This window comes from Lissotriton helveticus, chromosome 1_1 (genome assembly GCF_964261635.1).
Source record: "Lissotriton helveticus chromosome 1_1, aLisHel1.1, whole genome shotgun sequence".
NCBI classification, from domain to species: Eukaryota; Metazoa; Chordata; class Amphibia; order Caudata; family Salamandridae; genus Lissotriton; species Lissotriton helveticus.
In genome coordinates this window covers 103411785-103555963 of record NC_136057.1, presented here as the reverse complement: position 1 = coordinate 103555963, position 144179 = coordinate 103411785, and the positions used below count along the sequence as shown (strand labels likewise).

At 49.3% G+C, this 144179-nt stretch overlaps 1 long non-coding RNA gene across 1 annotated transcript; it reads right to left on the bottom strand.

Annotated features, from left to right (window-relative positions):
- Positions 1–55194: 55194 nt before the first annotated feature.
- LOC144767957 (uncharacterized) lies at positions 55195–135795 on the bottom strand. The gene is made up of 3 exons (XR_013598400.1): positions 135710–135795; positions 135552–135614; positions 55195–55263 (listed from the first exon to the last, which is right to left on the bottom strand). It is a non-coding gene; the product is annotated as an uncharacterized LOC144767957 (long non-coding RNA).
- Between the last annotated feature and the right edge of the window lie 8384 nt (positions 135796–144179).

Below are 144179 nucleotides of genomic sequence, written 5' to 3'. Positions count from 1 at the left end.
GGTGGCTGGAGGACGTCGATGGTCCGTGAAGGTCGGGGATGGGGGGGGAATTTTAATTTTAATTTTACTAATTTTATCTAGGAAGTAGTGATTAAGGGAGTCGCATAGTGATTGAGAGGGTGATGGTTTGAGTGAGGCTCTGTCGGAAAAGGCGAGGTCTTGGATGATAGAAAAGATTTCTCTCGGCCGGTTCTCCGCTAGTTGGATTTTTGAGGAGAAGTAATCTTTCTTTGTATCTAATATGGCTTTCTTGTACTGGGTGAGAAGTTCAGTAAACCTGGTTTTAGCAATGGGGCAGTAGTTTCGTCTCCATTGTCGTTCGGATTGGCGGAGAGCGAGTTTTAGTTTCTTTAGATGGTCAGAGAACCAACGGTTTGCATCTTTAGAGCGTTTGGTTACGATGCGTTTTAGAGGGGCGACCGTGTCGCACCCGGCTCGTAGCCAATCGGTGATGGCGTCTACCTGGCCAGAAGAGGGTAGCGCAGTCAGGTCGGGACTGGAAGAAGAGAGGAGGGTCGATAGTGCTTCGATGTCGACACGATTCCATGAGCGCGCCCAAACATTCCTCGCAGGAGTGGGCTTGGCTGGTGGGACGGGAGCTAGGGATAGGGTGATCAGTGAGTGATCCGACCATGGACATGGGGAGATGGACAGAGAACTGACCGGGCAGTCGCGTTGCCAGATTTGGTCCAAGATATGACCCAACCTGTGTGTGGGAGTATTGACGACTGATATAAAGTTGAGCGACCGAAGAGAGTCTGAGAATTCCTTAGACGTGGCACATTCCGCGGGGTCGGAGGGCCAAAAATTAAAATCTCCCAGTACAATGATGGAAGAATGGTTGACAACCAACGTCGCCATTAGGTCTTGAAAACACCGAAGGAACGTTTGAGGGGAAGACGGGGGTCGGTACACGAGGACACAAGTCAAAGGGGGAGAAAAGGAAAGGGATCGGACCACTAAGCAGTCTGAGGTACCCATGGAGGGGGAGGCTAAGGGGTGAAAAGTGAGCTCCTTACGTGCGATAAGGGCTACCCCGCCGCCAGGCCTGCCCAAGGGGCGGTCGGCTCGAATGGCATAATAGGTCGGGGGGAGTATCGCCAGCAGGGAGGGAAGAGAACTGTCTGAGAACCAGGTTTCAGTGAGGAATAATAAATCCGGTTGATGGGAATCCAGTAGAGTAAAAAGGTCAAGCTGGTGTTTTACTGCTGATCGTGTGTTTAAGTACATAGCTGTGATAGGTGGAGGGGGGATGACGTTCTGGAGCGAGTTCGAGGATGACTACTGGAGCAGACATCTGGAAGTAATGTTTTCTAAAACACTCTGATTGGACGTGAGTTGGAGCCTGGTAAACCAGGACTTGAGCTGGGGCCTGGTGGATCAGGATGTGAGTCGGGGCCTTGTGAGGACCAGGACGTGAGCCGGGGCCTTGTGAGGACCAGGATGGGAGACGGGACTTGGTGGACCAGGATACTGAGCCAGCTCTCGCTCCCTTAGAGAGGCCAGACTAAACACCTGGTTTGTCCTCTGTTGCAGGACCAGGGAAGGGTCAGTCCCGAGATCCAAGGACACCAGAAACTGGGGCGCTGGACTTGCACCCCCTGTTTTTCATTGAATTTCTCCCTGAAACAGATAAAACTGTGTGAAATCTCCTTGAGAGAGATTCATATTATCACAGATCTAACTGGACTCACAATCTGCAGAAAGAGGCTGAAAATGAACGTCCTTGCACATGAACTGTTCTACTCTTATCTGCCACGATGCCCTGGGAAGTACCAAATATTTCCGTAGAGTGATCCCCCGAATATTCATGCCTGTACTTTCATGTAATACGTAAGTGCATTCTGGGGGTTGTAGTCTTGGTTACTTTACTAAAGACAGTGGTTTAAAAAATAAACTCCATGCTTGGAGGAGATGTGTGCCTTTGTCAGTAGCTTTAATTGTGCTTCCAATTAGTAATTGGTTGCCTCCCATAGGGCACACTTACATGGTTTCAGTATAGGATTCCACTAATGTTCAAAATGAAACCAATTTTGCAAAAATAGTTCCAAAAGAATAATGTTTATTCCAATTGTTCAGAAAATGATATTTATTTCTTTCATGCTCCGTAAACAGAAAAACTGTATATTTTCATAGAGCGTTCTTCACTTACTGCGCCGAATTACACACCTCACCGAATTACACACCAGGTGGAGAAGTGTGGCTCAGGGGTTAGAGGCAGCAGACCCGGAAGCTGAGATCGGTCCTGGACCAGGGTTCAATTCCCCGCCTCGGCGGGTCTTGGGCTAAAAATTCCACGGACTCGATAATTCTCGCCCCGGTGCCTACTCGACTCACGGGTTCACACTCTGCGACTCTGGGCAATAGCTTGCTTAATCTCCACTATGGCCCCTCGCGGCGGGATGCCTGGCTTTCACCTTGTGGATACCCTGCCGGGGTTATCTCACAGGGGAATACCAGGACGGGTTCCCTAAGCAAGCGCCGTGAGACCCCTTTGCGGGGGTGATACGTGCGCTATATAAGTAACCACGTTTACGTTTTTACCTCGTTTAATTTAGTTCTCACTACACATTTTATAGAGCACGGGGACACTGTTGCAGGCTGATACAATTGTTTATATAAATTTTTTGTGATGTCTATGTAGTCTAAAACTTAGCTATGTTACTTTTACTTTAGACACACTCCCAGATGAAGGGCACAGCGCCCGAAATGCATTGGAGCTAACAACTGAACTCGATATGAAAATATACAGTTTTTCTGTTTACGGAGCATGAAAGAAATAAAAAGAAATGAATATAATTTCTGAACGATTGGAATAAACATTATTCTTTTGGAGCTATTTTTGCTAATTTTTTTCATTTTGAACATTAGTGGAATCCTATACTGGAACCATGTAGGTGTGCCCTATGGGATGCAACCAATTACTAATTGGAAGCACAATTAAAGCTTTTAGACATTCTGCGTCACCAGGACAGGAGGCGTTACCAAAGGAGCACCTAAACTAGCAGAATTCAACACATAAACATCTTAAAACAAGGCAGTGCACTCACGAATGAGAAATTAGCCGGTTTGACTTTGTCAGGAGCCATCTGAGGCTCTATGGTAACTCTAGATACTTTTCAAAAACTCGGATTATGAGCTCTTAAAATAAAATGATATGTCTGGAAAGGAGCATCACTGGGCGGTGAGAGCAGCGGCTGAGGCGGTCCACATTCTTCATACCAAGAGAACAGGACAGGCCTCACCTCCTACCCCTACAGGGAAGATTTCATCCCAGCAGACGACACGCCTCCACTCCTCTGCATCCTCCTGGACAGGCCTCAACCACTCTGCACCCCTCCCGGATACGCCTCACCTCCTCTGCACCCCCAGCCAGGAACAGGTACCACCTCCTCTGCACCCCTGGACATGCCTCACCTGCGCTTAACCCCCTGGACAGGACATGCTTCACCTCCTCTGCACCACGGACAGTTCTCGCCTCCTCTGCTCCCCATGGACAGGCATCTCCCCTACACCCCTCAAGACAGGCCTCACCTCCACTGCACGCCCCGGGACAGGCCTCACCTCCTCTGCACACACCGGGACAGGCCTCACCTCCTCTGCATGCCCGAGACAGGCCGCACCTCTTCTGCTCCCCCTGGACAGGCATCACCTCCACTGCACGCCCCTGGACAGGCCTCACCTCCTCTGCACCCCTGGAGAGGCCTCACCTCCTCTACACCCCTGGACAGGCCTCTCCTCCTCAGTACCCCTGGACAGGCCTTTCCTCCTCTGCACCCCTGGACAGGCCTCTCTTCCTCTGCACCCCTGGACAGGCCTCGCCTCCTCAGCACCCCTGGACAGTCCTCGCGTCCTCTGCACCCCTGGACAGGCCTCATCTCCACTGCACCCCTGGACTGGCCTCGCCTCCTCTGCACTCCTCTGGACAGGCCTCTCCTCCTCTGCACCCCCTGGACAGGCCTCACCTCCTCTGCACCCCTGGACAGGCCTCACTTCCTCTGTACCCATGGACAGGCCTCACCTCCTCTGCACCCCTGGATAGGCCTTTCCTCCTCTGCCCCCTGGACAGGCCTCACCTCCTCTGCCCCCCTGGACAGGCCTCTTGGTGCTTCTCCCAGGAGCTCTTGGTGAAGGATTCTCATTAAAGACAGAGGAGCCCAGACTTCATTCCACCCCATACAGCGCCTCTCACTCCGCCCTGAGCCTCGCTGTGCTATGCACAGTCCCCCGAAGAGAGACACTGCTCCTCTGGACAGGCCTCACCTCTTCTGCACCACTGGACAGGCCTCACCTCCTCTGCACCCCAGACAGGCCTCTTCTCCTCTGCCCCCTGGACAGGCCTCTCCTCCCCTGCACCCCAGGACAGGCCTTGCCTCCTCTGCACCCCTGGACAGGCCTCACGTCCTCTGCACCCCTGGACAGGCCTCACCTCCTCTGCACCCCTGGACTGGCCTCGCCTACTCTGACCCCTGGACAGGCCTCTCCTCCTCTGCCCCCTGGACAGGCCTCTCCTCCTCTGTACCCCTGGACAGGACTCTCCTCCTCTGCACCACAGGACAGGCCTCGCCTCCTCTGCACCCCTGGACAGGCCTCACGTCCTCTGCACCCCTGGACAGGCCTCACCTCCTCTGCACCCCTGGACAGGCCTCGCCTACTCTGACCACTGGACAGGCCTCACCTCCTCTGCACCCCAGACAGGCCTCTCCTCCTCTGCCCCCTGGACAGGCCTCACCTCCTCTGCACCCCTGGACTGGCCTCGCCTACTCTGACCACTGGACAGGCCTCACCTCCTCTGCACCCCAGACAGGCCTCTCCTCCTCTGCCCCCTTGACAGGCCTCTCCTTCTCTGCACCCCTGGACAGGCCTCACGTCCTCTGCACCCCTGGACAGGCCTCACCTCCTCTGCACCCCTGGACTGGCCTCGCCTACTCTGACCCCTGGACAGGCCTCACCTCGTCTGCACCCCTGGACAGGCCCCTCCTCCTCTGCACTCCTCTGGACAGGCCTCCCCTCATTTGCACCACCTGGACAGGCCCTCCTCCTCTGCACTCCTCTGGACAGGCCTCACCTCATTTGCACCACCTGGACAGGCCTCGCCTCCTCTGCACCCCTGGACAGGCCTCACCTCCTCTGCACCCCTGGACAGGCCTCACCTCCTCTGCACCCCTGGACTGGCCTCACCTACTCTGACCCCTGGACAGGCCTCACCTCGTCTGCACCCCTGGACAGGCCTCTCCTCCTCTGCCCCTCCTTTGGACAGGCCTCTCGGTGAAGGATTCTCATTAGGGACAGAGGAGCCCAGAGTTCATTCCACCCCATACAGAGCCTCTTCCAGGCTTTGTTGTTTTGTTTACTGTAACCATCTCCCTCTCTCAACAAAGATTCACTGACAAAAAAAAAGCAATTTATCTTTGAAGCAATTAATTCCTAAGATAGAGATATCAAGTATGAACCAGAATTTTCTCACACAGTTTGCATTGTATCATAAAAAAAATGAGTGGGTGTTACTGGTTTGAAGAACAGGGGAGGGGCATTTCATTACTCGGAAATATTCTACTCCTTCATATAAGCCCCTATATCATAGTACGCTCGTCATCAGTACGCCATTGATTAGTGAGTGCATCAACTCTTTGTAGCATTGTCATACAAGCAGCCTTGAGTGCTTCGACAGCAACATTAATTCAGACGTGCATACATCAGAGCCCTCAAGCGTCACTCATCACGAGTGACACTAACACATTTGGAGGTCGGTCTGAAGTGTCACTCAAACCTGGCTCATTCTTCCAAAATATGGGGATTAACTAGAACTTCACACATGACTTCCGCTGTGTGCTGAGTAGCATCTCCAAAACTTTTCTACACAGAGCAAACTCTCTGTCCCACATTTTGGTGGCAAAACCTTTCTCATATTTCACCTTGAGCACTGTACATGTTACAGTTCAGAAGAATGCTAATGTGAATGTCTATTTTAGTGAGACTTGGTTGTTAACCGCATGCGTGCGGGCGGAATTCCGCCCGTACGCTGGGTTTTTTAAAATCGCACTTTACGTGACGAGCTGGGCTCGTCATGAGCGTGCGAGGAGGCTACGCCATGACGAGCCCAGCTCGTCATGAGCGTCGAAGGGGTTAATTGTATCACTTTACATGTGTTCTCATCATGTCTATAAATTCAGTAATGTCTCTAATAGCCTTTTTATAATATCTCAATTCTTTATTGATTTTCCTTATACAATCAGCATATAACAGGTATGAATGATTATCGATTAAGCAGAGTCCAAGATACTGTGTGAACTAGAACTTGTGAGAATACATTGATAACAGGAAAAACAATACAAAGCATAACTCCTCCAGATAGAGGTGATACGGCACAGAAGATCGCTCAGATGATCAGGGAAGGATGATGAGGGGGAACACGAGAGGAAGGGACATGGGAACAGGAGAGAAAAATCAGGGTTCAAGGCTACCTGGCAGCCCCTCAAGAAGCCAACTCCCACCCTCGAAGAAGTCAAGGGGCAGGTACAGAGGACGGAACAAGGCCGATTGGTGTCAGCGTATACTGCTACCCATGTAGGAAGGGACCCCAAACTTCTGCAGTTGGTCTATCAGCTTACAAATAGGTATTTTGCAAGTGGCTATGTTGTTCATGTCAGAGAGCACGATAGATGAATGCCCACCGATGTTGGGTGATTTCAAGTACCTCAAGAACTTCCGACCCAATATCCCTGCTCCCGTTCCCAGGGAAGGTCATCGAGAAAACCATCAACAAACAATTGACCCGCTACCTCGAGGAGAACAGCATCCTGGACCCGTCCCAGTCCGTGTTCCGCAGCAATCATAGCAACGAAACCACCCTCATCTCTGCCATCGTACTATGAGACGGTAGCGTGGTGGATGACCTATGGTGGAAAATTCCACCTTTGCCACTACGAAGGCCGTAGCCAGCCAAGTCTTACTTGCTTTAAATCTGGGAATATTTACATTTTGGGAAGCAAGGTCAGACGGGTCGTCAATTCCGGTGTTACCCCTAGGTTGGTCCTCAAGGTATCCTAAACGGAGCTCTAGTAGCACAAAGTACTGTACAGTCCCAAAGGAAATACAAAATTTCACAGGCCAGTGCACCGCACCTTCAGCACCTCCAGCACTTGGAATCCTCTGCCATATGTGCTTTTCAGACCCACTCCGGTGTCCAGTGCCAGTGGTGTAGGACCTTGAATTAACTGAATTTCAACTTGGCCTCCTGAAGGAAACTGCCATGGCCTTTCCAAAGGTTGTGCCAGTTCTGCCCAGAGAGTGATAGGCACAGCCTCTGCTCCAACACACAGCATAAATTGTGGGTGGTGATGCTCGAAAAAAGGCTCTCTGCAGCGTTGTAGGAACGTAGGATCTGCTTCTATGGTTACCCCCACTTTATGCCTGGTGTTATGCTGTTTCTGACTAGTCTGGCTTGGATCCTGCTAACCAGGACCCTACCCTCTGTTCCTTCTCCCCTAAATTGGCTATGGCAAGGACCTTGGTACATTCCTGTTTGGCTACTGGTGCACCATTGTAAGTCCCTCATATATGGTACTGAAGAACCTAGGGCATAGGTGCACCAGGGGTCTGCCCTGGGCTGAAGCATGTATTATGCCACCCATGAGTGTCCCTCAAAATCCTGATTACATTGGCTGTGTGAGTTGGTGCTTGCGCCTCTCACAAGAGATATGTTTCCTTATTTTTCTCCCCACTGCACCTAGACTCTGTAAGTCACTCCTCTGGCTGGCCTTTTCAGTCCTAAAGGCAGGGTGCTCTGTTTTAAGTGTGAGGGTGCCCCTGCATGAGCAGGACACCCCTACAAACCCTGGATTCCATTATCCAGGCTTTGTAAGTGGAACACTGTGAGAAGTTGGCCTGGTATATGCTGTCCACTAGTGATAATAGGCACCTTGTACCAGTCCAAACAGCCCCTTAGAGGTGATAGGTTAAAGATAACCTTTTTGAAAGCAATCCTAGTGGTAGCTATGGAGAGCAGCCTTGCCTTCAGGCTAAGTCTTGAAGGAATATAAATAGGCTTGTTTTACCAGTCTATTATCTCGTGAATGACCAAATGAAAGGTATATATATATATACATATAAAATATATGTATTTATTCTAAACACACCATACTAGTCTCTTTATGAGGCTAGCGGTAAAAGTACATACATAACACTTAATAGCACCAAGTAAATTAACACAATATATGTCGAGCCCTAGGGTCGTACCAAACCATATATTAATAAAGTGGTATAAGAACCACGACTTTGCTAGACACAAGGCCTAGAGCCTGTAGAACTGCTGGGGGCCACAAGGAATCACCCAAGGTAGTGACACAGGGGACCCACGGGGGACGCGTGCAGTGTCTCGACACAGCCGCAAGATGCATTTAACTTCAATGGGGAAAGTTATGGTTGGAAATATAAAGATAAAGGACACTTGGAGGAGGACTTTGAGGAAACCCTTTAGACTTAAGGGGTTCAAGGTTCAACACCCACGGGAGCACCGGAGTGCTCGAGTTACCTCACACAGGGAAGCCGGATGCATAAGTGTCTTTTGGTGTCGAAAATCGTCATTGATTTCAATTTCGATCTGCTTCAAAGTGCTGCTGCCGTCGAAGTGGAAAGTGTCCAGGGTGATCCAAGCCTGGATCAAATATGAGAAGAACCTGAATAACAGGGGCCAGAGTCTGGGTCACTAGCCAGTGACCAGGGGCGCGATAGATGAATGCCCACCTATGTCGGGTGATTTCAAGGACCTCAAGAACTTCCGACCCAATTCCCTGCTCCCGTTCCCGGCGAAGGTCATCGAGAACACTGTCAACAAACAATTGACCCGCTACCTCGAGGAGAACAGCATCCTGGACCCGTCCCAGTCCTGGTTCCGCAGCAATCATAGCACCGAAACCGCCCTCATCGCCGCCACCGATGACATCAGGACCCTGATAGACAACGGAGAAACTGCACCCCTCATCCTCCTGAACCTGTCAGCTGCCTGCGACACGGTCTACCACCGCACACTACGATCACGCCCACACAACGCCGAGATCCAAGAGAAGGCCCTCGACTGGACCACATCCTTCCTCTCCAGCAGAACTCAGAGCATCCGCCTTCCCCCCTTCCGCTCCAATACCACCGAGATCATCTGCGGTGTACCCCAGGGCTCATCCCTCAGCTGTTCAACATCTACACGCCCGCGTTGCCCAACAGCACGACCTCATCATCATCTCCTACGCCAACACCCAGCTGATCCTCTCCCTCACCAAAGACCCTCACACTGCCAAATTCAACCCCGGCGAAGGAATGAAGGCCGTCGCCGAATGGATGTGGAACAGCTGTCTGAAGCTGAATTCTGACAAGACAGTGGTTCTCATCCTCTGTTCCACCCCTTCAGCCTGGGACGACTCCTGGTGGCCGACAACACTGGGAACAGACCTGACACCCACCGAACAGACACGCAACCTAGGGGTCATCCTCAACTCCACCCTCTCCATAACTAAGCAGGTCAACGCCATCTCCTCATCCTGCTTCAACACCCTCCGAGTGCTCTGCAGGATCTTCATGTGGATCCCCACTGAGACGATAAGAACATTCACCCAGGTTCTCATCACCAGCAGGTTGGACTACAGAAACTCCCTCTACACAGGAACTTCGGACAAACTCCTGAGAAGGTTGCAACACATCCAGAACGCCTCTGCACGTCTGATCCCCAACATCCCCCGCCGCAGCCACATCTCACCCCACCTGAGAGACCTGCACTGGCTCCCCGTCACCAAGCACACAAAGCACTCCACAACACAGGACCAGCATACCTCAACAGACGACTCAGCTTCTACACCTCCTCCCGCCAGCTCCGCTTCGCCGGCCTCGCCCTCGCCACAGTCCCCCGTATCCAAAGAACGACCGCTGGCGGCAGATCTTTCTCCCACCTCGTTGCCAAGACCTGGAACACCCTCCCCACCCTCCTATGGCAAACCCAAGACCTAGCTCTTCGAACAGTAACAGCACCCCCCCTTCCCCAGCGCCTTGATTGATTGATTGATTTCAGGTGAAAGAGGTGAAACTTGACTCTTCAGCTACAAGGACCAGGAGGCATCAATGACAACCAGGAGCTTCATTCGAGCTGTCCCACGAAGGATGTCGAGTGCCGCGGTGTCGGTGCCCGGATTGGACCCTACAAGCCTTGGCAACAGCAACCCATGCAGAAAGGATAAAGAAGCTTCGTTGTGGACCAGCAAGGTCCGAAGGACTCACCACGCGGTGGGGAGTCAGGGCACGTCTGGAGCAACCAGGGAAGCCCAAGGAAAATCAGAGGTGCTTTCACAGGGACTCTCCAGTCGGCAGATCACGGATTGCATAGGGGCCTCGAGTAGTCGCACTCAGAACTGGCTCACGGAACACTCGTGGAGTGTAGGCCAGTAATCTTCAGTGCAAAAGGTGCTCGGGGCTTGACCTACAAGTAACCCAAAGCACAGCTTCCAGAGACGTCGAGAAGCTGATGCACTCGTAAATGTGCATGGTGTCCTGGAGTTCCGGTTCCACGTCACTCGTGAGTGCTGCGGGTCTCAGCTTTGCTGGGTACTCGGGTCGGCCTCTTCGGAGTTCATCGGGAGTTTCGGAGATGCAGATCGGCAAATGCTTTGTTGGTTCCTGGCAAGCAGGAGAGTCACTGCTTGACCCTAAGGGAGATTCTTCAGTCCTCTGGTCTTGAGTAGAGCGTCGAAGTTCCAGGATTCAGTTGCAGAATTTTGTCCAGTGATATGTAAAGTCCTGTTGCCAGGGTTTCCTTACTTATACCTCAGAAAGGGGTTGGACTCACTTACTCTGGGGACCCACCTATGGAAAGGTTTGGAAAGAGGGATGGCTATACCCATTTCCTGTGTCCCGTTTCACACCAGAGCAGGGGCTAGTTGCCCCTGAAACCGGTTTGAACTGTGCTATGCACAGGGACACCAAATGTACCCCCAGTGCAGACTTCAGAGCACTCTCAGAGTGCATCCACCCAGCCCCAATACACTAAAGCCTGTCTGGGAGGTGGTTACACCTCCCTGTGACAGGATACCTATTGTCCAGGCCTCCCCTGATGGAGTTTCATCCAGCAGCAGGAGGTCAGACCCGTGTCTGTGGCTGCATCATGCATTTTGTGATGCCAGGGTTCTTTAAAACTGTTTTAGACCGGTGTGTACATGTCTGTCCCTCTTGAAGGGTGGAATTCTACCCCCGCAGCCAGGACTGTCAGGGGGGTAGGATTCCAAAGTGTTTGACACCAAACACGACACGCTCTGTGCAGCCATCCCAAAGTTAGCATTTACCACGAGGATATAATGCACTTAAGAATATATGGTCAGGCTGCATTACAGAACAGCCCCAGAGAATAGGTTCCGAAGGCTGCAGAGGCGTCCTACTCATGTATGGGGACCCTCTCACTGAAAACCAAGCACCCTGCCTTCAGGATTGATAAGGCCTGCCAAATGGGTGACTGATGGGTCTCTATGTATAGAGATTTAAGGTAGATATAGGTAACCTATATCTCAGTAAGGGGTGCATGCACCACCTTACCTAGGCTGCAGTACCAGTCCTGTGGTGTCATTTTGGAAGGCTTCCCAGGGGAGGCATTATACATACTATAGCACCTGGTAGGCCTCTGGGGGACCTATGCCCTTAGTACCTAGTGTACCATATACTAGGGACTCACAAGGGTACCCCAGTACCCAAACTGGAGTGTACCTAATGTACATGGAATCATTTTAGAAGAGAAAACAGATAGGCTGGGGCCATGAATAGCAGGATCCCAGCCAAACTAAGTCAAAAACCATCAAAACACCAGGAAAAACGTGGGGGCAACCATGTAGTCAGATTCCACCTTCCTACACAACCCCCCGCCCCCAACAAAAGGAGATAAGGCTAACCTTGCCCAGTTGAGCCTTTATTGACTAAGTGGCCATATAAGGAAGTACCTCCACTAGCATGGTTACCCTGACTTATGGTCCACTAAGCATTCCCTCACCCTAAGGGTAAGAGAGGGTCTCCACCATGGGGACTCACTACCTGTGGTGTGTTTTGGTAAAGTAAAAGGCTGGTGGGGGGTCTGAGTATTGAAGGGAGGCCCTAAAAAATGTGGTGGTCTCAGCTCCCTCAGATCACTGTTCACCATGGATGTCTTTCTTTCCATGACTGAGTTGCACTTTGCTCTAAGGGTCAACCTTGGGCTGCCTACAGCTGGGGGCTGGGTCCCTTTGGGTGGACACTGGGGGGACATAGTAGGTTTGGAACCACTGGGTCCCAGGTTTGCCTTTGCCCAACAGAGTCCATCTGGGGGTGGTCCCTATTCAATGTCAAAAGGGTTCCCTCAGGGGTTTGAGGAATTTTCACCTGGCTAGGGCTACTAGACTGGATGCTCCTAATCTGCTGATGAGGGGGGTTCCTCTGGACAGGGATTCCTGTAGGGTCCACTGACCTCCCTGACCTCTACAGCCCTGGGCTGACTGAAGCAGGGTAGAGAGGGGCAGGTTACATGCTCCAGACTCGGCACCACCTCGGAAGGGTCCCCTGCCATCAGAGGGGTTGCCAGGACACGCCTGACTACCTCTGGGGCAGTTCCTTCACTAGGGGTAGGATCAGTTCACTGAAGAGGCTGACCTTTACCTATAGTCGGGGGAAAGAAGACTGTTCTTCATCCCCTGTGCTCTCTTGTGAAGGAGAGTGGGCCATTCTTTCAGGCTCCATAACTCCAAAATGTCCCTGGGGTTGGGCTGTGGCCCTCACAGCCCCACTAACTCTCTCAGGGACGCCCCGCATTCTCAGATAGGCTTGGTGTTCAACTTCAGTCCAGGCTGTAATTTCCAGATCATTGCCCAGTAGGCAATCTACAGGCAAGTTTGGGAACAATGTCACTCTTTTTGAGCCTGTGACCCCTCCCCAGCTGAGATTGACTATGGCCATGGGGTGATCCGTTGTGACACCATCATTGTAGGTCACCTCAAATGTAAACTCATGTTAAAAGCTGTTTAGGGTGTACTAGTTTCCCTGTTACCATGGTGACACCAGCCTCTGTGTCCATGAATGCCACAGCTTTCTGACCATTGATTACGGGCTCCTCTCTGTACCTGCCCAAAGCATTGGGACCCATGGTAAAAGTGGCAAATTCCATGCCCCCATCACAGACTAAGGAGGCTTGTGAGGTGGACCTGTCTAAACTAGGGCCCTCCTCTGTTCCCCATGAGAATGCACCTAACTTTTTGGGTGCAATACTTCCACCTGGGGGATTACTACGAGTAGTACCAGGAGGAGTGTTAGTGTTAGTTGGAGGAACATTTTCTTTATTGCCAATCCTGGGGCTACTGGGATCAGTTTTCCAGTGGCCAGGCTTTTTAAAAACATGGCAATATGGTTTCTTTTCAGGAGAGGAAGGAGTTTGGAACCCAACCCCAGAAGTGGATTTTTGGGGCCCTGTAGGGGTCTTTTCTTTTGATTTATCCCCACCTTTCTGCTGGGACTCGGTAGAATCTTTCTTCTGGTCACCACCTTGATTCTTAGGCCTTACCCTGGTTCTGACCCATTTGTCTGCCTTCTTTCCCAATTCTGGGGAGACGTCAGATCAGAGTCTGCCAGGTACTGGTGTAAACGCTGGTTTTTACAATTATTAAGGATCTGTCCCTCACAATTAAGTTGTACAATCCTTTTAAATCACACACCTTACTGCCAAGTAACTAGTCCTCCAGATCCTTAGTAGCACCATCAACAAAGTCAACCCAGTCCTGAGTCTGTGCCTTTTGGGTCTCTCTGAACTTAAACCTGTATTGTTCAGTGGTTAGGCCAGACCCTTCAATCAGAACACTCTTCAAAACTTTGTAATTATCAGCATCCTCTTCTCTTACAGCGAGGAGCTTTTGTCTTCCTTTGTCTGCAAAGGAGAGCCACAAGATTGCTGCCCACTGCTCCTGAGGGACCCTCTGTACTTTACAGGCTCTCTCAAGTGCAGTAATCCATTTGTGGATGTCATCCCCACTCTGGTAGGGAGGGACAATCTTGTTCATGTTCCTATGGTCATGAGTATGTTCTCTAAATCTAGGGACACTGAGGCTGCCACCATGGGGCTCTAGTCCCAACTTTTTAGAAGCTCTCTGGAGCTCCAGGGATTCCCTGTCTAGAGCCAACTGTGCACTTCTGCTCCTGCGTTTCTCATTCTCAAAGGCAAGCAGTCTGCCCTCTCTCTCTCAGAGGAGGACTCTCTCCGTTGGAGGTTGAGGTCCTATGAGATACAGAGGTTCCCACAGATGAACCAGAATGGTGAGATACCACTAAGGGAGTTCTAGACCTTCTAGCTTCACTGTGAGTCCCGCTGGAATGGGGGATAGGGGACCCCTGGGGAACCCTTCTTCATCCACAGGTAGAACTCGGTTGCCCAGGTTAGAATCATCTTGATCCCCCTAGTCAGCATCAAGGTCCAGCTCCTGGAGGTTTAACCTTCTTGGCTTTCCTCTTCTGCTGCCACACCCATCCTGCCCGTCTCATCAGACCTCGGAGTCTTTCTGAGATCATCGAATAGCAACACCTCTATGAGGCGTTGGGTGTCAACATGTCTCCCTGTCTTCAATTTCCTAGATGCACACATGGTCCTCAATTCTGTAAATGGGACATGGTCATAATTAGTTACTCTGGGGCCACTGGCCTCAGCCCTTGAAGACATACTAGTGGGTTGTGGTGTCTGCACCTACCTACTCTAGGGGGACTACTAAACTCTCTCTTGAGTTGTAGAAAGGGTATGCTTGATCCTTGACACACAACTCTAAGTTCAGTACAACTTACTTAATTCTAAACTTGATGTATATGTACCTGTTGTGGTTTTCAGTTAGTCACTCAAAGAGCTTTGGTAAAGCAATATCAAGCTTGAATCCAACCACTGCATACCAATGTGAGAAGTTGGCCTGACACATGCTGTCCACTATTCTAGTGGTAACCTGGCACCAGTCCAAACGACCCTTATTGATGATAGGTTTAAGACAAACTATAATGAAAGCTATCCTAGTGGTAGCTATGGAGAGCAGCCTTCAGGCTAAGTCTTGAAGGAGAGTAAAGCAGCTTGGTTTACCAGATTATAACCTCTTGAATGTCTAAATGAAAAGAGAACCACACAAGCTATATATATATATAAAATATATGTATTTATTTCTAAATACTCTTTAGTAATCCCTTTATGAGATTACAGAGCAAAGTGCACAATTTCAATGCAACAGAAATTCAGTAAATAGCACAATATACACTGGGCCCCGGAGGGTGAGGGGGTACCAAACCATATATTAAGAAAGTGGTGTAAGAACCACGACTTGACTAGACACAAGGCCTAGAGCCTGTAGAATCGCTGGGACCACAAGGAACCACCCAAGGTAGTGGCACAGGGGACCCACGGGGGACGTGTGCAGTGTGAGAACACAGCCGCGAGACGCAGTTAGCTTCTAAGGGGAAGGTTGTGGTTGGAATTTTAAAGATTAAGGACACGTAGGAGAGGAATTTGAGCAAACCCCTTTAGACCTAAGGGGTTCTAGGGCCAACACCCATGGGAGCACCGGAGTACTCTTGTTACCTCACCCAGGGAAGCTGGGTGCCTAGGTGTCTTTTGGTGTCGGGAATCGCTGTTGATTTCAATGGCGATCTGCTGCAAAGTGCTGCTGCCGTCGAGAAGAAAAGTATCTGGTGTGATCCATGCATGGATGAAAGATGGGAGGAACCTGAAAGCAGAGGGGACAGAGTCTGGGTCACTTGCCAGTGACCAGGGGCACGATAGACAAATGCCTATCGATGCCGGGTGATTCAGGTGTGAAGAGGTGAAGCTGGACTCTGCAGCCACAAGGACCAGGAGGTGTTGACCATGACCAAGAGCTGGATTCGAGCTGTCCCATGAAGGATGTCGAGTGCTGCGGTGTCGGTGCCTGGATTGGACCCAACAAGCCTTGGCAACAGCAACTCATGCAGGAAGAGAAAAAATGCTTCTGTGCGGACCAGCAAGGTCAGGGGGACTCACCAAGTGGTGGCGAGTAAGGGCACGTCTGGAGCAATCAGGGAAACCCAAAGAAAGTCAAAGTTGCCTTCTCAGGGACCCACCAGTCAACAGACCAGGGATCTCAAAGGTACCTCGAGCGAAAACACAAAGTGCTGGCTCACGGAACACTCGTGGAGTGTAGACCAGCAATTTTCGTTGGAAAAGGAGCTCGGGGTCTGGGCTACAAGTAACCCTATGCACGGTCTCAGGGGACGTTGAGAAGCTGATGCACTTGCAAATGTGCATGGTGTCCAGGGGTTCCGGTTCCACGGTACTCACGAGGACTGCAGCTCTCAGCTTTGCCTGGACTCAGGCCGGCCTCATAGAAGTCTGGAAATCCATCTCCTGTGTTGCAAATACTTCGGAGTCCGGCGGGAGCTTCGGAGATGCAAACCGGTCAGATGAGTCTTTGGTGCCTGCCATGCAGGGGTGTAACTTCTTTACTCCAAGGGAGATTCTTCTGTCATCCAGCATCATGCAGATCGTCGAAGTTCCAGGTTTTAGTATCAGAGTTTCGTCCAGGTACAATCTAAAGTCCTGTAGTCAAGGGTTCCTTTCTTATACCCAAGGAAGGGGTTGGACATACTCTGGGGACCCACCTATTGGAGGGTTTGGAAAGAGTGGTGGCTACACTCATTTCCTTTGTCCAGTTTTGCGCCAGAGCAGGGGCTGGTAGCCCCTGCAACCATTTTGAACTGCGCTATGCACAGGGACACCAAATGTGCCCCCAGTGCAGACTTCAAAGCACTCTTGGAGTGCTCCCACCCAGCCCCAATACACTAGAGCCTGTCTGGGAGGTGGTGACACCTCCCTGTGACAGAAAACTTGTTGTCCAGGCCTCCTGTGCCGGAGTTTCATCCAGCAGCAGGAGGCCAGATTCGTGTCTGTGGCTACAGCATCCATTGTGTGATGCCAGGGCTCTTTTAAACTGGTACCGGGTACACAGGTGTGTATATGTCTCTCCCTCTAAAAGGGTGGAATTATACCCCCGCTGCCAGAACTGGTGGGGGGTATGATTCCAAAGTGTTTGACACCAAACACAACATGTTTTATTTATTTAGGAAATATATTGAATGCACAAATACCCGGGGGTGTCTCGGCGCTGTGGTTCATGCTAGCAGACGAAATTTGACTATTGATTAAAGAGCCATGTTTTTATTTGCCTCCTGAATGTAAGTAAGGACGTGATTGTCTTGATTTGGGGCGGGAGGCTATTCCAAAGTTTGATAGTGGCAACTAGAAAGGACCTGTCGCCCCATGAGTCTTTTTTTGTTCTTGGTACCATCAAGAGGTTTGCTGAAGATGAGCGTAGAGTTCTTGTGGGAGTATAGGAGTACTGATTGTTTTAAAAATTCTGGTCCGGAGAAATGCATTGATTTGAAAGCTTTGAACTTTGCTCTGTTTCTAACAGGTAACTAGTGTAGCTGTCGAATGATGTTAGAAATTGGTTTAAATTTAGGGGTCACTGTAAGCAGTCTAGCTGCGGCATTTTGCACCAATTGCAACTTGTTTAATACTCTTTCCTGAGTATTAATAAACAGCTCATTGCAGTAGTCGATGCGAGACATGACTAATGTACTAATAAGGGTCTTAGAGGAAGAAATAGGAAGACGAGGGAGGAGTTTATCATTCTGATGATAAAAAATGATGCTAAAACAACCGTATTTGCATGGTGTATTAATAACAGTTTATTGTCAAAAATGAGCCCCAGGTTTCTCACCTTTGCAACTGGTGATGGAGGTGATCCCAATTCTGCTGCCCACCAAGTGGGGGACCAGACGGAGAGGAGGTTGCCAAAAATCATCACCTCCGTCTTATCGGAGTTTAATTTAAGACAATTCTCTGCCATCCATGTACTGAGTGCAAGCATTCCCTGTTGGAAGTTATGCGCCATTTTCTCACCGTTAACTGCCAGCACCAATTGAGTGTTGTCTGCATAGGATGTTATGCCCAGGTGATAAGATTTGATGACACTCACCAAGTCAGATACATAGATGTTAAATAACGTCAGACTTAGCGAGGATCCCTGGGGAACACCACATGGCAGAGCGAACGACGGAGAGTTAAAGTTACCAAAGGTAACGGACTGTACTCGGTTAGAAATAAAAGAGGACAGAAGGACCTTGGCCCCGAGGGAGATCCCAGCGGCAGCGAAACGGTCGATCAGAGTTGCATAATCGACTCTGTCAAAAGCCGCAGAGAGATTCAGAAGTATCAAGACTGCAGCACCTCCTCCATCTAATATCTTCCTAATTTCATCCAAGGCCTTAATAAGCGCAGTTTTGGTGCTGTGTCCCCTTCTGAATCCGAACTGAGATTCATCCAGGCAGTTATTTTGGTCAATGAAGTCTGATAACAGCCTTCATGACCTTTTCAAAATTCTTAGCTGGAAATGGAAGAAAAGCTATAGGTCTGTAGCTAGTGACATTGTAAGGGTCCAAATTACTTTTTTTAATAAGGGGTTTGATGACATTTTTCTTCCAGATAGAGGGAATGTGCCTGTTTTAAACATCACATTGAAAATCTCAGCTAAGTTGGTGCCTATAATGTCAGGGAATAGCTTAAGAGTGGATAAGGGCAAGGGTCGTTGGGGGATCCGGTGTTGATGGTGCTAAGTAGATGTGATATCATTTCTGGAGAGACCTGAGTAAATTCCTGCAATGAAGGAGCATCGTTTTTGTCTGTGGGTGTGATTGCGACTTCACACAAACAATTGGTGTCTTCTTGAGAAACAGGGGAGGAAGAGTCACTGGAGGTGTGAGTTGTGAAGTTAGAATATATGTCACTGACGTTTTCTTGAAAGTAAGTTGTCAATGAGTTGCAAAGATTTTGAGTGGCAGCTATAGAGATGGAAGGGCCTTGTCCAGATATCCGAGTAACCACCTGATAAACATGTTTCACTGAGTCTTGTGCTGATTCTATTTGATTACAATAGAATTTACTTTTTTCTGTAATCAGGAGTTGTTTATATTTGGACAGAGCCTGCTTGTAATATGATTTTTGAGCGGGATCGTAATCTAATCGCCATCTACGCTCTTGGCGTCTACTAATGTGTTTTTCAAGCCTGAGGGTTGCATTGAACCAAGGGGCAGACAGCATAGCCCTATTGGTGGACCTTCCGCCGTATTGACAGCATCCGAAATCCACTTCGTATAGATGGTAGCTGCCTTCTCAGGATCAGAAGGCGAGTAATTTGGATTTAAATTCTTGCAAGTCAATGTAGCTCCAGGCTTCCGCAGTGGTGGACACCCCGCGGCCGGCCCTGTGGACGGACATCTACTTTGCCGGAGGCCCGGGGGCGGGGGAGTTCGCCATCTTCAGTATTATTATACGCCTTCGGGCAATCGCGCGTTTTATAAGTGGATAAATCAAATCAAATCAAATCATATTATAGATAATAGCCCACTGGAACCACTTTATTTATTTTTTTATTTTGGCGGTTTTGTATAGCGCGAACAAGACCCTTGCGGGTTTCAGAGTGCTTTATAGTTCAAATATAGGTAATGGCTAAGAAGGCTTAAAGATCTTGAATTAAAGAAATCTAAAAATATAAAGACAAGTATCATTGTGATATTTAATGTAACTTTATGGACTTACTTTTGAACATGTGCAGAGGATTGTATATATAGCATTAGTGGTCTGCTGGGCACAAACAAGGGGATCTGGGGGTTTTTTCCCTACCTTATGCACCGTGCCAAATGACCTGCTTTAACTGATTTGTACTTGTGATAGACATTAGAGCACCATCTTTGCCTATTGCTATCCACCGACTGTTTAACTAATATCACTGCTGCTTGCGTTCGCAGACGCTGGTCCCTGTAACACCTCACAGATCAGGTCGATTCAGCAAAGATGATTTTCTTCAGTTCCCACAGCCAATGCTAGGGAAGTATTAGAAATATCCAAAGCCTGTGTGCCTGTAATAGAGCCGGTATCGAATCCAACTGGAGCTGAAGCATCCCGTGGTTGCCCTAAGAATGCAGACATCAACATGGGAATATGCTGAGGACACTGCACTGCGTAGGCCTTTAACGTTATGACCACACTGGCATCAAGGAGTTATTCACTGGGCAGCATTGTATCTTCTGCTATAGATATAATGGAACAGGATTTGTCCATTTTACAACACAGTCACAGTTACGATTCAGTCTATTATTAAGCTGGACGCTACAATCTTTGCGCTCTGGTCATGTGGCCTGGCGATATATTAACAGTACGTCTCTATTCTCAGCATATAATCAGAGAGACAAATGAGAATGGCACACAGAGATGCAAAATATACAATGCTGCACATTGAGAAATTACACCAATTACCTTTCACTGTGGCAGAGTCACCGTCCACAGATTCATGGCCATATAACATTGCCAGTTACAAATGTATGTAACATCTTAGGAGCAGGATGTTTGGTTAATGGGGGACAAGGGTGGGGAGTAATTTAAAAATATTTATTCCATTTTTTTATATTTTTTTAATTTTATGTAAAAAGTTAAGAGCAGGATGTTTATAGGGGATAAGGGTCGGGAGTAAATTAAGAATTTTGGTTACACTTTTTTTGCATAAAACAATTACCGAAACATAATTTTTCAAAAATAAAATTTGAATTCTAAAATTTTTTTAACTTTTGAAGTTTTTTTTGGGGTGCTAATATTTGGATGTAAATTGTATAAAATATTTTATAAATATTGTTTTAAATTGAAAAAATATTTAAATAGAAACACAATGTACAAAATATGGCGGTACCCTACCAAAAGAACCAGCAGAAACCAAGTTGCTTGAAGGTTGGTTGGTTTACTAGCATCAGCTCTAACTGCAGTGGTTTAGGGACTGTGGCTCTTCCCCCGCCAAGAGTATGATACCAGTCGCTGTGCTAGTGACACGTGTACTGTCAATAAATTACTGTAAGAGGGCCAAGGGTCATAAGCACTCAACTCACATGCTCTTCCAGAACAAGGGCTGCCTGTCTCCCATGAACACTAAGCATTTCTTGACAAGAACCGGTGAAATTTCTGCCCACACATGGTATCAAACTAGCCTTTGTGGATCAGCCACTCTGGGCCTGCGATCGCGGTCAATCAGCAGCCCTAGTTTTGTTGCATTTGCCCGGAGTGTTCACCCACCCCTCTTCTACAGGTGTTGCTGAAAAGGGTTGGAGTAAGTTGGAGTTGACAGAGGGATTGTCTGTTGTTCACTTACAAGTCTTCTACAGGCACTACTGTAGAGTCTAGAATAGGTTGGGTTTGTGAGAGAGTGCTTAGTGTTCACTCGCCAGCCGTCTGCAGGTCCTGCTGGAGTGAGTTTAGAATAGGTTGTGTTTGCGAGAGAGTGCTTAGTGTTCACTCACTGTGACACAGGACATGGACTTCCAGACATCTCTGACCCGACCCACATCCACAGCAAAGCTGAGACCCGTGGCGGACACGAGAGATGTGGGACTGGTACTCCTGGACATCCTGCATTTTGCTTACTACATTGACTCCTGAGGTAACTCGCAGTTGTGCATTAGGGTAATTGAAGCCCCAGCCCGAGCACCATTTGCATCGAAGTTCAGGCCCGCCCACTCCACGAGTGTCCCGTTGGGTCCGCTGGTGCATTTCCGCTCGATGTGTCTTTCCAGTTCCTTGCCCTTAGCTAGTGAGCCCCTGGAAGACTTTCTTTTCACTTTAACTTACCGGCCTGGTTGCTCCAGGCTTGCTCCAGCTTCTCTACAAAGAAGAAGCGCCCCAGAACTTGCTGGTCTACAACAGAGCTCATCTCAACTTCCTGCGTGGGTTGCAGTTACCAAGGCTTGTTGGGTCCAATCGGGATACCGACACCACAGTCAACTGGATCCTTTGTGGGACAGCTTGAATCCAGCGCCTGGTCATTGTCGATGCCTCCTGGACCACGTGGCTGAAGAGACAAGCTCACCTTCTTCACTTCGAAAGCACACGACATCGCCTGGTTCCTTCCTGGTACCTTCCTGGTCACTGGCTAGTGAACCAGACTCTGTCCCCTCTGCTTTCAGGTTCTTCAAATCTTCGATCCACTCTTGGATCCACCCGGAAACTTTTCCCCTGGTCGCCTGCAGCACTTCTTTACAGGTCTCCATTGAAAACGAAGACGAAACCCGACACGAAAATACACCTATGCACCCGGCTTCCCTGGGTGAGGTAACACGAGTACTCCGGTGCTCCCGTGGATCTTGACTCTCGAAGTGTCCAAGTTGAAAAGGGTTCCATCCAAGTCCATCCGGAAGTGTCCTTAAATTGTATATTTGTAACTTTTTCGTTACACATAGAAAGTCAATGGTAACCTGCGGTTGTGTTTAGACACTGCACGCGTCTCCCTTGGGCCTCCTACTCCCTAACCTTTGGTTGTTTAGTGTAGCCCCAGCGATTCCACAGGCCCCAGGCCTGCTTTCTAAGTCTCACATGGTTCTTAGACCACTATTTTAGTATATGGTTTGTAAGGCCACTAGGGCATAACTGTATTTGTGCAACTTATTGTATGCTAATTAAGATTCTTGTAATGTACTTTGACCTCTCCTCATAAAGAGTGCAGAGGGATTGTGTTTAGAATAAATACATATATATTTGATATATACTTTGTGTGGTGTACTTTCATTTGGTACTCAAGAGATTATACATTGTAAAACAACTCGCTTAACTCGCGTACAGAAGCCATAGCCTAATGACTGCTGGTCCATGCTACCACTAGGATAGCTTTCTATAAGGATGACTTTACAACCACCATCCGTAAGGGTCAATTAGACTGGTGCAAGGTGCCCACTAGAACTAGTGGACATGATATGCCAGGCTAACTTCTCACAGTACCCACAGAACCCTCCCACCAGCACACTGAACCCAAGCCAGGCGGCCACCAACCTCACCAAGTGGATCAGCAACTGCACAGACGACCTCGCCCCCCTGAGGACCCCGCCTAGCAGACCCGGCAGCAAGAAAGCCCCATGGTTCACCGACGAACTCAAGAACTCCAAGAAGAACTGCTGAGCCCTCGAGAGAACCTGGCGCAGAGACCCAACTCCGGACAACATGGCTGCCCTCAAGCTCGCCACCCGAAAGCACCACCAACTCATCCGCGCCACCAAGAAAACCGCATTCAAGGAACGACTGGACAACAACGCACACAACAGCAAGGAACTCTTCAACATCGGCAAAGAGCTCTCCAACCCCAACGCCGGAAACAACGACATCACCCCTTCGCAAGACCTCTGCAACTCCCTCGCCTCCTACTTCCACAACAAGATCGCGGACATACACAACAGCTTCAGCACTCAACCGACGCACGCCACGACCGAACCCCCGCCCCCCCCCACCACCCTCCGCGCCTGGACTCCGATCAACACCGAAGACACCATCCGCACGATGAACTCCATCCACTCCGGATCTCCGACCGACCCCTGCCCTCTTCAACAAGGCCGACGCTGTCATCGCACCCCACCTGCGGGACATCATCAACACCTCCTTCGACACCACTACCTTCCCGGAGAGCTGGAAGCACGCCGAACTCAGCGCCCTACTCAAGAAGCCATCAGCCGACCCCACCGAACTCAAGAATTACCGCCCCATCTCGCTCCTCCCGTTTCCAGCCAAAGTCATCGAGAAGACCGTCAACAAGCAGCTGGCCGCCTTCCTCGAGACGAATGGATCCCTCGACCCCTCACAGTCTGGCTTCCGAGCCAACCACAGCACCGAGACCGCCCTCATCGCTGCCACCGATGACATCCGAGCCCTGCTGGACAACAGTGAAACAGCGGCCCTCATCCTCCTAGACCTCTCCGCGGCGTTCGACACTGTTTGCCACCGCACCCTAGTGCAGCGCCTCAGCAACATCGGAATCCAGGAGAAGGCACTAGAGTGGATCATCTCCTTCCTCGCGGGAAGGACACAGAGAGTCCGCCTACCACCATTCAGATCTGCAGCCACGGAAGTCATCTGCGGCGTTCCTCAGGGCTCCTCGCTCAGCCCCACCCTCTTCAACGTCTACATGAGCCCCCTTGCGGACATCGCACGCCAACACAACCTCAACATCATCTCCTACGCCGACGACACCCAGCTGATCCTCTCCCTGACCAACGACCCCGCCGCCGCCAGAACCAACCTCCATGAAGGGATGAAAGACGTAGCCGAGTGGATGACGACCAGCCGCCTGAAACTGAACTCAGACAAGACGGAAGTCCTCATCCTGGGCTCCTCACCCTCCGCCTGGGACGACTCCTGGTGGCCCCCCGCCCTGGGCACCACACCCAAACCAACAGACCACGCACGCAACCTGGGCTTCATCTTGGACTCCTCCCTCTCCATGACCAGACAAGTCAACGCCGTCTCCGCATCCTGTTTCAACATCCTGCGCATGCTACGGAAGATCTGCCGGTGGATCCCCACCGAGACCAGGAAGACGGTCACCCAGGCCCTCGTCACCAGCCGACTGGACTACGGCAACGCCCTCTACGCCGGAACCACCGCCAAGCTCCAGAAGAGACTCCAGCGGATCCAGAACGCCTCAGCCAGACTCATCCTCGACATCCCCCGACGCAGCCACATCTCCGGACATCTGAGAGACCTGCACTGGCTCCCCGTCAACAAGAGAATCACCTTCCGTCTCCTCACCCACGCACACAAAGCCCTACACGACCAAGGCCCGAGCTACCTCAACAACCGCCTCAACTTCTACGCTCCCAAACGCCACCTCCGATCGACCAACCACGCCCTCGCCGCCGTCCCCCGCATCCGAAGAGCGACAACAGGAGGAAGGTCCTTCTCCTACCTGGCCGCCAAGACCTGGAACACCCTCCCTCCCGACCTTCGCCTGACCCGAAACCACCTCTCCTTCAGGAAGAAGCTCAAGACCTGGCTGTTCGAGCAGTAGCAGCACCCACCCCCCCCCCCAAGCGCCTTGAAACCCTCCGGGTGAGTAGTGCGCTTTATAAATGCCTTGATTGATTGATTGATTGATTGATTGTGTTTATTTGAAGTGGGGGTGGGGTTTTTGAAGAACATTTGCTGTCCCGTCCCTTTTGACACATACTTACAGTTAGGATATAAATGACAAAACATGTTAGTGAAGGCCCATTGGAGAGCAGCTTACTGACGCTCATTATTTTCAGCTAAAAATAAAGCACTGTTATCAGTATAATGTTTTTTGGGCCAGAGCCTGGCACCCCATCTGGGATCACCCGAGGCCCCTTAAGGGGGCACACCCCCAGGTTGAACACCCCCACCCTAGACATACATTTCAAGCATTCATTGTTTCTAAATAAAAAAAATTCAGAAGAGCTGACAGAATGTGAGTGAATGAATCAAACCATATTTATTTTAGAATTAATGAATATTCCATGAAATTGATACAACAATAGCACAGAAGAAAACATCAATGACTAAAATGTATTTTAACATCAACTAATCAATTTATAAACAGTGGTAGGGAACAAGGAACTGGTGCGTCAGAAGGATTACACACATCCAGGTCTAAAAATTATTATACGTTTGATTAAACATTTAAAGATACACAAGCAGACTCAGTAAAAGAATTCAATCCACCGATACCTAAATGAAACCTATGGAGATATGTTACCAGCAGTGCCCTTCAATCTATGGGTGATGGGAATTATTTGGCTAATGAAGTCATTTTTGACCCAAACTCTCTAGTTTCACTTTGTTTCATACTTTTGGACAATGACTACAGAACGCCCAGATCATCTGAGATTAGGAGGGAAGTTACACTCTCACACTAGCTTGCTAAAAGAAATTCATTTTAAGGGCCCTAATACAGTGAAAATGTAAACACATAACTGTTGGCAAATTGCTGCTCTGTTATAATTGTATCTGATGTCAGCTACTAGGTGTTTCAGAAATTGACGACCTCCTTATTCTGTACCCTGCCATGAAAGCTAGGGACAGATGTCTTGTTCATCAACCAAAACTATCTCTTAAATTAGTTGTAACATCCCCAGTGCCCTCCGCCTAGCTTGAGAAGCCAGTTCTCTATGAACACACACTATGTCATACAGGACAGCCAGCCAAGTCGTATTTCTTTACTTGAATGTCATTGGTTCACAAAGCCTTCCATACCAAAAGTGCCATGGTGGACGGAACTCTGGCTCCATGGATGGGCAATGCTCTTTCTAGCATTTAACACCAAATAAATGTTTTAATTCCAAGTTCTGAAAGTGACCTCGTCCTAGTCTTCCAGACATTGACCTAGTGTGCTAGGCTGTATATCAAACCAGCTTTATAGGCATATCGGCTAGCATCTGTTATAAAGAGAAACAGGGGCAGAAAACGGTTTACCCAATCAAATAACAAATATAATCATTTTAATTTCCCAATTCTTGGTGGCAAAAGTTTTGGTTCTCTAAAATTACCAAAGGACTCAGCCTCACTCTAGTAATTGTATTCAACTGTATTAATTTATAGATATGGTCCCCTGACTTCAGAGTATTGGTGTGAAAATGTACACGAAATTAGGACATTTTAACACAATTCCATACACATATTCGAGCCGAATAAACAGTTAGATGTCAGTGATCCATGTTCTAATCATCTACACTCATGACAACAAGATTATCAAAATGATTCCGTGAACTTTCTCCTTGGAATCTCAGCAGATCTTGTCAATAACAAAGACATACTTCCGTATGGAATACTTACCTACCTATATCTTGGCCCAGTCTAGCAGGGCTTTTAGTTCCATTCTACTCAATTAACATTTAAAGATAAGCTCCCATAAGACTATGGAATTATTATCCCCCAGAGCAACCCACAGAATTTTCTATTCAACAGAAGCTCAAGCAGGTCCGACTCAGAAACACAAGTGGAGGGATTCATGGATAGCTTTTGCTAGACTTTTAGCACTGTATGTTCTCACAAGGCCTTTGAAAAACAGCCTTACCTACTATGAAAAAAGTTTAAAATGCCCGGTTAGTCCGGGACACGGGTAGACCGACATTCTAGATATGAAACCCAACCCTTAAATAACCGTAGCTTTATAACTGTTCACCCTTTCAAGGTGCTCATAGCTTTCTGAGAAACTCTTTGTACTCGGCTCCTTCATTCCACATCCATCACAGATACCGTTTGTCTACTGTATCATGATCTAACACCCAATATATAAAGCTGCACTAAATAAGAACCTTTAAAAAAGTATTTTTTGAATACGACAAATGTATGTTTACATCCCTCCTGTCGCAAAATACATTCAAGTACTGAACATTTTGTGGCATTAATATGGATTATTAACAAGGGGAGTGACAAGCGAAAGACATATTGTTAGCGTTCCTAAAAAATAATCCATTGGTTCGGTAACAATGACTGAATTAAAAGTAGTGTAGTACAGATTCTGTATTACCAGTAGCACTTTTCTTTCCAGCAACACAGGGGAGCTAGTACCATCCCAACCAAAGAAACCTTGTCAGTCCAGGGACACACTGTCAAGTTGGACCCCCTTCAACTGCCATCTGTGTCAGACTCGCCCTAATTCTGCCGGCTATGCACAGATATTGGTCTTAGGCTCACTGTGCCACAGTATTCAAGCTAGCCTGGCTGATGAGGATTGATACCTCGAAACTGATTTTAGGATGCTTGTTTCTAGTTCAGGGAGGACCTGCCTTGGCAGCTAGGGCTGGATTGATTTAATGAGGAGCAGGGTCAAGACTGATTTGCATATGGCTGGCTCTAAATTGAGGTGGCATGGTGAGCCAAAGAACAATGGATTAAACCCAGATCTCTTGACTGGGGGTCAATGTTTGATTTGTTCCTCATTCCATCCAGCATTTGTGTGTCTTTTGCTTTCTCGCTCTAAGTGCGCCGGCTATGCCCAGATTTGGGTCCCAGGCTCACTGTGCCACTGTTTCAAGCTAGCCTGGCTGATGGTGGGAGATACCGCAAAACTGGTCCTAGGATGTTTGTTTCTAGTCCAGGGAGGACCGACCTTGCTTGGCAGTTCGAGATGGACTGTTCCCATGAGGAGCAGGGTCAAGAGTACTTTGCATATGGCTGGGTCTAATCTTAGATAGCATGGTGAGCTAAAGAAGGATGGATTGAAACCAGATCGCTTGACTGGGGGTGAATGTTTGATTTGTTCCTCATTCCATCCATCATTTGTGTGTCTTTTTCTTTCTTGCCCTAAGTTCTCCTGGTATGGCCAGACATGAGTCCTGGGCTCACTGTGCAACCGAATTGAACCTGACCAGGCTGATGAGTGGGGATATGCCGAAACCGTTCTCAGGATGCTTGTTTCTGGTCCAGGGAGGACCTGGTAAGGGAGTTCGGGCTAGACTGTTCCCAATGAGGAGCATGGTCAAGACAGATTTGCATATGGCTGGATCTAAACTGGGATGGCATGCTGAGCAAAGGAACGATGGATTTGAATCAGATCTCCTGATCAGATCTCCTGACTGTGGATGAATGTTTGATTTGTTCTGCATTCCCTCCATCATTTGTGTGTCTTCTGTAGACTCCCTGCAGACAGCACAAAGTATCTTGATACTGAACGGGAGCAATCTCATTCTTTACAATCAGCAGTCAAATACTATGAATCCAAATTATTTTTTGTTTTATTACATATCCAAAAACATACAATTTTGTTACCATGTAAAATCTAGTATTTTTTATGTACATTCTATAGTGTCATGATTAGTTCCAACTATATAATACTATGGTGCAATCAATCAATTTAGGTCTCGCTGGAGCCAGCGCACATGCGCTGTCAGAGAGACATTTAGAAGCTGGCTTTTAAAAGTGCTACTTTTGCCAGCCACCAGCTTGCTGTCACATGCACAAGCGCGCGTGGTGTGCACAGATGCCATGTGGCTTTCTGTAATGGCTCATTAAGCCTTACAGTGCGTGCGTGATTCCCCTCCACTACCCCCTCCCTCCTCGTCAGCTCTTCATTTCCCTTTCACTTTCACGCGGCTGCCTAACCCCTCCCCATCCCACTCCCTCTTTGTCAGCTGTTCATTTCCCTTTCACTTTTGAGCCGCGCGGCGGCCTACCCCCTCCCTCTCCCTCCTTTTCAGCTCTTCATTTCCCTGTCACGCGGCGCGGCCGTGTCACTTTCACGGCCACGCGGCTATTGCTTGTTCCATCTACTATTTATTCTCCCTCTTCCTAGTTCTCCTTGTGTAAATCTCTCTCTACTCCTTCATTGTTCTCTTCTCCATTTTCTTATGTCTCTCTGGATTCAGCAGAACACTGTGCATCGGGTTGTTCCCCTTTCCTCTCTGGTATAAACTTTAGAAAGCACAGTTCTGTCCTCTAGGCGGAGACTGCAGAAAGGAGGGACCTGGGCGTCTGCCAAACGGCAGCAGACGTCCTGTCTGCTCTATGTATAGCGCCCAGAGGCCCAGTCTCTGCTGCTTGGCGCATTACCCGTCTCCAGCAAACTCGGAATCAGGCCGCCAGCCGAGTCGGTGCGCTCTTTCTAACTCTTGCTGTGTGTGAGAATGTATCTACGCTGTCTTTGGAGTTAAAGAACAGCAGGCGACCTGTGAAGAGGGTCAGTGGAGGTCATGTGTGTTCACGTGCACAAAGGCTGCAGCAGAACGCACTATGCTGGCATCGGTTACAGTCGTGCAGTGCATGGAAGACAGTCTTCGTGGCACCCTCTCACAGACCCCACTGAGGTTTGGACAGCGCCTTGCAGTAATAACAGCTGCTCTCTCGGCGCTGCACAAAGCCTCATTTTTTTTTTTGTTTTTTTTTTAAAGACCTTTATTGTCCGACATACAGTATACACAGCGTTGTAGCTCACAACCCAACCGGGCCAGCTGCAGTTAAAGAACATTATTTTGGGTGGAATAAGTGAACACAGCTTCAAGGCCGACAACCCTGGGGTCCGGCAGCGTATATCAGTACATCACATATCACTGTAATCATGCAAGCATTCGTTGTCATGTAAGTCTGTGGTCTATGGGTTTTTCTTATTCAGTCAGCGGGCCAGAGGAGCTGCGCTGAACCAACCCTCATCAACAGCAGTTGCAACTTTCGAACCCGTTATATCCTACACGTGTCATCGGTAAGTGTCTTCGTGTGGGTCGACATTCAGACGGACACGGTGTCATATGAACGAGTGATGAGGGTGCGCAGCGCCTAAGCGTGTTTGGGGCGCATAACCGCCTTGTTTGCCCATTCCCGCGGAAATAGGTACTCTGTATCTCAGCGCCCAGGAGAGGTGTCTAAGTCCTAGCCGTCACGTCCGAGGGTGCCATGAGGCTCAAATGGTATGAGACGTGGAGTTGTATGTGTACGGATATGGTCTAAGAGGGGATAAAACCAAATCTATAATGAACTACAAAACAGGAACGTGGGCTATATAGGAGGCGGGTAGGGGTAAGTGTGGGCAGAATTCGCCATAATGTCGAGAGGGGGGATCGGAATCAGCATGTCCGCCGTGTCTCACGAGGTATGTAGGCAGGAGATCGGGGGGGGGGGTGGGACAATGCAGGCAGTTCATGAGGCAGTGTAATATTGGGGGGGGGGAGGGTGTCCCCAAGCGTTCGTTAGGCGTGTCAGTCCGGTGTAGTGTCCGGGCCCCTGTTGCAGCATCTCTTACTGTGGCGCTCTTTCGTGAGTGGGGCAGGTAGTCTTCAGTGTGAAACTGTAAATCACATGCAAAACGGTGTGCACTGCATACTGGTCAGCTGGGTGGCGTATGGTACGTCGTGCATGATTTGCAGGGATGCGCATTAGGGAGTGGGGGGAGGCGGTACATAATATTTCACATAATTTCCTGTTCCACACATTTCTGTTGGAAAGAATGTAGTATGTCTTCCCATTGTTGTGCAATGGGGAACTTTCTGAGCCCTGCTGTCTCTTCCCGCTTCAGGACAGAGCTCTCAGCCCTTGCCCAGTTAGTCAGCGACAGACACCAGTGTCGGAGGTGTGGGGGCGTGTCTGCTTTCCACCGCTTGGTAAGTAGTCTTTTAGCCGTGATAAGCCCAAGATGCCAGTATCTAGTCTGGACTTTATTTAGTCTCGTGCGTTTGTACAAACCCAATATACAGGCCTCCCACGTGTGCGGCACCTGCTCCTTGGTACAATGTCTTAGTAACCCGGTCACTCCGTCACAGTACTGCTGGAGGGCGGGGCAGAGCCAGAGCATGTGGAGGAGGTCTGCGCCTAGAAGGGAGCAGCGGCCGCAGGCCGTGTCTGTGACTGAAAAATACTTATTTATCTTGCCCGGGGTGAGGAACGCGCGGTGCAATATGTAAAACTGTATGATTTTGAAGCGAGGGCTGCGGGGGATGTTCACTGGGCTAGCTAGGATCATTGCCCACTCTTTATCCGTCCAGTCCCTCCCCCGGTCAGTCGCCCATTTTTCCCTCAGGTGTATGGTTGTCGGGTGTGTGTGTAAAAGGAGTGCTTGCGTTAACCAATGAATAATGTGCGCGCCGTTGCTCATGACATGAAGGTACTGCAGGAAGTGATGTGTTGGTGGCTCACTCGACATGTCTCCCCAAGTGGTAGTCAAAGCATGGACGAGGGACGCATGAGTCAGGAATTGTCCGGCCGGGAGGGATGTGTCTCTCGCGAGGGTTGCAAAGGGGAGGAGGGCGCTGTCAGAGTAAAGGTCGCCCAACGTTTCCACCTCTGCGGTGTTCCAGCTTTCCAGCCTCCCAGTGGTCAGGGTCCCCGCCGCTGTCGGAGTACCTAATAGTGGCAATATCGGCGCATATGGAGTCGTCGCTCGTGTTAGACGCAAGCAGCGGAGGAAGCATCTGTGCGCCACCGCGAGTAGCAGTTGCGGCGGTCGGGGAGTCCGCGTGAGCGGATGGAACAGTACGTGGATTTGGAGTAGGGACCAGACAGTGGTTTCCGTGGCCGTGTCGCCCAGGCTCTTACCACCCAGCCAGCCTGACACCCACTGCATTTGCGCTGCTAGATAGTAGAGCTCCATGTTGGGAACCGCTAGTCCGCCCTCCTCAGTGGGCATATAGAGTTTCGTCAATGCAACTCGAGGCCGACCCTTGTTCCAAATTAGGTCTCTCTGCAGGATCTCGAGATCTCGGAACACCCGGGTGGGTACATACGTTGGTATATTCGCAAAATAATATAACAGCCGCGGCAGGACTATCATTTTTGCTAAGGCTATGCGACTTGGGACATTCAGCGGTAATGTATTCCAGAACCCCACCTGTGCTCGGGTAGAAGCGATCGCCCTCATCAGGTTCCCTTCCAAGATGTCTGTGGGGTCTCGATAGATGTGTATCCCGAGATATCTGAACGTGTCGGGGTACCACTGCAACCTCTCACCTCCAAAATGTATGTCACATTCGGGAACGTTCGGACTGAAGGAGTATGTCCCCGATTTGGCCCAGTTTACTCGCAATCCCGACATCTCCTCAAAGGTGCCGAAGATGGTAGTGAGGGACTCCGGGACGTCGCTCAGGTCTCTAATGTACAAGAGAAGGTCATCAGCATACAATGACACTACATGCAGTGTAGTGTCCAGAACCCCACCTGTGCTCGGGTAGAAGCGATCGCCCTCATCAGGTTCCCTTCCAAGATGTCTGTGGGGTCTCGATAGATGTGTATCCCGAGATATCTGAACGTGTCGGGGTACCACTGCAACCTCTCACCTGCAAAATGTATGTCACATTCGGGAACGTTCGGACTGAAGGAGTATGTCCCCGATTTGGCCCAGTTTACTCGCAATCCCGACATCTCCTCAAAGGTGCCGAAGATGGTAGTGAGGGACTCCGGGACGTCGCTCAGGTCTCTAATGTACAAGAGAAGGTCATCAGCATACAATGACACTACATGCAGTCCGTCCGCCAATGGTATGCCCCAGCCATTTCCTTGTGACCGGAGTGTCGCAGCCAGGGGTTCTACTGCCAAGGAGAACAGTAAGGGTGACAATGGGCAACCCTGTCTGGTGCCTCTCCGCACACGAATGGGGTCAGAGAGTAACGCGCCAGTGCGGACTCGGACCGTGGGTTCACGGTATAAGAGTCCGACTAAGGTCAGATAGTCATCCCCAAGCTCGAACTTCTCCATGACCGCTCGTAGGTAGGGCCACTCGACCGAGTCGAACGCCTTCTCTAGGTCGAGTACGAGGCACCCTGCTCGTGGCCACTGTCTAGTGGCGTATTCCTGCAGTCGGAATAGCCGGCGGATGTTGTGGGATGTGTGTCTCGTCGGCACGAACCCATTTTGGTCATGGTGTACCAGCGCAGGAACCATAGGGGCCAGCCTGCGAGCAAGCGCGGAGGCAAGAATTTTGTAATCTGTATTCAGGAGTGCGAGAGGACGGTAAGAGCCCATCTGTGTGCTATCTTTGCCAGGCTTAAGTAAGGAGACAAGGGTCGCCTCGTTAAGTGTCGGGGGTAAGGCGAAATCATCTACCGCCGCAGAGTACATCTTCACCAGGTGTGGGATCAGAATGTCTGAGGCGGCCTTGTAGAACTCGGCCGGCAAGCCATCCGGTCCCGGAGTTTTGCCATTCGAGAGGTTAAAGATGGTGTCGCGGAGTTCCTCGGGATCCAACGGTGCCCCGAGGTCATCCTGCTGTGCCGGTGTTAGAGTAGGTAAAGGTATGTCAGAGAGATATTCCGTGATGGCAGTCAGTGGCACGCATAATCGGGAGCAATACAGGCCTGTGTAATGACCCGTGAATGCCTCGTGTATTTGGCGCTGGGAGTATAGCAATTCGCCGCCTCTAGCCTGAATGGCCAATATTGGGGCAGATCGATCTTCCCGCTCGATCAGCCAGGTCAACAGTTTGCCTGGTCTGTCGCCTTGTCTATGGATCCGGGCGGAGTGTGCTGCGAAGTTGATACTTCGTAGACGGTCTAGTAGGCGGTCGTGTTTCGCCTTAGCTTCCGCCAGCCGGGCGTGCGCATCTTCCCCCACAGGGCACTCGAGGTCTAATAGTTCCGATTCCAATCGTGTCAGGTCTCGTTCAATTTGGCGTCTCATGTGTCCCTGCGTCCCCAGGCAGAGCCCCCGGGTCACTACTTTGAAAGCATCCCATTCGGTTTGGGGAGAGGACGCTGTGCCAGCATTGAGATCGAAGTATTGAGCCGATTGTGTAAGCATGGAGTCGCGGAAGGTCGCGTCAAGTAAGAGGTCTGGTTGGAGGCGCCATGTGGGAATGGGAGGGTGTGGTACGTCCCAAGCAATGACCAGTGTGTGTGGATTGTGATCTGAGTGGGTACGGCCCATATATTGGGTGTCTAGGACCATTGGAAGAAGATCGGGGGAAACCATGTATCTGTCCAAGCGGACATGTAGTGCATGCGCGCCCGACCAATATGAGTACGTGCGCGTCGCTGGGTTGCGAGTCCTCCATACGTCATGTAGGCGCCATTGCTGGGCCCAGTTGAGGAGAGCCTTCGTGGTGTTGTGTGCTGGAGCGTTAGGCGGGGGTGCAGTGGACCTGTCTAAGTGCACGTCTAGAACACAATTGTAGTCGCCCCCGAGGATCCATGGGAGCCCATGCCAGGGCGCCAGCGCCGTGGAGAGGCATCCAAGGAAGCCTCCCTGATCAGTGTTAGGGGAGTATAAGGAGGCAAGAACTACAGGATGCCCATCAAGCCTGCCTCTCGCTATTACATACCGACCCCCTGTGTCTATCTGTGTATCCATGACTGCCCAAGGAGTGCCCGGTCTTATCCATATGAGTGCCCCGCGGGCATAGGAGGAATACTCCGTGGCATAGATCTGCCCGCGCCACCGTTTGCGCAGCGCATGTACCTCAACTGTATTTAGATGTGTTTCCTGTAGGAAGACGAAATGAAATTTATGGCGACGTAGGTATGAGTATATTTGGTAGCGTCTCGATGGTGTGTGCATCCCCCTCACATTCCACGTGCAAATCCTAATTTCAGCCATAACAACTGTCCTGGAAGGAGGCACCCGCTTCCCCTGTCTCCGACCCACCATGAGACCGTCTCCACAAAACCCCTCTCCCCCCCCCCTCCACCCTCCGCAGGCACAAGTTCCGACATTTCTATCAACAGTGTAGGCAATTCTCTGAGGTGGGAAGTGGGAAATGTAACAGGGTGTACTAATAGTGCTAAGTAGCAGCAAATACCAAAAGGTCGGCAACGGAACATGTCACCGTCCAAACACGCCAAGAAGGCGAAATTTTAGCGTTCAAGTCTAGGGGGCAGCTTGAGCTAGGTATCAATGAGGCAGTTCTTCAATGTCCAATCAAGTGAGGTCAATCTGTAGCCCTTCCCCGGACTACGAGTCATTCCCACCAAGTATTCAAACGTGGCTCTCATGGAGTTAGAGTTGTCGCCAACAGTGTGGCCGTTATGTTAACCATGTGTGTACAATGGGGAGAGGCAAACTGTACTCCCCAGTTTCACGGAGTAGGAATGCTTCCCTGCGAAACGGGCTGATGCCATGACATATATACAATCCCACCCACGTATCGCTCTCATAGCGTCCATACCTCTGGGTGAGTACTCACTGCGGTAGGGCCTCTCCGTCCGCGTCCCATCCTCGCCGCCCTGGCATTATCCAATGATTGCATGCGTTGTGTTTCAATGGGGCATGTCGGCCGTCTGTGGCGTGACATCTGGGAGTTCCACCGATAGCTGAGAGTCTGGTATCCCGTAGACAGCCTCATCGTCGCTTTGAGCCATCTGCGGGCTCGTGGCTTGATTATTTTCCGAGGTTGGTGAAGCGCTGAGTTGGGAGACCCTCCGGAGTGCGTCTCGTTGTTCTTGGAGCATTTGGTCCAGTGGTGGGGAGTGGTGAGCCGTGTTGTCCGGGCGGTTAGCTTTGTGGTCTTTGTTTCTACGCCGGCGTCGCGGCCCACGGCTCCGAGGTCTTGGCTCGGGAGTCAGTTCGTTCCTGGGCGCTGTGTCCGTTCCACTATCGAGCCAGTCGCTCACCTCCACAGGGTTGTTAAAGAAATAGGTTTTGTCTCTCGCCACCACTCTCAGCTTTGCGGGGAAGAGTAGAGAGTACTTAAGGCCTGCCTCTTGCAGTCGGCGTTTCACTTCCAGGAAATCATGGCGTTGACGTTGTACCTGTATGGTGTAGTCTGGGAAGAACATCACCTTAGTGTTCTCGATTCGGACTTCCCCGAGCCGCCTGGTTTCCCTCAGGATAGTGTCTCTGTCACGGTAGTTCAGGACTCTGAAAAGCAGCGGCCTCGGGTTGGAGCCAGTAGTATAGGGTCTCGTGGGTACACGATGTGCCCTTTCCACCACGAACTGCGGCGAGAGTGCGTCTTCCGGCAGTAGCTCACGTAGCCAGTCTTCCACACGTTGGGTTGGTCGGGCGCCCTCCCATTTTTCCGGGACCCCGACGAGCCTGATGTTATTGCGTCTCGCTCTCCCTTCTGCATCTTCCGCGCGGTCTTCTAGGTACTCCACTCTGTTCAGGAGATCTTGTACTTGTTTATCGGGTTGCGAGACTGCGGGGCCAAGGTTGTTTAATGTTCCCTCCAGTGTCTTCGTCCTATCGGCCAGTTTCTTGTGGTCGTCCCTTAGGTGGGTTAGGTCTATGGTGACACTGTCTATTTTGGATTCTAGAGATGCTCTAGTCTGTTGGAGCGACTGCTCCAATCGTTCCATAGCGGCAAGCATGTTATCGAGCCATGAGGTTACTTGGTCGGCCGCCATCTTGTGTAGTGACTTGTCAGATTTTCCCTTCGGAGGGGCCCCTCCGGTTCCAGTGCGGGTTCTCACCCCTCCGGACATGTGCGAGGCGACTCAATCAACGGTGCAGTCCCGCTTAGCCCTGGGGCGATGCGAACGTCGTCTCCTGGTCTGGCAGTGGTGTTAGCCTGCTGGGAGGTGTTTCCGGTATCCGTTGTCTCGGGGCAGAGCAGATGGCCCCCTGTGTGCCTCCAGCGCGGGTGGTGGGTCCGTGTAGTGGTGTACCGTGGCAAGCCTTTAGCCTGTGCCTCAGGTGGCTTGCGATCCCAGCATCCAGCCGAGCCCTCAGCTGGGTCGGATCTCGCAGGTGCAAGGGCCCCAGTCGGTCTCCAGGCCAGTGGGGGGGTCGGTCCTCAGGTCGCGGTTGCCGGAGAACTTGGGGTTAGCACACTGCGGCGAATGTTCACTTCCTAATCGATTTTTGCAGAGTGTTGTAGCTGTGGCCTGAAGTCTCCAAGGGAGTATTTGGTTGTGCCTCCACTCCGGGCCCACCGCGTCTGTGCCGCGTAGGTTCGCGGTCACTCAGGGTGGGGGCTCCGGGAGTCAGCCGCCACTGTGTCTCACTGGCTGGTTTGTCCCATGGGGGCCCAGGGGGAAAGCAAGGGGTCCGAATCCAGTAGTACCTCTTCCTCACGCAGCCCAACTCGCAAAGGTGCTCCGGGTCCGGTGAGTTCTCGGTGCTGTCAGCACGTGGGTTCAGGTGGAATGCGCTGTCCTTCGTTAATGTCCGCCCCTCGCAGACTCGCCGTGTGTGCCAGAGGCGGGAGACCCGGCGGGGGGGGGTGAGTTTGTGGCTGTCCCGCTATACCAGGCTAGTGAGACCTCCTCACCTTCACTCTCGGTCTCTTCCGCAGGCGTCGGCTGAGTCTCCACAGGCACTCGGACAGGTGGGCCGGTGACTGTGACTTACGCCCAGGTGTCGTCCGTTACTTGCCAGTGGTTCGGCAGGCGCTGCTGGTCCAGGTCTTCCACGACCCCTCCGCTGTGGTGGAAGAGAGGCAGCGATCAGCAAGTCTCGTCGGCTCCCGGGTCTAGGGCCCCATGTGCAGCAGGCATCTCGAGTCGCGTCGCAGGGCCCAGGCAGTAGGTCCTGGCCTCAAGCCACTGCAACTTTCTTTACTGACCGGGTGGTCACAGGCCCCTCCCGGGCCGCTCCGCCGTCCGGAGCACAGGTAGGCAGTCCGGTACTCACATCACCGGCCTGGGCCACCGCCTGCGCAGTGTTCCTCGCTCACCCTCGATACCTCTGCGTCTCGCCAGGCAGGTACGATCAACTCCTCTCCTGCGGCGGGGGGGGAGCACAGGGATCAGTATGTCCGGGGGGGTCTCGAGGCTCGAGTCTCTTCGTGTGTAGGCGCAGGTGATTTCGAACTGTAGGCCGTGCGGTGGGGCCTAGTTGTATGGCCTAGACCACGGCCTCTCGTAGTCCTCCTCGCCGTTCAGGTGCCAGTCAGCCCCGCCAGGGGATCCCAGGAAAGGCCGGGGACTTTGTGACAGTGCTCAACATTTTTAAAGTCGGCTAGGGTGCCGAGAGCAGGTCGCTGGAGGTCCGCCTGCATTTTCAGGCCGGTTCGAGGATAATAACCGGAGAATTAGCCCGGGGAAGGGGAAGCTCAGCACGGAGCTCTACTCGGGCGCTGCTGCCTTCATTGCACGCCCAGCCACGCCCCCCGCTGCACAAAGCCTCATTACCACGGTTTGCATTGGAAGCTGCTACACTCACTAGATATAGTGCCTAGAGGCAGCACACGTACAGCACACTGTATCAGCTGAGCACTCGTGGGAGTGCAACCATCACCAAGCACTGCGCTGCTGCTGGCTTCGAGGCGCTAGGTGTGTGCCCAGATGTCACTCATCCACACTCTCCCTCTCATCCTGTGTTCCACTTCCCTTCTCCTCTATTGCAATCCCTTCCCTCTCTCTCCACCCCCATCTCTTGTGCCTCCTCCGGTTCACACTTGCTCCCTCTCCCTTCATGTCTGGGGCCTGATCACAGCTTGAAAATACTCTAAACGAATAGCACCACTTAGCAATGCTTCTGATAAACACAGCTAGGAAGTGTTTTCTTGAAATAAATCTACTTTCTAAAAGTAGGAACCGGAAAGGCGCTGGTTGGCCATAGTGTGTTTAAAATATCACTACCAGCAATGCAGCCTTGCGATTATCTTTAATGTGGGGGATGGATTTTAGCATTCTTTTTCTTTATTTTTTGTCAAGGGGGAACAATTGCTAGCAACATTTTAGATTTCCGGAACTCATTACACACGTGGGATTTTGTGATTTCCTCTTCTAAAAACATACTTGTTGAAGTGTGCTGTGCTTTATGAGGGGAGTTTGGCCTTGAATGAAAGATTTGACTATGTAGGCATGACAGAAGCCTGAAGGCAGGTTGGCTCTCTGAAGTACAACTATTGTAAACGCAAGTAAACAGATAATGTCAGGTGCAATTTGTCCGTACCACAAAGCTGTGCATGGACCCCAGTACACCCAAACTCCAGCCTCTGGCAAACATAGCACTGACATATCATGTTCGCTGCCACATTTCTGTTTATCCAGGATGTGCATTTATGTAAAATGGATGTTCATAATACTTATTAATCTGTGGGTTTAAGTAATCAATTACTTGGATCCAATCGCATAGCCAATAGGTCTCACCTTTGCGACATTATAAGTATTTAGGTATGCAGCACAATATCCTTGGTGCAACAACATCAACTGTTGCGTGGCTAAACACTTATGAGGTCCCAAGGGCGAGACCTATTGGCTACGCCAATGCTTGTTTTAATTTCCTTTTAGAACAATCATTTCAAAATGCAGCTCCATCAGCCATCTGCCATCTACCATCTACAAATATCACCCACGAATGTACAATGGTGATTTTGTTCGCTTTGTGCTCGGCCTTGCTATCAGACATTGGGAGGCTCTGTGACTTTTGTTAATGATCCATCACTCTTCTGCAGAGAAGCCCTGAGCTCAGTCCAGCAATCACACAGCATGTGGGTCGGAGACTTCGTTAATAATTCATCTATTGTGAACATAAGTCTGCCTGGCTATCACACAGCTGCAGCTCTGTGACCTTCAGTATTGATCCTGCACTCTTCTGAAGTGTGCTCATCCTGGCTATCACACAGCTGCAGCTCTGTGACCTTCAGTATTGGTCCTGCACTGTTCTGAAGTGAAGCCTTGTGCTCGGCGTGGCGATCACACAGCTGCAGCTCTGTGACCTTCAGTATTGATCCTGCACTCTTCTGAAGTGTGCTCGGCCTGGTTATCACACAGCAGCAGCTCTGAGACCTTCAGTATTGAACCTGCACTCTCTGAAGTGAAGCCTTGTGCTCGGCCAGGCAATCACACAGCTGCAGCTCTGTGACCTTCATTATTGATCCTGCACTCTCTGAAGTGAAATACTCGGCCTGGCTATCACACAGCTTCAGCTCTGCGACCTTCATTATTGATCCTGCACTCTTCTAAAGTGTGCTCGGCCTGGCTATCACACAGCTGCAGCTCTGAGACCTTCATCAGTGATCCTGCACTCTTCTGTAGTGAAGTACTCGTCTGGCTATCACACAGCTTCAGCTCTGCGACCTTCATTATTGATCCTGCACTCTTCTAAAGTGTGCTCGGCCTGGCTATCACACAGCTGCAGCTCTGTGACCTTCATTATTGATCCTGCACTCTTCTGAAGTGTGCTCGGCCTGGCTATCACACAGCTGCAGCTCTATGACCTTCATTATTGATCCTGCACTCTTCTGAAGTGTGCTCGGCCTGGCGATCACACAGCTGCAGCTCTGTGACCTTCAGTATTGATCCTGCACTCTTCTGAAGTGTGCTCGGCCTGGCGATCACACAGCTGCAGCTCTGTGACCTTCATTATTGATCCTGCACTCTCTGAAGTGAAATACTCTGCCTGGCTATCACACATCTGCAGCTCTGTGACCTTCATTATTGATCCTGCACTCTTCTGAAGTGTGCTCGGCCTGGCGACCACACAGCTGCAGCTCTGTGACCTTCATTATTGATCCTGCACTCTTCTGAAGTGAAGCCTTGTGCTCGGCCAGGCAATCACACAGCTGCAGTTCTGTGGCCTTCATTATTGATCCTGCACTCTTCTGAAGTGTGCTCGGCCTGGCTATCACACAGCTGCAGCTCTGTGGCCTTCATTATTGATCCTGCACTCTTCTGAAGTGTGCTCGGCCTGGCGATCACACAGCTGCAGCTCTGTGGCCTTCATTATTGATCCTGCTCTCTTCTGAAGTGAAGCTGCATGCTCGCCCTGGCTATCACACAGCTGCAACTCTGAGACCTTCATTACAGGTCCTGCACTCTTCTGTAGTGAAGTACTCGGTCTCGCTGTCACACAGCTGTAGCTCTGTGACCTTCATTATTGATCCTGCACTCTTCTGAAGTGAACCCGTGTGCTTGGCCTGGCTGTCACACAGCTGCAGCTCTGTACCTTTATTATTGATCCTGCACTCTTCGGGGGTGAAGTAATTGTTATGTCTGTCACACAGCTGTAGCTCTGTGACCCTCATTACTGATCCTGCACTCTCCTGAAGTGTGCTCGGCCTGGCTATCACACAGCTGCTGCTTCCTTATTGATCCTGCACTCTTCTGAAATAAAGCTGCGTGCACGGCCTGCCTCTCAGAGGGCTGCACCTCTACGACCTTCATTATTATGTTTTTGATGAATCTTTTTAATTGAGAGAAACAACAAAAAACAATATAAAAAGAATAGAAAGACATAAAAAGAGAGCAGTTGTCAAGATCGTTGAATCACATGAAATAAACACAAGTTAACTATAATCAATATAATAGAAAGAAGCGTCACTGATAATATTTCGGTCACATACTGGTATTTAACCTTAAAGTGTCTCGTTATCAATATTAAATGGGGAACCATCACCAAAGGGAGTGCACAGAAGACCTCTGCTTTCGTTCCAGATGCACCATATTTTTGTCTATTTACCTGGGCATCCCCTGCTCTCATACACCACTCTTTCAGCCTGCATGCACCAGTCCATTTCGGCCGCCCAGTCCCTGTTTTGGGGCACCATTGGAGGAATGGTTCTGGCTATGTTGAGTTTTGCTTTTATAGAGCCCAGCGAAACCCATTTTTGTTCAGTTCGAGAGAGGTCAGTTGCGTACCAAATATTTAGGAGACAAATTAAAAGAGAGGTTTCTATAGGTTTATGGCATATTTGGGACATGGTGGACAAAATCGCACTCCAGTACTGTTGAAGAACAGGACAGTCCCACCACTGGTGTAAGAAGGTGCCCGTGGAACAGAGTGGGGAATCAGAGAGACCCATTTTAATAAGTACCGCGCTGGTATAATAGGCCCAGGGAAGTAATTTAAGCTGCATGAGCTTGAAGCAGGAACAGACAGCCACCTCCGGGGTGAAGCCAGGGCCTTCCTCCAATATTCGTCACTTTAAGTCTCCCACGTCATCGCACCATTTTGTGCGTAGTTTGTCGAGAGTCTCCGGTGAATTATTAAGTATTTTACGGTAGGTCAGGGCGATGGCCTTATGCGGGAGATAATCGTCTAGAAGCCTATCTTCCAGAGGCGAGGAGACGGGTAGTTCGGAGCCCTTGGGAATTGCCTTACACAATGCACTACATGCCTGAAGATAACAAAACATTTCCCACTCAAGCAGTTGGTATTTTAATTGTAGCTCGCCGAATGGAACCACCGCACCTTTTGCCCACAGGTCCCCAACCGTGGAGAGACCAATCAAATCCCACTTTTCAAACCCTGGATGACTCTAGAGCATACCCAATTGGCACGATTCCAGCAATTAAATAACCTGCGTAATTTTCCCCTTCCAACCCAGCATGGCGGTTGCCGCATGCCAGGTCGAAACTGTGGTAGAGGTCAGAGTATAGTTGGGTAGATGTCCGAGCCCTCCATACAATGCTCGTAGGTAATTGCCCGCAGATATATTAAGCCTGTCCATCCTGTATGCTGGATCAATAAGAGTGGTGATGGACGGAGCATCTGAACCAATCATACACTCACACCCAGTCAACAGATCTGGGTTTAATCCATCACTGTTCTTTAGCCCACTCTGCCACCCCAGTTCAGACATGGCCATATGCAAATCAGTCTAACCCTGTGCCTCATGGGACCAGTCCAGCCCGAACTGCCAAGCCATGCCTTCCCTGGACGGGAAACAAGCTTCCGAGGACCGGTTTCAGGCATTTCAGCCGTCTTCAGCCCAGCTTGCTTGAATCCAGTGGCAAAAAGAGCAAGAGACTCACGTCTGAGCATACCCTGCCAACTTATGGTGAACAAAGGGGTACAAAAGGGGGTGGTGATGGACGGAGCATCTGAACCAATCAAACACTCACACCCAGTCAACAGATCTGGGTTTAATCCATCACTGTTCTTTAGCCCACTCTGCCACTCCAGTTCAGACATGGCCATATGCAAATCAATCTGACCCTGTGCCTCATGGGAACAGTCCAGCCCGAACTGCCAAGCCATGCCTTCCCTGGACCGGAAATAAGCTTCCGAGGAGCGGTTTCTGGCATTTCAGCCGTCTTCAGCCCGGCTTGCTTGAATCCAGTGGCAAAAAGAGCAAGAGACTCACGTCTGAGCATACCCTGCCAACTTATGGTGAACAAAGGGGTACAAAAGGGGGTGGTGATGGACGGAGCATCTGAACCAATCAAACACTCACACCCAGTCAACAGATCTGGGTTTAATCCATCACTGTTCTTTAGCCCACTCTGCCACCCCAGTTCAGACATGGCCATATGCAAATCAATCTGACCCTGTGCCTCATGGGAACAGTCCAGCCCGAACTGCCAAGCCATGCCTTCCCTGGACCGGAAATAAGGTTCCGAGGAGCGGTTTCTGGCGTTTCAGCCGTCTTCAGCCCGGCTTGCTTGAATCCAGTGGCAAAGTGAGCAAGAGACTCACGACGGAGCATACCACTTCATTTTAAATAGGGCAGCTCTATCCAATAGAGTAAGGGACAGTGTCTTCCAGTGCTTCACGTCAGCCCAGAGGCGATGCAGGGGAGGCAGGAGATTCTTCTGATAGAAAATGTCCTCGTTCCTCGTGACATAAATGCCCAGATAGCGGAAACCGCCTGTGATTATATCGGCGCTGCAGCCTGGGGGAAGACGTGGGGGCTCTCCACTGAGGACATAAATCAATGACTTGTCCCAGTTACGGATATAACCCGAGTATTGTCGAAAGAGGGCAAGAATATGCAAAAACCTCTGAATTGAGGATCGAGGGTTGGCCAGGTACAGGAGAATATCATCGGCGCAAAAGGAGATCCTATCCGACCTGTCCAGAGACGAGTTGTTGTCTGGGTTTTCCTAGCCAAGCGTAGGACCAGGTTTCTTTGAGGTTTTAACTTTTTTGTCACTAATGAAATGCGAGGTTGTGTAATGTGCTGACGAGTACGGCTCGTAGACGGAAATTCGGACTATGATCATCATTTGTTCTACAAGTGTGAAAAAAACATTTAGGAAATATAATAACAAAGTGGACCTTTGAATTAGGAAAAGACAAATTATATTGAGTTATCAGAAATATATGTTTATTTGCATCAACCGTTTATCAAAAAAGCATTTGCAAAGCAATTGCGAAGGAGATGATCAATATTCAGCACATAGTTGGTCCATGGTCCCTACTGAAGATATACAGGCATACTTGCACATTCATCCATTGCCTATTTCTATATAGATGCACTGTCTAATTTTTAACATAATTGTATAACAGTTGCTACATCGTAAGGACAGACCAAAAGAGTAACATCAATTCAATTGTTGTCACATAGTTTCACAGTTAAAACGTAATCATTATTTTCATGGCTGAAGAATTTGTGTCCTCATTTGTTCTACATCAGAGCTTCAGTAGTAAATGTCATGCACTGAAGAGTTAACCCAGAGAGCTGCAGCTCACATTCTCCTGCTTTCACTTCTGCTTTTCTACACAGTTCTCTGGCCGCTGTCACAGAACCATTAATGATGCATAAAATGACAAAAACCACAGCGAGCTCGGAAGAATCTTCAGTTTGTGCTTGTTAAACTGTTTTGAGTGTGTTGGGTTTATATGTGTTATCACTAATCTTTAAAATTAGCTGAAAATACCCTTGTTAGTCCAAGCATTGTTCATGGTGTTGATTTAACAGGTAACATGGTCAGGTGTGCTTGGATTTCTTTCGTAAAACTCTCACAGAATAAAAACCAACAATGTTTCTTTACTTTTAGTCCACTTTGTGCTAGTCTCTGTAATAAACGAGCCACTCTTGTGATTTTGGCACCCTATGATGACCCTTGCCACCACCATTTTCATTGATTTTAGTGTGTTCCGTAATGTAGGATGGTCCTGCATTTGCCTGTTTCTCTTCTGTTCTGTAATCTTGCTGTCTTTCAGTGGGAGCTGTTACTGAGTGGAACAGTCTTGCCAAGAGCAGAGCGTGTGGGATGTGCATTTGAAGGCATGCAGTTGTGATTGTATTGTGCATTGGTGAGAATTATGAGTTCTTATTATTGGCTTTGACCATTCTGTTTTCTGACTTTACCTTGCTTTATGGCAGTGCTGACTATTGCTTTTGACATGCTCTCATGTCATCTTGCTTTTCAATTCCATCTTGCTTTGGGCCTTTCTGTCTGGCACGGGGCTGCAGAGCTGAATGTTTTGCTTTGACTTGTTTTCTACACTCTGTGTGCTAGTAGAAACCGGTTCTTACCAGACGAATGTGCAGGCTCCTCCTCGAAGTCATAGCAAAGGCCTGATCAACCAATGCTGTGCTCGGGGGCACGTAGTGGTACGGAATCTCATGAGAACGAGGTGGCGTGGCTTGCTAGAAGCTTTGTTATGTTTGGATTGGTATTAAAAAGGGGGAGCCTCCACTGGTCTGGTGGAAGTGGAAGTTTGGGAGTCTGGATTCCGAGTGAGGGCAGACGTGTCTAACTTGGATTGAACCCTGATTGCTGAGCTCTGATCCCCGGCTGTGTGAAGACTTCCCCCGGCCGGAAGTGGGCAGTGTATGCATCAGGTGATGTATTGAGTTTTGTGGTTATTGCCATTGTGATGTGAGCCAGTGGCTGTGATCGTTTGAGTTGTTTCTTTGTGGTGTGGGAGGTGCACATCCAGAGTGATCTTCTACTCTGTATATATATATTTCTGATCTCTTGCAGAACGACCTAGCTGTAGGGAAATAAACAATAGCAGAGAATAGACGCTTTCATTGATGGTGATGGTGGAGTGCTCGCTGATTTTTTTTTAGGTTTGAAGATTGACAAAAGCTTTTTGAACTTTCACTGCCATGATATGGCTTTTCTCCTCTATGTCTTCACTGATGAATCCTTAATGTTGAAGAATCACGAAAGCTACTTCCACATTCCGTGCAATGGTATGGTTTTTCTCCAGTGTGTGTTTGCTGTTGTCTATGTAGGACTGATAAGAGACAAAATCTCTTCCCACAATCATTGCAGTGGAATGGTTTTTCTCCAGTGTGTATTTACTGATATCCATGTAGGACTGATGAGCGACAAAATCTTTTCCCACATTCATTGCACTGGAATGGTTTATCCCCAGTGTGCGTTTTCTGATGCTGCTTTAGGTGCGATAATGTATAAAAACTCTTCAGACATTCACTGCAATTATATGGCGTTCCCCTGTGTGTGTTTGGTGATGATACATTAATCCTGAACAGGAACTAAAACTACTTCCACATTCTCTGCAATGGTATGGTTTTTCCCCTGTGTGTGTTCTCTGATGCTGTTTTAAGTTTGTTAATTGACTAAAGCTCTTCAGACATTCACTGCAATCATATGGTTTTTCCCCTGTGTGTGTTCTCTGATGCTGTTTTAAGTGTGTTGATCGACTAAAGCTCTTCAGACATTCACTGCAATTATATGGTTTTCCCCTGTGTGTGTTTGGTGATGATACATTAATCCTGAAGAGGTACTAAAACTACTTCCACATTCACTGCAATGGTATGGTTTTTCCCCTGTGTGTGTTCTCTGATGCTGTTTTAAGTTTGTTAATTGTCTAAAGCTCTTCAGACATTCACTGCAATGATATGGTTTTTCTCCAGTGTGTGTTCTCTGATGCTGTTTTAGGTGTGATAATTGACTAAAGCGCTTCAGACATTCACTGCAAGCATATGGGTTTTCTCCAGTGTGTGTTCTCTGATGCCGTTCTAGGTGTGATAATCGACTAAAGCTTTTCAGACATTCACTGCAAGGATATGGTTTTTCCCCTGTGTGTGTTCTCTGATGCTGTTTTAGGTTTGATAATAGACTAAAGCTCTTCAGACATTCACTGCAAGGATATGGTTTTTCTCCAATGTGTGTTCTCTGATGCTTTTTTAGGTGTGATAAATATCTAAAGCCCTTCCCACATTCATTACACTTGAATGGTTTTTCTCCAGTGTGTGTTCTCTGATGACTCATGACTTTAGATGATTCCGTAAAACTACTTCCACCTTCACTGCAATGATATGGTTTTTCCCCTGTGTATATTCGCTGAAACTTTTTTAGGCCTAATAATTGACTTAAGGTCTTCAGACATTCATTGCATTTCTATGGCTTTTCCCCTGTGTGTGTTGTCTGATGCAGTTTTCGGCTTGGTAAATGTACTCTGTTTTATAAAGCAGAACCCCCATTTCTTTTAACTTCCATTTAACTGTGCTTTTCGCTGGTTGCTGTGAAATGGCCTGAAAGAGTTTACAATGCGCCTCTAGCACTGAATGGTGGTCTGATATCACTTTAGGAAGCAGAGTACTGCTGTAACCACCTCATGATCAGAGCTGGTATTGGACATGTTTACACAAGAAGTGGTTGATCAGTGTTGCCTTCATTTTCTAGAGGTCATTTCTTCATCTTGAGGCACGGAGGTGCAAAGCTGAGACTCGTAGAACCACCGATTTGCCCTTGACGGTACTTCCAAGATCTGTCAGTTTATGTTCAGGTTCGGCTGCCTCTGTCGGCACTTATGTTTTCCTGAATACTGGAACTCAATGTTTTGGACTTTGCTTTTGCAGGTTTACAGTATTATCTTCATTACTCCTAAACATGTTGTGCAATCAAGGATTGTGTTCGGTCGGATGTAAAGAGATTTAAATTACTTAAATGGAAAATACCAGAATGTGCATATACAATTTTTAGTTGATTGTAAAAACATCTCATTTATTGCTATTGTTGAAAGTTATCAAGACATTTAAGACACATTTAGCCATACAGAGATATTTGCATAAAAGTTCCTTTGAACATGCCACAAAATTATTTATTTCAGCAAAGGTGTTCATTGAGTAACTTAACTAAAAAAGGGTGCTTGCGTAGCACGCATATACTAGTTACAGCTTTAGGTAGATGCATATGGTCAAGGTTTTCTTAAAACAAGAACAGCTCTTGGATTAAGAGATGGATCAGGAACACTCAAGGCAGCAAGGTGGACATCAGGATGTTGTGCCATACATCAAATCTTATTGTTCACGGTGGTGCCTGGTTCCATTCACTACTAACTCTTTTTTCAGGAGGATTCCCCTCGCTGTTGACTCAAGGCCTGATTACGGGGGCCTTTTGTGCGCTGATTGTGTTTGGGGCCCTTGTGGCATTAAGGGGCTCTATCTGGGCCTTGTAGGCCCTGCATCATGTATCAACCCTCTCCCCATATAAAGTCCCTGCCCAAACTAAAATGTTGGCGGCTCTAAGACTCTAGGAATCTAGATATCCACATATGACTTAGCATGTCCTTCTTATGGACATCAAAGAAGGACTATCATGTTCTATAGCTTCATAGTATTTCCAAGGTGGTGGCCTTCTTAGAATGATGCTGTTTACTAATTCTGCTTAGATTTCCAGACTGGCTCGGTCTATTGAATTTCTAAGTGCATCCTAAGCCACTGTTCATCCTATCCCCCCTATCCCTCTAATCTGGATTCTATCTTCCGAATTGCATAATCTAGTTTGACCTAATGTATTTCAACTGCCCCTTTTTATATTCGCAGCTGAGCCCTCTCCTCAGGATTTTCTGTTTTCCACCTAGTAATCGCATGCAATAACGCTGGGAAGCCCAAAACCGAAAGTGTACCTTCTTCTCTCTTGACATCTTCTGTCATGACGCTGCTGTTTAATGGGCTGCCTTTGTAGAGCGGAGTCATGGCACTTTCCTCCAGCCAGCCCATGATTTGCTCCATCCCTTCCTTCTTTCATCTGACCATACCCCCTTCTCCTCAACTCCCCTCAGCTTCCCCCCACGTGAGCATGTAGTACTCCTGTCCCTCCCCTCTTTCCACTCTGGAAATTTGGTGCCCTTAGCCATGGATTCCCTTTCTCAAAGATCACTAGTCTCCAAACTTGTTCCAGACAGCTGAAATGCGACTACCCTCAACGGGAGTGTCCCAGTGCTGGTAGCGGAGACAAGAGGAGCAAGAGATCAGCATGTTGGAGCCTGCACCGTGCTACGGGAGATTTAAGAGCCATGTCTTCAGTAACTTCCGGAAGCTAGACTCCGAATTAGCCTTTCTGATCCAAAAGCGTGTTCAAGAACTTCAAACACAGGCTTCTCAAATTTCACCCAAAAACCCTTATTCCCACCCCCTATGTCTGCACGAATAAAGGAGCTACCATAAGTGACCTTATCTTTGGCATTAAAAGACCAGCACAATGAAGGTGGGATCACTGCATCCACTAAAGCCCACGACCGTGTCAGACTCTCGGTAACTCCCTCTATTGTTCGCTGAGCAGAGGCAACCATCTCCCTTTATTTTTTTGTCAAATCTATTTTATTAGCATTTTATATAGCTTGGTTCAGGGTACAGTGCAAAAGTCAATCAGCATAAATTGGCAAAGCACACACGTTCGTACAGCATTATGGTGTCACAGAACAAATCGGTGTACAGGCATGTAGCCACATTTATGATAGCACATGTGGGGGTGATTGCATTATGGCCTGCCCTGCCCATCCAAGATGCAGTCCAAAGCGTCCTGAGGCACAGTACATTTACCCTGCAGACCAATCTGGCTTGGAAACCTAATTGCGGGGTGAATCCTGCTGCTATATAGCCACATATAGAGATGACATTAATCTAACAGTTATTCAAACATTCAAACTATTGCGGCAAAAATACATTCACATGTGTGTGCATCTCCCTCCCCCCGCCCCGCCCCCCCCCAGCTTCCCTCCCAACGCGCAGCAACTTGTGTAAGTCTGCGTGTAGCACAGGCCCGCGCACCTAGAAGCGGTAAAGCCTAGTATGGCATCAGGTCTCAACAATGAAGTAGCCCGCGGCGTGCCCGACCACCCAGGGCAGCCACCTAGGTCACTCCAACGTCCAGCTCATCCAACTCCCCCGGCAAGCGTAGAGCCCGGAGCATACGTTCCCACTGCTCCGCCATGGGCTCCTTACGGTGCCCAATCGTTTCCTCTCTCCGAATGGCTATCCATTCCGTCTGCGCCCACGCCTTAAGGGAGGATACCCACGCCTGCGCAGCTGGCGGCTCGCGTGCCTTCCACCGTCTCATGAGCAGTCGCTTAGCTACCACTAAGCCCAGATCCAGAAAACGAGAAGATGCCTTGTCCTGGGGTCTCCTCTTGAATTGGTGCAGGAGTCACTCGGGCCAGCCATAGGGAATGACGCGGCCCGTGCACTCCCTAAGCGCTCCACAGATCGCATGCCAGTAAGTGCCCAGCCTGGGACAGTTCCATAGGAGATGGATCAGCCCTGCATCCAGCTCATCACACAGGATGAGTCAGATCAGTGAAAGTACTTATTATTGAGCTCAGGGGTGAGGTAGGCCCTATGGACAATAAAGAGCTTTATCTGGCGTAGGCGCATATTTCGGGGTATGCGCACCGGACTCTTAAGCAGCCGCTCCCACTCTTTATCAGTGAGCGCCCTGTCTAAGTCCCGTTCCTACTTGCCTCTGAGTGGGATCAGGCTAATCTCTGTATGCGCCCGTATCGATGCGGCGAACCAGCGGACTAGGTGTCTGCCCCTCCCCATGACGTGCAGGTACTGCATAGTGAGATGTTGCGTTGGCTCCGCCGCCATGTCGCCCCAGCGAGCCGCCATTTTCGCCACTAGCGAGCGGTGCAGCAGGAATCCCCCGGGCGGTAGCCCGTTTTCGGTTATCAACGTTTCGTAGGCCACCAGCTCTCCGTCCCGATATAAGTCCCCCAGTGTCTGGAGATCTGCCTCTCCCCACTGATCTAGTAGAGGGTGAGCGATGGCCCCCCCGCTCCCTGGGGAGCCCGCCAGGGGTGTAGCAGGCGCATATGGGAACACCTTACGGGTGAGGAATAGGGCTCTACGAAAGCATTTGTATGCAACCGCCAGCAACGGTGGAGTGGGCTTCTCAGGCGGCGCCAGTGGGTGAAAGAGTGCGGTGACACGGCCCAGGGAATATGGTGGCTCAGCCATGGCAGTGTCTTCCCTTCCCTTGTCCGCCAGCCAGCGGGCAATCCACTGCAGCTGCGCGGCAAGGTAGTAGTGCTCAAAGCAAGGGGCAGCCAACCCCCCCCTATCTGTGGGCAGGAACAGTTTCGGCAGCGCTAGCCAATGCCGGGATGTGCCCCAGATGAAGTCTCGGAGAACCACATTGAGTTTTGAGAAAAAAGGGCTCGGGATGAACAGGGGCAGATTAACGAAGTAGTATAGAAGCCTAGGAAGCATGATCATTTTGGCCAACGCCACCCTACCGGTAATAGTCAGCGGGAGCGTGGACCAAAAGGTTATCTGGGACTTAAGCGCAGTCACCGCTGGTCCCAGGTTCCCGTCGAACAGGTCAGCCGGTTGGCAATAGATCTGGATTCCCAGGTATTTAAAGGTATCAGCCTTCCATAAGACTCTGGTGCCCCCTAGGTTGTACTCCGGGTCATCCATCCCACTGTCAAACGCATATAAACAGGACTTGGCCACGTTTAGCAACCATCTCCCTTTATAATAATGGGATTATCCTCATCCAAGCATCTGAACGCAGCCTAGAATTACTTGATGACATTTTCCTCATTCATCAAACTCTCTGTTATGAATAAGTCTCCTCCATGACCCAAGCTCATCCTAGCTCTTTAGTCATCCCATGGGTACCTTGTTCTGCATCCTACCCTCTCCCCACTACTTTTATTGCTTCACCCCTTTTCCCTCCTCCCTATCCACCTTCGTCAGATTACCCAGCAGCATTCATTTACCATTACCCTTGCAACTTGTTTCAACCAACATTTTTCGCCATAATAGCCTGAGCCCTCATCACACCCCTAGAGCAGCGACCACTGAAATACCCTGACTCGATACTAACACCTTCACCTCATCTCTGCCCCTTACCTCTGAACATTTATTTTATTTATTTTTTATAAAGTTTTAGATAGCGTGAACAGGACCCAAGAGGGTATCAGAACGCTTTACAATATAGTTATTAAAAATTAGATGGTTGCGGTAGTATACATGCATTCGGTATTCGCCATTCAGTACAAAAGAGGTAGATAGTAGTATATGGATAGCATAGGTGACTAGTGGTCAACAAAGAATGATCCACGAGGGAATCAGAACACTTCACAATACACACTTATTAAACATTAGGTGGTTGGAGTAGTAAACATACATTCGGTATTCACCTTCAATACAAAAGATGTAGGCAATAATACATGGTCGCACAGGTGGCTAGAGGTTACAATAGAATTAAAGTCTTAGGATGTGAATTTCTTCATTAGAAGCAATTTTACTTCTTTTTTGAAGGAGGTAAAGGAAGAGATTCCATGTACCACTGGAAGCAGGAAGATCCACATTTTTGATGCAATGCCTGAGAATGCTCTGCAACCATTTCTCTTTTTATGGAAGGATTGTGGTTTCAGTAGTAGTGGACTCGCATTTCGCAATTGTCTGCATCCTCCCGATCGCTCTAGCTTTAGAGCTAAGTAACTGGGGGTAAAACTATGCAGGTCTTTATGGGTCATGCTAGCGATCTTTAGGTGTATTCTTGCCTCGTAGGGCAGCCAGTTCAGAACTTTCAAGATTGGAGAGATGTAGTTATTTCTTTTAGTTCCTGATAACAGTTTGGCAGCAGCGTTAAGCGATGCCCTCAGCGGGGCCGGCCAGTATTTGGCGAGACCGCATAGAGTGGCGCTTCCATAGTCTAATCTTGATAGCACTAGGGCTTGTACTGCCATTTTTAAGTCGGTCTGCGGGAGGAAGGGTTTAAGTTTCCTTAGTATACTCATCTGGTGATTAGCTCCCTTGGTGGCATTAGTGATTTGTGCCTGCATGTGCAGGTGTTTGTCTGTGGTGACTCCCAGGGATTTTGCGGAGTCAATGATGTGCGGAGCAGTGTCAAAGGAAGTTAGATGTTTCAACCATAAGTTTATCTTGGGTGTGTGATTGGGTGGGTAGATGAGGAGGAATTCTGTTTTTTGGGGTTAAGCATGAGGTGGTTACCAGTGAGCCAACTTTGAGTATTCCGTGGAATAGAGTTGATGGAGAGGAAGTCTTTGTGATGAGATTTTCATATACAGTTGGGTGTCGTCAGCATACAGGTGATATAGAATGTTCACTGAGTTAAATGCGTTTGCCAGGGGCTCCATGAGTAGATTAAAAAGAATGGGTGAAAGTGCTAAGCCCCACTGTCAGCACTGATGCATTTGTGACACTCTTTCTGGAAGAACCCTGACACTTGCTATTTCGGAACCCGCTAACATGACCAATAACATGGCGCCTATGTCCTCATCAATCTGTTTTTGAGTCCCCGAACCCCACTCCTCAATCATGACTCTATCTCTATTCCCCCCTCCCCTGGTTCTCCCAACTCACTTTCTCCCTAACACCATAAACCGGAGCAGTCTCACCTGGCCTCCTGGCACACATCACGAGCTCCTGTTCCCACATTACTAAAGACTCCAAACTCACTGAGATATCTCAGGAGCTTCATCAAATTATGGCTGAGGTTTAAAGCCTAATATCCCTCACCTCAGAGCTCGCTAATTGTTGGTTTCCCACCAGGCCGATGGGTAAGAATAGACACTCCCTTTAGCAATCCAATAACAATCACGTTAGACGGATGTCACCCCGCACATCCAATGGGATCTCAGCAATCGCAACATCTCCTCATTTGACCTGGAAGACTATTTCCTACCCCAAAGCCTCCACCGACCCATCAGGATAAAAGATTCTCAATCGGACAACAATATTTAATCACTTCTCTTTCAGTCGAATCCACATAGAGATCCTAGGCCCAATCCCAGAGCAGGTAACAATTCCAACTTCAAGCACATTCCCATCACTGAGGCTGCCTCCGCTGTCGCCATACCCCATCCGAAACGTACGCTACTCAATTGCAGATCAGCATCTAAACATGCAGTGGATATTGCTGACCTTTTCCTTACCAATGATCTTGACCTCATAGTCCTGACTGAAACTTGACTAAATGACTCCTTCACTCCAACGCTCAATAGCACCGCCCAGCTAGGACATCATCAGATTAGATAGACCAAACAGACCTGGTGGATGTAACCCCTGTACTCACTGCAATAATCTCGGTGTGAAGCAAGCACAAAACGTTACTCTCATCTCGTGTGAATATCTAGGCATCGATATCCTGAGTAAAGATAGGCCTCGATACAAACTGCAAGCGTTTTCCCACCCTCCAGGAGATAAGCTCCCATCCATTGAACAAATTATGGAAATCATCGCAACCAACTCCGTGTATACTGCGCCCAAATCTTCCTTGGTGACTTCAACCTCTACTGGAATGACCCACATGACCAATCAGTGATTAGCCTAAAAACCTTCCTAGCTGACCTAAACTTGATCCAAGTATGCGAAAGTCCTATCAGAACCTGGAAGCGACATTGGATCTAATTATCTCTAAAGGTAATTCCATTCAACTTGAATCTATCATTCCATGTGATTGGACAGACCATCACTGCATCACTTTGCTCATCGCTGAATCGCTGTCCTCAAAAAAGGTTTAAAATAAAAAAAAAACAGACACTTGAAAAGGAACCCTCGAAACATAAACCTGAATGAACTGACGTCTATCAGCAATACCAGACCGGGGAAGGAAAAAAAGACCCCCACAAGCCCCCCACCCCCTCCCCGAGATGAAGAAAAAAACAGAAACGTGATTGGAAAGAATGCAGTAACCCCACACAAGTAAGCAATTATAATAGTTTTTAAAACATTCCCCCATTAGAACGCACACAATGAATCAATAAAATTTTTATATCATGGTCACTTTTTAAACGCAGTAGCAGCGCAACAGCGTGGCAACTCTAATCAGGGTGAACCACCATCACGTGGTGTAGAGGAGGAGACAAATGTGATAATAGTTAAGGAACTGCTGGGCAAAACTGACCTAAAAAGGAACTGGGCCTGCACTGCACCCCCCAACATGTTCCAAGAGTGGAATGTGGCTCCATCATATTATTATCAGAAGTTTGATAACAACAAGAATAGTGCACAGAGAGAGTCAAAAGTTGAAGTAAAGATACAAAAAAAACAGAGATCAAGAAAGGGAAGCGAGAAAGAAGAAACAGAGGAAAGGGAAACAGAGAGTTATAGGAATCCTTACCTGACAATTATTTTTTTTGTTCCCCCAAGGGTGGCAGCCACGCTGCACTGCCTGTCATCCTAGAATACCCTGAAAGGAAGTAAAGAAATAATTTTGCATCAGACGACAATCACACTTCATCACATTTTACAAATAACCGTCCTGGATTTACAAAACAACCGAGCCCAGGGAGAACCAGAGTCTGACTTCAGCCTCCTTTAACAGCTATTGCTGTGAATGTTCCACAATTAGCCACCATGGTCCCGCATGCGGCTGTTAACTGTTCAAGTTTCACAGCAACAGCTTTGAAACAAAGGTTTCAGAGTACCGGAGGTGTTTCAACCCCCTCGGTCTCTGGGACACCGTTGTTTTATTGATTAACACATTCTGCCCTCATGGGGCAAACAGTTTAATGACCTTATAGTCAGCTGTAGCAGGCAGTACAGCCCCTTAAAGGACCACTCCCTTGGTAAAGGCCCTTGCCTTTGGAGCTACAACAAGCATCAAAGCTATATTAAAGGTATCAAATAATTACTGAAGGCATAAACATGGTTACTCAGTCAGAGAAATAATTATCATAATATTTGCAGGAGGATCACATAAAGGTAACCTCTAAAGTATATGAAAAGCCAGACTCAGAAATAACTCTAGCTGTAAAGTCAATAGACAGACCACCACAACAAATGGGTGCTAAGATATAAGAACATTTTTTTAATAATACCAAATAGAATCTGCTCAGTGAGGAATCAAGGAAAAGTTCTTAAGTTTTTAGACAGAGAGAACACATTATTGACATGGTTCACGATGAGGTAAAAGTGACAGCAATCGATGAATGTTCATGAAAACATGGCACAAAAAAATGTAATTTAATAAATCACACCTACAAAATGAATAATTAATTGTGACTCTTCCCCAAAACTCCACAAGTCATTTTACAAGGTAATTCCCTAACATAATAACTGGATACGTATACGTTTCTGGCCTTTCATCATTGACCCAATTTGTACTGGAACATTTGCTGACAGCTTATTAGTTGTTTATTAGAAATGCCTACAACTTGGACTCCTTTCCCAAGAGGGGGGGTTGGGCGCTCCCGTCAGTCTGACTGTGGAACGGGAGGCACATTTATTGATTAAAAGTGATGCTGAATTCCCATTTACGTCTTCTTCTACAAAAGGGTCACTCTGGGTGACCTCTAGGACTGCACCAAGCATGCAACCCTTCTCCCGTCTCAGGCACCGTTGTGGTTCTCAAAAATCCGGACCCTGGTGTTTTCCCGATATCGAGGCCCAATACCCGTGTCACAAAACCTCAACGCACCAAGACGATTTTGGTATCTATGAACCGATAATAATTAGGACATCATTCCTATGTATTTGCGTCACAATCGAGGGTTGCCAACACCCCAAAATCGTAGTTTCCGTCCCCATCCCTTAAACTCCATTTTGTGAACGGCATCCATCTTGCATCTTGCCCTCATGTTAAGTCAATTAAAGGTCGAGCTTGATCAAAAGGGACATGTCCACCTTTTCGTGACTTCCCCCTGACCTGTCCCAACTGACTCCATTGCCTTAGGCCAAACCTGTTTGGGCAGCTCCTCGCCCAGTGGCCGAATACGATAGCATCAATACATAACATTCCACAAACCATTCACTACATACAGACCATGCTTTCTGCAAACATGCACCTGTCCACGTTCCTTGTTTATGGCCAGTTTTATGACTGGGTTGTACCTTTCTTTATTAAGGTTTCATCGATATCTGATGGGAGTTCCAGGCCTAACTGGGTAATCTATCAACAAACTGGACATCTAAAATATGGGCTTGCTTACATGACTCCGCTCTTTGTATTATTGTAGAAATATGTGTATAGCCATATCATAAACTCAGGAATTCTTGCTTGCAGCTATTATTTTTGTATATAAGGAGACGGCTGGTTCTGTAAAAACGAACAGTCTCCCGAGAACCTACTCTCCGTGTGGTGTACTTCTGGGACACGTGTTACTTGGTAGCTACCAATAAAACTTGATCTTTGACGGTAACTAGAAGACTCAGTGTTTCTGTGGTCCGGAACAAGGGAGAACTCAGAGGTCCTCGGGTGCTACCCCCTGGCACCACCGGGTTCCTAAAAACCCGGCACCTCAGTTGGCGCCCAACTCGGGGCGATATCAAGCGGTGACGGTCCAAGCCAGATGTTCGTGAGGAGCTTCGTGTGAAAATTCCGGAGGACGGCCAGCCACTTCAGCGACCCCTGTATGTCGACGTGGTTCCGAAGGTCTTTGCTGCGAGGTTCCCCACGTCCCGACGGCTACGAAGGACTGCTGCCCTGACTATCGCCTTGTTTTGGACCCAGTGATCCTTGGTAGAGCGAAACGATAGACGAGTCTTCTAGCGACGTCACAGATCTTCAAATACTTCAGTTAAGTATAAGTGGAGCGTCTCCCAGTCCTTAGTTTGTCCTTAGTTTTTGGTATCCTTGAGATACGCTTTGATTTGGTACTTGCAAGCCCCAAAGCCGAAGGACTCGTGTATTCACGAGATATATCGTAACAGATAATCCTTTGAAGTTTGAAGCTAGACTAGTGAGCGAAGATGCCTGGTTTTAGCAGACTTGGAAACTTGTTTTGTCTTGGTTGTAGTAAGGACTCCCGATTAGAGGAATCTTGTCCGGTTCCTCCAATTGGAACTCCAACGTATGAGCTCTATGTAAAGCACGGCGTAGGTCCTATAACATATAACGAAGTATGGATAAAATACACCTGCAAGGATGGTGTTTTAAAATGGCCCCAATATGGTAGTTTCGACTCAGAAGTTTTAGATAACCTAGAGGTCAAACTATTCAAGAAGAAAGCCCGACCGGTGATGTTTGACTCTTTCCGCTTATGGCGTAAAGAGGCCAAACAGAAGGAAATTAAATTAGAAAAGAAGAATAAGAGGGAAAGAGGTATTTCAGTAATGCAAGCCACGATAAAATTTAAAGACAACGAAGAGGATCGAATAAGTGAGCAGTTGCACAGGCAACGTAAAATGGCAATAGATAAATGCTATCCCGTTTTGCCATCTCTTCAGCGAGAGACAGTAAAAGAGCGTGAAAAAGATACATTAATGGCTCATTTGCTAAGTTCGCCACCACCCTATGCACAAAATGCCACAGCACCCCCGCAACCTTTAGTTGCACCTCTGGTAGCTGTTATACAGGCTCCTTTACCGCACTCACCGGCTACTCTTCAGCTGGCTCCTGTTTCTCTGGCGCAGCCTCCTCAAGGCTCGCCGATCACATCTACTTCTCCTACTGTTCCTTCTAAAATTTCGCCTAGCACACCTTCTAGTCTCTCTGATACTCGTTCTACGAACATTTCTGTTTCTACTTTGCGTGACTCTGTTCTACCGCCAGTTATTCCCCCACTTTCACCTTCCGTCTGGCATAAAATGGCCAGCATTGTTACTAACTTTCCTTCACCACTTTTTCGGTCGCCTAAAATGACCCCTAACACGGAACGAAGACAATTACGAAGCCAAATGCCCGATTATCAGGAAAGGGAATCATTGAATAAGTTAGCACGAAATTGGGCTATGGACACAGCAAGATATGATGTAGAGTCTGTCATGAACGTTTTCCGTCAATGGGATGAACCAACGCAAAGATACGTCTTTGAGCAGATGTGTGTTTTCCTGTGTGAGGATTTGGTAGATAATGGTCAGAAGACCAACGAGCAAGAGTTGTGTAGTGTACGATTTAAATTTGGCGAGGGTATGATAGTTGGTCCCGACGTTGAAAAAGCAGTTGAGATATTATTATCACATAGAAGTACGGGTGGTAATTCTGGGTCATCCTCTGACAGTAGTACATCCAGCAGGAAAAGAGCGAGACAGTAACCCATGAGAGAGGTTCCTCCGGTCTGGAGGGAAGGTGACGCAACTGCAGTTCCACCGGTTCTGCCTCATTTCCAGCGTATATGGGTACATGTCCCCTGGAAAAGATCCGAAGTTTTAGCACTCAAGCAGACACTACCCGATCCCCGTAAAAACCCGACTGGGTATTATAAGGAGTTGTCCCAAACTGCCAGCTCATGTATAATGAATTTAGCGGATATAGACATGTTGTTTGGGAACGTTGTTCCACATCCTTTATGGAGTAAGATACGTCATACAGATCATGACCAAGAATTAGGTGACTCGTGGGCGAACATTGCGACTACAGATGCTAGACAAGTCGGTGGTTTCAAGCCTGAGCCGTTGATAGCTGAACTTCCCGGTAGAATTATTGCGTACATGAAGACAATTATGCCTGAAGTACGCGTAAACTGGGACAAGCTATCCGCGTGCAAGCAGAAGAAAGACGAGAATGTGTCTGACTTTTTCACGAGATTTGAGGAAACTTTCACTGACCATAGTGGTCAGGATATGGCTACCGAGGGTGGCCAAAGATTGTTTGTAGACAAATTTGTACACAATCTGCTTCCCGAACTGTGTGCTAAACTAAAAGATTCAGAGAGTGCTTGGGCAGTCTCTACGTCAGCGCAGATTTTAGCAACAGCTCAGTACTACGAAAACAGGCACAAAGACGAGCTAGACAAGGCAGACAAAAAGACGAAAGATTTAAAAACTAAAGTTCTTCTCCAACAGGCCTATCCGCCTCGTATGGCTAGCCAGCCCAATTATCAACAGAATAAGCAGTATTCGAGAGACGCGCAAGGAAACGAGTCTTCCCACCAGCGTGTTCCGTATGGCCCGAATCAATGTGCGTATTGCAAAGAAGAGGGTAATTTTAGGAGTAATTGTCCGGCTCTTGCGCGACGCTTAAACGGTGTTTCAGGTGTAAGAGGGAGAGGTGTTCAACATGCCCCCAGAGGTAGGGGCCGTGGAAATTTCTCCCAGAACACAGTTTCTTTTCCGCCTCAGAATTCCATGAATAGCTTTGACCAACAGAATAACGCATCGTCTAGGTCAGCTCAGTACTATGCTGACGACTATTACACCGAACACGACAATGAGGGTAACGATCGCTAGGACAGCCATGGACAAAGAGAGGGAGTTGTTTCAGTTCCAGTAGACCAGGATGGACCTTATGTCGAGGTAATTACCTCAGGAGTGTCAGAGCGATTTCTGCTGGATACTGGTGCTACAAAAAGTTCTATTATGCACTCAAAACTTCCTGGCGCACCTTTGTCTGGCGAAATTAATGTCGCAGTAGGCTTCTCTGGCGCCCCTGTTAGAAACCCGATCTCTAGTCCTATATCCCTTTCTGTTGGCCCCTGTGAATTGGAAGCACCCCTCATTCTTACAACAGGTTGCGGTGAAAATTTGTTAGGATTGGATTTGCTAAAAAGGTTGTATGCGACTTTGTACTGTTCTCCCTCGGGAGTACAACTTACCTTAGGGAAAAAAGTCATTTCTCCAATGTATTTGTCGAAAGAAGGTATTCCAACCGAATTGTCATCACTTCCTGATATCCTTTGGGCTAATGGTTCCAATGACGTAGGTCGTTTGGAGATAACACTGTATGTCATAACTTTGAAAGCCAACGTCGGATTGCCACGTATTCCCCAATACAAAATATCTAACGAATGCGAGAAGGCGTTGTTAACGATCGTTTATGATTTGATCGATAAAGATGTTATCGAAGAAACAACAGGTAACGTTTGTAACAGTCCAGTTTTACCGGTCTTAAAACGTACTGATCCTTCACAGCCCCCTGTGTATAGGTTTGTGATTGACCTCAGAGAGGTAAATAAGGTAGTTATCCCACAGTTTCCAGTTGTCCCCGACATTACTGCTTTATTGACAATGGTTCCAGCTTCAGCAGGCTGATTCTCGGTGATTGACCTGAAGAACGCTTTCTTCAGCATCCCGATCGCCGAAGAGAGTAGAGACCTTTTCGGCTTCAATTTAGGAGGACGAAGCTTCCGCTTCAAATGCGCTCCTCAAGGCTACTGCGAAAGCCCATCTATATTCAGTCAGGCACTGAAAACACAACTAGACACAATTGTGCTGCCAGATGGGTCAACTTTGATCCAGTACGTAGACGATCTACTGATCGCCGCAGACACTGATGAGATTTGCAAACAAGCCACGTTGTTATTATTGCGTCACTTATGTGACATGAAGCACAAAGTCTCCCTTTCAAAGCTGCAATTTTGTCGACAAGAAGTAACCTACCTAGGTCACATCTTATCGAAGGAGGGAAGGAGACTGACACCAGAAAGAAAACAGGCAATTACAGAACTAAATGCCCCAAGGACACAGAGAGAAGTTCGAGCCTTCTTGGGCATTACATCGTACTGAAGACAATGGATACCGAATTTCTCACTACTAGCCAAGCCCTTGCTGGCACTACTCCGCAAAGACACGCCTAATCCTATGCCTTGGTCTGAGGATTGTCAGACGAGTTTCCACGAGTTGCGTGATGCATTGTGTTCGGCCCCTGTGTTGGGAAACCCCAACTACAGTAAGCCTTTTACATTGTATGTCCACGAAAAGGAAGGTTGTGCATTATCAGTCTTAACGCAACACTTTGGGGACAAACAGCGCCCATGCGCGTATTTTTCGGCAACTCTGGATCCAGTGGCTAAGGCACTGCCAAGTTGTCTAAGAGCAACCGCCGCAGCAGCTGTCTGCATTCGACAGTCTGCTGGATTAGTCATGAATAACACTCTGATCGTTATGGTTCCGCATGCAGTTGACATTTTGCTAAATAGGACCAAGACACAACATCCTACTAGCGCTCGACTATCCAGTTACGAACTTACCCTGCTAGCAAGTCACATCCACATAAAGAGGTGAGATACACTCAACCCCGCTACGTTATTACCCATCCCGACAGAGACAGACAAGATTGACAAACATGACTGCTGTTTCAGGACAGAAGAAGAGACAAAAGGGAGAGTAGACTTACAGGACACTCCCCTTCCCGAATGCAATGATACTTTATGGGTTGATGGTTCATGTTTCAAGTTGCCGAATGGTGATACGACCACAGCATACGCCGTAACGACATTACACACCATTGTAGAGACTGCACGCATTTCCCACAATTCTGCACAAGCTGCAGAGCTGATTGCGCTTACTAGAGCATGTGTGTTGGCGAAAGGAAAGCGAGTGAATGTGTACACTGACAGCCAATATGCCTTTGGTGTGGCTCACAGTTTTGGGAGATTGTGGCGTGAACGTGGGTTCCTTACGTCCCATGGTGCAAAGATACAACATGGCCAGCTAGTTAATGAGCTCCTTGAGTCACTCACCTTGCCCCTACAAGTCGCCATTATAAAATGCAGTGCACACAAAAAGATTCAGGATGATGTTGGCCGCGGAAATGCATTGGCAGATGAGGTTGCGAAAGAAACTGCAAGGAACACAATGAGTCGGATGTATGTTATGGGTCCCGCTAGATGGACTGCTGATGTGGGAATGTGTGAGGACACCATTGAAAGCGTAAAATCGATACAAGCCGAGGCCACTGAGAACGAGGTGAATGAATGGAGAGAAAGCACAGGTAGATTGGATGCAAATGGTTGTTGGGTCGAACTATCAGAACACCAGCGATGGCTATTACCTAATGCATACGTACTTGCAGTAGTAACGATGGCTCACGGAATTGCGCACATCAGTTCAAAAGGAATATGTAAACTATTGGCCCCAGTATGGCAGAATAGCAATATCCCAAAATATGCAAAGAATGTGGTTAAAAAGTGTATGGTGTGTTTGAAGTACAATCCCGGTAGGGGAACCCCAACTCCAGCTGGTCATTTTGCGCCTCCTACGTACCCGTTCGAGGTTTTACAGCTCGACTTCATCCACATGGAGAGGTGCAACAACCTAAAGTATGTGCTCGTTGTTGTCTGCGCCTTTTCAAGGTGGGTGGAAGCGTACCCCCTTAAGGACAATACCGCTTTATCAAATGCCAAAGCACTCGTCAAAGAGTTCTTTCCGAGGTTCGGTATGCCTAGAATTGTCTGGAGTGATAACGGAAGTGAATTCGTAGGATGCGTGATGAAGAGAGTGTGTGAGTGTTTAGACATCCACCAAAAATTCCACGCTGCAAATCACCCCCAATCAGCTGGATTAGTAGAGTGCTACAATGGCACTCTAAAACTCAAACTAGCCAAGATCCAAGCCAGTACAGGTCTTAAATGGCCTGACGCCCTGCCTCTAGCGCTTTTGTCAACCAGGATGACTGTCCACTCCAGATTAGGACTTAGCCCCCATGAGATCGTGTTTGGCCGCCCAGCCAACGTCTGGGGCGTGCCAAGACCCAAGAAACTAAGTGAGATAGAACACCCCGTACTACTTGACTATTTGTGCGAATTGACAACTAAATTGCGTGTTTTACACCAACAGGTTCACAGTTCCTCTCCACCAGCCTCTGACGATCCAGGTCACCTCATCGAGCCCGGTTCGTGGATTTTGGTGCGGAATTTCCAGCGCACCAACAACGGACAGCCGAGGTGGACCGGACCGCACCTAGTGCTGCTTTCAACGAGATCTGCTGTTCGGGTGGAAGGAAAGAAGAACTGGGTACATGGGACCCACTGCAAACGGGTCCCTCTACCCCTTCCATACGACCGGTGGGTCAACAAAGGACTTACCGACTCCGAGACCGAATCCGTACCTCGCTTCATCCCTTTCAGCGATGCACGTTTGAAAGAAACTAGTACCGAAAAGGAGAGTGATCATATTTTACAAGGACTTGTGTCGCCGTCTATGCAATTGGACACTACCGAACCTGAGACGCTGTTTGAAGACCACACCATACCTGGGAAACAACGGTACGACCTGCGGTCTAAACAAAGAGACTAATAAACGATTGACCTAATGTGATTTCCCTTTTCCCCTAAGAACTATTTTTTGATTTTTCAGCTCTCTCGTCCCAGGGGAACTAGCTCATTTTTGATTTTTCGAACCGCCATCCGGTTCTGCTGCTAGGGTCGCGGTTGAAGTCTGGGGAGTGCAACTGGGAACTTCTAGGTCCACGGTTCTGATTGGTCCACGGGAGTTACCCCGGACTGAGCAGAGCGCGCTCCCTGGGAGAATCAATCAACCACCGCGGGCAGCAACTAGAGGATGGAGTTTCCAAGGATAGAGAGACCTATCAGACTCACGAACTTCGGAAAACAGTTATGCACAATACTGTCCAAAAGAAGATTCCTGATACTATGTGTTTTAATGTTATGTAGCATACTTGTGTTTCTTACTGGTTATACTCTATTCGTATTTAAAGTTACCTTTTCGAATGACACCCAGCCACCATCTCCTCCCACTATTTCTCCACACTACTTTCACCCTCTACCTGAACACGAGTCTGCCCGAAGGCTCGAATTTGTAAACTATTCTTTCATTCAGCTCCTACACCAACACCAGTCCGTAATAAACATATCAAACTGTTGGATATGCGGACTTATGCCACACACAACCGATAAGGGGATCCCATACTTCATTTTGCCATTCAGCTACTATGGTTCTCTGTGGGCTTTCCAGACCATGTTCCTATTCGCCCTAGAACCATACCCGACCCGTTCCACTACGAGCGATTCCAATAACAAGGCACTAATTGCAGGGATAAGAAATATGAGTAGGGATATCGACACATATCTGACCATGCCCAAAGATGAACTCAGTCCCTACACCCGTTGGAACGTGACTAAACATGGGGTTTACCTGGTCAAGAGCCAGGCAGCGAAGAAATCCCGCCCAGTTTGGATAGTGCCCCACCGAGGTCACTTATGCTTACAGGGTATTGGTAGGGACCCCACAGCACAGTTAGGAAAGAGCATTTGCACGGAAACATATGTATTTGCTTCCCGAACTTCCCCTATACTTTTGGCAGCCAAAGGCACGTATTTCGTTTGCCACGACCAAGCCTACACGTGGTTGCCCCCTGATTTCTCAGGTACATGTTTTATCTCATTTCTGCTGCCTCCCACCTACACGGCCAGAGCAGATTACCATCGGACAAGGACAGCTAGGGGTGTCGTGAGTAAAGACGACACCGCGGGTCAGGAATTCGCTGACTTCGCAAAGGGTTTTCTGCCATTTTGGGGGCCTATGGTGAACAGCAGAAATATTCGACAGTTAGCGAGGATAGTTGAATCCGCCGTGACTACGACGGCCGGAGCACTTGGCAATTTGACAACCGAGCTTCAGTCGGATCGACTTATGACCCTTCAGAACCGAATTGCCTTAGACATCATACTCGCCGATCGTGGTGGTGTGTGTAGAGTCATCCAATCCAGTTGTTGCATATTCATCCCTGATAACGCACCAACAGTATACCAGGCCATCTCCAAACTACACGAAATATCTGGTTCCCTTCACGTTGAGAAAGGGGACTGGTCCCTGCTGGGGTGGTTCTGGGAGCTGATCACTGCCTGGGGATGGAGAATTTTGATCTTCATTGGGATGACCTTAGCACTTCTGTTCATGTTTTGCCTATGTATACAGTGTGCTCCTGCACTATGTGGCCTCTGTGCTACCTCGTGTGTACGGAAGCCTGTGTCACAGGACGAGCTGAGTAACAGAATGATGCTACAGCAACATCTCCACGAATTTCTTCATACCGATTTGGACTCGGATTAGCATGAGTTATTGCCTTATATGAGGGCAAAAGGAGGGTCTGTGGTTCTCAAAAATCCGGACCCTGGTGTTTTCCCGATATCGAGGCTCAATACCCGTGTCACAAAACCTCAACGCACCAAGACGATTTTGGTATCTATGAACCGATAATAATTAGGACATCATTCCTATGTATTTGCGTCACAATCGAGGGTTGCCAACACCCCAAAATCGTAGTTTCCGTCCCCATCCCTTAAACTCCATTTTGTGAACGGCATCCATCTTGCATCTTGCCCTCATGTTAAGTCAATTAAAGGTCGAGCTTGATCAAAAGGGACACGTCCACCTTTTCGTGACTTCCCCCTGACCTGTCCCAACTGACTCCATTGCCTTAGGCCAAACCTGTTTGGGCAGCTCCTCGCCCAGTGGCCGAATACGATAGCATCAATACATAACATTCCACAAACCATTCACTACATACAGAACATGCTTTCTGCAAACATGCACCTGTCCACGTTCCTTGTTTATGGCCAGTTTTATGACTGGGTTGTACCTTTCTTTATTAAGGTTTCATCGATATCTGATGGGAGTTCCAGGCCTAACTGGATAATCTATCAACAAACTGGACATCTAAAATATGGGCTTGCTTACATGACTCCGCTCTTTGTATTATTGTAGAAATATGTGTATAGCCATATCATAAACTCAGGAATTCTTGCTTGCAGCTATTATTTTTGTATATAAGGAGACGGCTGGTTCTGTAAAAACGAACAGTCTCCCGAGAACCTACTCTCCGTGTGGTGTACTTCTGGGACACGTGTTACTTGGTAGCTACCAATAAAACTTGATCTTTGACGGTAACTAGAAGACTCAGTGTTTCTGTGGTCCGGAACAAGGGAGAACTCAGAGGTCCTCGGGTGCTACCCCCTGGCACCACCGGGTTCCTAAAAACCCGGCACCTCACCGTCATTGTGTCTGACTCAGTCCAGTAGAAACTCCTAGTGTAGATGCAAGAAGTGGAAAATCCTTATTAATCACTGGAGGATTTTGTTGAAATCCTGAATTTGTTGAGAATTTGGCATTCTATTCTGCACTGGGCTGTGGGACCCTCTGAACTGAAGGTATGTTCCAATATATCTGCCTCTGATTCTGCATGCTCGGCACAGAGTTCAGTTGGGCTGGGACCACTGAATGTGACATCCCATTCTGGCCATCTGATTCATGTTCCAGTTTCCTAGGTTCCTGCAAACATCGCAAGGAGTGTGTCTTATTCTGCACATTATTAGTGTTTGAGGTATTTAAATTGCCAATGTCAGTAAAACCAACACCCTGAGCAGGGCCGGAACGGGCTTCGAGTATTTCCCCGGGAGGCTGGAAGAGTGCGGGCCGATTCTTCAGTGCTGGGAAACGTATTTGTTACTGGGGGCTGGTTTTGCTGTGGTGCTGCTATATCGCCACCCCAGCAACAAAAGAGGCAGTGAGCAGGTCCGTCAAAATTGTCAGGCCTGGTTTGGGTTTCCAGTCCGGCCCTGACTCAGAGGAACAACATTTCCTCCTTGCACATACTGAACATCATTACTCTGCACACCAACGCCGTGCATATCCAAATTCACACCAGCAACAAACCCGGAATCAAAACGAGAATACAATCCGTGAGAACCGATTTCGTCACCCGTTTGGAAATTTTTTGTCTGCGTCATCATTATTTTTATTTTGATCTTCTTCTGCTTAGTAATAAAATCGTCACTACAGAACTTTGCTTACAACAAAATCTCATCCAGAATGTTAGTCTGCCGCCCCTCACATTTTGCTGGTTATATGCACTACCTCGGAATGCAACGCTAAAAGATGCACCCTGTTTTACCCAGTCTTTGCTTTTGCAATATTGTCACCCTTCTGGAACATTTTTGTCTGAGCGCTCATTATTTTTTTTTTTTATATATTTTTCTGCTTTTTAACAAAATTGTCACTACAGTACTTTGCGTAAAACAAAATCTCATCCAGAATGTTAGTCTGCAGCCCCTCACATTAGGACTAACCTCTGGATGCAACGCTAAAAGATGCACCCTCTTTTACCCGGTCTTCCACTTTGCAATATTGTCTGTAAATCTGCATTAATCTCTTGTAATATAATTAAATATTTTGAGGCGCTTCACGCTGTGGCTCTTCAATTGGCCAGTTTACAAGCAACTTACACTCATTCCACAAATCTCTCAGGAAAACAATTAATAAACTTAAACTCAGCTCTCGACCACCCCGCCTGGATGAACAGGCCTCATCTCCACTGCATCCCTCCTGGAGAGGCCCCACCTCCTTTGAACCACCCAAACACAGGACAGGCCTCACCTCCTCAACACCCTTCTGGACAGGCCTCACTCACCTCCTCTGAGCCCCCTGGACAAGCCTCGCTTCCTCTACATCCCCCCTGACAGGTATCGCCTCCTCTGCACTGCCCTCCAAACAGACCTCACCCCCTCTACATCACATGGACAGTCCTCCCCTCCTCTGTACCCCTGGACAGGCCTCTCCTCCTCTGCAGCCCTGGACAGGCCTCTCCTCCTCTGCGCCCCTGGACAGGCCTCTCCTCCTCGGCACCCCTGGACAGGCCTCGCCTCCTCTGCACCCCTGGACAGGCCTCACCTCCTCGGCACCCCTGGACAGGCCTCGCCTCCTCTGCACCCCTGGACAGGCCTCACCTCCTCTGTACCCCTGGACAGGCCTCTCCTCTTCTGCACCCCTGGACAGGCCTCTTCTCGTTTGCAACCCTGGACAGGCCTCGCCTCCTTTGCTCCCCTGGACAGGCCTCACCTCCTCGGCACCCCTGGACAGGCCTCACCTCCTCTGCACCCCTGGACAGGCCTCACCTCCTCTGTACCCCTGGACAGGCCTCTCCTCTTCTGCACCCCTGGACAGGCCTCTCCTCCTCTGCACCCCTGGACAGACCTCGCCTCCTCTGCACCCCTGGACAGGCCTCACCTCCTCTGTACCCCTGGACAGGCCTCTCCTCTTCTGCACCCCTGGACAGGCCTCTCCTCCTCTACACTTCCCTCCAAACAGGCCTCACGCCCTCTACATCCCATGGACAGTGCTCACCTCCTCTGCACCTGCTGGACAGGCCTCCTCTTCTTTGTGCCTCCCCCTGGACAGGCTTCAGCTCTTCTAACCTCCCCCCCCCCCAACAGGACAGGTCTCACCTCCTCTGCCCCTACACCCTCTCCACAGGTCTCACCTCCTTTGCCCCTCACCCCCTCTCCACAGGTCTCACCCTCTCTGTACCACCGGGACAGGTCTCACCTAGGCTGCACCCCCCCTGGACTGAACAGGCCTTACCTCCTCTGCACCGCTGGACAGGCCTCACCTCCTCTGCACCCCTGGACAGGCCTCACTCCTCCTCTGCACCCCTGGACGGGCCTCACTCCTCCTCTGCACCCCTGGACAGGTCTCACCTCCTCTACATCCCATGGACAGGCCTCACTCCTCCTCTGCACCCCTGGACAGGCCTCACTTCCCCTGCACCCCTGGACAGGCCTCTACCCCTCTGCACCCCTGGACAGGCCTCACTCCTCTGCACCCATGTGGATAGACCTCGCTCACTCTGCCCCCCCCCCCCCCTCTGGAAATGACATCCTCGCCTCTGCATCCCACTGGACAGGCCTCACCTCTATAGCACACCCCGCCCCCTTCCTACAGGCTTCACCTCCTCTGCACCCCCTCTGGACAGGCCCCACATCATCTGCACCACCCAGTAAAGGATAAGTATCACCTCCTCTGCACCCAATGGACAGGCCTCACCTCCACCGCACCCCCCTGGAAAGGCCTCACCTATAATGCAGCTCCCTGGGCAGTCCTCACCTCCTCTGCTCCCACTGCACTGGCATCACCTCCTCTGAACCATGCTGGACAGGCCTTACCTTCTCTATACCTCCCTGGACAGGTCTCACCTCCTCTGCACCCCTTGGACATTCCTAACCTCCTCTGCACCCCACTAGACAGGCCTCACTTCCTCTGCACCCCCCTGGCCAGGCCTCACCTATTCTGCACCCCCCAGCTCTGGACAGGCCTCACCTCCTCTGCACTACATTCTTATATTGATCCCCCAGAAGTCGGAACCAATCTCCTAAAGAATTTCCAGATGTTTTTAATGAAAATATGGGATTGTTAAAAAATTATATGCATAAGATTGTTCTAAAAGAAGGTGCTGTCCTAGTAGTTCACAAAACACATTCTATTTCTTTACTTATGAGAGAACCTTGAAGATTGGAAATTGAAAAATTGGTCAACCAAGGTGTAATTCAAGAAACAGAGAGCTCTGCTTGGTTGGCAAACATAGTCATCACAACCAAGGATAGTGGTCAGAGTATTAGACTATGAGTGGACTTAAGGGCCTTAAATGCTAACATTTTATCAATCAATCAATCAATCAATCAGAGTACTTGTAAAGCTCGCTACTTACCCGTGAGGGTCTCAAGGCGCTGGGGGGGGTATAGGGGGGTGGTTGCTGCTACTGTTCGAAGAGCCAGGTTTTGAGGAGTCTTCTGAAGGAGAGTAGGACACTGACAACATGACCGCCCTCAAACACGCCACCCGGAAGCACCACCAGCTCATCCGCACCACCAAGAAGAAATCACTGAAGGAGCGACTGGACAACAACGCCCACAACAGCAAGGAACTCTTCAGCATCGTCAAGGAGTTCTCCAACCCCAGCACCAGCAACAACGACATCACTCCCTCACAAGATCTCTGCGATTCCCTCGCCTCGTTCTTCCACCGCAAGATTTCCGACATCCACAACAGTTTCGGCACACCATCCATGCACCCAACCGTCGAAACAACGCACCCCACCGCCACCCTTCGCACCTGGACCACGGTGACAACCGAAGACACAGCCCGCACGATGAACACCATCCACTCCGGATCTCCAACCGACCCCTGCCCCCACCATGTCTTCAACAAGGCCGACTTCACCATCGCACCCCAACTCCGGGACGTCATCAACACCTCCTTCAACACCGCCACCTTCCCGGAGAGCTGGAAGCATGCCGAGCTCAGCGCCCTACTGAAGAAACCAACAGCGGACCCCACCGACCTCAAGAACCTCCGCCCCATCTCGCTCCTCCCTTTTCCTGCCAAAGTCATCGAGAAGATCGTCAACAGACAGCTTGCCGCCTTCCTCGAGACGAACGGATCCCTCGACCCCTCGCAGTCCGGGTTCAGAGCCAACCACAGCACCGAGACCGCCCTCATCGCAGCCACCGACGACATCCGAGCCCTGCTCGACAACGGAGAAACAGCAGCACTCATCCTCCTGTACCTCTCTGCAGCGTTCGACACTGTCTGCCACCGCACCCTAGTCCAACGCCTCAGCAGCGCCGGCATCCAAGACAAGGCACTGGAGTGGATCATCTTGTTCCTCGCCGGAAGAACACAGAGAGTCCGCCTCCCCCCGTTTCGCTCCGAGGCCACCGAAGTCATGTGCGGCGTCCCGCAAGGATCTTCACTCAGCCCCACCCTCTTCAACGTCTACATGAGACCCCTTGCTGCCATCGCACGCCAACACAACCTCAACATCATCTCCTATGCCGACGACACCCAGCTGATCCTCTCCCTCACCAGAGACCCCGACACCGCCAGAGCCAGCCTACACGAAGGGATGAAAGACGTCGCCGAGTGGATGAAGAACAGCCGCCTGAAACTGAACTCAGACAAGACGGAAGTCCTCATCCTGGGACCATCACCCTCTGCCTGGGACGACTCCTGGTGGCCCACAGCCCTGGGCACCGCTCCCAAGCCAACAGGCCACGCACGCAACCTGGGCTTCATCCTGGACTCCTCCCTCTCGATGACCAGACAAGTCAACGCCGTCTCCTCATCATGCTTTCACACCCTCCGCATGCTTCGCAAGATGTTCCGATGGATCCCGACCGAAACCAGGAAGACGGTCACCCAGGCCCTTGTCACCAGCCGACTGGACTACGGAAACACCCTCGACGCCGGAACCACAGCCAAACTACAGAAAAGACTCCAACGCATCCAGAACGCCTCCGCCCGACTCATCCTGGACATCCCCGACGCAGCCACATATGCGGCCACCTGAGGAACCTGCACTGGCTCCCTGTCAACAAGAGGATCACGTTCAGGCTCCTCACCCATGCACACAAGTCTCTCCACGACCTGGGCCCCAAGTACCTCAACGACCGCCTGACCTTCTACGCGCCCACCCGCCAGCTACGGTCTACCAGCTTCGCCCTCGCCGCCGTACCACGCATCCAAAGAGCCACCGCCGGAGGCAGATCCTTCTCCTACCTGGCGGCCAAGACATGGAACTCCCTCCCCATCCACCTTCGGCTGACCCAGGATCACCTCGCCTTCAGGAGACAACTCAAGACCTGGCTGTTCGAGCAGTAGCGGACCCCTTCCCCCAAGCGCCTTGAGACCCTTCCGGGTGAGTAGTGCGCTATACAAATATTATGATTGATTGATTGATTGCTAGGTGTCGGTAGGGAGGGTGTTCCAGGTCTTGGCGGTGAGGTAGGAGAAGGATCTGCGCCGGATTTCATACATTGGATGTGGAGGACTGCGGCGAGGGCGAGGCTGGCTGAGCCGAGCTGGCGAGTGGGGGTGTGAAAGCTGAGTTTGCTGTTCAGGTAGGCTGGTCCGGCGTTGTGGAGTGCTTTATGTGCGTGAGTGAGGAGCTTGAAGGTGATCCTCTTGTCGACGGGGAGCTAGTGTAGGTTTCTCAGGTGGGGGTGATGTGGCTGCATCGGGGGGCATTAACGATCAGTTGGGCGGAGGCGTTTTGGATGCGTTGTAATCGTTGTAGGTGTTTGGCTGGGATTCCTGCATAGAGTATGTTGTTGTAGTCCAGTCTGCTGCTGACGAGGGCCTGTGTCACCGTTCTTCTTGTTTCGGTCGGGATCCACTTGTAGATCCTGCAGAGCATGCGGAAGGTGTTGTAGCAGGAGGAGGAGACGGTATTGACCTGCCTGGACATGGAGAGGGCGGAGTCGAGGATGGATCCTAGGCTGCGTGCATGGTGGGTGGGTGTTGGTGCTGTTCCCATCGTGTTTGGTCACCATGAGTTGTCCCAGGCTGAGGGGGTGGGTCCAAGGATGAGGACCTCCGTCTTGTCTGAGTTCAGTTTCAGACGGCTCCTCCTCATCCAGTCTGCGACGGCCTTCATTCCCTCATGGAGGTTGGTTTTGGCGGTGTGTGGGTCCTTGGTAAGGGAGAGGATGAGCTGGGTGTCGTTGGCATTGGAGATGATGTTGAGATCGTGATGGCGGGATACTTGTGCGAGGGGTCCATGTAGACGTTGAACAGTGTCGTGCTGAGGGATGAGCCCTGGGGGACGCCGCAGATGATGTTGGTGGCTTCGGATTGGAAGGGTGGGAGGCAGACTCTCTGGGTTCTGCCTGAAAGGAAGAACGTGGTCCAGTCCAGGGCCTTCTCTTGGATTCCGGCTTCTAGGAGGCGTGTCCAGGAGGATGAGGGCTGATATTTTGCCGTTGTCTAGTTGGTGCCTGATGTCGTCTGTGGCGGCAATGAGGGTTGTCTCGGTGCTGTGGTTGCAACTGAAACCGGACTGGGATGGGTCCAAGATGTTGTTGTCTTCCAGGTGGCGGGCCAATTGCATGTTGACGATTTTCTCGATGACCTTTGCCAGGAACGGGAGCAGGGAGATGGTCCGGAAGTTCTTGAGGTCCTTGGGGTCCGCTTTGGGCTTCTTGAAGAGGGTGTTGATGTCGGCGTGCTTCCTGCTTTCCAGGAATGTTACTGTTTCAAAGGAGATGTTGATGACCTTCCGTAGTTGGGGTGCGATGGCTGCGTCTGCTTTGTTGAATACGTGGTGTGGCACGGGTCTTAATGGGGTATTATAGTGATAGTACATTTTTATAGGGCTACTATGTGATTGGAGGTGTAAAGAATTATAAGAGTAGAAGAGGGTAAGAGTGATTGATGTTAGAAGAGTTTTAGCAGAGGTTTAGAGTGTTAAAGGGGTAGTACAGGGGTAGATGGGTAGTAGAATGGTATAGATTAAGAATGTGTGTAGCAAAGGGTTTGTATGTTTAAATGTATTATGGCTAGTAGAGGGATGATAGAGGGGTACAGGGGTAAAGGGATAGCTGTGGGTTAAGAGATTGAAGGATATCTGGGTATATGAATCAAATGCTAGAGGATTATAGGTGTAGAAGAGTGTTAGATGTGTAGTCATGGGGTAGTAGAGGGGTAGTATAGGGCTACAGGTGTTGAAGAGCAGAAGTGGGGTAGAGTGATTTATGGATATAAGAGGAGGAGTAGAGGGGTATTATTTGCGGAGGGGGTAGTTCTGGGGTAGTAGAGGGGTAAAGGTATTTGAAAGGGGTAGAGGTATTAAGGGCTAGAAGAGGTCTAGTGTAGGTTTATAGGGATGGAAGTTATTAGAGGGGTAGAGTAATTAGAGGGTTTGTATGATAGTGGGCTACTAAAGGTGTAATAATATGGCATATTGTAAGGTTAGTAAAGTAGTAAAAGAGGTGTAGGGGTTTTATTTGCAGAGAGATCCGGGTATAAATTAAAAGCAAGGCTTATTTTATTTCCAAATGCATTTTAAAAATACGTCTCTGTTGGCAGCAAGTAGTGTAGTCATCTTGTGATTTATTAACGCGTTGACTGGATGCTTAGCATCCCAACGACTGGCCCAAGTTTTTTACCTTATGCTTTACCCCCAACCACTGCTAATGTTGACAACTGGGGTTTTTTGTGTATAAAACTGTTTTGTAAGAACGTGTAGAGTGAAGCGGAAGCATTTCACTTTTACGCACCGTGAAAGTATGACGAAGAATACTTGATTCTATTTATGTAGTTATGCTTTTTTTTAGATATTGTGCCACCTCGACCTAAAGGTATTTGTTCGTTTTACACGGTGCGGCAGGGCGATAAGTGTCGCAGGTATGTGAGTTTAAGCTATTAACATTGCAAATAACAATGTCTTTTATTTTCCGTTTTATTTCTAAAGAGTAAACTAAAATGCTTTGTTATTTACAATGGCAATAGCTTAAACGTGCGTAACAAAGAGACCTTTTAGATTTTAAAGTACCACAAAACAAAAAACGGAGATGCGTTTGTAATATCTGTTCGTTGTGCTTCGCTTAGAAGGTTGTGTAAGACAGTGGGGTGGGGGAGCACCTGGTGAGCGGTGGCGGAGAGGGTCGCACGTAGGGGTCGGGCGGTGTTTTGTACACATGACACCCTTAAACGTACTAATGTCAAGGGGTTCACTGCAATCTAAAAATAGCTTCCGCCGCCCAAAAAGTTTTTGAAATATATCCTGTTTTTTGACCTTGCATAAGGTAAGGATCGTCTGCCAAGTATAGCGTCGCGGGGGGATGTTGGGGGGACAAATGTGCGAGAGGCGCAGTGGCAACAAGGCCCCCAACAGAGGTAACGGTCCAATGATGTACTCTGCACCTTGACCAGTGGATGGGCTCATTGCCTGCACCAGGACAATTGACTTAACGCCCTAAACACCTCTCCAAGAGATTATTAGTGCAGTAGGTGCAGTAGCACCGGGTGTGTAGAGTTGCAAAGGGGTGACTGAACACCGACAATGCTGTACTCTGCTACATTTTCAGCACTGAATGGGGCCACTCACCCTGCCTGCACCAGCACTGACGGGCACCCTTGCTACGCTGTTGTACATTGCATGGTGTTCTACTTGGTGCACACAAACGCGAGACCCGCCATAAAAACACCGTTTGCCTTTTAGCTTCTACCACAGTGCCAGAAAACCGAGCGGACCCTTGCACGCTGGCCAGATGTTACTAATATGCACAGAGAACAATTGAATATTTTAACATCTCCATGCAAACGGAAACCCTCCCTCCACAGCACAAATGCATAGATAACAGGTAACGTCATTCTTATGTAACCATATTTTTCCAACCAGATGCAAACATTGTAGTGATAATGGCAGGCGCTGTGGCATGAACGAGGGACACCCAGTTGGGGGCTAGTAAATACTTTATTTATGTCGTTTGCGGTAAGAGAGCACCGGGAACCGCGTCTGCACTGTTCGCGGGCTCTGCGCGTCTCCTCAAGATGGCGGCTGCGCTCTGCGTCGTTACGTCACGACGCAACAACTAGAGCGCAACACTTCATATCTCCCTCCTTTAACATTTACATAATAGTGAAAGGTAAGTCTCCATAGTCTATGTGCTTCTTAGTACATCAATCTCTCCCATCTCAAAGTCTTTATATCGGGCCGGTCTTACCACTGTTTTGCCAGCTCGGGTGCGTCTCATGGGGGTACCGGAGGCGATATCAGTGTCCACCCTGGGAGTTCTCAGCCATGATCTGCCTCCGCCCACGGGCCTGCTCCTGGGTGTCATTTCTCCGGGGCTTGCCTGGTGTCCCGATGCGCCTTCCAGATCACTCCTTTCTGCCGACACCAACTCTCTCGTAGCTTCCCCCGAGGTTGCTCCTTCTTCCTCCGCCGGGATGACCTCAGCCTGATTGTCACAAAGAAGTTCTGACTGGGTTTCTTTCTCCTTGGTCCACTGCAGTATTTTGTTGCACTTGGACATGCGATCCTGAGACCAAACTTTCCCATCGCTCAGCAAGGCCGCTCTGTTGTAAACCTCCTTCACTTGCATGGGCGCACTGAATTTGCTTTCACCCTTCCTTTTCAGTTGGGCTAGTTTGACTCGGACCCACTCTCCTTTTTCCAAGTCCGTTTCTTTCACATTCCGCCTTTTGTTGTAATGTTCAGAATATATTCTCTGGGCTTTTCCCATATTGTGGTGTACTCTTGCAGGAGACCACTTGCTCACTACCGTGCGTTCCTTTCATGCGACATTATCCCTGATGAAGGGGTCACGCCCTCTGAGGATCTTAAAGGGACTGTATCCTGTGCTGGTGGGAGTGATCCTGTATGCCCATACCGTGTTCCTCAACTCAGTTTCCCAGTTCTTTCCTGTGCTGATTGCCGATTGTATCGACCCCATGACCACTCTGTTAAACCTTTCGGCTAAGCCATTTCCGGCTGGATGGTATACCGATGTATGTTTGACCTTGATTCCATTCCTTTCCATGTAGGCGTTCCACTTCTCCGATGTGAACTGGGGCACATTGTCACTTAGGATGGAACGTGGAATGCCTTCCCTTAGAAATACGGCTGTGAGTAACTTCAATACTGTTTCTGTGTCCATTTCCCCCTGTACCTCCACTTCAGGCCATTTGGAGTACCTGTCCATGAGCACCACCACATACTTTTGGACACTTTGTGCATCCAGCACCGGCCCCAGGATGTCTATCGACAGTTCCTCCCATGGGTTCACTGGGTTGTTGAACTTCCCCAAAGACGGTCTCATTAAGCTCTGTGATTTGTCAGCATTCTGGCATTGTGTACACTCTCTTACGTGTCTTTCTATTTGACTATCCATTGCAGGCCACCACTATGGTTTGTTTCGCCTGTAGTTTTGTCTTTACAATGCCTAAGTGTCCTTCATGTAGGATTGAGAGTAGGCGAGTCACCAAGGAATTCTTTATCTCCCCTGAGCAGGAAGGTGCCCTCTTCTCCAATGGACAATTTGTCTCGCACTTCATAGAACTTCCTGTGTTCAGTGCTCAGGCGTCTCTTGTCCGGCCACCCTTGTAGTACGCACTGCCTGACTGCAATGAGGTCCGTGTCGTTCTCGTAGGCGTCTCTCCATTCTTGCGCGCTGATCACCTTTTCGTGGTCGTCCGTGAATGCCACGCTGATTTCCTCTTCTGTGTTGCTAAGAGGAGCCTCCTCCATATCGGCAGCTCTGCTCAGGTAGTCTGACACTTTGTTCTTTGACCCTGGTATTTGACGTCGTACCTGTAGTCTAGCAACCTCAATGTCATTTTTGCTATCCATGGGGTGGCGTTCGCGTGTCCGCATGAGGTGAGCACTTTGACTAGTTGTTTGTGGTCTGTCTGGAGGCGGAACCTCGAGCCCCATATAAACTGGCGGAATTTCTCCATCGCCCAAGCTGCCGCTAGCATCTACTTTTCCACCACGCTGAACTTCTGTTCCATCGGGGACAAGGACCTGGATGCGAAGCTGATGGTGGACAACGCTCCGAATTCGTTTTCCTGCATTAGGAGAGCACCCAGCCCCTTCTCACTTGCGTCCGTGGTGAGTACGGACAACGCTCGCTGGTCGAATCCATGAAGAGGAATTGCCGCACAGATGTCTTTCTTGATGCTTTCGAACTCCCTGTCTGCTTCCTGTGTCCATTCAAAAGTTGTTCTGTCTCTGAGCAGTTGCCGCAGGTTGTGTGTCTTTGTGGCGAAGTGTGGCACAAATTTGCTATAAAACTCTGCCATGCCTATGAAAGAGCGGACTTCCTCCTTGTTGGTTGGTGGCGGTGCATCGAGTATGGCCTTGGCGTTATAGCGCTTGGGAGTGATCCCTTGATCGCTGATTTCATGGCCCAAGTACGTGTCGGATGACATTCTGAAACGACATTTGTCCCATTCGGCCGTGAGCCCGTTCCTCGCCAGGATATGTAACACCGTGGATAGCTTTGTGTCATGGTCCGATCGGTCCCGGCCCATTATCAAAATGTCATCTTGAAAATACTGTACGCCATTTACATCCTTGAACAATCTATGCATAAGTTTTTGGAAGACAGCCGCAGCCAAAGCTAGTCCGAACGGCATCCTGCAGAACTGGTAGCACCCGAATGGAGTTATGAAGGACGTCAGTCTTCGGCACGTGTGATGGAGGGCTATCTGGTGGTACGCCGATGCTAGGTCGATGGTGGAAAACCATTTCACGCCTTTGGTCTGGGCCAGCATTTCGTCAATCCGTGGCAGCGGGAACTTTTCAACTACGATGTTTTTGTTCAGCTCTCTCAGGTCCACGCACAGGCGCACCTGCCGTTGGGCTTCCTGGCCACCACCAGTGGCGCGAGCCATTATGTGCTGTCTATCGGCTCTATGATGCCATTTTCTTCCAGCCGTTGCAACTCCAACTGTACTGTTTCTCTTACTGCCAACGGGATGTTTCTTACTTTATGGCACATGGGTTTTGCATCTGCTTTGAGGTCTATTTTATGAGTGAATTTTGTCAGTTTTCCAATCGTGCCTCCGAACACCGTGGGGAACTGGGTTCAGTTGTATGCCAAGCTCTCCCTGGTCGACCCATCCTAGGACCGAGGGTCCTTTCCCTGCTACATACAGCTTGCCGTCTGCTTTCCGCCCCTTGAATTCAAATTGTAGGACTCTGTATCATACCATGGGGATCGGTTCTCCCGTGAACGTGACTGGTCGGATGTCTGGAGAAATCAGGTGTGGCCCTAGATGCTGTCTGAAGAGTTCGTCCCACACCTTGCTTTGTACTATGGTGTACGGGGACCCCGAGTCGGCTACCACTCTAATTTGCACTCCTCCTATGGTCAGATCACATTGCAGTTTTTTCGAGCAGGTGCAGTCGATTCCGAGTATGTGTTCTTCTATGCAGAGGACATTATCTTCATCGTCCTCTTTTCTCCTTCCTCTTCTGGATCCTATGCGACGTACTTGACCATGGGTCATCTGTTCCCGGCGACACACTTTCTCATAATGCCCCATAATGCCGCAGAACATACACTTGGCCCGGAACGCTGGACATCGCTTGTCCTGGCTAGTATGTGATTGGCTCCCACATCTGCAGCATGCGTTCTTGCCTTCGTTCGTGAATTTCTTCATGGGATGTTGTCTGAAAGCATTCCTCGTGGGCAACTTCGCGTTTCCCGCCTCTCCAGTGCGCCTCTCCGGAAGTTCAGCGTCCGTAACTTTGTTGACCATGGGTTTTATGAGGGTTTCCCTTTTCCCGGCCTCTGCGCATCTTTTTGATAATTCGGCTTTCTTTACCATTGCTATGACTTCTTTCAGGGACGCATCCCCATTGACCCAAAGCTTGTCCTGGATTGATGTGTTCATGGTGTGCATGACAATCTGGTCTTTGATGAACTCGTCATGTAGCGCGCCGAACTTGCAGGTGACCGCCAGTTTCTTTAGTGCTGCCACATATTCATCTATAGACTCTCCCGCTGCCTGTTTTCTTTGTTGGAAGTTGTATCTGTCTATAGACGTACACACCACCGGTCTATAGTGACTGTCCAGGTCTTCAATCGCGTGCTGGAAGACAACGTCGTCGTCGTCCTGCCGTGCTTTGGGTACTAGGTTTTGGAAGACCCTGATGCCTTCAGGAACCAGGTTATGGAGGAGTATCCTCTTCTTCCTTTTGCTGGGAAACTCCCCGCCACTTTCGTCCTCTAGGGCCTCCAGGTAATTCATAAAGTACACCTTCCAATCGTCCCACTTCATTGAGGGTTCCCTGGGTTTGGGCAGGTAGGGAATTGGCGTTGCAAGCGAGGAGGCTTGGGCACTCATCTCCGCTCTGCGTTCTTGATGCACTTCCACCCCTGAGGGACTTCCTGGCATGCCGGATGTGTGCTGGTGCGAGGGGCTCCCGTGGTGCACAGTCTCTCCACTCCCGCTCTGTTGTGCCTGCTCCACCAGGGCCGTGGGGGATGGTGCCGGTGTTGCCGCCGCGAATGTGGTCGCCCCGCTGGGATGGTAGGCGGGTACAAGGGCACGTGGTCACGTCCTCCCTTCACACTGCACCCTGCTGCTTCACTCACCGTGGCCGGCGTCTCGTTGTCCGGTGCCTTGTGGGTGGATCTTGCGTTGTGCAGCTCCAGGAGGCTGGTCTGCTATCTCCCCCCCCCCAGCATCCATGTGCCAGGTGTGTGGAAGAGTGTGCGGGCTGCTCCTCTGCCACACTCTCACTGTCTCTCTTGACCCCTTTGCTGTGCTTGGCCCAGCTGCCTCGTGGTCCTGTTGTGGTGGTGTCCGTTTCGTTCATTTATTTTTTGTTGTACCACCCTCGTCGCCAATTTGTAGTGATAATGGCAGGCACTGAGGCATGAACGAGGGACACTCAGTTGGGGGCCAGTAAATACTTTTTTTATGTAGTTTACGGTAAGAGAGCGCCGGGAACCGCGTCTGCACTGTTCGCGGGCTCCGCGCGTCTTCTCAAGATGGCGGCCGCGCTCTACGTCGGTATGTCACGACGCAACAACTAGAGCGCAACACTACAAACATCTGCCCATGTTTGCAGCTTTGCCTTTGACCCACTAATTGTCCAAAAATAAAATAAACATGTAGTACAAACGGCAATAAAAAAATACGATTAAAAACTGGCTAACAGGCAATCACTCTTTTAAAACTTAATAGTATAGCGAGTAAAAGAGTGAGAAGCATAGAATCACGTTTAAATGAATAACAGTAAAAACGATGCGTGTTGAAGCACCAGCCCGACCGCAGCGTAAGAATGATAATATTATACAGAGGGAGAGAGTGACAGCAGCGTGGCTGCAGGGGGCAGTGAAGGATGTGAATTGCTTCACAGCACTTGCTGCAGGTTTAGCAGTCACCCCCATCCCTCCACTAATGTCCCACCCTCCCCTCTCCTAGCACCCTCTGCAAGACTAGAACCGGCGGTAAGACCGGGAGCCGAGAGTCCCTGCAGCTGCCCCCGCCCCCCACGCAACGCGGACATTGGCGACTCCTCCGGGGGGATTCCCTCTCTAAGGGACACGCGATACTCAATGAGCCTTACATAATGTGTACGTGGTTATAGCTCGGTACAAAGAAAGATACAGAGGTGGCGGGAGAGAGCTGGGGGCAGGAAGAGGGCTGGGGGCAGGGACGGGGCAGGAAGGGGGCTGGGGGCAGGGAGGGGGCGGACATGAGCACTACAGATCCATGGAGGAAGGGGGAGAAGAGCGAAAGATAAAGGGGGGACAAGACAGAGAGGAGTACAGAGTGGGGGCAGAGTGTGAGAGATGTGCATGCAGATAGACAAGGAGAGGGGGGCAATGTGGGGCAGGTGGGAGAGGAGTACAGAGTGGGGGCAGAGTGTGAGAGGTGTGCATGACCACTCTGTTAAACCTTTCGGCTAAGCCATTTCCGGCTGGATGGTATACCGATGTATGTTTGACCTTGATTCCATTCCTTTCCATGTAGGCGTTCCACTTCTCCGATGTGAACTGGGGCACATTGTCACTTAGGATGGAACGTGGAATGCCTTCCCTTAGAAATACGGCTGTGAGTAACTTCAATACTGTTTCTGTGTCCATTTCCCCCTGTACCTCCACTTCAGGCCATTTGGAGTACCTGTCCATGAGCACCACCACATACTTTTGGACACTTTGTGCATCCAGCACCGGCCCCAGGATGTCTATCGACAGTTCCTCCCATGGGTTCACTGGGTTGTTGAACTTCCCCAAAGACGGTCTCATTAAGCTCTGTGATTTGTCAGCATTCTGGCATTGTGTACACTCTCTTACGTGTCTTTCTATTTGACTATCCATTGCAGGCCACCACTATGGTTTGTTTCGCCTGTAGTTTTGTCTTTACAATGCCTAAGTGTCCTTCATGTAGGATTGAGAGTAGGCGAGTCACCAAGGAATTCTTTATCTCCCCTGAGCAGGAAGGTGCCCTCTTCTCCAATGGACAATTTGTCTCGCACTTCATAGAACTTCCTGTGTTCAGTGCTCAGGCGTCTCTTGTCCGGCCACCCTTGTAGTACGCACTGCCTGACTGCAATGAGGTCCGTGTCGTTCTCGTAGGCGTCTCTCCATTCTTGCGCGCTGATCACCTTTTCGTGGTCGTCCGTGAATGCCACGCTGATTTCCTCTTCTGTGTTGCTAAGAGGAGCCTCCTCCATATCGGCAGCTCTGCTCAGGTAGTCTGACACTTTGTTCTTTGACCCTGGTATTTGACGTCGTACCTGTAGTCTAGCAACCTCAATGTCATTTTTGCTATCCATGGGGTGGCGTTCGCGTGTCCGCATGAGGTGAGCACTTTGACTAGTTGTTTGTGGTCTGTCTGGAGGCGGAACCTCGAGCCCCATATAAACTGGCGGAATTTCTCCATCGCCCAAGCTGCCGCTAGCATCTACTTTTCCACCACGCTGAACTTCTGTTCCATCGGGGACAAGGACCTGGATGCGAAGCTGATGGTGGACAACGCTCCGAATTCGTTTTCCTGCATTAGGAGAGCACCCAGCCCCTTCTCACTTGCGTCCGTGGTGAGTACGGACAACGCTCGCTGGTCGAATCCATGAAGAGGAATTGCCGCACAGATGTCTTTCTTGATGCTTTCGAACTCCCTGTCTGCTTCCTGTGTCCATTCAAAAGTTGTTCTGTCTCTGAGCAGTTGCCGCAGGTTGTGTGTCTTTGTGGCGAAGTGTGGCACAAATTTGCTATAAAACTCTGCCATGCCTATGAAAGAGCGGACTTCCTCCTTGTTGGTTGGTGGCGGTGCATCGAGTATGGCCTTGGCGTTATAGCGCTTGGGAGTGATCCCTTGATCGCTGATTTCATGGCCCAAGTACGTGTCGGATGACATTCTGAAACGACATTTGTCCCATTCGGCCGTGAGCCCGTTCCTCGCCAGGATATGTAACACCGTGGATAGCTTTGTGTCATGGTCCGATCGGTCCCGGCCCATTATCAAAATGTCATCTTGAAAATACTGTACGCCATTTACATCCTTGAACAATCTATGCATAAGTTTTTGGAAGACAGCCGCAGCCAAAGCTAGTCCGAACGGCATCCTGCAGAACTGGTAGCACCCGAATGGAGTTATGAAGGACGTCAGTCTTCGGCACGTGTGATGGAGGGCTATCTGGTGGTACGCCGATGCTAGGTCGATGGTGGAAAACCATTTCACGCCTTTGGTCTGGGCCAGCATTTCGTCAATCCGTGGCAGCGGGAACTTTTCAACTACGATGTTTTTGTTCAGCTCTCTCAGGTCCACGCACAGGCGCACCTGCCGTTGGGCTTCCTGGCCACCACCAGTGGCGCGAGCCATTATGTGCTGTCTATCGGCTCTATGATGCCATTTTCTTCCAGCCGTTGCAACTCCAACTGTACTGTTTCTCTTACTGCCAACGGGATGTTTCTTACTTTATGGCACATGGGTTTTGCATCTGCTTTGAGGTCTATTTTATGAGTGAATTTTGTCAGTTTTCCAATCGTGCCTCCGAACACCGTGGGGAACTGGGTTCAGTTGTATGCCAAGCTCTCCCTGGTCGACCCATCCTAGGACCGAGGGTCCTTTCCCTGCTACATACAGCTTGCCGTCTGCTTTCCGCCCCTTGAATTCAAATTGTAGGACTCTGTATCATACCATGGGGATCGGTTCTCCCGTGAACGTGACTGGTCGGATGTCTGGAGAAATCAGGTGTGGCCCTAGATGCTGTCTGAAGAGTTCGTCCCACACCTTGCTTTGTACTATGGTGTACGGGGACCCCGAGTCGGCTACCACTCTAATTTGCACTCCTCCTATGGTCAGATCACATTGCAGTTTTTTCGAGCAGGTGCAGTCGATTCCGAGTATGTGTTCTTCTATGCAGAGGACATTATCTTCATCGTCCTCTTTTCTCCTTCCTCTTCTGGATCCTATGCGACGTACTTGACCATGGGTCATCTGTTCCCGGCGACACACTTTCTCATAATGCCCCATAATGCCGCAGAACATACACTTGGCCCGGAACGCTGGACATCGCTTGTCCTGGCTAGTATGTGATTGGCTCCCACATCTGCAGCATGCGTTCTTGCCTTCGTTCGTGAATTTCTTCATGGGATGTTGTCTGAAAGCATTCCTCGTGGGCAACTTCGCGTTTCCCGCCTCTCCAGTGCGCCTCTCCGGAAGTTCAGCGTCCGTAACTTTGTTGACCATGGGTTTTATGAGGGTTTCCCTTTTCCCGGCCTCTGCGCATCTTTTTGATAATTCGGCTTTCTTTACCATTGCTATGACTTCTTTCAGGGACGCATCCCCATTGACCCAAAGCTTGTCCTGGATTGATGTGTTCATGGTGTGCATGACAATCTGGTCTTTGATGAACTCGTCATGTAGCGCGCCGAACTTGCAGGTGACCGCCAGTTTCTTTAGTGCTGCCACATATTCATCTATAGACTCTCCCGCTGCCTGTTTTCTTTGTTGGAAGTTGTATCTGTCTATAGACGTACACACCACCGGTCTATAGTGACTGTCCAGGTCTTCAATCGCGTGCTGGAAGACAACGTCGTCGTCGTCCTGCCGTGCTTTGGGTACTAGGTTTTGGAAGACCCTGATGCCTTCAGGAACCAGGTTATGGAGGAGTATCCTCTTCTTCCTTTTGCTGGGAAACTCCCCGCCACTTTCGTCCTCTAGGGCCTCCAGGTAATTCATAAAGTACACCTTCCAATCGTCCCACTTCATTGAGGGTTCCCTGGGTTTGGGCAGGTAGGGAATTGGCGTTGCAAGCGAGGAGGCTTGGGCACTCATCTCCGCTCTGCGTTCTTGATGCACTTCCACCCCTGAGGGACTTCCTGGCATGCCGGATGTGTGCTGGTGCGAGGGGCTCCCGTGGTGCACAGTCTCTCCACTCCCGCTCTGTTGTGCCTGCTCCACCAGGGCCGTGGGGGATGGTGCCGGTGTTGCCGCCGCGAATGTGGTCGCCCCGCTGGGATGGTAGGCGGGTACAAGGGCACGTGGTCACGTCCTCCCTTCACACTGCACCCTGCTGCTTCACTCACCGTGGCCGGCGTCTCGTTGTCCGGTGCCTTGTGGGTGGATCTTGCGTTGTGCAGCTCCAGGAGGCTGGTCTGCTATCTCCCCCCCCCCCAGCATCCATGTGCCAGGTGTGTGGAAGAGTGTGCGGGCTGCTCCTATGCCACGCTCTCACTGTCTCTCTTGACCCCTTTGCTGTGCTTGGCCCAGCTGCCTCGTGGTCCTGTTGTGGTGGTGTCCGTTTCGTTCATTTATTTTTTGTTGTACCACCCTCGTCGCCAATTTGTAGTGATAATGGCAGGCACTGAGGCATGAACGAGGGACACTCAGTTGGGGGCCAGTAAATACTTTTTTTATGTAGTTTACGGTAAGAGAGCGCCGGGAACCGCGTCTGCACTGTTCGCGGGCTCCGCGCGTCTTCTCAAGATGGCGGCCGCGCTCTACGTCGGTATGTCACGACGCAACAACTAGAGCGCAACACTACAAACATCTGCCCATGTTTGCAGCTTTGCCTTTGACCCACTAATTGTCCAAAAATAAAATAAACATGTAGTACAAACGGCAATAAAAAAATACGATTAAAAACTGGCTAACAGGCAATCACTCTTTTAAAACTTAATAGTATAGCGAGTAAAAGAGTGAGAAGCATAGAATCACGTTTAAATGAATAACAGTAAAAACGATGCGTGTTGAAGCACCAGCCCGACCGCAGCGTAAGAATGATAATATTATACAGAGGGAGAGAGTGACAGCAGCGTGGCTGCAGGGGGCAGTGAAGGATGTGAATTGCTTCACAGCACTTGCTGCAGGTTTAGCAGTCACCCCCATCCCTCCACTAATGTCCCACCCTCCCCTCTCCTAGCACCCTCTGCAAGACTAGAACCGGCGGTAAGACCGGGAGCCGAGAGTCCCTGCAGCTGCCCCCGCCCCCCACGCAACGCGGACATTGGCGACTCCTCCGGGGGGATTCCCTCTCTAAGGGACACGCGATACTCAATGAGCCTTACATAATGTGTACGTGGTTATAGCTCGGTACAAAGAAAGATACAGAGGTGGCGGGAGAGAGCTGGGGGCAGGAAGAGGGCTGGGGGCAGGGACGGGGCAGGAAGGGGGCTGGGGGCAGGGAGGGGGCGGACATGAGCACTACAGATCCATGGAGGAAGGGGGAGAAGAGCGAAAGATAAAGGGGGGACAAGACAGAGAGGAGTACAGAGTGGGGGCAGAGTGTGAGAGATGTGCATGCAGATAGACAAGGAGAGGGGGGCAATGTGGGGCAGGTGGGAGAGGAGTACAGAGTGGGGGCAGAGTGTGAGAGGTGTGCATGCAGATAGACAAGGAGGGGGCAATGTGGAGCAAGAGGGAGAGGAATACAGAGTGGGGGCAGAGTGTGAGAGATGCGCATAGCAGATAGACAAGGAGAGGGGGCAATGTGGGGCAGGAGACAGAGGAGAAGTGAGTGGGGACGGAGTGTGAGAGATGCACATGCAGATAGACAAGGAGAGGGGGCAATGTGGGGCAGGAGGGAGAGGAGTACAGAGTGGTGGCAGAGTGTGAGAGATGTGCATGCAGATAGACAAGGAGAGGGGGCAATGTGGGGCAGGAGGGAGAGGAGTACAGAGTGGGGGCAGAGTGTGAGAGATGCGCATGCAGATAGACAAGGAGAGGGGGAAATGTGGGGCAGGAGAGAGAGGAGTACAGAGTGGGGGCAGAGTGTGAGAGATGCGCATGCAGATAGACAAAGAGGGGGGCAATGTGGGGCATGAGGGAGAGGAGTACAGAGTGGGGCCAGAGTGTGAGGTATGCACATGCAGATAGACGGGGGGCGATGTGGGGCAGGAGAGAGGAGTACAGAGTGGGGGCAGAGTGTGAGAGATGCGCATGCAGATAGAAAAGGAGAGGGGGCAATTTGGGGCAGGAGAGAGAGGAGTACAGAGTGGGGGCAGAGTGTGAGGTATGCGCATGCAGATAGACAGGGGGGCAATGTGGGGCAGGAAAGAGGAGTACAAAGTGGGAGCTGAGTGTGAGAGATGCGCATGCAGATAGACAAGGAGAGGGGGCAATGTGGGGCAGGAGGGAGAGGAGTACAGAGTGGGGGCAGAGTGTGAGAGATGCGCACGCAGATAGACAAGGAGGGGGGCAATGTGGGGCAGGAGGGAGAGGAGTACAGAGTGGGGGCAGAGTGTGAGAGATGCGCATGCAGAAAGACAAGGAGAGGGGGCAATGTGGGGCAGGAGGGAGAGAGAGGAGTACAGAGTGGGGGAAGAGTGTGAGAGATGCACATGCAGATAGACAAGGAGAGGGGGCAATTTGGGGCAGGAGGGAGAGAGGAGTACAGAGTGGGGGCAGAGTGTGAGAGATCTGCATAGCAGATAGACAAGGAGAGGGGGAAATGTGGGGCAGAAGAGAGAGGAGTACAGAGTGGGGGCAGAGTGTGAGTGATGCGCATGCAGATAGACAAAGAGGGGGGCAATGTGGGGCAGGAGGGAGAGGAGTACAGAGTGGGGGCAGAGTGTGAGAGATGCGCATGCAGATAGACAAGGAGAGGGGGCAATGTGGGGCAGGAGGGAGAGAGAGGGGTACAGAGTGGGGGCAGAGTGTGAGAGATGTGCATGCAGATAGACAAGGAAAGAGGGCAATGTGGGGCAGGAGGGAGAGAGGAGTACAGAGTGGGGGCAGAGTGTGAGAGATGCGCATGCAGATAGCCAAGGAGAGGGGGCAATGTGGGGCAGGAGGGAGAGGTGTACAGAGTGGGGGCAGAGTGTGAGAGATGTGCATGCAGATAGACAAAGAGGGGGGCAATGTGGGGCAGGAGGGAGAGGAGTAGAGAGTGGGGGCAGAGTGTGAGAGATGCGCATGCAGATAGACAAGGAGAGGGGCAAATGTGGGGCAGGAGAGAGAGGAGTACAGAGTGGGGGCAGAGTGTGAGAGATGCGCATGCAGATAGACAAAGAGGGGGGCAATGTGGGGCATGAGGGAGAGGAGTACAGAGTGGGGCCAGAGTGTGAGGTATGCACATGCAGATAGACGGGGGGCGATGTGGGGCAGGAGAGAGGAGTACAGAGTGGGGGCAGAGTGTGAGAGATGCGCATGCAGATAGAAAAGGAGAGGGGGCAATTTGGGGCAGGAGAGAGAGGAGTACAGAGTGGGGGCAGAGTGTGAGGTATGCGCATGCAGATAGACAGGGGGGCAATGTGGGGCAGGAAAGAGGAGTACAAAGTGGGAGCTGAGTGTGAGAGATGCGCATGCAGATAGACAAGGAGAGGGGGCAATGTGGGGCAGGAGGGAGAGGAGTACAGAGTGGGGGCAGAGTGTGAGAGATGCGCACGCAGATAGACAAGGAGGGGGGCAATGTGGGGCAGGAGGGAGAGGAGTACAGAGTGGGGGCAGAGTGTGAGAGATGCGCATGCAGAAAGACAAGGAGAGGGGGCAATGTGGGGCAGGAGGGAGAGAGAGGAGTACAGAGTGGGGGAAGAGTGTGAGAGATGCACATGCAGATAGACAAGGAGAGGGGGCAATTTGGGGCAGGAGGGAGAGAGGAGTACAGAGTGGGGGCAGAGTGTGAGAGATCTGCATAGCAGATAGACAAGGAGAGGGGGAAATGTGGGGCAGAAGAGAGAGGAGTACAGAGTGGGGGCAGAGTGTGAGTGATGCGCATGCAGATAGACAAAGAGGGGGGCAATGTGGGGCAGGAGGGAGAGGAGTACAGAGTGGGGGCAGAGTGTGAGAGATGCGCATGCAGATAGACAAGGAGAGGGGGCAATGTGGGGCAGGAGGGAGAGAGAGGGGTACAGAGTGGGGGCAGAGTGTGAGAGATGTGCATGCAGATAGACAAGGAAAGAGGGCAATGTGGGGCAGGAGGGAGAGAGGAGTACAGAGTGGGGGCAGAGTGTGAGAGATGCGCATGCAGATAGCCAAGGAGAGGGGGCAATGTGGGGCAGGAGGGAGAGGTGTACAGAGTGGGGGCAGAGTGTGAGAGATGCGCATGCAGATAGACAAGGAGATGGGGGCAATGTGGGGCAGGAGGGAGAGAGGAGTACAGAGTGGGGGCAGAGTGTGAGAGATGTGCATGCAGATAGACAAGGATAGGGGGCAATGTGGGGCAGGAGGGAGAGGAGTACAGAGTGGGGGCAGAGTGTGAGAGGTGTGCATGCAGATAGACAAAGAGGGGGGCAATGTGGGGCAGGAGGGAGAGGAGTAGAGAGTGGGGGCAGAGTGTGAGAGATGCGCATAGCAGATAGACAAGGATAGGGGCAATGTGGGGCAGGAGGGAGTGGAGTACAGAGTGGGGCAGAGTGTGAGAGATGCGCATGCAGATAAATAAGGAGAGGGGGCAATGTGGGGCAGAAGGGAGAGGAGTACAGAGTGGGGGCAGAGTGTGAGAGATGCACATGCAGATAGACAAGGAGAGGGGGCAATGTGGGGCAGAAGAGAGAGGAGTACAGAGTGGGGGCAGAGTGTGAGAGATGCGCATACAGATAGACAAGGAGAGGAGGCAATGTGGGGCAGGAGGGAGAGAGAGGGGTACAGAGTGGTGGCAGAGTGTGAGAGATGTGCATGCAGATAGACAAGGAGAGGGGGCAATGTGGGGCAGGAGGGAGAGAGGAGTACAGAGTGTGGGCAGAGTGTGAGAGATGCGCATGCAGATAGACAAGGAGAGGGGGCAATGTGGGGCAGGAGGGAGAGGAGTACAGAGTGGGGGCAGAGTGTGAGAGATGTGCATGCAGATAGACAAGGAGAGGGGGCAATGTGGGGCAGAAGGGAGAGAGGAGTACAGAGTGTGAGAGGTGTGCATGCAGATAGACAAGGAGGGGGGCAATGTGGGGCAGGAGGGAGAGGAGTACAGAGTGGGGGCAGAGTGTGAGAGATGCGCATAGCAGATAGACAAGGAGAGGGGGCAATGTGGGGCAGGAGGGAGAGGAGTACAGAGTGGGGACAGAGTGTGAGAGATGTGCATGCAGATAGACAAGGAGGAGAGGGGGGCAATGTGGGACAGGAGGGAGAGGAGTACAGAGTGGGGGCAGAGTGTGAGGTATGCGCATGCAGATAGACAAGGAGAGGGGGGCATTGTGGGGCAGGAGGGAGAAGAGTACAGAGTGGGGCAGAGTGTGAGCGATGCGCATGCAGATAGACAAGGAGAGGGGGGCAATGTGGGGCAGGAGGGAGAGGAGTACAGAGTGGGGCAGGAGGGAGAGAGAGGAGTACAGAGTGGGGCAGAGTGTGAGAGATGCGCATGCAGATAGACAACGAGAGGGGCAATGTGGGGCAGGAGGGAGAGAGAGGATGGAGATGCCTGCCGTGAGGGGTCCTGGTGGGGGTCTCCTTGGCTGCAGGGGTGCAGGCACAGGTGTCCCGCGGTGTGGGGGGGCTCTAGCTCCAAGGGGCCCCCTCGGCACTGCACTGTGGCCGGAGAGCTCCTGATTGAGCCTGGAGGGGGCCCCTCTTAGTACCATGTAGGGAGACCCCCTCACTTTTCGTTACGCCAGTGGTGGGGGTCTCCTTGGCTGCAGGGGTGCAGGCACAGGCGTCCCACGGGCCCGAGGCATGGAAGAGTTTGCCAGACAGATGAAAGGCTGCAGTGGCCCTCCGTGCAGAGATATCCGGGTGCAAAAACCTGCAGCCATTGAAGTGAGCGATGCGTGTTCAAGCACCAGCCCAACCGCAGTTGGCGTCAACATGCCATCTTAATATCATGTTATATTATATTTTGTACCCAAAATTTGTTGTTCCTATCAAATGGGCATAGGATAGTGTTCCCCAGAAATGGTTCAGGCGATGGTGCATTGTGTAAAGAGCTGTAGGAAATGCCTCTTAGGAACACGTTGACTGCATTGCACAAACAAAGTGTTATAGGGCAAACAGTGTCTGTGTTTTTCGGGCCCACGGTTGAAAATGGAGCCTTTGGGAGCTATTGTGACTGTTTTAATATACTTTTCACTTTTCTGCACACAGCATGGGTGTTCATTTACACATAATATAGCCGCAAAGTCAATGGGCGAGCTTTGTAAACACAAGGGCCTGACAGCCCGTGCGCCTTGGGAGAGGTTCGCCTGGCCCCAGGCACACTCTGTGGCCCGCCAGTGCCAGTATCCCCCCACTCCGTGGGTACACTAGTGCCCAAGTGGGGCTGATCCAACAGGGTGCCCAGCCAGGACACACGCACGACGCGTGAAATGCGCGCTCATTAGTAATAATAACAAGCATTTACAATGCAATGGTCTCGGCATTATTAAAGGTAGAGCTATTAGCATTGCTCATGACATTTTTTTTTTAAATCATAAATAAATGGCATTGTCATTTACATTGCCAATTGCTTAATCGTTAAATAAATGGCATTGTCATTTACAATGCCAATAGCTTAATCGCTCGCAAATGCATGACCTATTGCATTTACACCCACACAGAGCCACACACACAAAGCCACCCACACACACATACAGAGCCACTCACACAGAGACACACACACACACAGAGCCCCACACACACACAGAGAGCCCCCCACACACAAACACAGAGCCCCCCCACACACACACACAGAGCCCCACACACACCCAGAGCCACACACACACACCCAGAGCCACATACACAAACAGGAGAGAAAGCACAGCGAGGGGACAGGGAAGCAAGCACAGCGAGGGGGCAGGGGAGCAAGCACAGCCAGGGGCAGGGGAGCAAGCACAGCCAGGGGGCAGGGGAGCAAGCACAGCCAGGGGGCAGGGGAGCAAGCACAGCCAGGGGGCAGGGGAGCAAGCACAGCGAGGGGACAGGGGAGCAAGCACAGCGAGGGGGCAGGGAAGCAAGCACAGCGAGGGGGCAGGGAAGCAAGCACAGCGAGGGTGCAGGGAAGCAAGCACAGCGAGGGTGCAGGGAAGCAAGCACAGCGAGGGTGCAGAGAAGCAAGCACAGCGAGGGGGCAGGGAAGCAAGCACAGCGAGGGGGCAGGGGAACCAGGGGGCAGGGGAGCAAGCACAGCCAGGGGGCAGGAGAGCAACACAGCGAGGGGGCAGGGAAGCAAGCACAGCAAGGGGGCAGGGAAGCAAGCACAGCAAGGGGGCAGGGAAGCAAGCACAGCGAGGGGGCAGGGGAGCAAGCACAGCCAGGGGAGCAAGCACAGCCAGGGGGCAGGGAAGCAAACACAGCCAGGGGGCAGGGAAGCAAGCACAGCCAGGGGGCAGGGAAGCAAGCACAGCCAGGGGGCAGGGGAGCAAGCACAGCCATGGGGCAGGGGAGCAAGCATAGCCAGGGGGCAGGGGAGCAAGCACAGCGAGGGGGCTCCTTGACATTGGCATTCACCCTTGTATAGCGCTGGTTAGACCTGCAGGTATCAGAGCGCTTTTCCGTAGGAACGAAGCAAGGGAGAAACAAACTCTGTGTGCCCAATTATAGACAACCTGGAGCACGGCTGTCGTGTTTTGGCAGCTCCTGAGTTAGCGTTTAGTACAGCTACACGGTCTTTTCTGTTAACTTGACCAAAACGAACGGGGGCCATTTTGAATCCCTCTGACTTCCGTTTCCTATGAACACGCTGCCTCGTGGTCAGTGTGCCCTTTTGTCCTTTCTCGACACCCATGGTCACTAGTCTGCTCGGCAACAGGCTATTTTTAGTACTGGTCAAGCGCACATGCGCATTACGCACCAATTGGTCACTCTTTAGGAATGTTCACACTAACTGACCAGTGCTGTTGAAACTCCTCCCACATGTTGGCTGTGTTCCAAAAATGACCTTATATGTACCTAAAATGTGTAACTTGTAACCGCCTATCTTTTTATTGCTAATAAACTGTATAAAAGAGGTCGCGCACCAATGTTCGGTGTGCTACTTCTTACATTACCGAAGGGTGCTGTAGGAATGTATCACCACCCCATGGGGTCTTAATAAACTTGTCTTTTACCTTTTCCAGTGTCCGTGCCAACTTCTATACTAAGGTGTTCGAGAGTTTAGCAGAGTATGTAGGCCTGATTTGAACCCAACACCACAATTGGCGACCACGAAGGGACTCATCGGCGACTCGGATGCCCGAAGGAGAGGTCGTGACGAAGGTCAGGAAACTCGCCATGGACGCGTACGCTGCCACTGAGTGACCCGAGTCTCGGCACCCACGGTGTGTTTTCCCGTCCTTCCGATCTGACCTTCCAGGTGGCGCCGGTCTTCGACTGAGATTCTGATCTTGGATTGTCGTGATGTGCCGTTTTGGCTGATTTGACCACAGAACTTGGCAGTTGGACTTTGGACGTTTGAATAGAAAATTGGTAAGCTTTTGACTGGTGAGGTAGTCTACTGACACTTACTGTGGCTTTTTGAAACTTTGAATTTGAATTTGAATTTGTTAGCTAACGTTTCGAATCTTTGAATTTGAATTTGAATATGTGAAGTGCACCTCACATAGGCAGGCATGTAGGGATATTTCTCTGATTTATTTGATTTGAACAGTGCACCGTGTTAGGTGGCATTTTTGTAGTATCACGTTTTCGGGGTACTTTTTGAAACATGCCTGTTTTTAGCACACTCCGTAGGATGTGCTGTTCTGAAAATGGTACCAATTATCGATTAAGTGCAAAACAGCCGGCTCCCCCAGAGGGGACTCCAAATCGTGAAATGTATGTCAAATTCGGTATTCCACCAATAATGTATAGTACATTATGGCATAAGTATACTAAAACTGATCATGAATTACAGTGGCCACTATATGGGTCGTTTGACCTTCGAAAGGTACAATATGTAGAGCAGTGTTTGTTTCAGCGAAGGTCTAGACAAGATATGTTTGATTGTGTGCGCATGTGGGAGAAAGAGGTGCGTGAACGAGCGAAGCGTGAAGAAGCCTTGGCGGAGAAAGTGCAGCGGAAGGCTACACATGACAAAGCTTTACAGCTACAGGAGAAGGAATTACAGGAAAAGAAAGAGAGGGAGAGACGAGAACGAAATTTACAGGTTAATGGTCAATTCCCTATCAGGCGTCCTCTCTATCCAGTCCTTACTAATGAAACGGATGATTTTTCATTACTAGATCGTTGTCCGCCCCCGTACGTCGCACCAACGGCTCCGAGCGAGGAATCAGAAGAGGATAGTGATCGAACACAGCGTACCAGGTTACATGCGGAACGAGCTGCGGAATTACGTTCATTTGCACGAAAACTAAATATTAATACTGTTACTGTTTCTGACGTTACTGAACAAATGGAACAGTGGCCTGATAAGGAACGACTGTATTTTTTAGATCATTTTGGAGATGAAGTTGTTGAGCGGTATAGAAAATATTCTCTCGAGTTAGAACCAAAGGAGATATCCAAGGGTCGTGAGTATTTTCGTAAAGGTCTTTTTGTTCTTTCAGAGGCGGATGACTTCTTCAAGCGTTTGATTGAACTGCGTAATGAGGCGACACGACTACGGGAGTTGGAAAAGTCGAAGAATTCGTCTACGTCCGGAGCGACGGGGATATCCAAAGAATGCCCTATTTTTGAAACAGATAAGATCGCTGCGATTAATGTTAGACCTATGCGAGAAGCTGCGCCGTTATATGTCCCTCATAAAGGGGATGGCACAGATGATGATAAAAGATCCAAAGACGCGAAAGGGTATTTTGTATATAATTGGGTTTATACGCCTTGGAATAGAGCAGATGTCATGGCGCTTAAGAACGCTTTACCTGATCCAATCAATCAATCAATCAAGACATTTATAGAGCGCACTACTCACCCGTAGGGTCTCAAGGCGCTGGGAGGGGGGGGGGGTGCCGTTACTGCTCGAACAGCCAGGTCTTGAGCTTCTTCCTGAAGGAGAGGTGGTCTTGGGTCATGCGCAGGTCGGACGGGAGTGAGTTCCAGGTCTTGGCAGCCAGGTAGGAGAAGGATCTTCCTCCTGATGTCGCTCTTCGGATGCGGGGGACGGCGGCGAGGGCGTGGCTGGTTGATCTGAGGAGGCGCGTGGGAGTGTAGAAGTTGATCCGGTTGTTGAGGTAGCTCGGGCCTTGGTCGTGTAGGGCTTTGTGCGCGTGGGTGAGGAGGCGGAAGGTGATTCTCTTGTTGACCGGGAGCCAGTGCAGGTCTCTCAAGTGTCCGGAGATGTGGCTGTGTCGGGGGATGTCGAGGATGAGTCTTGCTGAGGCGTTCTGGATCCGCTGGAGTCTTTTCTGGAGCTTGGCGGTGGTTCCGGCGTAGAGGGCGTTGCCGTAGTCCAGTCGGCTGGTGACGAGGGCCTGGGTGACCGTCTTCCTCGTCTCGGTGGGGATCCACCGGAAGATCTTCCGTAGCATGGGCAGGATGTTGAAGCATGACGAGGAGACGGCGTTGACTTGTCTGGTCATGGAGAGGGAGGAGTCCAGGATGAAGCCCAGGTTGCGCGCGTGGTCCGTCGGCTTGGGTGCGGTGCCCAGGGCGGGGGGCCACCAGGAGTCGTCCCAGGCGGAGGGCGTGGAGCCCAGGATGAGGACTTCCGTCTTGTCCGAGTTCAGCTTCAGGCGGCTGGTCGACATCCATTCGGCTACCTCTCTCATCCCTTCGTGCAGGTTGGCTCTGGCGGCGTCGGGGTCGTTGGTCAGGGAGAGGATCAGCTGGGTGTCATCGGCGTAGGAGATGATGTTTAGGTTGTGTTGGCGTGCGATGGTCGCGAGGGGGCTCATGTAGACGTTGAAGAGGGTGGGGCTCAGCGAGGATCCTTGGGGTACGCCGCAGATGACTTCGGTGGCCTCTGACTTGTACGGTGGTAGACGGACTCTCTGCGTTCTGCCGTCGAGGAAGGAGGTGATCCAATCCAGTGCCTTCTCCTGGATTCCGATGTTGCTGAGGCGCTGTACAAGGGTGCGGTGGCAGACAGTGTCGAAGGCCGCGGAGAGGTCCAGGAGGATGAGGGCCGCTGTTTCTCCGTTGTCCATCAGAGTTCGTATGTCATCGGTGGCAGCGATGAGGGCGGTCTCGGTGCTGTGGTTCGCTCTGAAGCCAGATTGTGAGGGGTCGAGGGATCCATTCGTCTCGAGGAAGGCGGCCAGTTGTTTGTTGACGGTCTTCTCGATGACTTTGGCCGGGAACGGGAGGAGCGAGATGGGTCGGTAGTTCTTGAGGTCGGTGGGGTCTGCTGTGGGTTTCTTGAGAAGGGCGCTGAGTTCGGCGTGCTTCCAGCTCTCAGGGAAGGTGGCGGTGTCGAAGGAGGTGTTGATGATGTCCCGCAGGTGGGGTGCGATGACAGCGTCGGCCTTGTTGAAGACGTGGTGAGGGCAGGGGTCGGTCGGAGATCCGGAGTGGATGGAGTTCATTGTGCGGATGGTGTCTTCGGTGCTGATCGGCGTCCAGGTGCGGAGGGTGGTGGTGGGTGGCGTTGTTGCGGTTGTGGCTTCCGTTGGTTGGTTGCTGAAGCTGTTGTGTATGTCCGCGATCTTGTTGTGGAAGTAGGACGCGAGGGAGTTGCAGAGGTCTTGCGACGGGGTGATGTCGTTGTTAGCGGCGTTGGGGTTGGAGAGCTCTTTCACGATGTCGAAGAGTTCCTTGCAGTTGTGTGCGTTGTTGTCCAGCCGGTCCTTGTAAGTATTTTTCTTGGTGGCGCGGATCAGTTGGTGGTGTTTCCGGGTGGCGTGCTTGAGGGTGGTCATGTTGTTCGTGGTTGGATCCCTCCTCCAGACTTTCTCGAGGGCTCGACAGTTCTTCTTGGAGCTCTTGAGTTCGTCGGTGAACCATGGTGTTTTTCTGCTGCAGGGTCCGTGGGGTGGGGTTCTCAGAGGGGCGAGTTCGTCTGCGCAGTTGTTGATCCACATCGTGAGGTTGTCTGCGGCCTGGCTGGGGTTCGCTGAGCTGGCGGGAGGGTGCTGGCTCAGGGAGGCGGTGAGCTGGTCGGCTGTGATCTTGTTCCAGCTTCTTCGGGCAACCTGTTGCTGGTGGTGGTGGATCGTCGTTCTTTTGAAGGTGAAGTGGACACAGCTGTGGTCCGTCCAGTGGAGTCCTGTCGCGTGGCTGAAGGTGACGTCTTTGCTGGATGAGAAGACGGCGTCGAGTGTGTGTCCGGCGAGGTGGGTGGGGGAGGTCACCAGTTGCTTGAGTCCGAGGTTGGCGAGGTTGTCGAGCAGGCTGATGGTGTTGCGGTCGCTGTTGTTCTCCAGGTGGAAGTTGAGGTCCCCCAGGAGGATGTAGTCGGCGGAGGGGAGGGCATGCGGGCTGACGAAGTCGGTGATGTCCTCGCTGAAGCGTGTGCGTGGTCCCGGGGGTCGGTAGATCAGGGTGCCTCTGAGGGTGGTCTTCGGGTCGGTGTGGATCTGGAAGTGCAGGTGTTCAGCGGTTGTCAGGGTGTCGTCGGTGTTGGTCGTGATGCGGATGGTGTCTCTGTGGATGATGGCAATGCCTCCTCCCGTCAGGTTGGCGGTGCGGTCCCTCCGGATGATCTTGTAGCCCTCTGGGATGGCGATGGCGATGTCGGGGGCTGAGGAGGCGTTCATCCAGGTCTCGGTGAGGAAGGCAATGTCAGGGGCGGTGGTGTCGAGGAGGTTCCAGAGTTCTACGGCATGTCTGTGGACGGAGCGGGTGTTGAGCAGGAAGCACTTGAGGTGGTTGCTGCTGGTGTTCGGCTTGGCGGGTGCAGGGAAGGTCCGGATGCAGGTGAACTTGCAGGCGTGGCAGCTGAAGGGTCCGTGGGTGTGCTTCGGGGTGGCTCGGTGACATCCTGGGATGCGGCCGGTGTTGAGTGCGATGAGATCGGCGGCGGTGTAGGTTCGTCGGGTCGGCTTCCGTCGGTGGGGGCCAGGGGTCCTTGCGCTGGTCGCGATCCGGTCGCGGACGGGCGCAGACGGGCTTACCTTTGGCGCGCCTTCGGCGCACAATCGGCGCGCCCGCTGCGCGTCAACGCTGCGCGTTCGCACGGTCGCCATATAAGGCGAAGTGCGCGGGTGGGCGGGGCAGCTGGGAGGCGGGAGCGGGGAGGGAACAAAAGAGAAAGGGGCGGGGCAACTGGCGGTGGCGGGAAGCAGGGAGGGAGAGCGGCGAGGGCGGCGGGAAAAAGGGTACACAACAAGCAAAATACTACTACTGGCACAGATGGGGGGGGGACAGAACGAAGACAGGGGGAGAGGGGACGTTAGGACAGAAAAGAGAAAGTCACGAAAAAACAAGCACAAATTGCGGGAAAAAAACAGGCTCAGAGTACGGCAAAAACAAGTACAAACTAATGGTACAACAAGCACAAATTACGGCAAAAACAAGCACAGGCTTCTGGAAAACAAACAAGCACAAATTCCGGCAAGACAGCAGAACCAGCGCGCAAGGGAGATGCAAGGCGGCCGCTAGACCGGCGGCGAGGCAGTCAGGCACAGAGGGGCACACGCAGCAGCTGGTGGCCGTGCGGCGCGGGGGTGTCCCCCTGCGGCTTTTTATGAAAATGTTGAAAGTGCAATTTCTTCATGTATCATGACGTTAGTTGATATTGATCTATTTTTCGGGTTGATATTGCCCCCTGATATGTGGAGAGTAATTCGTAGGTTTGATGACCTCACGACTCTCGGGGCCACTTGGAAAGATCTTGTTCAGGCTGATTTAGACAGAGAACCAGCATGTAAGCCGTGTCAATTAATATTAGACCTTCCAGGGGCCATACTAACAAAACTAAAGACTCTTGCTCCCGCTAAAAAGATTGATTGGACTATATTAGCCTCGTGTAAGCAGAAAACGGATGAATCAGTTTCCGATTTTTTCTCTCGCTTCGAGGAAGCGTTCCATGATTACAGTGGTCAATTATTGACAGAAGATACTGGCAGGCATCTATTCGTTGATAAGTATGTAGCTAATCTCCTACCGGAGATTGCGAAACGATTAAAAGCGAGTGAAAGTTCATGGACCACAGCAACCCCTGCTTCTTTATTGACTATGGCTCAATATTATGAAAGACAGGAATTGGAGGCGAAAGAAAGTAGTGAAAAGAAGGCGAAGGAATTGAAAACGAAGGTAATGTTAGCTCAGGTTCAGGCTACGAGAGGAAACAGTAGAGGAGGGCGAGGATCATACAGTAATGCTCCTCCCCCTCGTTCTGACATTTCTGTGAATCAATGTGCATACTGCAAACAGTTTGGGCATTGGATTGCAGACTGTCCGGTGTTTCGAGAGCAGCGTAATTTGAGGGGACGAGGAAGTGGGAGATCTAGGAACTCTTATGGAGGGTCAAGGGGAGGTTATGGCATGAATGATCGTGGAGGATATGGAGCAAGGGGTCGTGGTCAGTCAGATTATAATACGTTTGATAATCGCAATCAATATCAGATAAATGAGGGTGGTCCTGCTGAACCACGGGATGAGCATTACGCATAGGATTGCGTAGGATGGGGTGTGGAATCGGTTGAGGTACCAGTTGATCAGAGGGGTCCATACATAGAAGCACATGTTCTGGGTTCTACTGATCAATTTCTGGTCGATACAGGAGCTACTCGTAGCGCTTTGTCCAAATACTTGGTTCCAAGGGCTCCCCTGTCTGGCGAGGTAATTACAGCAATAGGGTTCGATGGAACACCTACTTCTAGCCCACTGTCTCAACCAGTTACATTTCATGTTGATAAATTTGCTGCCCCTTGTCCCTTTTTGTTGTCTCCAAATACACCAGATAATATTATTGGACTCGATATGTTAAAACACTTTCGAGCTACTATTCGCTGTGCCCCAGAAGGAGTGCGAGTTGTGTTGAATGAGAATTACCCGGAATTAGAGCGAGTGTGTTTTCTCCATGAATCTGAAGTTCTGGCCTCCTTACCGAAAACGTTGTGGGCCACTTCCGATACGGATGTAGGGCAGATGATAATTCCTCCAGTGCGTATTACTGTAAAGGAGGGAGCATCTCTGCCACGTGTCCCACAATATAAGATTTCCAGAGAAGGTGAACTTGCTTTGATACACATTGTAGATGATTTAATTTCGGCAGGAGTAGTTGAGGAAGTCCCCTACAATGTTTGTAATAGCCCAATTTTACCAATCCTTAAAAGAGATACAGATGCTAAGGTTTACCGTTTCATTATTGATTTGAGGGAAATAAACAAGATAGTAGTGCCTCAGTATCCAGTGGTGTCTGACATCACCACATTGCTTACGTTGGTTCCACCGACGGCAACTACTTTTACAGTCATCGATTTGAAGAATGCCTTCTTTTCGATCCCTGTACATCCTGACAGCCGATATCTATTCGGCTTTACATTAAATAATAAATCGTACAGATTCTGTCGAGTTCCTCAAGGCTATACTGAAAGTCCTAGTATTTATAGTCAGGCATTAAAAAGACAGCTTGATTCCTTTGACTTACAGGAGGGAGTGGTTCTCATTCAATATGTAGATGATATCTTACTTGCTGCAGATACGCCAGAACAATGTGAGAAGAGTACCTTTTCCTTGCTTTCCTTCCTGGCCAAACATAATCATAAAGTTTCGAAGAAAAAGCTGCAATATTGTAGACCAAAGGTGACCTACCTCGGTCATCTTTTGTCTAAGGAGGGCCGTGCATTGACACCAGATCGAATTCAAGCAATTCTAGATACTCCAGTCCCTCGCACTCAGAAGGATGTTCGCGCCTTTATAGGTTTGACGTCTTTTTGTAGGCAATGGATATTGGGTTTTTCGCATATTGTTAAACCATTGTTAGCATTGTTGTCTAAAGATACACCGATTCCCATTGAATGGACGGATGAATGTCAGAATGCTTTTGAACAATTGAGACAAGCTCTTTGTTCTGCACCAGTGTTAGGTACACCTGATTACACGAAGGTTTTCACATTATATGTACACGAGAAGGATGGGTGCGCATTGTCAGTCTTAGTGCAGACACACGGAGACAAACAGAGGCCTTGTGCATACTTCTCGGCGGTACTCGACCCTGTGGCTCGAGGATTGCCTGGATGTTTTCGAGCAGTTGCAGCAACAGCAGTTGCGATACGACAAAGTGAGGGAATAGTTTTGTCACACAAATTGTTGGTGCTAGTTCCCCATGCGGTAGATGCGTTACTGAATCAAACGAAAACGCAGCATCTAACCAGTGCCCGACTTACAGGATATGAGCTAACGTTGTTGGCGCCTCACATCACACTAAAACGATGTGCAACACTAAATCCTGCTACTTTATTGCCGGACCCTGTTGCTGAGACCCAGAAGGAAGAACAACATGATTGTGTTTTTCTGACTGAGGAACAGACAAAGGGTCGTATCGACTTACAGGATACGCCATTTCCAGATGTAGATGGGGAACTGTGGGTTGATGGATCGTGCGTGAGGTTACCAGATGGTACGACTTCCGCAGCTTATGCGATCACGACACTTAAGACTGTGGTAGAAGCAGCACGGATACCCCAAAAATCGGCTCAAGCGGCTGAGTTGATAGCCTTAACGAAGGCATGTGAGTTAAGTGCTGGACTATGTGTGAACATTTACACGGATAGTCGTTACGCTTTTGGAGTAGTGCATGATTTTGGCCTACTTTGGAAGGAACGAGGATTCCTGACTTCACACGGAGTACACATCATGCATGGAGAATTGGTACGCGATCTCCTTAATGCACTGTTATGCCCAGAGAAAGTTGCAATAGTCAAGTGCAGTGCACACAAAAAGGTGACGGACAAAATAGGACAAGGCAATGCTTTTGCAGACCGCATTGCGAGAGAGACCGCTATGCTGCAAAATAATTTCCCCATGTATGTGGTGAAGTCACAAGCTGAGCGGTGGCATGATGCTAGAGAAGAAATACTAGATATACAGAAGTCAGCATCAGAGGCAGAACTTGTGAAATGGGCCACTGAAGGAGTATTGGATGATGAGGGTTGCTGGCGTAGTAAAGATATGGAGAGATGGAAACTACCCATGGCCTATGTACAAACAATGGTGCAAATGACACACGGCCTGGCACACATTGGAGCTCTCGCAATTACTAAATTGCTTACACGAGTTTGGGAAAATGCTGACATTGCTAGCACGGCTAAGAGAGTAGTGCAGACCTGTCTGATATGTTTGCAGCACAATCCTGGACAAGGGACTCATACTCCTTAAGGTGGATTTGTTCCACCTACTGCACCATTCGAAGTACTACAAATGGATTACATCCAGCTGGAGCGCTGTAATAATCTCAAGTATGTCCTAGTAGTGGTGTGTGCCTTCAGCAAATGGATTGAGGCTTACCCTACGAAAGACAATACAGCATTGACAACAGCTAAGGTGTTATTAAAGGAGTACTTCCCGCGCTACGGTGTTTGTAAACTTATGTGGAGTGATAATGGCCCTCATTTCATTGGAAAAGTAGTGGAATATGTCCTGAAAGGATTGGGAATCAAACAACGATTCCATGCTGTCTTTCATCCGCAATCAGCAGGTTTAGTAGAACGATACAATGCAACTCTGAAGCTGAAGTTAGCAAAGATAGTGGCATCTACATCTCTGAAATGGCCGGATGCTTTGCCTTTGGCATTGCTGTCCATTCGATCAGTGCCACATTCTCGATCTGGCCTCACACCCTACGAAGTGGTGTTTGGAAGGCCTATGAATATTTGGGGAGTTCCAAAACCTCGTTTGATACATGATATGCCTTGTATAATGATGAACGATTATCTGGCACGATTAACAAATGATTTGCTTTCTATTCATCAACAGGTTCGAGAGGCGCTCCCTGATAACTCCACTGGTGAGGCTCACAATCTCCGCCCTGGGGACCACGTGATGGTCAAAGTCTTTGAGCGATCCAGCAGTCTGGAACCGAGATGGCATGGCCCTGAGCAAGTGCTGCTGGCTACGCGAACTGCTGTGAGAGTCACCAACAAGAAGCGGTGGATACATTCAACGCACTGCCGACGTGTCTCTCCGGATCTGGTGAGCCCTGTGGTGCTATCCGACTACAGAAAGATTTTGGATACAGAAAAGAGCACAGCTGTCATGTCTGATGAATTGGAGGGAGCCTTCCCGGACCACGTTGTTTCTGATAAAGTGAAGTATAATCTACGCCCCAGGAAATAAGATTCCTTTTGTGTTTTTGAAACTGGTTGGTAACCGCTCTGAGGTTTGTGAAACGGAAGCCGGGAATATCAAGGGGGGGGGATCAGTTCTGCCCAGTGTAGCGACACCCGTCTTGAATCCCGGAGAACAAATCAACGGCAGCCTCGGTTCAGAACCATCGTTTTTTTTATTTTTTCCCGCTCAGTGTTGTTTTTGAAGAGTATTGTTTTGTGAACTATGGCATCTCCTTCGACACGAAGAGGGAGAATTCTTGGTGCTGTTTTATTTGTCTTGACCGTAGTGGTGATCGCAGTATTAGCCTGGACTATAGAACTGTTGTTTCCTGTACGAGAACATTTGCTGCCCACCACTCCAAGTCCATCTGAACATTTTCATTTCACTCTGCCTTTTCACGAAGAAAGACATAGGCAGACTTATTTGAACAACAGCTTTATTAAGATTTTGCATCATACTCATAATATGACCAACACGTCCAATTGTTGGGTATGTGGAATGTTGCCCGGACATCAGAAGAAGGGAGGAACACCACTCATTCCTCTCCCGTTTACTCATAATGGTTCTTGTCATGCTTGGTACACTCTTCTTTTTACTCTGCGATGGCCAACGAAAGGTGGACTACTTTTTCGGTTGAATAAAATATGCTATAACGATAAAGATGGCTATCCACACGCTGAAGGAACTAAATTCGAATGGGAAGAGTACCGTCCGGACAATGTTTCTACACCTCGTGTATATACGAATCAAAGACTCATAAATGTGACGAGCATGCACATAATAACAGTCATTGATACAAAAGCAGATTTGTGTATTAGAAATAAAGGTACAATCCCTGTAGGCCGCAGTGAATGTAATATTACACTTACCTTTGATACACCAACTGGAATTGCATTTGTAGCTTCACGTAACACATATTTCATTTGTGGAAATAAGGGATACCACCGTCTGCCATTGGGATGGTTAGGAACGTGTTATATAGCTTTTGTATTACCACCTGTATTTATTGCTCCTCCCATGTATCACAATGATTATGTTTTGTACCATGATTTCATATTGAATAGAGTGAAACGAACAATAGATCTTGATGAAATAGACCAGACTGATACCACATTACAACAATATGTAGACTTCAATTTGGGGTTATTTTCATTCGTAGGAGCTGCACTGAATAGCAGGAAGATAAGGCGGCTTACACGTGTGGTGGAAGCCGTCGCTAATGAAACTGCCTCTGCTTTAGGGAATATTACTGAGGAATTACAAATTACCAGAATTGTAGCGCTCCAGAATCGAATGGTTCTAGATGTGATACTAGCTGATAGAGGTGGAGCATGCCGCGTCATCGGAAGTAGTTGTTGCGTGTACGTACCAGATAACTCACCTTCTGTATATGATTCGATTACAAAATTACATAAAATAGCTGCTGAGATCCATCCAGAAAATGGAACATGGACCTTTTCTGGTTGGTTCTGGACCCTGCTTAGTACTTGGGGTTGGAAATTATTAACGATTCTCTGTGTTTTTATTGGAGTACTATTTTTTCTTTGTCTATGTATTCAATGTGTCCCTACATTATGTTCTGTATGTATCACAGCCTGTATTCCGTCCAAACGAGCTGTTGTTAAGCAAGAGAAACTGATCAATGATGAAGTATTGAAAATAATGGCTATTGACATTGAGGATGAACATTCCGACTACGTTCACTATGAGGTAGCTTTTGCTAAACGCTAAAAGGGCCGTCTGTCGTGTTTTGGCAGCTCCTGAGTTAGCGTTTAGTACAGCTACACGGTCTTTTCTGTTAACTTGACCAAAACGAACGGGGGCCATTTTGAATCCCTCTGACTTCCGTTTCCTATGAACACGCTGCCTCTTGGTCAGTGTGCCCTTTTGTCCTTTCTCGACACCCATGGTCACTAGTCTGCTCGGCAACAGGCTATTTTTAGTACTGGTCAAGCGCACATGCGCATTACGCACCAATTGGTCACTCTTTAGGAATGTTCACACTAACTGACCAGTGCTGTTGAAACTCCTCCCACATGTTGGCTGTGTTCCAAAAATGACCTTATATGTACCTAAAATGTGTAACTTGTAACCGCCTATCTTTTTATTGCTAATAAACTGTATAAAAGAGGTCGCGCACCAATGTTCGGTGTGCTACTTCTTACATTACCGAAGGGTGCTGTAGGAATGTATCACCACCCCATGGGGTCTTAATAAACTTGTCTTTTACCTTTTCCAGTGTCCGTGCCAACTTCTATACTAAGGTGTTCGAGAGTTTAGCAGAGTATGTAGGCCTGATTTGAACCCAACACCACACGGCGCCCTGTGCTGTTCCAAGAGATTTTAATTCATAAAAAATGCTTCTACCCTTGTGGTTCTACCCCCAAGGGAATCACCAATTCACTCTTAGGCAGGCAACAGCATACTGGGGGTGGTAGCACCACTATTTGCATTACACGTGTGGAACTACATGTCCCAACATGCAGAGAGCTTTCGGCTGAAAGCTAGGAGTGGCTGAAAGGCACAAATGCCGCTGAATATCTCCGAGCAGAGAGGGGCCTGCGAACACACATTTGCCATTGTCTCATCACCTGAAGGGAGGCTAAGGGAAGTAAAGAAAATACGATTGTATAGACATTCGAGAGGTAATGAACTGAACCAGCGTCCCGGAATGAAGGGATCATTCAAGGCAGCTTAGAAGGTCAGACAAACGTGCACCCCCTCTAAATCTGGGCACCCTGGGCCCAGCTCACCCATTTCCAAAAGTCGGCCCTGGAAGAAAATACATTCTTGGTATAAAAGGGTGGGAAAGCGTCTAAGTGGAAACGCTGCCCTTGAACCCCGGATGATTGACTCTTCGTTTCAGCTCTTGCCTTATTATGGAGAGCTGGACAAATGAAAGCAATATCTGGAGGCAGCGCCTCATCATCTTTTAATATCTCCCCTGCTTCTCCTACAGCGATGCGGCCTGGCAGTCCAATTAGATGCCACGAAGCGCTGATGCCTGCTCCGTGGCTCTGCTCCCGTTCCCTCCAAGCCGCTGGAACGAGAAGCATGTCTCTTGTGCAGCGCGAGAGGCTAGCGCGAGCGGGGGGCGAGTGCGAGCCTCCTCTGCCTCGCGCTGCAGCATCAGGCGGCGGCGCGGGGCGCTGGGCTCCTCATTAAATAACTCACCTTGTGTTTGGCGGAGAGGAGTTCACCGTCCGTGGTGAGGGTCCTGTGGTGAGGGTGGGAAACAAAGACGAGGGTGAGCGGAGGGAAAAGGGGTCATGGTAATGGAAATGGTGCAGAAGAGAAAGGAGAAACGTGGGATAGGTTAAAAGAAAGAGGGAAGACCCGTGGTAGGAGGAAGGGACAATTGATTTACCTGGAGTGGCAGCGGGGCTGTTCCTGCCAACAACAACAACAACAACAAAAAATGGCTGCCGCAAAACTCAAAAAATTTCCGATTTGGGGGCGTGTTTTTGGGTGAGTGGCGGATGGCGTCACAGATAGAAAGAACCTAAAAAACATGCCCCCGAATCGCAAAAAGACGGGGCTTGAACCGAGTGAAGCCCCTCTCCTCCAATGGCTGGCCTCCGTTTAGGATGCCAGCCAATGGAGAAGAGGGGCGGGTTCCAAGCCCCCTAAAAGAAACATTAAATATCGGGCTACGCAGTGCGACGGTCCTTGACCTAAAAAATAACCGCCACTGTCAGTGGCTGAAGAGGGTACAGTGGCTTTGCACAGCATTGCCTTAACTTGCTCTTGTAGGTTTCAGGGAGCTATTGTCCCTGAATACAGTGAAAGTACTTACCAGCACTAGCCCCCTCCCTTCTGCTGATACAAAGATGCCGCCCCATCAGTACGGATGGCGGCCCCTCCCTTGGTAGTACACTTAGATGACGTTTAGAGGCCTGATTCACAAAGTTTGGTGTTGTGCGTAACTTAGGCCACACGTAAGTGTGAGTCCCTCATACAGGCTCAGAACTCAGGACATTTTATACCTCAATAAAAACTCTGCAATTTCGACGAACCCGTAAATTTAGGCCATTTCAGGTGTATTATATCACCCGTCACAGCCACGAGTCACACGCGGGCTAAAAAAGAACTGAGAATCGCCCTTTGTGTTAAACAACACACCTTTGACGGGCATTCAAAACATCACACTGCTAACAGTGGCGTCACTAGGAGGGTGCAGGGGGGTGCGGAGCGCACCGGGTGACACCATCACATGGGGTGACTGCACCGACGCTCTCAGCACGACTACGGCTACACGGTGACCAGGGAGCAGGCTTCACAGGCTGAGATTCAAGGTGGGAGCGAGCCTCGTGCTCAGACCTATGCACACTCTCTTAAACGCACACGCGGAATGTTTCAAGCTTCGCTCACACACTGCAGGCCGACCGACACGTCCCCGCAGGGGACACAAATAAGAGGGCGGCTACCGTAGTGCCACAAGATGGCACACGGAGCAGCCCAGCTCTTTCAGACCCTGGTGGGTCCCGCGCGTCACTTCCTTCCTGGGGTGGGCGGGGGAGAGTATATATTCCTCCCCCGCCCACCGAGCGGCCTCTTTGTCCGCTGTCCCCTCACCCTGACGCCGTTTGGGTGTACTCTATTGCTTCGGCCAGTGGCCTTGTCTGGCGACGGTGTCTCGTTCGGTAATGGTGAGTCATCCCCTCTGGGATGGTTTCTGTGTTTTTATCTTTCGGGTGAGGGGACTTTGGAGGTGCAGAGGCATAGCAGGGTGTGCTATGTCTCGGCCACGGCCTCGGTATGTTAAGTTTTAGGATCGCTCGGGTTGGTCCCATTCTTTGCTTGGGTTTTCTCGCAGTGAGGTCGTGGGACTGCTAGTGGTTTTTTATTGCATTCTCCATTTACATTGTTAGGGGAGGGGGCGGTCATGTGACTGCTGCCTGGGTTTTGTGCTCCATTTGCGAGAGGAGCAGAAGCAGGCCACTTGGTGGTTGTTGGGACGTTCTCTCGGACGCTTTTCTCTTGCGTCTTGCATGGGGGGTTGTGTTTTAACAACATGCTGTGCGAACGTTTCAGTTGATCAGCATGTGAGGAGGTAACTCAACTCCTAAGGATATTTAGACCTGGCTGAGTTTGGGGAATGCGCGCTATTAGAGGCTGGCACACCGTGAGCGAGCAGTGTTTTTCACTGAGGCGCATTTCGGATCTAGGATCTTGGGCGTTGTACGCGACCCCAGTACGCGTTGTTTGCCCTGGTTTGGTAAGGGCATTGAGGGTCAATGTAGTGTTTGTAGGGTTGTTTTCCTGGGTTCAGGTGCGGTTGCTTCCGGGCTAACTCGCGCCTCCCTGCTGGGAGACATCGTTTAGTTTTATCGTTTTACTTGTGCTTTTTTGTGTGTTTTGCTTGCTTTTGGGCTGAGCACGGCGCGTGGTACCCTCTATCCGGATGTCGAGCTGGGCACTTATCTGATATGGGGAAAGTACTTTTCCCTGCCCGGGTGATTATTTCGCTGGATGTCTTACGATGTATGGGGGTGGGGGTTCCGACTTTCCCACCGACACGGGCATCAGCATTGCAGAGGTGTAAGGGGGTTTTTACGGTGGCTTGTGGCTGTTGTTTGTTCCCCCCCCTCCCCTGTTTTGCATTAGCATCTCTGCGGGTAGGTCCATGGGGTATCGGTGCACCAGCGTTTTCCCAGGCAAGGAGAAAGAACCTCTTTCCTTTGTCCGGTGTCGTCATTTTGGGCCAGCTATCCCCCCTATCTGTCAGTCGGGTTAGTCCAGGCCCCGGGGGTAGTGCGATCTCGGGGCTGTTAGGGCTCATCTCTTGCTGATCCGGCCGGTCCGAGAGGCTCGCGGCGGGTTAGGGACTGGCAGTGGGGTACTGTAGCGCGGGGATGGTTCGGGTCCCAAGCTTTATGTTCCTATCCTTTTTCGGTGCATGTGGTTTTGGCGTCCGTGTGTGGCTATTTACACGTGGTTAATTAGGGGGCACCATTTGTGGGAGGTTCGGCACATAGGAGTAAAGGGCACCCAGTGCAGCCATTTGAAGGGGCAGTTGTTCCTCAGGTCCGATACACGTGGTTTATGGCACCGTGGGCGGCCATTTTAGGGGCACCACTTGTTGTTGTCCGGCACTTGTAAATAGGGGCGCCCGGTGCGGCCATTTTCTTCGCAGTTTCCTTCGAAAGGTAGTGCGCATGGGGGTTTTTGGTGCCCTTCGGTACGACCTCATCTTTCGTTTTACTTTGGGGGACACGTACGTCGACAGTCTATGATGCAGATTTGTGGCACGTGTTTCAGGCGCTGACGTGCGGAGCTGCCTCTTTGGTTTATCTATTGTATGGTTAGGCATGTCTGTTTAAGTGTGGCCACCCTCAGGGGCATTTTCCGCCATCTCAGTGTGCGCGGAACAGCCTCGCGGGCCGCGCAACACGGTCGGCCCCATGAGCGGGGAGAGATGCTTGTGCTATCGAGACAGTGTGTTGCACCTTTTTCACATTCTCACTCGCCGTGAGTGTCGGCGTGTTGGCATGCTGGTCCCGGCTGGGCTGGGGTGCAGGGTTGTCCGTCCAGGCCTGGTGCACATGTTTTTATTGAAGGTAAGAGCATGGGGTCCGGTCGGATAGGGCGCGCTAGTCAGGTTGTTCCCGTATGAAGACTACGAATCTCATCTCATTTCCCAGCCCTTAAGGCACCTGGACTGGGTGGTGTGTAGTAGTTTTCGTGCAGCGCTGCCTGAATTCCAACACGATGGCCACTAGATGGCAGTAGGCACACACTATTGGGTAGCCTCTTTCCTGTCCAACAGCGTTGTACTGTTTGTAGATCGAAGCTCCCCTCTAGCAATCATTAGGGTCGTTTACGTCCATTATTGAGTTGGGGCTGAGATTGTCACCCCGGACTTGTGCTCGAGGTATCTTCAGCGGTAGAGGCTTCTGGCGCTACACGTATTCTGTGGACATTGGAAATGGCTTGCGGCTTTCATTGCCCTGTGTTCAATGACGGAGGGGAGGTAATGGCGCCTCATTACCCTTTTCGATCACTGTCCTCTTTTGGCGCTCTCACCTGACCCCATCGCCTACAGCAACGCATGCGACAGTGGTTGCAGCCCGGGGTGGAGGTGCTGCGGCAAAGAACCTTTTATCGCTGTGGTTCTCGTCCTCCGGGGACCTGGTCCCAGCATGCTGGTTTACGCGTATTTCTTTTCTTGGCTGTGCCCACCGGGCAGTCGGGAACACGTGGAGCCCGTAACTTGCGTTTTTATTTTACAGGCTGTTTTACGGTGGTTCGCTTATAGCTGCTGGCAATCCGTGAGAGGACTGTTTTCCCGGTGTGCTTTTCAAGCACAATAAAAACTTTGGGGAGTTTGCGCTATAAAAAATGTTGGATTGCTAATTATAGGATCAGATCCTGCTCAGTGCGAAGAGAGGTAGATATTCGACCCATTAGTTCCCGGTTCGTTCCTGGGTTGGGGCAGAAGCCGTTTCGGGGAATTATATTTCCTTAACACGCTCAGAAAGCGGGTATTAATAATGCCCTTTTCCCTGGTGCCTGAATGTGCAGGCAACCGGTGCTCTTGTAAGCGCTCCAAGGACTTCCGGTCTAGTTCGAGCAGTTCTATCTGGCAATTTCTGTATTTTATTATAGTTATACCCCCCTGCCCGAAGGTTCATGCAATCGGGGCTAATGCAAAGCGTGCCTGTCCGGGGGGCCGAGCTCGCGCTAGATATAGTAGTCATTATCCGGATTCTATTCTCAGTGCGTGATAGCCCCGTGTGGAGTGCATTAGATTAGGATGTAGTGGTTCCTGAATGTTTAAGCAATCGTGCCCAGGCGTAGCGCTCCGAGTACTTCGGTTCGGTCCGTGCTTTGTGTGTGACATGAATCAGTGCGTTACACAACGTGCGCACACTCTTGAGGGTGTTCTGATAGCCGTCTCCTTCCTCTCCAGTCCAATCGAATAGGAACGACCGGACGAAGGGGAGGTGATTCGTTGCTAGGGGTACCTCGTGTCCGCAGGGGCTGCATGGAACCTCCCTTCTTCGAGCAAACAACCTCGGTAGGACACGTGTATTTCTCAGGCGGTTAGGCTTTCCTCGGTCCGCTTGCTGCATCGAGAGGACACGGTCAATCAGGCGGGTTCGTGGTTCCCAGAGCGTTGCAGACTGTTTGCCTTCCGGAAGCACCTGGGGTCATCTTTGGGCCCAGTGACTCACGTGGCTGTTTATCTGCATGTGTTTCCCAGGTGTGCCCGGGTACCGGGGTTAGTTCCCTTGGTTTCGCCGGGCCAGCAGCTATTCGGTAACCGTGCTGCTTGCCTTGTTGCTAGTATGTAACATTTTCCCGACTCCCTGGGAGGACCTTATGTGGAGCTGAGTGCCCACAGGTTGAGTCTGGGTACCCTGTTGCTTTACTAGGCCTTATTGGGGTGTTCGCTCGGTAAGCAGTGGCGGTGTATGGGCAAACCTGGCACCCCATGTGTCTCACTTCTTATCAGTTTTCTTATACTATTGAAGTGCATGGGCTCATCTTGAATCCCATGCACAATTGGAATGTGTCCTTTTCACAGCAACTTGGGGCACAAGTAAGGGGCTGATCCTGGCTAACAATTTTTCAACAGGTTTTCCGTGGTTGCTGGGTAGGGGCTGTTTCCTTGGATTTGCGTTTTTCCTATACACACGGGTATCCTTTGATTATGGTTAATCTACGTTCAACATTCCTGCATGCCAGGGCTTGTAGCAGGAATATTGGATTAAGGACACAGTCCTCCTCTGAGAAGTACAAGGGTGAAAGGGAGCATTTTGCGGCCTGGTTGGCTCCGGGCAAGGAGCCTGTTTGCGGTGCCTAGTTTAGTGATGTGTCACCCCACGGGGGGATGCAGTAACTGCCCTGACTTTATCAACATTGGTACCCTGTGAAGTTCAGGACGTCTCCTTTATCAGCACTTTAGTCCTTGTTTGCTACATGTTTGGCATGCTGTAGGGGAGAGGCCTGCACCTCTTTCCTCTGCTTTTGTCCCAGCATTGGACTTCCTTTTTTGCGTTTCAATAATGTCAAGTTTTTGCCCCCGGGTAGCAGTTTATGTCATTGCACTGGCCCAGTTGCTCAGGGGAGCCTCTCTCGAGGGCAGGGGAAGAGGTCCTCGCGCTACAGTACCATAGGCATTTCCGCGTGACCGGTTCTGGAGGTTAGTACATGTAGACAGTTGGCCTTTCCCCCAAGCAGATGTTACTAGCAGGCTTTGTTTTGCATCCAGCGACCTGACTGGTGTCAACATCTTGGCTTTGCTCTATTCAGCTAGTGTCGAACTGCAATTTAGGGCTGTTCGTTTTACTCCTGGCCCCTTTATGATGCTGTAGTACTTCTTTCCTGTGATAACTTTCCACCTGTGTCACAAAAGGGTGAAGGGCCTTTACCTTTTCCCTGCTTAGGGTTACGGGATACTCTGGCGTCACCTGATAACTTTTTACCCCTCTTAGTGTGAGTCTGTCTGGACTTCTGTAAGCACGGCACAGGTTAGTGTGTTTGTGGCCAAGTAGGCGCCTGGTTGGCTGATTTTACTTGAAGGGTCCCGAGGTGGCAGAAAATATTTAACAGTCAATTTTCTACACCTGGGGTTGACACGCTTGGAGGGCCCTGGGCGTAGTCCACGGGGAGGCTGTTACCTGACTATTTCTTTGGTAGTATTTTCATGTACCAAAGTAGGGTTTCCTTTTGCAGTTCACAGTTGTATAGGCTGCTTGTTATAAGCTTCATAGGGTCCATCGAAGGACAGGCAAAGGGGGACGATTTGTACTAGTGACAAACACGAGGAGATACTCCACTCAGTGTTAAAGGGATGTGGCCTAAGCTAAACTCGACACGGCCTTATACGCATGATGGAGAAACTTGCGGCCACGAAGTGAGTTGTCCAACTATTGCTTTGGGCACCAGGCACCATAATGTGGCACTTCGTATTGTGATGGATTTTGTATTTTGAAGTACTTGTAGGGCCCAGAGGGGCAGGCAGTATCAGTATTTATTCGAACTGCAGGAGAACAATCTATGTCACTGTTTGTGCACTGAACTATAGTAAATGTCACACATAGCAGTTTAACACATGTAGTCCTGTTAAGGGTGGCTAGTTCGTGGTCAGCTATGCTAGAAAGATTTAGGGTGACTTCTTTATTTTGTGCAACTAAGTAGCTTTGTCTACGTCAACAGATGGGCTGATGGAAGGGCAGGCATGCACCACGAGATGGCACTTCTAGATCATCCTAGACAGTCTAAAGTCCTGCCCTGTTGGCGATGTAAGATAGCTATTACTGTGGCTTAATTATCTCATGCTCTTTGAAGCATAGACCATACATTGAGTTGGGCTTGTGGTATGGTAGCGCTCCTTTTCTAAGTATGGATAGGGAGGCTTTGTCTTATTGGCCTATCACCAAGCACTTCTCAGCAACTTTGCATGTGCAAGTTAGGTAGCCCATGTAGGCAATCGCTTTGGCTGTCTTTTGGGTAGGGTCCGCAAGGGACAGGAATTTCCTCAGTCTCGTCCCTCATCGGGGGTTGACTCGCAGTGGAGGGACCTCGACTAGGTGCTTGGGTAAGCTTTTCACCGAGACAGTTTCAATTTAGTTGTTTTCAGGTAAGATAGGCTGGATTCCTTTGGCAGTGTTCACTGACCAGGTAGGAAGATGAGGAAGTTTAGTTCCCACAGTGCCACAGGATGCACATACAGTTGTATAGGCTGCTTGTTTAGCTTCCTAGGGTACAACGCAGGCCAGGCACAGGGACGTCTTACACAAGTGTCTAACATGAGGAGATCCCTACACAGTGTTATAAGGGATGTTGCCTGTGGGAATCTCTCAATTGGCCTCATCCGCTTGATGGAGAAGCTTGCGACCAACGGTGGGCTGCCCAACTAATGTATTTGTGATGGGGGCAGGCATGGACAAGGAGTTTTGCCTCGAGATCTGCCGATTCAGTCAATTTTACTCGATGGCTTTCCCTCTGCCGAAGTTGGGTCAAGTTGCATTCTGGTAGTTCCCCCTCCTACCGGGCTGGTACTCTGGGACACCCGTGCTCATGTCACTCTTCCCATGGCACGACAGTCTCTACTAGGTGGTAACGGCCAGTTTCAGGCCTTAACAGGACAGGACCAGTGTTGTAATGAAGAAACGATGTGGGTAATTAAACTCTTTATTTAAAAAGTCAAAGCCTTATAATGCCGTCAGCTTGTCAAATGAAACTCGGCTGCTATGTCAACATTCCATAGCGAGCGCCGAGCTGTCAGAGTGGACTGAACCAAGGTGAGGGGAGAGGTGGGGGGAAAACGGGGAAGAGGATAGAAGGAACGTTCCAAGTTACAACACATCATCCTCCCTAAGGGAAATGAACGAGGGAGGGAAAGGAGAACAAAAGAGAATGAAGTACCCGGGGGCCATGGCGGGGGGAAAGAAAGAAAGGCCTATCCCGCCATAGTCCTGACCCACGGTCTTTCGCAGAAGACCAAACGTGGCTCCATAGTCCTGACCCACGGTCTTTCGCAGAAGACCCTACGTGGCTCTAGATGCTCACCTGCAGAACACTATCTCATTATGTATTGTTTGTGCCAATGAGGAGAGTTCCTAGGTCTGTCACTTTTCCTGTCTTGCCTGATCCCTCCATTGATGTCGCCACCCTCCATTCTTCTTGTGCCTGACCTAAGTTCCTCCCTCTCTGCGGGCACCACCCGATCATGGCTCCATAGTCTACCATCCTCCATGACCACTGTGTTCTTTTTTTGCATTCTGATGGTATTGGGGGCATAAAACTTGTCACCCCCTTTGATTAATTTCTCCGGTTTCCTGACGTATACATTTTGTCCTCGCTGAAATTCTCTCTCCTTGACTCCCCACTTCTTGTCGTACCATTCCTTGTATTTCCTTTGATTGTTTTCAATCCTCTGCTTGATCTCTTTGGGATCTGTCTCTTCTATTTGTTTTCTTCCCATCCAATTGGGGGTCAGCTTAGTTCCTGCTTTCCTCCCTCTCAGAAGCTCGAAAGGCGTGCATCCTGTAGTAGACTTTGGCGTGGTGTGATGTGCCCATAACATGTCTCTTATGGCCTCCTCGATGTTCTCCCCAGCCTGATTTGCCAGCTGCATGCACTCTTTCAACATGCGGTTTACTCTTTCCACCTTGCCATTTGCTTTGGGGCAATACAGTGGCGTACGGATATGGGCTATGGAGCAGTCTTTAAGAAATTCCTTCATCTCGTCTGAGATCAGCTGCACCCCATTGTCCGTTACTAGTGTTAAGGGGATTCCTTCTCTCGAAAATACCTCTTTCAGGAATTCAATTATCGCTTTGGTGTTCACGTTGTGGACAATCTTGCAGGTTATCCAGCTGGAATAGTAATCCACCAGAACTAGTAAGTACCAATCCTGGGGTCCCTTGCCATGGATAGGTCCGGCTATGTCGAAGCCTAACTTGTCCCATGGAACCTCAGGAACTTCTACCGGTGACAAAGGTGCCCTTCTAGTGACTTTTGACTTGTCACTCAAGCTGCATGCGTAGCAGTCCCGCACCTTGTCCTCCATCTCACTGTCCATCGCTGGGAACCAGTAGTCTGTACGTAGTCTGGCTTTGCACAGACTACGGCCCAGGTGTCTTTCATGGGCCAGTTCCACTATCTGGCTTCTTAAAGCTTCCGGCGGGACCAGTCTTCCGGACTTGAGTATGAAATTTCCTTCAACTGATAGATCTTCCCGCACGTTCCAGTACGGTTGGATCTCAGTCTCCATGTCCTTGCACTTCTTCGGCCATCCCATGAGTATAAGTCTCTTCACCTTTTTCAGTACTTCATCTTGCTCCATCTGGGTTTCCCATGCATCTTTTCCCACCGCAGCTAAACGCAACTCCAATATTGAGTCACCCTTCAGCTCTTCTTCCTCTTCTCCGCCAGTTGGTGCTCTCGAAAGGAAATCTGCAACCTTATTTTGTTGCCCTGGAATGTAAGACACTCTGAAATTATAAGCTTGCAGACCCACAGCCCATTTAGCTATGCGGGGCGTCATGCTTTCCATGTCCTTCTTAGTGAAGAGTGAGACCAAAGGTTTATGGTCAGTCTGTACTTCAAATGGAATACCCCAGATGAAAAACTTGTAGTGACGAACAGCCCAATAGACCGCTAGTGCCTCTTTCTCTATGGTCGAGTAGTTTCTCTCTGATGAAGTGAGGGTTCTAGAAGCAAAAGCCACGACCTTGACTTTACTCCCCTCTCTTTGCGCCAATGTCGCCCCAATTCCTCTGTTGCTGGCATCAATCGAAATGATGGTGGCTGCATTCGGGTCAAACTTCCCAATAAACGGAGCTTCAATGATAGCTTTCTTTATGCTCTCCATGGACATCTCTTGTTCTTTCCCCCAAACAAAGACACTGTCTTTCTTAATCAATTCTCTAAGAGGCTGGGACACCATGGCAAAGTCCTTGATGAACTTGGCCATTTATTCAGCAAGACCCAAGAACGATAATATGTCCTCTTTGCTGTTGGGAGTGGGAGCATCTCTCACTGCTCTGACCAAATCGTGCTTAGGCTTGATGCCATCTTCTGATAGGGTGTGTCCAAGGTAATCCACCGAGCTTACTCCTAGCTTGCATTTGGATGGTTTGGTGGTGAATCCCACTTCTTTCTACTTCACCAACACTTTCCTTGCCATCTCATTGTGTTCACCCTCGCTGCCACCATAAATCAGAATGTCATCTTGGAAACAGAGCGTGTTCCTGCAGTCTTTCAGCACGTGTTGCATGACTCTCTGGAAGGCCGCAGCCGCTGACGCCAAACCAAAGGGCATTCGCTGAAACTTGAAGTTGCCAAAAGGTGTGGTAAATGCCGTTAGTATTTGTGAATCGGGGTGAAGTTTGATTTGGTAATATGCAGAGGACAGGTCTAAAACACTGAAATACCTGGCCCCCCGGATCGTGCTTAACATTTCACCAATTCTGGGAAGAGGAAACCTGTCCACCAGAATATTTGCATTAAGACCTCTCAGGTCCACACAGAGTCTTATGTTGTTCCCTCCATCTTTTGCCGTGATCACAATTGGGGCCAACCAGGCTGAACTCTCTATTTCAGTGATGACTCCTTGGCTAACTAACCTTTGAAGTTCTTGCTGGAGAGGTTCTCTCATGTGCAATGGTATGGATCTGGTCTTGTGCACTACAGGTACTGCCCCCTCCTTTAGAATAATCCTATGCATATAGTCAGACCCTCCAGCATTTCGCGATTTCGCGATTCACGAAAAAATCGCGAAATCGGCAAACTACCGCGATGGCCGCGATAACAACAATATTGGCCGCGATATTTACAATACTACTGGGAGACAGCATAACAAACAATGCCCTTTAATTGGCTGTGCGCCCCCTCCCTTCGTGTGTGTCAGCAGGGGCCCAAGGCAGCTTCCGAGCACACACAGAGCCACACGGAGCTCTTCACAGGTCTTTGAAAGACCCATTCACCTGTTAATGAGGCTTTGTTATTCACCCCTCTTTCTCTCTCTCTTGGGCTCTCGGGGCGGAGTATCGCCGCCTCTGCTGGGCGGCGGGGGAGGGGCTCTGCTCGTCCCTTTTTCTGCCCTGTCTTCTCGGCCGCGGTGCTGCTGAGGACCGAGCCCGCTGCTGGAGCTTCCCTGCTCGGAGGCAGCCAGGAATCGCGATTGGCTGGTGCGCTTCAATCTGGTGCAGTGCGCTGAGAGAAAACAGCGCTAACGGGAACCAACTTCAGGGCTCAGGACTGAGGCAGGAGACAAAGCCCGCGCACCTAGCAACGCGTGTGCCCCAGAGGAGACCGGCGCCAGCCGAGGCCTCCCCGTGCTTTGGCAGCATCCTCTATTTTCACCAGACACCAAGGTCTCCCCACCCTCGCCCACCTACCCCTCCAAACCTCACCCTCCACCTCGTCCCTTTTCATTTCTCAGAAACTTCTCTACCCTCGTTTAACAGCAGTCCATCTCTCCCTCGCCCACCTTTTTCCAGTACACTTATAATTTCATCTAAAAGGAATGTGAAGAAAGCATACAGTGTCAAGTATGAAATATGTTCATGAAATTTAAAAGTGTAAATCAAGAGAACTAAGAATGTGACGAGTTAAAGAGCAATTTGTTTCGCAATATGGGAAACGTTGTTCATATTTTTTTGACACATATTTCCCAAACGCTATTAGACTTTTTTCAGCCTGTGTTTTTATTGCGTGCATGTGAGGATGTTTTGCTCAGCTGTTTTGTAATGCTTGTTTAAAATATGCTGTAAAACGCAGGTGGGTGTGGAACCTGTCAGGAGGGCTAAACAATGGCCTCTTGGTTACTAATGTTAGAGGAGAGCGGCTTTCCCGTGGCTTGGGTTTAGACAGTTAATTCCACTGAAATAACTTCCATCCATTCACGAGGATGATGATAATGGAGATAAGGAGACAGATGAGTATGATGCTTCATTAAACAATTTTAAATTTGGGGCGGGGGGAGGGAGGGAAATGAAGTGGTGACGAGGTTCAGGGCCTGCTGTATGTGAACCAATCATGAAGGCGCCTCCACGATGGCACAAGTGAAGACAACTGAAATCGTGTGCATTATTATTCATTAACATTTTTGTGTCCTATATGCAGCCTTCAAGCCAAACAAAGTGTCCACATTGTAAATAAACCAAATATACGTGGTTTCATGTTGTTAAACAACTAAAAAAACGAAGATATCTGTGTTTGTTGTAGGAAAAACCGCTAAATAAAATGCCGCTAAATTGCCGCTAAATTTACATATTTGTGCCGCTAAATTTCCATTTTTGTGCCGCTAAATTTGCTAATCAATGCCGCTATATCCTGGGGAGTCTGTATAGTTCTTAAATACTCCCAAATTTTCACTGAATACCTCCCTGAACTCCTCGGTGAGGTCCCCCGCTATGCCTACAGGGTCAATCAGTAGCACCTGCTCTTTATTGTTTGGGTCTAGCTTAATTCCCAACTCCTTCTGGTGTTTCCAACCCAATAGAGTCGAGCCACTAGTGGATACATACACTTTACCCACTGTGTGTCTGTCCTTAAATGTGATTCTCATTTTCACCATGCCCTCTAACGGGATCCTTCCTTTGTTGTACCCCTTGGGACTGATATCAGCTTGCATCATTTTGACAGGATGGTTTGCAAATTTATCCTCAAACACACTCTTGTCTACTAATGTGTAGGGTGAACATGAATCAGCATACATACTGAACTTTACACCGTCAAGTAAAACATCACATTTAGGATAACTGTCATCATTATTTTCATCTTCATCCCCCACTTGGAAGATATAAGATTTCTCCCCCTCCTCCTCCAGGGGAGACTCCTCTATAGCATGCACCGCTTTACTTGGAGCCTTACACCCCTTAGAGTAGTGCCCCCACCTGTTGCATTTCCTACATTGTACATTTCTCGCCGGGCACTTCCAATTGTTGGCCAAGTGATTGGGGCTGCCACATTTGAAACACACCATAGTACTGGTCTTACTGCGAATCACCTCTTTACTCTTGTCCCCTACTTTACATACAGTTTCACCCTCAGTGTGGGACTTGATTTCTGCCCTCTCCTTGTTTGTCCCCTCCTGTGATTTCATTTCTCTCATACATCGCGCGGTGTGCTCTAGGCCCTTAGCTATATTTATGGCTTCCTCTAGGTTAGGGTTCTTGGTGAGTAGTTCCTCTTGAGTTTTGGTATCATTGGTGCATCTCACAAGTTGGTCTCTAATCAATGAGTCTGTGAGTTGCCCAAATTCACATGTGGCTGATAACCCTCTCAACACTGCTATGTAAGCGCTCACCTTCTCCTCTCTCTTCTGCACCCTCTTAAAAAACTTATGTCTTTCCATCACCACATTTATTTTTTCTTTGAAATGAGCTTCCAACTCCCTTAATGTGCTCTCATAGACATTGATACCCTCTACAACTTCCTCTTGATCATCCTCCACCAACCTCCTGTAATATCTTCATAGATCTTCCTCCCAAGTGTGCCCAAATTGTGAAGTAATATATGTTGTTTCCTTATATTGGAATAATTGCTACCACCTATGGCTATCAGATATGATTTAAATATGCCTTCCCACCTCCTCCATGGAATAACGGGTTCTCCTAACTCATTCAGGAAAGGTGGAGGCTGACTCATTCCTGCACCGGCCATTGCCATATATTGGCTTAAAATTCCTAATTAACCTTTGAGTGAAAAGGAACAAAGACGTATGGTGGAGAAACTGAAAAGTGTAAAAAGGATAATACTTCCACAGGGAATAAGCTAGAAGTGCCACTTTTGCCCTCAAAATACAGCAACCTACTTCCCAAAGTAAAAACAGCAATAATCAAAATTGTTTTTTCCAGTCCCCTTTCTTTTTCCACAGACAGAGTAACCGATGGTATTGCAAACCCCCTCCCCTAGCGGCAGGAACTTCCTGTGGAGAAGTATTTTCTTGTGGAAGATCCTGTCAGGACGGAGCCGCTTGAAGACAGAGTGAGCTGCTGAGGTAAAAATGTACTGCTGACTCTTAATGTTATTCTCTACTGTATAGTTACTCTCAGCTGGGATGGCGTTGCCGCTCAAATTCTGGGAAGATCCGTTTGAAAGAAATGCGATTTCTCCGTGTGAGACTCTGTTCTCAATCGCGCTGCTCTGCGCTCCCCTTCATAACCAAATGACGTATGCCCTAAACGAGCGCGGAGAAATGCTCTGAGGTAACAGACGCGCCGTGCGGGTGCCAGACCCTTCAGTAAGTCCGCTGATTGCCCCTTCTTCTCGCACCTATATTTTCTCTTTTCTTTTTATTTTTTTTAATGCGCTACTTCAGTTCGCTTACAGCGTTCCCTCGACGTCACTCTCCAGTAGGTAACCGGATGCCCCCTGTGCCCGACCTGACACACGAGCCACCCTCCGCCCCCTGTGCCCGACCTGACACACGAGCCAACCTCCTTGTGTACTAAATCCTAAAGTGCGAGCGCTGCTCCCCACACGGACTCGCTACCACAATAATTAAACCATATCCCCTGTGCCCGACCCGGCACACGAATGAAAAGCTATCCAAACCTGACCTGAACTGATAGCAGCTTCACACGTTGACTTGCTAAAGTCCTGTTCAGGCTCAATTATCAATCATTTTCCAACATCCCTTTCACGAAATTCCTTTTCTCACCGATGTTACACGTGTCACTCCGCAGCAGTAAATCACTTATCTCTTTCTGCTGATCACCACGGAGCTCATGAAACTTCCGTTGACAAGCAATTATTTCACTCCAGGGGAACGGCATCCACTGTCCCTGGCACAGTCTCCTCACCTCGTCGCCATGAAATGTTGTAATGAAGAAACGATGTGGGTAATTAAACTCTTTATTTAAAAAAGTCAAAGCCATATAATGCCGTCAGCTTGTCAAATGAAACTCGGCTGCTATGTCAACATTCCATAGCGAGCGCCGAGCTGTCAGAGTGGACTGAACCAAGGTGAGGGGAGAGGTGGGGGGAAAACAGGGAAGAGGATAGAAGGAACGTTCCAAGTTACAACAACCAGCCACTCTCCTTTTCTGGTCACCTTCAAGTAATGTAGGTCACACACATTGACTGGGGGTGCGGGGCCCGATGCCATTATCATAAGCTGCGAGGGGGCATTGGGCTATCAAATGTCCTCGTGGGACGGAGTTGGGCATTAGGGGCCTAGTGCAGGACGCAGTATTTGCAGGCGACACATATGGGTCCCAGCGGATCCCCCTAAGGGATCTCAGCGAAGCAGGTGACACTAATCATGATAGCCCGACACCGTCCTGGTGGAGGCATCTAGGTTCACACGGGTGGTTAGCAGGGACCGGGTTTCTGGGTCCGGTCATATGGCCAGCTAGCAGGGTAGACTGCACTAGTTGGCCCTTCATGAGGTTTTCAGTACCTATCCACAGGCAACACACTCTCTCCCTCCACCTTGCTGTGACACCAGGCTGTGTTGCCGGGGAGCTTTGAAGAAGTATTGTTAATTTGTCTGGGCTCTGGGGCTAGCATGCTCTTTAGAGGAAGAACGCAAGGGGAATTGGCCACACGTTGGTGACAGATGAGCTCTGTGGTCTGATTTCTTAACCCGAGCTCCAGTGGCATGTTGCCCTGTCTGTGACAGTGAGGCAGCTGGCTCGCACAAGGTTTGCTGCGCCATGCGTAAATATTTTGGGCAGAGATTTGCCTTTTTCATGTGGGCTATAAGCCAAACTCCCTTGGTGTTGCTGGACTTTTGGGGTCAGCGGTCCACGTTGGCATGGACCTGTTTTTTCTGAATAGGGAAGAGACCCTAGTAATAGAAAGCAAGGAACAGCTAGGAGGAATGCCGGCCTTGGTGGGGGCCCTGGCTGCGACGGTCGCCACACCCAGGTCTGTGGAGGAGTTACAGGGCGATCCAGAGGTGGAAAGGTACTGTGGAAAAGTAAATTTTGTCATGTTCTATGTCCCTACGTGTCATCCATCATATGTTATGTGTGCATGACCAATATGCATATGTTATTCCCCATGTCCGATTCAAGACGCAATTATAGTTGTGTCCACCTCTGGTATGTCATTTCCCAGTCCTCATGAGTAATATGAGTATCAGGCCTATGTAAAGTTATGTTGCCACGTTTCTCAGTGTGCACGTTATTTCATTATAAAGTCCCCGTTTCTAGGCCTCAACAGGGCCCGGACATCAGATTCAGCTCCTGTCTCCCGAACCCTCGCTGAGGAGCGATCCAGCCCCCACCTGTATCCTCGACCTTTCGCTTACTTCCTGCCTCGCAGTGCCCGGTGCAGCTTGGCTCTGCCTCTGAGTCTGCCAAGACTATGTTATGATTCCAGCTATCAGTTTAGTCCTCCTTCTCTGCATTCCCAAGCTACTGAACTGCATCAATAGTTTCCGTCATTGTCTAGCCTATTCGGCCCCATGTTAAGAGAAATACTGTATTTAATGGTCATTTAATATTCTTCATCACGCACTACATGTAGAATAAATGCATGCTCTAGCCTTAGAGTCTGTTAGCTTTTCCCCTCATGACTTCTAGTTTATATCAACATGTTCCCTAAACATCAGATACTAGATACTGTTTAGGTACATGTCGCTCCGACCCTCCAGACTTCAGTCTCTGCTCCTAGTACAGAGTTCATAGCCCCCAGCTTCTCCTAGTAATACGTCATTGCCAAGTTTGCGCGCACCACTAGGTTAGAGGTCCCGGCTCCTCAGGTAGCCCCCTCCATGGTTTCCGCCCCATTCATGACATATCCTGTTACGTCTGCACCACATGTCTATGCATACGCCCAGTTACACCTACTTTTGCCCTTATCTTTCGCGACTGCTACGCGTCACGCCTTCTGCTCCACCCACTGCTACGCCTACTGCAATGTAATGCTATGTGTTTGCGTTATGTATATATGCTCTTGTATTGTTATTAAAAGTCAGCGCGCTCATCCCAGATCCAGCCCCAGCAGCTGCTGGGCCCTGTCATTCTATTCCTATGCAGGTTGACCTGTTCCTGTCCTTATGCTGTATTAAACCTGCAAAACTCCTACTACCTCGAATCTTGACTCTTATTTATTGAGCTATCTGTTATGATATATGTCCAGTCAAAAATAGGGTATTATTTATTTATTTACCACATAATGGCGCCCGAACAGGGACTTGCCCTTTCCCCACGCGTCGGTGAAGCCACGCCGACCCCCTGACCCTCTGCAGTCGTGACGGAACTCTTCTGCGCAGTGGCAGATATTTCTGCTCAAGTATCCCTCAGGCCCACGGAGGAGACGGAGGAGGCGGTCCAGCATCCAGACGAGACGGTGGAGGAACGCGGCGAGTCCCGACCAGAGCCCAAGCCAAGAGTCCAAGGTCCGAGGTATCCGGAGGTCCACCCGTAACTGAAGTCCGAAGTCCGAAGTTCGTCGTCCGTCGTCGTAGCAGTCCAGTCCAGTCTGAGGCTTTCTGTTCTTGCTGCCCGGTGAGTACCGTTACTGGGGTGGTATCTAGACAGGGTCAATTTAATTGACTCTGGTCTGTGGGTTGGTGGTACACAGTCCCACAAACGAAGTGTCCACTTCGGTGGATGCGGGTCCTGACGTGTCTCTTTATGAGACCGGTAAGTTTCGTACTGTTTCAGCAGTGCATCTAGTTTCTGTTCTAGTCAGTTTCTGTTCTCGAGAAAATTTATGTGTTCTGTTCTCAGTATTTCCAGGTAGTATTCTGTTCGAACTGTTATTTTTTTTAAATGTTTTTCATGTATTTTAATGTCGTGGTATGAATGGGGTATAAGTATCGTGTTCATTGTGTATTATATTGTGTCTAGATTACAGTTCAGTCATGCCCATATTTTCCAAGTTACGTCAGTTAAAAACTAGAAAGGGTCTGCTGGAAGCAGCAGTTCCCGTCCCGCCCAGGGACAGTCCAGGTCACTTTATGTATCAGAAACATGGCATAAGTGCCATATTGTATCTAGATTTATGGGTAGAGTATACCAAACAGTTAGAAGAAAAGTATAGATGGCCCGTATCGGGTACATGGGATGCCGAATGCATCATGCGAGTAGAAGAAGCATTATGGAAAAAGAAAGCCAGACAATCACAGAAAGATGCCATTGAGTTATGGCGCAAAGAAGCTCATAAAAGAACCGAAAAAGAAATCAGAAAGTCAGAATTAAGTAGAGAATCCTTAGAGCGAGCCCAAGAAAAAGAATTAATCGAGATAGGTGAACAAGTCAAAACTGAACAGAGAGACAGACAGAGGAATGCCCTTATTAAGGGTATGTATCCTCTTCTTGCCGAGGGCTTGCCAAAAGCGACCCCAGAGGCATCCAGTAATTTCCCGCCACCACTAGTTCCGACCAAGCTACGTCACAAACCGACCGCAGCTGATATTTTTATTTCGTCCTATTTGGACGACACAATCCCTGAATATGCAAATCCTGTTCGCGCTCCGCCAGTCCCAGTAAATCAGGCACATCCTGCTTCTCCAGACACCGGGGCACCCCATGCAGTACCTGCTACGGTACCCCCGGTTCAGCCAGCATTTCAACTTCCCGCTCCGCCACGAAGAATATCAGTCGATGATTCTAGTTTAGGGGCCGCAGGAGGAGGTCCTCCTCAAACCCCGCCGCCACGCAAGCGTTTATCAGCACTTGAATTACATGCTCAAGCATCGCAGCGTACTCCCAAGAGTAATAAGTCTGTTGCAGAAATCAGGCAAGCCCTTGGCGAATGTGCCTATGACCCAGTCCCAGGCGAGAATAATATGGTTTTATATTCAGTACGCGTAAGGAGGGTGACCGAGTATCTAGTCACCCTACCCAATATGAAAGAAGATCTAGACAGAATATATCGTTTCATCCGTACAGGGGATGACCCACAAAGTATTAGTGATGCCATGTCTCAAAGGAAAGCCGAGATTCAGCGCATGATATTAAAGTTTTTAATTAACTGTCTAATAAGAGAACAAGATTACCCGTCTAAAGATCAGGCCGAAATGAAAATTCTAACAAAGTGGAGTGATAATATAGCCGAGGGTAAGCACAATACCATTAGTGCCATGGAGAGTATGTACAAGAAAATACGCAGAGAAATAATAAAGATACATGAACAACGTAAAGCAGCACAAGTAAGCGAGAAAGAAAGTAACTCTGATCCTGAAGAGGAAGACGACGAGAATACCGCCAGAATAGCGTATGTAGGAAAATCTAGATTTCCAGATCGCCATTTACGCCTAGAACACAAGCCAATTTTCCATCATTCAGCACCAGAACAAGGTTCCCTAGAACAAGTATTTCAAGCTATCGATCACATTCTGAAATCACGAATCGGTTACAGTGAGTTAAGTACCATGCATGAACAAGAACTAGTCCGATCGGCAGTCCGATGGATTACTGATTCTACCACTTTTCCAGACGAAATAGTGGCACAAATGTTTCTGAAATTGCCCCCAGCCGAGCAACGACTGGTGGGTATGTATATGATCCAGCACCTCATTACTCTGTATGAGGGTCAGCACTCTGATCCAGGTCCGTTACACGATGTCCTGAACGAGTTACTCCAGTATAGATGGAGAGGTCTAGGTACCGACTTAATTAGTGTCATTCTAGAACAGCGTCACAAATATAGAACGTTTCTGAACCCGCATTTTGTTCATGTCTCACCCCCAGAAAGTAAACCATTTTACATGGAAAGACAGAACCCGTTACGAGAAGTGCATCCAGTTAAGACAGAGGACGGTGAAATGCAACGAGTATTTGTTTACACCCCGATTACAAAGATGGAACTCCTCGAAATGAAGAAATTAATTCCCTGTCATGACAAAGATCCAGCAGGGTTCCATAGAGAATTAAAAGACATGCTCCGTATGGGAGAATACACTTACCCAGATATCATTAAAATGTTAAAGGTCCTGTTGCCCGCAGGGGTGTATGAAAAGCTAAAGGAAAAAGAATGGGAGGTAGGAGAGAAAAAGATCGATTGGGCAGTTCTAGAAGCTGAAGACAAGGCACGAGTACCAGGTACCGGTCTAGGAGAGAAATGTAAAGAATTACCAGAATTATTAATACAAGTTCTACCCAGATTGTTGACAACTAGAAAAGAAGACTGGGATGCAATCTCAGCCTGTAAACAGAAGCAAGACGAGGATATTAGTGATTTTTATTCTAGATTTGAAAAATGTTTCAGTATCAACAGCGGCCTCAAGACAAGTAGTGAGTCATACCCTCATCTCTTTGTTACTAAATTAGTCGAGAATTCAAGTCCACAAGTTAAAAATCGAGTTTTGAAAGTCGAAAGTACCTGGCAAGCTAATACTCCGTCCCAGATGCTCCAGATGCTCCAGTACCACCAGAATAGAATCAGGGAAGAACAAGAACACGAAAGAAAACGTATGAAAGACACGAAAATGAAAGTACTAGTTGCACAATCTGTTCCTCAAGACAGTCAGAAGAGGGGTCCGAATCAAGCCAGTCATCCTGCGGCTCCCGTTAAAGGGAACTGCAATTATTGTAAACAGCCAGGTCATTTTATAAACGAGTGTGCAGTTCTGAAACACAACATAGCTACTGGTAAAACAAAAGAAAGACCACGTCCGCCTAGACAAGGGCAAGTTTCACAGACTCCTCAGCCACAGAATGCACAACAGACAGTTACAGTACCGCAGCCTATCGCTGCAACACAGCATGTCACACAGCAGATGTACCAGTATGCACAGTCTGAGTATCCAGAGTACCAGCAGTATTCATGAAACAGCCTAGAGAGGGAGGTAGGCTTGCCTCTCATCGAGATACCTGTAGATCAAGAGGGTCCCTATGTTCACAGTCAAGTATTAGGGAAAGACAGAAAGTTTTTGATTGATACAGGGGCAAGTAGGACCACAATTAGTCACGCCGAAGTTCCAGGGGCTCCGCTCTCAGGCTCAAGAAATGTTTCCCTTGGATTTTCAGGAAAGCCTATCGTAAATGAGATTTCAAAGCCAGTCACTCTAGAAGTAGGTCCATTGTCCCGCACTACTGATCTGTTACTTACTAAGTCATGTCCAGAAAATCTGTTAGGCATTAAGACATTGAAAGAGTTAGGTGCAGTTATATGTTGTTCCCCCGAGGGAATACGATTGTTCCTACGTGACTTTAAGGGTCACTATGTATTACGAGATTTTGATTCAAGACTGTCTAATGTTCCACAGCATCTATGGGCGCAAGGTCCAACTGATGTAGGTTATATGCAAATCACACCCCATCGTGTGACCCTGAAACCAGGTGTAGTGTTACCACGAATCAGACAGTACAGATTGCCACCTGAGGCTGTAGCAGCCTTATCCAAAATTATTGACGAGCTCATCGCTCAAGGAGTAGTTGTAGAAACTGACTCCAACGTATGCAATTCTCCGATCATTCCAGTCATGAAACGTACTGATCCAAATGCACCCCCAGTATATCGATTAGTGATCGACCTACGAGAACTTAATAAATGTATTATTCCTCAGTACCCAGTTGTTCCAGATATCTCTTCCCTATTGACAGCCATTGATTCCGAAGCCACGTTCTTTACAGTAATCGACCTCAAGAACGCATTTTTTAGTGTTCCAATTCATCCAGACAGCCAGTTTCTTTTCGGATTCTGTTTAAATGGAAGGAGCTATATGTTCACACGCGCTCCTCAAGGTTTCACAGAAAGTCCTAGTATTTACAGTCAAGCACTTAAGAGACAACTTGATAATGTTCACATGCCAACTGACACTGCCCTGCTCCAGTATGTCGATGATCTACTGATCACAGCCCGTTCCGAACGTGCTTGCGAGCAAGCATCCCTTACAGTGTTGTATTTCCTAGCCGAGATGGGGCACAATGTGTCCCCTTCGAAGCTTCAATTCTGTGTCCAGCAAGTGGTCTACTTAGGACACTTACTGTCCAAGAGGGGTAGGCAGTTGACACCAGACCGCATCCAGTTGATAGCGAGTCTTCCTCAGCCCAGGACCCAGAAGGAGGTACGTGCCTTTATTGGCCTTACTTCTTACTGCAGACAATGGATTCCTCAGTATGCATTTCTAGCCAAGCCACTGATACAGTTAACGACACAGGAGGCAGCCGCATCGACTGTTCTCCCTTGGACATCTGAACATACACTGAGTTTCAACGAGTTAAAGAAAGCTTTATGCCAGGCTCCAGTTCTAGCCACACCGAACTACAGTAAGCCTTTTACACTTTTCGTCACAGAACGTGAAGGTACAGCATTATCTGTTCTCACACAAGATCAAGCAGGACAATACAAGCCCTGTGCTTATTTTTCGAGCACATTAGATCCAGTCGCCCAGGCGTTGCCTGCGTGCCTCAAGTCAGTTGCAGCCACAGCACTAGCTATTAGGCAAAGTGATTCCATAGTTTTAGGACACTCCCTGACAGTACAGGTTCCACACCCCGTAGAAGTTCTTCTAAATCGAACACAAACTCAGCACTTGACAATTGCACGTTTAACAGGTTATGAATTGACACTGTTCCAGCCACACATAGAAATCAGACGCTGCAACGTCCTGAACCCTGCTACACTGTTACCATCAGCTAATTCAAATCCTGACACACATGACTGTGTGGAAGTAATTAACATTACGACAAAGCCAAGACAAGATCTGACAGATATTCCATTACCAGACCCTGACCTGACACTTTATGTGGATGGTTCATGCATGAGAACAAGTACAGGAGATCTAGTCGCCGCGTATGCAGTGACTACTGACACTGAAGTTATTGAGATACACCGTATTGACACCCTGTCCGCTCAAGCAGCAGAGCTAGTTGCTCTGACACAAGCCTGTATACACGCCAAGAACCTGAAAGTTAACGTTTACACAGATTCACGCTACGCATTCGGAGTCGTACACGACTTCGGAGTGCTCTGGCAGGAGAGAGGTTTCATGACTTCTCATGGAACCAAGATTCAGCATGGTCTCCTTATCCAAGCTCTGTTAGATGCAATACATTTACCGACATCCATTGCTATTATGAAATGCAAGGCACACACGAAAGTCACTGACATTATTTCCCAAGGTAATGATCTAGCAGATCGCACAGCCAAGCTTACAGCACAGACTCCAGACATTCAAGTCAACATGACACATACTCCAGATCCGATTACATGTATGACAGTTAAGGACCCTACACAAGATGTCATAGATATCCAGTTACATGCTACTCCTGATGAAATCAAGAAATGGTCTGAACAAGGAGGGGTCCAGACAGATCAAGGATGGGTGACGAAGGGAAGAACCACATGGTTTCTCCCCGACTCTATGGTTCAAGTCATCATTAATACCGCACATAGTCCAGCACATTTAGGAGAAAAAGCAATGTTAGACAGTATCCAGAACATTTGGTTCAACAAGCATTTACGAGCTGCAGCCAAGCAGAAAGTCCGTACCTGTATGATATGTTGTCAGTTCAATCCAGGTAAAAGTGTCCCGGTGGAACAAGGTGGATTCCAGCCCCCTGACCACCCTTTTGAAGTCCTCCAGATGGATTATATTCAGATGGAGCGATGTCGAGGTTTCAAGTATGTCCTTGTAGTTGTATGCGCTTTGTCCAGGTGGACAGAAGCATATCCAGTCCCAGATTACACAGCCGCGACCACTGCCAAGCAGTTGGTTCGTGAGTTCTTCCCTCGTTATGGACTCCCTAGAGTCGTATATTCTGATAACGGTCAGCCATTCTCATCTGAACTCATGAAGCACGTCTCCCTTTTGTTAGGGTACCAGTGGAAGTTCCATTGTGTACGCCATCCTGAAGCAGCCGGTCTCGTTGAGAGACATAATCAGACCCTGAAAATCCGCATCGCCAAAGTCTGTCAAGAGAAAGGTGTGGACTGGCTAGTAGCTCTGCCAGTTGCTCTATTTTACATGCGTATGGTCGCACATTCCAGATCAGGTCTGTCCCCGTACGAGGTCGTTTTCGGCCGCCCCCCTAACATGTGGGGTACTCCTAGACCCCGAAGTATTACCGATGTTTCAAGTAATATGCTGACAGATTACCTAGCTTCCTTGATGTCTGCCCTCAACTCATGTCGTTCACAGGTTGCCGCCGCATTTCCAGACAATACCGAGGTGGCACCGCATGAAATCGTTCCAGGATCCATGGTGATGGTCCGCAACTTTGACAGATCAAGTCCGCTGGAGCCTCGTTGGAAAGAGCCCCGACAGGTCCTCCTCACCACCCGTACAGCCGTGAAGTTGGAAGGACGCAAGGGCTGGGTGCACCTTTCTCATATTAAACTTTTTAATGGACTGAAACCCGTCTTTAAGAACATTTCCCAGGATTTGAAGGATTGCCAAAATATTGTTCTCAAGGACTGTCCCGCAAATGACATTGATTCAAAACCCCCCCCTGTTAGAGAAAACTCCGCAGCAGGAGTATAAACAAAAACTACGGTCTAGTAAATTAAGTCAGCCAGTTTGATTGTCTAAGTCCTCCCCTAGGTGAAACGGTTAGACTGTTTCTGACATGTATAAAATAGACCCCCATAGTGAGAGAGTCAGTCAAAACTCAATCCGATGTATCGTTTTTCTGAGTTTCATATTATTTCTCAGCATTATGATTTCCTGCACCAGTTATGCATTTTATCTGTGCTTTCCAGTTTCACATGTAAATAAGTCTTCTAATGTTACAGCAGAGCACACGTTTAGTGATCTGCCCCCTCATGAACTCTCTTACCGCCTCGCTATGCGTAATAACTCCTTTATCCGCATGTTACATTACTCACACCAGACCAGCAATGCCACTAATTGTTGGGTGTGTGGTCGACTCCCCCCTTTCCAGACACCGAAGGGAGTTTTGCCACTCTTTCCTTATCCTTTTTCACATAATGGTTCGTGTGGAGCATGGTCCACGTTAACGTCATCCTCAACAGATATGTCCTTTCTTAACAGTACATGTTTCCCAGACAAGCAAGGTCTTCCCCACAGAACCGGGTTAGATCTAGAGAATGAAGTTTACAATTTAGGTAATTATTCTTCGAATTTCATGGTCCTGAATGTTCAGTCTGATACTACTCCAGACTTACCTGCTATTTCAGTATTACCAGTCAAAGGCGAATTATGTGTCCGAAATTATGGTTCCGTACATGTAGGACATAGTGATTGTACTACTATTGTCAAGTATAGTGACAGTGGGAAATCTATTTTCAAAGCTTCACGTCATTCATATTTTATTTGTGGTCAGACCGCATATGTTCGTCTGCCCCTCGATTGGGAGGGAACCTGTTACATTGCCTTCCTACTGCCACCAGTTTTCCTAGCCCCACCTGATTATCATAGAAACACACATCTAGTACACATTAGACATCGAAGGGAGTCCCCAATTGTCGACTATACTGAAACTACTCTAGAACAATATACCGATTTCAATAAAGGTTTCTTCTTCTTTATAGGCCCTGTCCAGAATAGTAAGTTAATCCGTAGGTTAACCAGAACCCTTGAAGCTGTAATAAATGAGACTGCCTCTGCTCTAGGTAACCTAACCGAGGAGCAATCTGCTATGAGATTTGTCGTTTTACAGAATCGTCTCGTCCTTGACGTCATACTGGCCGATAGGGGCGGGGCCTGTAGAGTCATCGGATCTAGTTGCTGCATTTTCATTCCAAATAACGCGCCGTCTGTTTATTCAGCTATAACCAGACTCCATAAAATTGCCCATCTGTTACACCAAGATCCAGACACCTGGACATGGTCCGGTTGGTTCTGGAATATAATTTCCGCATGGGGATGGAAAATATTGTCCTTCCTAGGTATTGCAGTAGCGATCATATTCAGCTGCTGCCTCTGTATACAATGTGGCCCTGCGATTTGCGGCATTTGTGCTACCTCTTGTATTCCTAGTCCCAAGCCCAGTTCTAAAACCCGTTCCAAGAGGATTCGAGATGAGCAAATGATACTGTATGAAATGATAGATGGTATCATGAATATTGATGTTTCCTGATGGAAACGTAGTGACAAGGAGGGAATGTGGAAAAGTAAATTTTGTCATGTTCTATGTCCCTACGTGTCATCCATCATATGTTATGTGTGCATGACCAATATGCATATGTTATTCCCCATGTCCGATTCAAGACGCAATTATAGTTGTGTCCACCTCTGGTATGTCATTTCCCAGTCCTCATGAGTAATATGAGTATCAGGCCTATGTAAAGTTATGTTGCCACGTTTCTCAGTGTGCACGTTATTTCATTATAAAGTCCCCGTTTCTAGGCCTCAACAGGGCCCGGACATCAGATTCAGCTCCTGTCTCCCGAACCCTCGCTGAGGAGCGATCCAGCCCCCACCTGTATCCTCGACCTTTCGCTTACTTCCTGCCTCGCAGTGCCCGGTGCAGCTTGGCTCTGCCTCTGAGTCTGCCAAGACTATGTTATGATTCCAGCTATCAGTTTAGTCCTCCTTCTCTGCATTCCCAAGCTACTGAACTGCATCAATAGTTTCCGTCATTGTCTAGCCTATTCGGCCCCATGTTAAGAGAAATACTGTATTTAATGGTCATTTAATATTCTTCATCACGCACTACATGTAGAATAAATGCATGCTCTAGCCTTAGAGTCTGTTAGCTTTTCCCCTCATGACTTCTAGTTTATATCAACATGTTCCCTAAACATCAGATACTAGATACTGTTTAGGTACATGTCGCTCCGACCCTCCAGACTTCAGTCTCTGCTCCTAGTACAGAGTTCATAGCCCCCAGCTTCTCCTAGTAATACGTCATTGCCAAGTTTGCGCGCACCACTAGGTTAGAGGTCCCGGCTCCTCAGGTAGCCCCCTCCATGGTTTCCGCCCCATTCATGACATATCCTGTTACGTCTGCACCACATGTCTATGCATACGCCCAGTTACACCTACTTTTGCCCTTATCTTTCGCGACTGCTACGCGTCACGCCTTCTGCTCCACCCACTGCTACGCCTACTGCAATGTAATGCTATGTGTTTGCGTTATGTATATATGCTCTTGTATTGTTATTAAAAGTCAGCGCGCTCATCCCAGATCCAGCCCCAGCAGCTGCTGGGCCCTGTCATTCTATTCCTATGCAGGTTGACCTGTTCCTGTCCTTATGCTGTATTAAACCTGCAAAACTCCTACTACCTCGAATCTTGACTCTTATTTATTGAGCTATCTGTTATGATATATGTCCAGTCAAAAATAGGGTATTATTTATTTATTTACCACAGTACCCGGGAGTACCCTCTTCAGGAGCACAAAGGATGCTGAGGCCTAATATCCCCAGGAAGTCTGTGCGGTGGACCCTGGGGGTACGACGGCGCCCCGCTATCCTACGGGCGGTTGGAAACCTGTACAACCGGGGGTCGCTTGAACGCTCCGCCCCTCGTAGGGGGGGGGCGTGAGCAAGAGGGTGGACCAATGGTTCACCGGAAGTGGGAGGGGCTATCTCCTCCCATAACCGCTAAGCAACGATTGGCTAAGGCCACGTTGCAAATTGGCCCATCAGGTGGTAGGTCGCGAGGGGCGGCTTGCCTTTTGGATCGCCTGTAAGATTACCCACCTTGTTGGCATTGTGTATATGTTAATAAACCTGCAGCGACTTTTCTCCAACAAAAAAGTTGTCTAGTCTGCTTATTTCTGCGAAATGCATGTTACTGTGAGCGGGCTGGTGAGTGGGCCGATATTGGCACTATTCCCTTTCACCCTCAAACCAGGACACGCTCGTCGTCGTCTCCCAATTCGGACCCAGACGCATTGCTGTCAGCTCCTTAAGCACAGGGACAGAACAGGTGGAAGGAACCCAGTTACACCACATCTGTGTGGATAGATGGATGAATGGCGCTTCCAGCCGCTACTCGCACAGATACAGCTGCAGAGCTCCGGTCACAGTTTGAGGCAGGCGACATCTGGCAGCGTTTGGGCAGCGCAAGTGTATCCAGCTGAGCAAGACCCCCCACCCTTCTGAAACACAGGTCAGAACGACACAAGGCGCTGCGGGCTGTCCCTGCGACCCTTCATTCAGACAGTGGCTAATCTACCCCCCTGGGGCCCCGGAGACACTCCCGTAGCTCACAGAAACAAACTGAAGACGGTGCAAGGGCGGCAGGGACATGTCTGTGCCAAGACCCCCCACCCTTCTGAAACACAGGTCAGAACGACACAAGGCGCTGCGGGCTGCCCCTGCGACCCTTCATCCAGACAGTGGCTAATCTGCCCTCCTGGGGCCCCGGAGACACTCCCGTAGCTCACAGAAACAAACTGAATACGGTGCAAGGGCGGCAGGGACATGTCTGTGCTAAGACCCCCCACCCTTCTGAAACACCGGTCAGAGTGACACAAGGCGCTGCGGGCTCTCCCTGCGACCCTTCATCCAGACAGTGGCTAATCTGCCCTCCTGGGGCCCCGGAGACACTTCCGTAGCTCACAGAAACAAACTGAACACGGTGCAAGGGCGGCAGGGACATGTCTGTGTCAAGACCCCCCACCCTTCTGAAACACAGGTCAGAACGACACAAGGCGCTGCGGGCTGCCCCTGCGACCCTTCATTCAGACAGTGGCTAATCTACCCTCCTGGGGCCCCGGAGACACTCCCGTAGCTCACAGAAACAAACTGAAGACGGTGCAAGGGCGGCAGGGACGTGTCTGTGCTAAGACCCCGCATTCTGACAAGGCTTGTTAGTGTTTCACAACACGGGTGGCGTGGACGGCAGGGCCCGGGGGCGCCAAGAGTGTCCATCAAATAAAGGCGGGGACTTCCCCCAGCGGCCCCTGAAGCATGAACATTGCAACAGAATACTATACAATCATGCACATCTGAATACCACTCACGAGAACTGCATTTCCCTAGGAAGTAAGTTAAGTAAACAACTCACATTATGTAACTAAAAAATCCGTCAATCTACTTACCAAAACGACAGGTTGTTTGGCGGTACACTTCAAAAGAATACCAAAGTCACGGGTTTACACGAAGTGTTGTGAAAAGAACTTTCTTCCGTGGCTAAATAATAAAACAAAACTTTGTGTTAATGGTAAATATAATACAAAGGACGCATTGACACACTAGGTACATTTAAGAAGTTAAGATGTACTTACACAAAGACGAAAACTGGAAACGGCGCGTGTGCCACAGGACACGTCTCTGGTCGCACGAAGGAGGCGCTGACCTGGACAGGGGCGTGTGTGGAGTTTAAATAAGGACACAAAGAAAGAAATGTAAAGCATGTACTTTGATCACAGCAAGCGATGACGTGTACCCTGGCAACAAGCAAGGCAGTCCTGGCGTGAATGGAAAGGTAGCGCCAACATCAAGAGTGAGGTGTGACTAGCGCTGCTCGTTGTAAAGATGGCAGACGGCTGATCCTGTGAATTGGGGGCCCCTTTCATCCCCTCTGATATGTAAATGTCGGCGGCGCCAGTGACCTGCAGAGGTCAGGTGGACGCAGCGCCATGGAGTCGTTTCGAGTGTGAATGTGTCTGAGGCTTTTAAACAGGAAGGGATCGCCCTGCAGGGTGTGGCGATCTGTCTCTGAGTTAAAGTCTGTACGTGAGGGGGTGTGGGGGGTGTGGCGATCTGTCTTTGAGTTAAAGTCTGGTATGTGAGGTGGGGTGCGGGTGTGGCGGCCTGTCTTTGAGTTAAAGTCTGTACGTGAGGGGGTGTGGGGGTGTGGCGATCTGTCTCTGAGTTAAAGTCTGGTATTTGAGGGGGTGTGGGGGCTGATGTAAGCAGTCAGAGCGATGCAACGTCCAAGGGTTTGTGTTATGTGTTTGAGTAACAATGGCAATCTTAAACACCCCTGTAATAAAGTTTGTTAACGTTCTTCCCACTAAAGACATCGAGTCCATATAATGTAAAGAACATATATGGGTAGAAATATTTATTCTACGTTTCCACATCATGGCTGCAGGAGCCGTTAATGATGTGTGTTTCTTTCAGCGCGAGGAGGAGCACGTTCATTTAATGCTGCGGCAGCTCCAGACTTAAAAGGGCCTCTGTGCGCTTTTGAGCTTTCTGTTAATGGCAAAGCCCGCGAGCAGCCTCGGCATTACAAATGCATCCAAACAACAGCGCGTGGAGATAAAGCAAACACTCTCGACACTGCTCAGCACTGCTGATTCTTACAAATTGTAACTGAGGGTAGAAAATGAAAGGAAGCCCTATTGGCTTTGCAAATGCTTGTTGTAATCCGTCTGTGTTGGCAGCAAGTGTTGTAGACATTACAGCTGATGTATTACCGCGGTGGCTGGATACTTCGAGTCCAGGAGTCACCTCGGGCGCCCGGGCGTAACTTTTAAACCTCTTGCATTTGAAATGCATCTTTTATTATATATATATATATATAGTAGGTTGTGTGCGACAGTGGGGTGGGGGAGCACCTGGTGAGCGGTGGCTGAGAGGGTCGCACACAGGGGTCGGGCGGTGTTTTGTACACATGACTCCATTACACGCACTAATGTCAAGGGGTCACTGCAATCTAAGAATAGCTTCCGCAGCCACAAAAAATATGCTAAATATATCCAATCTCAAAAATATATGTATACGTTTTTTATCAATTGCATTACCGCCAGATAAAAAATGCAATTACCCACTAACCACACTTTATGTCTTGAGACAAGCACTTCTGGAAACATGAACACATTCCCCTCAATGTAGTTCGTGACGTTGAACACACAGCGCCCAGAGACCCCCTTGGCAAACACGCAGCGCTCGGTGCACCCGTCTGTGAACCACGCACCGCACGCGAGAACTAAAAATCAGACCTGAGTCACAGCAACACATTCAGATCTGGGCGGAGCGTCTACATACTGACCGCACGCGCTGTGTGACCCTCTGCAGACTGTGCCTGGACACACCAGACTCGAGGCGCTACACACGAGGCACGTGTTCATCCCTCAGAATGAGGGAAATGTCCTGATCCATTTCAATCTTTCAGCCCCTGGGCCTGGCTCCGGTGGTGCTGCCCCCCCCCTCAATGATCCGTCCCCAAAAGTGACCTTTAACCCCGAAGTGTCCTCTCTGGAGGGGGCAGATCTCTGGGGTATTTCTGACTTGTGGTGATGATCGTGTCTTGTGCAGCTGACACGCACCCCACTACTGATGTCTGTCCTCTGGGGGTGTTATACTGTGTGTGTCTCTTCTTGTCACAACTTGTGATAATAAATGTTTAATAGGAGGCGCCTCGACTCCCCCCGGCCTCCTTCACGCTTTATAAAGATCCTAAAATAAAGACAGAATAAACCGCTCCCTGACGACTGCTTCTGCCTCCCCCTCAAGAGGGTCCCTATGTTCACAGTCAAGTATTAGGGAAAGACAGAAAGTTTTTGATTGATACAGGGGCAAGTAGGACCACAATTAGTCACGCCGAAGTTCCAGGGGCTCCGCTCTCAGGCTCAAGAAATGTTTCCCTTGGATTTTCAGGAAAGCCTATCGTAAATGAGATTTCAAAGCCAGTCACTCTAGAAGTAGGTCCATTGTCCCGCACTACTGATCTGTTACTTACTAAGTCATGTCCAGAAAATCTGTTAGGCATTAAGACATTGAAAGAGTTAGGTGCAGTTATATGTTGTTCCCCCGAGGGAATACGATTGTTCCTACGTGACTTTAAGGGTCACTATGTATTACGAGATTTTGATTCAAGACTGTCTAATGTTCCACAGCATCTATGGGCGCAAGGTCCAACTGATGTAGGTTATATGCAAATCACACCCCATCGTGTGACCCTGAAACCAGGTGTAGTGTTACCACGAATCAGACAGTACAGATTGCCACCTGAGGCTGTAGCAGCCTTATCCAAAATTATTGACGAGCTCATCGCTCAAGGAGTAGTTGTAGAAACTGACTCCAACGTATGCAATTCTCCGATCATTCCAGTCATGAAACGTACTGATCCAAATGCACCCCCAGTATATCGATTAGTGATCGACCTACGAGAACTTAATAAATGTATTATTCCTCAGTACCCAGTTGTTCCAGATATCTCTTCCCTATTGACAGCCATTGATTCCGAAGCCACGTTCTTTACAGTAATCGACCTCAAGAACGCATTTTTTAGTGTTCCAATTCATCCAGACAGCCAGTTTCTTTTCGGATTCTGTTTAAATGGAAGGAGCTATATGTTCACACGCGCTCCTCAAGGTTTCACAGAAAGTCCTAGTATTTACAGTCAAGCACTTAAGAGACAACTTGATAATGTTCACATGCCAACTGACACTGCCCTGCTCCAGTATGTCGATGATCTACTGATCACAGCCCGTTCCGAACGTGCTTGCGAGCAAGCATCCCTTACAGTGTTGTATTTCCTAGCCGAGATGGGGCACAATGTGTCCCCTTCGAAGCTTCAATTCTGTGTCCAGCAAGTGGTCTACTTAGGACACTTACTGTCCAAGAGGGGTAGGCAGTTGACACCAGACCGCATCCAGTTGATAGCGAGTCTTCCTCAGCCCAGGACCCAGAAGGAGGTACGTGCCTTTATTGGCCTTACTTCTTACTGCAGACAATGGATTCCTCAGTATGCATTTCTAGCCAAGCCACTGATACAGTTAACGACACAGGAGGCAGCCGCATCGACTGTTCTCCCTTGGACATCTGAACATACACTGAGTTTCAACGAGTTAAAGAAAGCTTTATGCCAGGCTCCAGTTCTAGCCACACCGAACTACAGTAAGCCTTTTACACTTTTCGTCACAGAACGTGAAGGTACAGCATTATCTGTTCTCACACAAGATCAAGCAGGACAATACAAGCCCTGTGCTTATTTTTCGAGCACATTAGATCCAGTCGCCCAGGCGTTGCCTGCGTGCCTCAAGTCAGTTGCAGCCACAGCACTAGCTATTAGGCAAAGTGATTCCATAGTTTTAGGACACTCCCTGACAGTACAGGTTCCACACCCCGTAGAAGTTCTTCTAAATCGAACACAAACTCAGCACTTGACAATTGCACGTTTAACAGGTTATGAATTGACACTGTTCCAGCCACACATAGAAATCAGACGCTGCAACGTCCTGAACCCTGCTACACTGTTACCATCAGCTAATTCAAATCCTGACACACATGACTGTGTGGAAGTAATTAACATTACGACAAAGCCAAGACAAGATCTGACAGATATTCCATTACCAGACCCTGACCTGACACTTTATGTGGATGGTTCATGCATGAGAACAAGTACAGGAGATCTAGTCGCCGCGTATGCAGTGACTACTGACACTGAAGTTATTGAGACACACCGTATTGACACCCTGTCCGCTCAAGCAGCAGAGCTAGTTGCTCTGACACAAGCCTGTATACACGCCAAGAACCTGAAAGTTAACGTTTACACAGATTCACGCTACGCATTCGGAGTCGTACACGACTTCGGAGTGCTCTGGCAGGAGAGAGGTTTCATGACTTCTCATGGAACCAAGATTCAGCATGGTCTCCTTATCCAAGCTCTGTTAGATGCAATACATTTACCGACATCCATTGCTATTATGAAATGCAAGGCACACACGAAAGTCACTGACATTATTTCCCAAGGTAATGATCTAGCAGATCGCACAGCCAAGCTTACAGCACAGACTCCAGACATTCAAGTCAACATGACACATACTCCAGATCCGATTACATGTATGACAGTTAAGGACCCTACACAAGATGTCATAGATATCCAGTTACATGCTACTCCTGATGAAATCAAGAAATGGTCTGAACAAGGAGGGGTCCAGACAGATCAAGGATGGGTGACGAAGGGAAGAACCACATGGTTTCTCCCCGACTCTATGGTTCAAGTCATCATTAATACCGCACATAGTCCAGCACATTTAGGAGAAAAAGCAATGTTAGACAGTATCCAGAACATTTGGTTCAACAAGCATTTACGAGCTGCAGCCAAGCAGAAAGTCCGTACCTGTATGATATGTTGTCAGTTCAATCCAGGTAAAAGTGTCCCGGTGGAACAAGGTGGATTCCAGCCCCCTGACCACCCTTTTGAAGTCCTCCAGATGGATTATATTCAGATGGTTCGTGAGTTCTTCCCTCGTTATGGACTCCCTAGAGTCGTATATTCTGATAACGGTCAGCCATTCTCATCTGAACTCATGAAGCACGTCTCCCTTTTGTTAGGGTACCAGTGGAAGTTCCATTGTGTACGCCATCCTGAAGCAGCCGGTCTCGTTGAGAGACATAATCAGACCCTGAAAATCCGCATCGCCAAAGTCTGTCAAGAGAAAGGTGTGGACTGGCTAGTAGCTCTGCCAGTTGCTCTATTTTACATGCGTATGGTCGCACATTCCAGATCAGGTCTGTCCCCGTACGAGGTCGTTTTCGGCCGCCCCCCTAACATGTGGGGTACTCCTAGACCCCGAAGTATTACCGATGTTTCAAGTAATATGCTGACAGATTACCTAGCTTCCTTGATGTCTGCCCTCAACTCATGTCGTTCACAGGTTGCCGCCGCATTTCCAGACAATACCGAGGTGGCACCGCATGAAATCGTTCCAGGATCCATGGTGATGGTCCGCAACTTTGACAGATCAAGTCCGCTGGAGCCTCGTTGGAAAGAGCCCCGACAGGTCCTCCTCACCACCCGTACAGCCGTGAAGTTGGAAGGACGCAAGGGCTGGGTGCACCTTTCTCATATTAAACTTTTTAATGGACTGAAACCCGTCTTTAAGAACATTTCCCAGGATTTGAAGGATTGCCAAAATATTGTTCTCAAGGACTGTCCCGCAAATGACATTGATTCAAAACCCCCCCCTGTTAGAGAAAACTCCGCAGCAGGAGTATAAACAAAAACTACGGTCTAGTAAATTAAGTCAGCCAGTTTGATTGTCTAAGTCCTCCCCTAGGTGAAACGGTTAGACTGTTTCTGACATGTATAAAATAGACCCCCATAGTGAGAGAGTCAGTCAAAACTCAATCCGATGTATCGTTTTTCTGAGTTTCATATTATTTCTCAGCATTATGATTTCCTGCACCAGTTATGCATTTTATCTGTGCTTTCCAGTTTCACATGTAAATAAGTCTTCTAATGTTACAGCAGAGCACACGTTTAGTGATCTGCCCCCTCATGAACTCTCTTACCGCCTCGCTATGCGTAATAACTCCTTTATCCGCATGTTACATTACTCACACCAGACCAGCAATGCCACTAATTGTTGGGTGTGTGGTCGACTCCCCCCTTTCCAGACACCGAAGGGAGTTTTGCCACTCTTTCCTTATCCTTTTTCACATAATGGTTCGTGTGGAGCATGGTCCACGTTAACGTCATCCTCAACAGATATGTCCTTTCTTAACAGTACATGTTTCCCAGACAAGCAAGGTCTTCCCCACAGAACCGGGTTAGATCTAGAGAATGAAGTTTACAATTTAGGTAATTATTCTTCGAATTTCATGGTCCTGAATGTTCAGTCTGATACTACTCCAGACTTACCTGCTATTTCAGTATTACCAGTCAAAGGCGAATTATGTGTCCGAAATTATGGTTCCGTACATGTAGGACATAGTGATTGTACTACTATTGTCAAGTATAGTGACAGTGGGAAATCTATTTTCAAAGCTTCACGTCATTCATATTTTATTTGTGGTCAGACCGCATATGTTCGTCTGCCCCTCGATTGGGAGGGAACCTGTTACATTGCCTTCCTACTGCCACCAGTTTTCCTAGCCCCACCTGATTATCATAGAAACACACATCTAGTACACATTAGACATCGAAGGGAGTCCCCAATTGTCGACTATACTGAAACTACTCTAGAACAATATACCGATTTCAATAAAGGTTTCTTCTTCTTTATAGGCCCTGTCCAGAATAGTAAGTTAATCCGTAGGTTAACCAGAACCCTTGAAGCTGTAATAAATGAGACTGCCTCTGCTCTAGGTAACCTAACCGAGGAGCAATCTGCTATGAGATTTGTCGTTTTACAGAATCGTCTCGTCCTTGACGTCATACTGGCCGATAGGGGCGGGGCCTGTAGAGTCATCGGATCTAGTTGCTGCATTTTCATTCCAAATAACGCGCCGTCTGTTTATTCAGCTATAACCAGACTCCATAAAATTGCCCATCTGTTACACCAAGATCCAGACACCTGGACATGGTCCGGTTGGTTCTGGAATATAATTTCCGCATGGGGATGGAAAATATTGTCCTTCCTAGGTATTGCAGTAGCGATCATATTCAGCTGCTGCCTCTGTATACAATGTGGCCCTGCGATTTGCGGCATTTGTGCTACCTCTTGTATTCCTAGTCCCAAGCCCAGTTCTAAAACCCGTTCCAAGAGGATTCGAGATGAGCAAATGATACTGTATGAAATGATAGATGGTATCATGAATATTGATGTTTCCTGATGGAAACGTAGTGACAAGGAGGGAATGTGGAAAAGTAAATTTTGTCATGTTCTATGTCCCTACGTGTCATCCATCATATGTTATGTGTGCATGACCAATATGCATATGTTATTCCCCATGTCCGATTCAAGACGCAATTATAGTTGTGTCCACCTCTGGTATGTCATTTCCCAGTCCTCATGAGTAATATGAGTATCAGGCCTATGTAAAGTTATGTTGCCACGTTTCTCAGTGTGCACGTTATTTCATTATAAAGTCCCCGTTTCTAGGCCTCAACAGGGCCCGGACATCAGATTCAGCTCCTGTCTCCCGAACCCTCGCTGAGGAGCGATCCAGCCCCCACCTGTATCCTCGACCTTTCGCTTACTTCCTGCCTCGCAGTGCCCGGTGCAGCTTGGCTCTGCCTCTGAGTCTGCCAAGACTATGTTATGATTCCAGCTATCAGTTTAGTCCTCCTTCTCTGCATTCCCAAGCTACTGAACTGCATCAATAGTTTCCGTCATTGTCTAGCCTATTCGGCCCCATGTTAAGAGAAATACTGTATTTAATGGTCATTTAATATTCTTCATCACGCACTACATGTAGAATAAATGCATGCTCTAGCCTTAGAGTCTGTTAGCTTTTCCCCTCATGACTTCTAGTTTATATCAACATGTTCCCTAAACATCAGATACTAGATACTGTTTAGGTACATGTCGCTCCGACCCTCCAGACTTCAGTCTCTGCTCCTAGTACAGAGTTCATAGCCCCCAGCTTCTCCTAGTAATACGTCATTGCCAAGTTTGCGCGCACCACTAGGTTAGAGGTCCCGGCTCCTCAGGTAGCCCCCTCCATGGTTTCCGCCCCATTCATGACATATCCTGTTACGTCTGCACCACATGTCTATGCATACGCCCAGTTACACCTACTTTTGCCCTTATCTTTCGCGACTGCTACGCGTCACGCCTTCTGCTCCACCCACTGCTACGCCTACTGCAATGTAATGCTATGTGTTTGCGTTATGTATATATGCTCTTGTATTGTTATTAAAAGTCAGCGCGCTCATCCCAGATCCAGCCCCAGCAGCTGCTGGGCCCTGTCATTCTATTCCTATGCAGGTTGACCTGTTCCTGTCCTTATGCTGTATTAAACCTGCAAAACTCCTACTACCTCGAATCTTGACTCTTATTTATTGAGCTATCTGTTATGATATATGTCCAGTCAAAAATAGGGTATTATTTATTTATTTACCACAGTACCCGG